Source organism: Ambystoma mexicanum, chromosome 8, assembly GCF_040938575.1.
Source record: "Ambystoma mexicanum isolate Mex_15411 chromosome 8, UKY_AmexF1_1, whole genome shotgun sequence".
Taxonomy (NCBI): Eukaryota; Metazoa; Chordata; class Amphibia; order Caudata; family Ambystomatidae; genus Ambystoma; species Ambystoma mexicanum.
In genome coordinates this window covers 1135735235-1135879413 of record NC_090929.1, presented here as the reverse complement: position 1 = coordinate 1135879413, position 144179 = coordinate 1135735235, and the positions used below count along the sequence as shown (strand labels likewise).

Sequence of the window (144179 nt, the reverse complement as noted above, 5' to 3'; positions counted from 1 at the left end):
GTCCAATGTCACCATGTACGTCAATGTCACTTGGGCACACCCTTTGCAAGCCCATGGAAACGGGAAGCAGGAGGGGTGTGTGTGACAAAAACCCAAGCATCTGAACCAAATACATGACAAGCCTGCATGTGCCCAGCCACAATGCAGCGTATGCCCACAGGAGCCACGGAAGGCAACACATTGTCCCAAAAAAAATAAATAAATAAAAAAAAAAAAATAAATAAAAAATGGCCATTAATGGGCCCGGGGGGGTTGGGGAGGCCACCCAGGAGGTCCGAGGACAGGGTGCACACCAAAACCCACCTGTGTGGATCTTGGGAAAAAAAAAACACCTCCATGGGCTCATGGCCCACACGGCTACCCTATTGTGGGAGTATCACTGCTGTCGCTATTATCACCCTGTGCAGCTGCATCCGGAGGTGGTTGCACTATGGGAAGCAGCCCACGCAAGGCCCTAGTCTGTTCCTCCATGGCTGCAAGCATGCGAGTGTGGTAGGTCTCGTTCTGGAGGATGAGTGTGCGGAGGTCCCCATGCAACAACTCACGGGATGCCCGGACCTCCGCCCTAGTTGCCTGCATCTCAGCTGAGAGCGTACGGGTGAGACGCTCCAGCTGCTGTTCTGTCCTTCGGTTTGTTGAAGCCTCAAGCCCAACAAGAGTCGTCCTGAGGTGAAGGAGCTCCTGCCTCAGGGCTTCTCTGTGGCCCTGGGACTCTATGGAGATGGCTTCCTGCAGAGTCGCCAGTGCCGCCCGCCTGTCCCTGTTGGACGCCAACATGTCCTCCCTGTGTGACTGGCAGATGGAGTCGGTTGCCTGCTGTAGTCGCTCCATCAGCCTTTCGGGGGGGACAATGGAAGTGGCCACCCTATGCATGGCCTGAGCCATCATCTCTGATGATGCTGCCTGTTGGGTTGCCATACCGTAAATGGATTGCTCCCATGTGGTATTGCCAGGTGGCATACGGCCACCACGTTGGCGGGCACCACACCTGTCTGGGGCAAGGCGAACTGCGCCTTGCTGTGCCGGCACTGCCTGAGGCTGCAGGACTGCATTCCCCCTCTGATCTGCTGGCCCGGGAACAGGATCAGATGTCGCGGAGTGTGACCCTCCATCCGTAACCACCAAAGGCGTAGCTGCCAACACTGACATCCCCATTGAGGGTTCTGACCCTGGTGCAGGTGGGTGGGACAGAACAGAATCCCCCCCAGGAACACTCACCTGCGACGGCACGTAGGTCTCATCATCCGAATCAACACCTGAGTACAGCTCGGGGGAGGTGCAGCCAGAGACACCCCTTGAGAGCACGACCTGCAGCAGTTGTGGGTTCTCACCCACCACCACACCACGTCCCTCACTGGTGGTCGGTCGGCCCTCGGACCCCTCCTGGGTCTGCACCACCTCCACAACCCCAGCAGTATCAGGTGCGTCTTCCCCTGCAAAGACATAAAAGAAAACAAATGGAAACAGGCATTAGCACCATGGCACACAATGAGGGCTGAGAAGCAAGAGAACCAGTACTTGATTGACACATGTCCCACATGACTAAAACCCTCCCATGCATGCACCCTCACTGCGTATGAAGGGCAGGCAAATGGCACACACTGATGACACCAAGATGGAAGATGAACACATTTTCTGCATGCTGCCTGGCAGTGGCATCACACATTGGCCTGTGATTGCCAGGTGAAATACACATGCCATCACACAGATGGCATGTACCATTGCTATTGAGTGAAGATGGAGAGGAGGGCAGCACTTATTCATTCAGTCCAGTTCCCGCATGTAATAGCTTTTCTAATTCAAACAGGTCTGATTTTTCACCTGGAGCTGCCAGTCCAAAATAGTCCGATTGCACAGGGACATGTGTGAACAAATGATATCCAGGTAACAAAGTCACTCCACTTTACCATAGCCATGTCAGACATGTGACTACAGGACTGAGAAATGCCTAGTAAAAGTGGTGGAATGCAAACAATCTGCCTGAATGAACAGAGAAAAATAAGCAACAATGTTGTAGCAAGGTGACACTTCAAGGGCAACTGGCGTGCTGTTGGCCTAGATGTTTACTGTTGGCAGAAGGGATACTGCTATGGCCAAATGCTGCTGCGCAGAATGTATTGCATGAAGCACATGGGTGACCCAAACGACTCAGGCGCACACACCCTCACCTGGCACACAAACAGAAGCCCTCACACACACACCATGCACATGGATGACACACACATGCATGTGCACTCACCGGACAATGCCTCATAATCAGGCAGATCTCCCACGCCTTGGATCTGTTCCTCCGTGACGTAGGTCCCAGCGACTGACTCATGTGGAGTGAGTTCCATGTCTTCTACTGGAGACCCACCTCCAGTCACTAGAGTTGCGGCATGACTTGAGGCCAGCTTATTCTTTGCCCTGCGCTTTAGGTCATTCCAGCGCTTATAGCAATCATTGGCTGTGCACCTCATGATTCCAAGGGCACTTACAATGTCCGCAACGGTCTGCCAGTGTGCCTGCCGTTGTGCAGGTGTGGTCTTGGATCCTGCAACAATGACCATCTCGTTATCATGTCCGGACACATACTCGACAAGTGCATTCAGTTCGGCATCCGTGAAGCTGGGCTTCCTCGACGGGCCGGACTGTGTAGCCGTGTCTGGGGCATCAGCCTGTGCCGGACGAGCACTCTTCCTCTTCCGCTTGGAAGGTGGTGGTGATCCTGAGTGTCCTGCGCCGCTCTGGACACTAGGGGCAGGCGCCCTGGTGGACTCTGTATCAGGAGTGTGGGATTGCACACTCAGCATGGGAGTTGGTGCAGGCATTGGCTCAAGTGTAATGGTGTCAGGGGAATGTCAGCAGGATGGACTAGGACCGACACTGTCCTGGCTGGGTGTGTGAGAGCTGGGGTGGATGGAGCCGCAGCTGCCCCTGCAGCCTCTCCACCCTGCCTACTTGGGGCAGCAGATGACCTTGCTGCCCCAGATCCACGTGGCCTGATGACATCAACGTGCACCAGCGCACGTGTCATAGGCCTGCTGACCTGGAAGTCAGCCATGGAGTCAGCCAGGTCTGGTGCCACAATGGGCTGGTCCAACAAGGGCTGAGCATGGATGGTGTCAGCCACATCAGCCTCAACCGGGGGGGGGGGGATTATGGGTGCCCTTGACTGGTCCTCCACACATGGGGGGACAGGGTCACCCTGCAAGTAACGACCACGTCCCCTACCGGATCCACCACGGCCACCACTTGTGGCTCGTCCACCTTTGTCACTCTTACGGAATCCTCGCCTCCCAACCATGGCACTGATGTTAATGTGCGTATGGGAGTGGCTGTAAACTATTGTCCTGGGCAATTGGGGATCAAAGGGGTTGGGTACCAGATGGTAATTGTACCCTAGTGCTCTAGCAAGGCTGAATGTGACCCCTGGGGAAAGATGACGGGTCACGCAACGCACAGGAAGCCCAAAAAAGGGAGATGACGTGCACGCAACCCCTCCTAGACCACGTGTGCGGAAAAAAAAACCTGCACTACGCTGTGGCACCCAGTAACATAAGAATGAACGTATGCGTGTCACACGCAGCCTAGAATGACCTCTGAAGGGGTAGGCTACACACGGGGCAAGCACAGATGTTAGATACGTGCGTGACTCACCGTCTGCCAGGAAAAAGAGCGTGAAAAAGAAGCGCGTTTGGTTGGCAACACCCCCGCCAAAAGAAGATTTGTACGCTGTCTGAGGAGACAGGACAACAGTAGAAGGGAACACTGTTTGAGTGAACAGGCCCAGGAAAACCAGAAAAAGAGAAAAAAGAGAAAAAGCTGTCAGAGGTAACATGGAGTACGAACTTGAAACGCTGTGAAGTAAATCGCGTGTGAAACGACAAGAAGTACAGAATTCACCCACTCGCTCTCCACGAAAAGCTCGTACAAGGAAATGGTGTTCTACACGTACCTTTTATGCAGGCCCACACGTCCAGCGTCACTTACGCGGCGTGTACGCGCTAAGGCCATTTCCACCAATTACACGCTTTGTCACTTCTGCGTGTAGGGCCATTTCCACCAATTACACGCTTTGTCACTTCCGCGTGTACGCGCTAAGGCCATTTCCACCAATTACACGCTTTGTCACTTCTGCGTGTAGGGCCATTTCCACCAATTACACGCTTTGTCACTTTCGCGTGTACGCGCTAAGGCCATTTCCACCAATTACACGCTTTGTCACTTCTGCGTGTAGGGCCATTTCCACCAATTACACGCTTTGTCACTTCCGCGTGTACGCGCTAAGGCCATTTCCACCAATTACACGCTTTGTCACTTCTGCGTGTAGGGCCATTTCCACCAATTACACGCTTTGTCACTTCCGCGTGTACGCGCTAAGGCCATTTCCACCAATTACAGCTTTGACACTCGGACGTGTCTTTCATTTTTTTAACACGCAACATTTCCAACGTGTGCCCTATTCAACGTGCACGTGACTTCATAGACGCGCATACGCTGGTGGCCTTTGGGCCAATGAATGTACAGTGTGCTGACGCGTTTACGCGCTAAGGGCCTTTCCTCGAATTACACGCAGACGTGTTGGATTTTCACATGCAAAATCACTCCGTATCAAGCTGGCCACGCGTTCACACACGGAAGACCACGCTCCTGCCCAGAAGGCCAAATTACTGCCCCCCCCAGAGCCCTGAGCACGCTCCCACCTGCCATCTGCTGCTGTCTGACTGCCATTTGCTGCCTGCACATCAGCCAGGGGTGCTGTTGCTGTGACCACCCCTGCTGGAACCGAAGACTCCCGACTGCTTTTCCATCGCCCCACAGCCCAGCCCCAGGACCCAGTTGCCCACCCACTCCTGCCTCTGGGGTTGCCATGTCGGGCACTGCAACATCTGGCACCAGTGGCAACCCCCGGCCAAGGAGGCAGAGGGGCACCAACTTCACTGCCACCGAAGTTGGTGTCCTGGTGGAGCATGTCCTGGGGCAGTATGATGCCCTCTTCGGAAGGTTGCGCGCCGACAAGGAAGGACGGACTCGGATCTGGATGGACATCGTGACTGCCATCAACACGGAGGAGGTGGCAGTCCGCGACTACGAACGTGTCAGGAAGCGCTGGGAGGTCCAGGACCCTCAACAAGGCCCGGCGCCTCCTGAAGGCAGCGGATGCTAAGGGGCGCCGGGGCCACTTGTCGGAAGATCAGATGAGGGTCCTGGAACGCATATCCCCAGCGCTCCACATCCAGGTCCTTGAGAAACAGACCCGTCTGGAGTCGAGCGGTAAGTGTACATGCATACTGATTGTAAGCTGTGCGTGTGGTGGTGTGCCAGGAGTGTGCAGGTTGAACATGTATTTTTATGTGGCCAAGTAGGGGGGGTGTACAGGGCCGTGAGGGTGACACATGCGAGGGGTCTCATGTGTGACACATGGATGGTGCTTGTGTGTGTGGGCTTGCATGGCACAGGATGTGGAGGAATGATTGTCAGGTGTGACATGGATGTCGATCAAAACACTGCGACAGTTGGCGGGGGTGTACACATGCATGCAAGTTTGGTGTTGGGTGTGCATGTGTAGTGTACTCCCTATGTTGCATGTGATGTGTGGATGACCTTTGGCTGCTCATGCTGTTGTATGTGAATGGATGGTGCTGGCTGTTGCAATATGGCTGTGGTATGGCTCATGTGTGCAAGTTGAAATGACATGTGTGTTGGGGATTGTGATGCCATGTCTGAGGTTTACCAATGCCACTCATGTATAACTGTCATGTGTGTATGAGTCCATTTTACAGTGCCCTGATGCCTGTGTTTTATTTCTCCCTGTCTGCAGCGTCAACTGATGAAGAGGGCGGAGAAGGTGCTGTGGAGCACAGCGGCAGGGATCACACCACCAGCCGGAGACGCAAGGCCCGGATCCCCTCCCAGGTTGTGATCTCGTCGGGGAGTGAGGAGTCCGGTGCCGCGTCCCAGGCCGCAGCTGCCGAGGGGAGGTCCAAGAGGCGGAGGTTGGAGTTGGACTCCTCGGCAGCAGAAGGGGCAGCTAGGACCCCACAGGGCCCAATGGAGGAAGATGGCACGGAGTCATCCAGGTTGGTGGGGGGTTTGGTGGAGGAGGAGGCCATTCAAGCAACAGTGGCGGGGTCTGGAGGTGGGGATTCCACTGGTGCTAGTGGTGCAGTGCAGGATCAGGGACAGGAGGCAGCACAGGCCGCCGCGGAGGTGCCTGTGTGCAATCCTGTCCCTGCTCCTGTCACTGCATCATCTTGCACCAGCGGGGATGCCTACCTCCAGACCCGTTCTCAGGGAGAGGATTGGCTTACAACACCTGGCCTTCCTCTCCCTGCGGATGTGGCTATCCTGCACCAGGTTGAGCCTGTCCAGGGTGGGGTGGCGTTGCGTCAACGGGCCATGCGAGCTGACCTGCAGTCTTTTCATGATGAGTCTGCACGTCTTCTCGCATGGCTCGTTGACCGCGTTGACCCACTGGGACAGCTCACCAGGGCTGGATTTCTCCGTTTCCTGGACCTTGTTCCGACCCCCTTCTCCACAGAACCCCCTATGCCCCAGTCGTCCTCCATGCCATCTTCCCACCCATGTGTCACCTGGGTGCCCTGTGGAGCTGCCTCCGACCGTGCGGCCAGGCTGGTGTACAAAAGATCCCTGCCACAGTCGGGAGTCGGACGTCCAGCAGGGGTGGCCACATCAACGACTGCACCCCAGCTGGAGGAGGATGTGCAGGCACCATCGGACAGGGCACATGGACAGCAGCAGCTGCAGCAGCAGGAGGCTGTAGGTGGGAGCCACGATAGCTCGGGCCCTTCAAAATCGGAGGGGCAGGCATCGGCCGGAGGGCAGGAGGACCCTGGACGGGAAGTGTCTTCCGTGTGGTAGCGGTTGGGCCACGCCATAGATGCGGAGCGGCGGCGGGCGGAGGCGGCGCGGCTCACGATGGTCAGGGCGGAGAACTCCATGCGGAGGGCCCTGAGGCGGGCCGAGTGCCTCGAGGCAATCCGCAGGGAGTTGGAGGTGAACATGTCGGCGTCCCTGCGGACCCTCGGGGCCATGGAACAGGACCGCCTCCGGGACATAGACGAGGAGTTCGATGATGCCCGGCCCGGAACACCACTAAGTGAGCCGCTGGACTGGCCCGCCGCCATTGTATATAGTTATTTAGTGATAGGTTTCCTTTATAGTTTATTTTTATTTGGAGTCGACGGACACTGCTCCACCTTTTGTATATAGTTCCATTTTAGATAGGTTTTTTGGTAGGTTTCATTTCTTCTCTGGGATGATGGACCCTGAATACTTTGTACATAGTTGGACTTTGGATTTGGATATTTTTTTTACTATGAATATTTTTTCCCATGGAGCAATGGTTTTCTATTTCTTTTTTCCCTTCATTTCCTTTTCATGGACTTGAACTTTGCAAGATATTTTTTTGGATTATCATGTATTGATTTTAATTTGAAAAGGGACAGCCAGCTTAATTTTGTTATTATTTTACTTGTGTATTTTGGTTAATTTTGATTGCCATTGCTGTTGTTTTTAATACATTATTTGGATTTTTTCATTCTTCAATGTGTGGTTTCATCTCATTGTTTTCATGCATGTCATGATATGGGTTTTCAGGTTCACTTGCAACCATTGTGTGTGTGTGAGACACAAGTGTTGATTTACATTGTTTCCATTGGGGTAGTATCATGGGCACATGTAATACTTGGTTGTGTCTTTGGGCTGTGGTGGCTGGCCATGAGGCACATGCTTGAGGATTGTCAGGGCCTGTGGGCAGGGGGACATGAGTGGGGGCCTGGTGGAGGGTGCCCCTGGATGCTGGGGGGTGGGGGTGGTGGGAGACATGAGTGGGGGCCTGGTGGAGGCTGCCCCTGCACTGCTGGGGGGTGGGGGTGGGTGGGAGACATGAGTGGGGGCCTGGTGGGGGCTGCCCATGGTGGCTGGGGGGTGGGGTGGTGGTAGACATGGGTGGGAGCCTGGTGGAGGGTGCCCCACACTGCTGGGGGGTGGGGGTGGGTGGGAAACATGAGTGGGGGCCTGGTGGAGGCTGCCCCTGGTGGCTGGGGGGTGGGGGTGGTGGGAGACATGGGTGGGAGCCTGGTGGAGGGTGCCCCACACTGCTGGGGGGGTGGGGGTGGGTGGGAGACATGAGTGGGTGCCTGGTGGGGGCTGCCCATGGTGGCTGGTGGGTGGGGGTGGTGGTAGACATGGGTGGGAACCTGGTGGAGGGTGCCCCACACTGCTGGGGGGGTGGGGGTGGGTGGGAGACATGAGTGGGGGCCTGGTGGAGGCTGCCCCTGGTGGCTGGGGGGTGGGGGTGGTGGGAGACATGGGTGTGAGCCTGGTGGAGGGTGCCCACCACTGCTGGGGGGGTGGGGGTGGGTGGGAGACATGAGTGGGGGCCTGGTGGAGGCTGCCCCTGGTGGCAGGGGGTGGGGGTGGTGGGAGACATGCGTGGGGGCCTGGTGGAGGGTGCCCCTGCACTGCTGGGGGGTGGGGTGCAGGGGGACATGAGTGGGGGCCTGATGGAGGGTGCCCCTGGATGCTGGGGGTGGGGGTGCAGGGGGACATGAATGGGGGCCTGGTGGAGGGTGCCCCACACTGCTGGGGGGGGTGGGGGTGGTGGGAGACATGAGTGGGGGCCTGGCGGGGGCTGCCCATGGTGGCTGGGGGGTGAGGGGGTGGTAGACATGGGTGGGAGCCTGGTGGGGGCTGCCCCTGCACTGCTGGGGGATGGTGGTGGGTGGGAGACATGAGTGGGGGCCTGGTGGGGGCTGCCCATGGTGGCTGGGGGGTGGGGGTTGTGGTAGACATGGGTGGGAGCCTGGTGGAGGGTGCCCCACACTGCTGGGGGGGTGGGGGTGGTGGGAGACATGAGTGGGGGCCTGGCGGAGGCTGCCCATGGTGGGTGGGGGGTGGGGGTGGTGGGAGACATGAGTGGGGGCCTGGTGGGGGCTGCCCATGGTGGCTGGGGGGTGGGGGTGGTGGTAGACATGGGTGGGAGCCTGGTGGAGGGTGCCCCTGCACTGCTGGGAGGTGGGGGTGCAGGGGGACATGAGTGGGGGCCTGGTGGAGGGTGCCCCTGGATGCTGGGGGGTGGGGGTGCAGGGGGGACATGAGTGGGGGCCTGGTGGAGGGTGCCCCTGGATGCTGGGGGGTGGGGGTGGTGGGAGACATGAGTGGGGGCCTGGTGGAGGGTGCCCCACACTGCTGGGGGGGTGGGGGTGGTGGGAGACATGAGTGAGGGCCTGGCGGAGGCTGCCCATTGTGGCTGGGGGGTGGGGGTGGTGGGAGACATGGGTGGGGGCCTGGTGGAGGGTGCCCCACACTGCTGGGGGGGTGGGGGTGGTGGGAGACATGAGTGAGGGCCTGGCGGAGGCTGCCCATTGTGGCTGGGGGGTGGGGGTGGTGGGAGACATGGGTGGGGGCCTGGTGGAGGGTGCCCCACACTGCTGGGGGGGTGGGGGTGGTGGGAGACATGGATGGGGGCCTGGCGGGGGCTGCCCATGGTGGCTGGGGGGTGGGTGGTAGACATGGGTGGGAGCCTGGTGGGGGCTGCCCCTGCACTGCTGGGGGGTGGGGGTGGGTGGGAAACATGAGTGGGGGCCTGGTGGGGGCTGCCCATGGTGGCTGGGGGGTGGGGGTGGTGGTAGACATGGGTGGGAGCCTGGTGGAGGGTGCCCCACACTGCTGGGGGGGTGGGGGTGGTGGGAGACATGAGTAGGGGCCTGGCGGAGGCTGCCCATGGTGGGTGGGGGGTGGGGGTGGTGGGAGACATGAGTGGGAGCCTGGTGGGGGCTGCCCCTGCACTGCTGGGGGGTGGGGGTGGGTGGGAGACATGAGTGGGGGCCTGGTGGGGGCTGCCCATGGTGGCTGGGGGGTGGGGGTGGTGGTAGACATGGGTGGGAGCCTGGTGGAGGGTGCCCCACACTGCTGGGGGGGTGGGGGTGGTGGGAGACATGAGTGGGGGCCTGGCGGAGGCTGCCCATGGTGGGTGGGGGGTGGGGGTGGTGGGAGACATGGGTGGGGGCCTGGTGGAGGGTGCCCCACACTGCTGGGGGGGTGGGGGTGGTGGGATACATGAGTGGGGGCCTGGTGGGGGCTGCCCATGGTGGCTGGGGGGTGGGGGGGTGGTAGACACGGGTGGGAGCCTGGTGGAGGGTGCCCCACACTGCTGGTGGGGTGGGGGTGGTGGGAGACATGAGTGGGGGCCTGGTGGGGGCTGCCCATGGTGGATGGGGGGTGGGGGGGTGGTAGACACGGGTGGGAGCCTGGTGGAGGGTGCCCCTGCACTGCTGGGGGGTGGGGGTGGGTGGGAGACATGAGTGGGGGCCAGGTGGGGGCTGCCCATGGTGGCTGGGGGGTGGGGGTGGTGGAAGACATGAGTGGGGGCCTGGTGGAGGCTGCCCCTGGTGGCTGGGGGGTGGGGGTGGTGGGAGACATGAGTGGGGGCCTGGTGGAGGGTGCCCCACACTGCTGGGGGGGGGTGGGGGTGGTGGGAGACATGAGTGGGGGCCTGGCGGGGGCTGCCAATGGTGGCTGGGGGGTGGGGGGGTGGTAGACATGGGTGGGAGCCTGGTGGGGGCTGCCCCTGCACTGCTGGGGGGTGGGGGTGGGTGGGAGACATGAGTGGGGGCCTGGTGGGGGCTGCCCATGGTGGCTGGGGGGTGGGGGTGGTGGGAGACATGTGTGGGGGCCTGGCGGAGGCTACCCATGGTGGGTGGGGGGTGTGGGTGGTGGGAGACATGGGTGGGGGCCTGGTGGAGGGTGCCCCACACTGCTGGGGGGTGGGGGTGGGTGGGAGACATGAGTGGGGGCCTGGTGGGGGCTGCCCATGGTGGCTGGGGGGTGGGGTGGTGGTAGACATGGGTGGGAGCCTGGTGGAGGGTGCCCCACACTGCTGGGGGGTGGGGGTGGGTGGGAAACATGAGTGGGGGCCTGGTGGAGGCTGCCCCTGGTGGCTGGGGGGTGGGGGTGGTGGGAGACATGGGTGGGAGCCTGGTGGAGGGTGCCCCACACTGCTGGGGGGGTGGGGGTGGGTGGGAGACATGAGTGGGTGCCTGGTGGGGGCTGCCCATGGTGGCTGGTGGGTGGGGGTGGTGGTAGACATGGGTGGGAACCTGGTGGAGGGTGCCCCACACTGCTGGGGGGGGTGGGGGTGGGTGGGAGACATGAGTGGGGGCTGGTGGAGGCTGCCCCTGGTGGCTGGGGGGTGGGGGTGGTGGGAGACATGGGTGTGAGCCTGGTGGAGGGTGCCCCACACTGCTGGGGGGGTGGGGGTGGGTGGGAGACATGAGTGGGGGCCTGGTGGAGGCTGCCCCTGGTGGCTGGGGGGTGGGGGTGGTGGGAGACATGCGTGGGGGCCTGGTGGAGGGTGCCCCTGCACTGCTGGGGGGTGGGGTGCAGGGGGACATGAGTGGGGGCCTGATGGAGGGTGCCCCTGGATGCTGGGGGTGGGGGTGCAGGGGGACATGAATGGGGGCCTGGTGGAGGGTGCCCCACACTGCTGGGGGGTGAGGGGGTGGTAGACATGGGTGGGAGCCTGGTGGGGGCTGCCCCTGCACTGCTGGGGGATGGTGGTGGGTGGGAGACATGAGTGGGGGCCTGGTGGGGGCTGCCCATGGTGGCTGGGGGGTGGGGGTTGTGGTAGACATGGGTGGGAGCCTGGTGGAGGGTGCCCCACACTGCTGGGGGGGTGGGGGTGGTGGGAGACATGAGTGGGGGCCTGGCGGAGGCTGCCCATGGTGGGTGGGGGGTGGGGGTGGTGGGAGACATGAGTGGGGGCCTGGTGGGGGCTGCCCATGGTGGCTGGGGGGTGGGGGTGGTGGTAGACATGGGTGGGAGCCTGGTGGAGGGTGCCCCTGCACTGCTGGGAGGTGGGGGTGCAGGGGGACATGAGTGGGGGCCTGGTGGAGGGTGCCCCTGGATGCTGGGGGGTGGGGGTGCAGGGGGACATGAGTGGGGGCCTGGTGGAGGGTGCCCCTGGATGCTGGGGGGTGGGGGTGGTGGGAGACATGAGTGGGGGCCTGGTGGAGGGTGCCCCACACTGCTGGGGGGGTGGGGGTGGTGGGAGACATGAGTGAGGGCCTGGCGGAGGCTGCCCATTGTGGCTGGGGGGTGGGGGTGGTGGGAGACATGGGTGGGGGCCTGGTGGAGGGTGCCCCACACTGCTGGGGGGGTGGGGGTGGTGGGAGACATGAGTGAGGGCCTGGCGGAGGCTGCCCATTGTGGCTGGGGGGTGGGGGTGGTGGGAGACATGGGTGGGGGCCTGGTGGAGGGTGCCCCACACTGCTGGGGGGGTGGGGGTGGTGGGAGACATGAGTGGGGGCCTGGCGGGGGCTGCCCATGGTGGCTGGGGGGTGGGGGGGTGGTAGACATGGGTGGGAGCCTGGTGGGGGCTGCCCCTGCACTGCTGGGGGTGGGGGTGGGTGGGAGACATGAGTGGGGGCCTGGTGGGGGCTGCCCATGGTGGCTGGGGGGTGGGGGTGGTGGTAGACATGGGTGGGAGCCTGGTGGAGGGTGCCCCACACTGCTGGGGGGGTGGGGGTGGTGGGAGACATGAGTGGGGGCCTGGCGGAGGCTGCCCATGGTGGGTGGGTGGTGGGGGTGGTGGGAGACATGAGTGGGAGCCTGGTGGGGGCTGCCCCTGCACTGCTGGGGGGTGGGGGTGGGTGGGAGACATGAGTGGGGGCCTGGTGGGGGCTGCCCATGGTGGCTGGGGGGTGGGGGTGGTGGTAGACATGGGTGGGAGCCTGGTGGAGGGTGCCCCACACTGCTGGGGGGGTGGGGGTGGTGGGAGACATGAGTGGGGGCCTGGCGGAGGCTGCCCATGGTGGGTGGGGGGTGGGGGTGGTGGGAGACATGGGTGGGGGCCTGGTGGAGGGTGCCCCACACTGCTGGGGGGGTGGGGGTGGTGGGATACATGAGTGGGGGCCTGGTGGGGGCTGCCCATGGTGGCTGGGGGGTGGGGGGGTGGTAGACACGGGTGGGAGCCTGGTGGAGGGTGCCCCACACTGCTGGTGGGGTGGGGGTGGTGGGAGACATGAGTGGGGGCCTGGTGGGGGCTGCCCATGGTGGATGGGGGGTGGGGGGGTGGTAGACACGGGTGGGAGCCTGGTGGAGGGTGCCCCTGCACTGCTGGGGGGTGGGGGTGGGTGGGAGACATGAGTGGGGGCCAGGTGGGGGCTGCCCATGGTGGCTGGGGGGTGGGGGTGGTGGAAGACATGAGTGGGGGCCTGGTGGAGGCTGCCCCTGGTGGCTGGGGGGTGGGGGTGGTGGGAGACATGAGTGGGGGCCTGGTGGAGGGTGCCCCACACTGCTGGGGGGGGGGGTGGGGGTGGTGGGAGACATGAGTGGGGGCCTGGCGGGGGCTGCCAATGGTGGCTGGGGGGTGGGGGGGTGGTAGACATGGGTGGGAGCCTGGTGGGGGCTGCCCCTGCACTGCTGGGGGGTGGGGGTGGGTGGGAGACATGAGTGGGGGCCTGGTGGGGGCTGCCCATGGTGGCTGGGGGGTGGGGGTGGTGGGAGACATGAGTGGGGGCCTGGCGGAGGCTGCCCATGGTGGGTGGGGGGTGGGGGTGGTGGGAGACATGGGTGGGGGCCTGGTGGAGGGTGCCCCACACTGCTGGGGGGGTGGGGGTGGTGGGAGACATGAGTGGGGGCCTGGCGGAGGCTGCCCATGGTGGGTGGGGGATGGGGGTGGTGGTAGACATGGGTGGGAGCCTGGTTGGGGCTGCCCATGGTGGCTGGGGGGTGGGGATGATAGGGGACATGAGTGGGGGCCTGGTGGAGGGTGCCCCACACTGCTGGGGGGGTGGGGAGTGGGAGACATGAGCAGGTGTGCAGGGTAGTCCCCTGTTTTGTGGGCTGCCTGCAGGGGCCGTGGAGGGTGTACAGGAAACACCTGTGAGGACCCACCCAGCCTAATCGTGTGTGTAACTTCCCGCGCACCCCTGTAATGCACGTAAACAGCCAAATCGCGTGTGATTATTCCCGCGCACCCCTGTAATACACGTACCCAGCCAAATCGCGTGTGACAATTCCCGCGTACCCCTGTAATACACGTACCCTGGCTAATCGCGTGTAAAACTTCACATGTACCCCTGTCATACACGTACCCAGCCAAATCGCGTGTGATAATTTCCGCGTACCCCTGTAATACACGTACCCTGGCTAATCACGTGTAAAACTTCACGCGTACCCCTGTCATACACGTACCCTGGCTAATCACGTGTAATACTTCCCGCGTACCCCTGATATGAACGTTACCCGCTTTGCGTTCCTTGTTTGGCAGCCCTGTAAACTGGTCCAGGGTTGGCGCAGCCCTTAGCAATGATTTAGCGATTTTGATGGCTTTTCCTTGCGCGAGGGCGTTCTTGGGGGCGTTACTGGCGCTGCTGCAGGGTCGCTGCGATACTCTGCGCCACGGCTGGTTTGGGAGCCTGAAATCCATGAATACGCTGTGCGCGGAATTCGGTTTTGGCGCAAGCGCCTGGTGCAGACAATTGCACGCAGATACTCTGCGCCAGCCGCTTGCGACACTTTTCTGCAAAATTCTATGAATTACCCTGTAAGTTTTTATTCCAATTCCAAAGACAGGCTATCTTAGGATGTCCAATGCATTTCAGTCATAGGGACCATATTCAAGGACACATTTCTACAAAGAATAACCAAATACATCCAGTAAATTTCATATCATTGAATTTGCTTATTCCATATGTCTCATTAACCTGCCTATGGTGTCTTTATTTCTATGCATGCTTCTTCATGTTCAATCAGCTAGCTCTAGTGTGGTTTGCTTTCTTGTGGTCTATTTTGTAGACCTAAGATTCTCCTGTGACACCTAGGGTATAAAGTATAAGCTGTCTATATTTCTTTCTGTGGCTAATAAATGGTGGTTAAAAACATACCCTGATGGCTCAAGGTTTTCTTTTACAGCATTGTATCCTTGCCTTGTGTCCCATGGACAAACAATGTAGGAATAAGCTGTGTTTCTTGTTAGAGATCATGATTAAGATAGGTTTTCCCATTGTTTTTAGTCTTTCTAAATGGCATTATTTATTTATTTCACAAATGGGAACCAGGGCCGGACTGGGACAAGAAATAGGCCCGGTCACCCAAAAAAAGTGGCCCACCCCTCACCACATGATGCTTGACCTATGATGACATCACCAGAAGTAATGTTATTTGACTCCCCACACCCGAACCCCACCCAAGTGACATCCCGGGAAGCGATGAAACACGACCTTTACCCCCTTGTCAAAATAGCAAGTGGCATCAAATGGCTTTGTTCCTAAGTACACTACAAACAATATGGTTATGATTTCACTAATGTGATATACATTTCATACAAGAATGGATCACCATATGTATCATTAATATCTGTGTGTACAGATCCATATTGTCAAATTACTCTGAATGCAAGCAGACGTCCAAGGCCAAATGATAAAATGTTATTGTACTGCACGTATGCTTAAGCTCTTTTTTATAGAACAAATATACATACGATATCACCCAGCCTTTGTTGGCACTCATTTATCAACCTAAGAAGGATGAAAGGATTTTTGAGAAAACAAATGTAAAAAACAATAATTAAAAAATAATGTCTTTTCCATTTTTTTTTCAGAATCAATCTAGAAAAACTTTTAAATAGTGCAGAAGAAAGAGGGTGGCTCTCAGACAGAACACACAATTATCCCACAGCAGAACACCCAAGAACATTCATCTTCTACACATTACCCAAAATCCATAAGAACCGACTCAAACCTCCAGGTTGCCCCATAGTCTCGCCGACCAACAGCATTCTGCAGCCCCTCGTTACATACCTCGACTAATTTTTCCAACCACTTATAAAACAGACAGACACATATATAAAATATACCACCCACTTTTTGAATATACTCAGTACACTCCATGTTAACTGCCACAACATCCTCTTCAGTGCAGATGTATGCAGTTTATACACCTCAATACCACACGATAAGGCACAAGAATCGGTGGAATGGCTACAATTTAAAGCCAATGACTTAAAAGCATCTAAAGAGTTTCTCATGTTACTACTTGACTCTATATCACATAATTCCTACCTTAGATTCAAGAAACAACACTACATTAAAGTGTCAGGAACTTCTATGGGTGCCAGCATGGCACCTTGTTATGCTAACATCATTATGTAAAATATTTTACAAGATCATATCTGGCACAACTACGTCAGGTATTGGGGCAGATACATCGACAATATATTTGTACTATGGACAGGCACTAAAGAGGAATTTGTTTTATTCAGTAGCTACCTAAACAATATTGATGAAAGGATACAGTTTACCACCACACACAGTCAAGAGACCATTGCCTTTCTGGACATGACAGTGAGACACAGAGAACACAAACTTGAAACCTCACTTTTTCAAAAACCAATTGATTACAACAACCTTCCACACAGACTGTGATTTTGTCTGCCAAATACCATAAAGAGATTACCGTATAGCCAATTCCTCAGAGTTAAAAAGATTGGATTGTTCGAGACATCTGAAAGACAAGGCTGATCGATTCAGAGCTAGGGGTTACCAAGACACCAAGATCACAAGCTCTCTCAACAGAGTAGACAAGATCAAAAGAGAAACAATATTGAGCAAAGAAAGTGTGAAAATGTAACCCCCACCCATTTAGGTCACAAAGTACTCCACACAGAGCACCATATTCAAGAAAATCATAAACAAGGACTGGAACTACCTTTCTCAACACAGAACACTAGGAAAATTATATGAGACTCTGCCCGTGTTTGCAAATACACAGCGTAGAAACATTAAGGACATGTTAGTCAGGAGTGACATCAACAGACCCCCCAAAAACCCTCAAAGATGTCAAACCTTTCATGCCTCCAGTGCACAGTTTTGTACAGAAAAGGAATATAGTGTTTCAACCCAACACAGTGGAAAGACAGTTCTCAAATGCTAAGCCACATGTGACAGCACCAATATAATGTACAGCATAAAATGCCCATGCTGCAAATATTATGTTGGACAATCAACCAGAAAAGCCATTCTCCGGTGGAATGAACATCGCTGAAATGTTCGCACAGGCAATACTCAATCCCCAGTGGCACGACACTTTCAAGAGGCAAGGCCCCAAATATCATAAATGAAAAGACAAAAGGGTTGCAACATCTCCAAACACCTAGACCAGAGAGAAACATACCGGCTAGAACAAATTAATGTTTAATATTCAGGTGGGATGATTGAGGAATGTAAGTATGCATGTTTTCTTTAAAGAACTAAATGAATGGAGCTATGCTTAACATCGTATATTAGACACAAGACAATGTACACACGGTGCTCACCATCGTAACATTTTCAAGAAATGTCACAACATGAGACCATTGTATCAAGATGAATGGGACACTGCCCAATATCGTATTTTAGACACAAGACATTGTCCACATTGTACTTGCCATTGTACTAAAACTGAATGTTAAACTGCAAATGTAACAATCAATGTATATATTAGTATGCTTTTTCTTTTGCCAAATTTCCGACTTGTATACATGTGGAACTAGCGCATACTTACGGAATGTTGATATAGATGCTACACAGCTATACACCACACATGTAAGCTGAATCCTATTTACTTAGATCAAATACTACAAGAAATGAATACACTTCCGCAAATGTAACACGCAGAAGATGAGTATTCAGCATAGCATCACAGCACAATCTAATCCAAAAGGTTTAACAGAAATGGTAAAATCAGAATCATGTATGACATTGTAGAAGGCTCAAACCGTGCATATTTAATATGAATGGAGAAATCAAACATAACACAATTACCATTTTGTGACCATTGCCACTGCTATGATCTTACTTTGATATTAGAAAAGGATGAGCAATAAAAAGTGGCCTAAAAGAAATTTCCACAATGTTACTCTTTTGTTGTTAGTTCACGCGAACATCAATAAAAATTAAAAAATGGCGGCCGGCACATGATGATGTCACCAGGACAATGATGTCATCATGCACGCATTTGCTGGTGCCATTTAGAAAATAAATGGCACAGCGATCCTCGTGTTCCAGATAGGCATGATGAGAGAGCACAAAGGTAAGAGACTAAAAACAATCGAAAAACCTATATTAATCAAGATCTCTAACAAGAGACATGGCTAATTCCTAAATTGTTTGTCCATAGGACACAAGGCAAGGATACAACATTGAAAAAGAAAACCTTGAGCCATTAAAGTATGTTTTTAACCACCATTTATTAGCCACAATGGTTGTGTTAACAAAGAAGGAAACATAGACAGCGTAAAATTTATGCCCTAGGTCTCACAGGAGAATCCAGGGTCTAAAAAATAGACCACAAGAAAGCAAACAACACTAGAGCCTGATAGAAGATGAAGAAGCATGTAAATGAGACATATGGAATAAGCACATATAATGATATGAACCAAATATCCTGAGTTACACTTTATTTACTAGATGTATTTGGTTATTTTTTGTAGAAATTGGACCCTGTAGATGGTATCTAGGACCGAAATGCATTGGACATCCTAAGAAAGTCTGTGTCTATGGAATAAATACTTATTTTTTATGAAAAACCCTTCGATGATCTTGAGAAGTTTTGTACAAGGAAATACAAAATCTACCATAGAATCTAATGTATAGCATTTATGTAATGAAACGGTCTAACTTACATGTAAACACTATGTGATATTGTAAACACATGTAACCCTATGTGATATTTTCACGTTAGGTCCTTCCAGACGCCTGGGTCTTCCAAACCCAGACACCATCCTTAGGGTCCTAGCCTGCGGCCACATTAGGGACTAGCATATCCCACTTTTTCTTTCAACTGAATACTTTTGTTAGGATAGCACAGCAACAACTTCTGGTAATGCAACAGTTTGTCAAAATGATAATAGTGTTAACACGTTCTTTCCACCACACCTTTTTGCCACAAGTACACTGCTTCAAAATATCTTCCTCTATCCTGGTCATTCACCTGCCAGCACTAACTACTATGATTAGTTTCCAGGTCTACTCACCTGCCAGGAAGAAACAAACTCCTACAACTACAATTGGACTAAGCGGTAATGTCTTTTCCAAGTTTCTCCACACCAGTATTCTATGTGAGGAGGGCTGGGCAGTGACTTATGGTGTCCCATAGAAGGGGAGTTGTATCCCTTTGGCCTCTGTACTACTTCTTTACAGCCTCTTGGATGTTGGCAATGCGGTTACGGGTTTCCCCTAGTTGATGTCCTGTAAAAGAGGAGTTGAACCCCTGTTGCCTCTTCACAACTTCGTTACATCCTCTTGGCTGTTGGAAATGTGGGTTACAGGTTTCCCCCAGTTGGTGTCCTAAAAAAGGGGAACTGCGTCCTTACGGACTCTTTATTTTATTTGTTTGGTATTCAAAATTATTGTTCATTATTAAATGTCCTGCTCAGAGTGCCCCTGGGTCACCTTTAGCTTCAGGCCAACTCACCAGTCTTCTTTGCTGTCTCTGCTTCCCTGTTTGCTGCTTTTGCGGACCTCCTGCATCCTGCCCGCTCTACTGACAGCTCACGCCTATCTTCAGCTGACTAGTCGGCTCTTCTCTGAAGCTCTGCCAGTTCAGGTGATCCTCTGCATCCTCTCGCACAATGAAGGGTCACACGTCGGGATGGGAGCATGTCCCCCCTTCGACTGGCCTTCTCCTCCTATTGCTGCTTCCTGCTGCGCGCACTTTGCAATGTCACACGCCTCCACTTCTCTCGTCAGCATCAGCTGGGCTTGCTGCTGCATGCACTCTGCCATGTTGCACACCTTCACTTCTCGCGTCGGCATCAGATGGGCTTCCTTCTGTGATATTCCCAGCACTTCGGACTGCCTCTGCCACAGATACACCTTCTGTGTCTCTCTCCAGCTGCACCTCATTCCTGAGTTCAAATGCCCCACTGAGGTGTCTTGTTCTATATCAACTAGACTGCACATTCTGGTCAATATTACGTTTGTACCTTATTAACTCTGACCCCTTCTTCCTCATCCGAGTCCCACAGGCATTATGGATCCTAATGTCCATAGTGGATTTGGTCCTTTGACATTTAGTTCATTTTGAGTGCCTTGTGAACTGAGAGTTGTCAGAGTTAGGGAATGTTGTGTAAAAGGTTTGTGATTTTGCAAAGGGGCTCAGACCTCTACCTAAGACAGAATCATTACAATCAGAAGATGTTATATTTAGTTCCTGAACTCCCAAGGTACAAGCCTTATTCTGTTTAGATGACTTTTCACAGCATGTTATTTGTGTAGTGTCATGGGTGGGACTTGTGCAGTGACAGCATGCCATTAGGTATTTGTGAATCATAGAACGCTCATCCTCACAAAAAGATGAATACTGCATTTCTCCCAAAGGAGTCACCACTTCCCCTTGAAGCCATATACTCCCATGTGATCCTCCCTCATGTTACCACCCCCATGGTTAGGATCAGGTAGCGGCTGCCTTCCCCTGGCCACATGAGAGGGGATCCTAGGCTGGGGTTCAGTGATGACTCTACAGGATTCATCACAACCGCTTCTGCTTTTCCTGGGTTCCACTTAGTTCCACCTTTCTCTTGGCTATTCTGGGGCCCTGTCCTTGCCTTGGTTACCTACAAACCCCTTTTTATTTTCACCTCTCCCTTATTGGTCATCTTCGCAGTCTGCCCTCATTCACCCCATACCTGCTATCAAGTCCTCCTGTAGGATTCCACCTGCCTGTCTCTGCTTGTTTATGTGAAATTCTGCAGCTACAGAAAATCACCCACCAAGCTCCCCTGGCAGTGCCTTGCACTGTCCTTTTACCTCAATACACTTTGCAGGTGGAGTTTTATAATGGATTTCAGGTGCTAATGTGAGCACACGTGTAATGTAATGCATAGTTTGTATGCCTGCTTGAAAATCTGCAGGCCTAAATCAATCTTCTCTCCTTAAATGGTGGAGGAAAGCAACGCAGATATGCTATCTCCACTTTGCTGCTTGATAGGCGCACCACGTTACAGTCTGCACTGTGCAGTGCTGCCTCACTTACCTGGGAATTCCTGGCTTCTATATCAGTGCTGGTGCTTCCTCCTGCAGTTTTGGCTCTGAGGAAGCAGGGCAGAGCACAGCACAGCAGCGCTGTGGCTCGTGGGGAAGTCCCACATCCAGTGCAAGTGCTGCAATGATGTTTATGCTGGGTATGGGCAGGGGCTCCTCCCCCTAGCTGTCAGGTAAGCACCTGAGCCTACATGGTTTCCATTACAACAACATGCTAGAAAATGTAAGGATTTACTTTTGGCTATAAAAGCCAGTGCAGAGCTTCTGGCCATTGCATCTTATCGAACCTTGCCAGACCTTTTTTGTTGTTGACCTGGTCCTGGTTATTCCCTGTTTCCTTGCCTGTTTTTGTCTTTTAGAGTCTTCATAGTCCCTGCCTCCTGTCTCTATCTTTACATTTTCATTTTCCTCACTGCACATTATAAAATGACCCCCTATATATCTATAGGTATTCTGTGGCCCAACTGTGGCCCTGCTAGAAAGGATTGCATACTTGCCCCTAAGGGTAAACATAGAAAGGAAGATACATACACCAGGGTTGTTAATAACATTCTTTATGAAATGGCATGTGTGTGTCTGTGTGTTTATGTGTGTGTATTAGAGAAATCCATCCAACCCACCATGGGGCTGGATGGAATGTTAAAAAGAGAAAAGAAAAAAAAGAACCAAAGGACAGAACTGTCCTGCCCCAAATATTGGGCTGGGCAGAGGAGAAAGGAATCTAGAAGCAGATTTGAAAAAAGAGACAGTTAGATGACACTAGTAAAGTAGAAAAGTAAGAAGAAGGAAATAACCTTCAGAAAATGCCACTAATGGTTATGGACATGTGGTCCATTCCAAAGATTCACAAAAGTATAGGACTACAGTGATGTATTTTAGTAACATGTGTCACTAATAGACAATTTGTGTCAATATTCTTAATTGCCCTAACATGCTACAGGAGCTGCAATTTCTATGGCTTACAGTGGACCCAAAGAACATCCTTTGACATGGATAGATTACTGCATAGATTACAAATCAGGTGGCGTAGTTAATCACCATATCAATTTAGTGTGTCTAGTTGCTATTGTAATAGATGAAAGATTAGTTTGATAAACGTAATTACAGGTGTTGCAGGGACCCTATTATTTTTTTCCCGATGTTGTGTTAACCTTCAATTGGTGTCTGTACTTACAGGTGGCAAAATACCAGATAAAAGGAACGATCTCAGAGAGAGTTACCTGAAAAATGTGATGTAAAAATGTTGTCCCAATGTTGTTAATGATGTGTCTGACATGCTGCTGGATGTGGCTTTTTCAGGTTTTGCTGGCATTCAGGATGTATGTGCAAAATCAATTCCCACTTTTTCCACAAGATGGCAGCACACCATCTGCCAGTAGCACACACACACAAATGCAGCAGTGAGACAGTGTTTGGATCAATACTTTCACCTTTCAGAAGCTGCCACAGAGGCAGCATGTTCACCTTTTCTAGAGACAGAAACTTCATTTGGATCAACACGTTCACCTTGATTTCTTTAAATTGTTCCAATACAATATTTTGGGGGTTGAAACTAGTCATTGGTAACCATTATTGCAACAAATACGTGTCTTTTTGATTTAATCCCATTATGAAACACCATGATGTATTTATGTTGTGTACTTTACCTGTGCTGGTGAGACACTGAGTTTATCTGGTACTAGGTTTTGGCACATCTCCTAAAGATGACCTGTGCTGCCCATCATATTTCCTTGGCCAGGATAAATAATTCCATCACCGCACAGAAGAAGGGCGAGAGGAATCCTAGGGGAAGATTCCAAATGCTTTACCTGTACGTTTTTATCCATGTTCTCTTGACTGCTTTTAGGTGTTTCTTAATACAATGCCAATAGAAGCCATGGAGTTTTGACAGCGGTTTTAATTATTTCCATCTATTCAGGGGTGGTCTGGATATCCTCACCTGTGCCATGTTATACCAGTAAATTCAGTATCATGATAGGTATAATGATTTCAAGTTTTAGGTTTACTGTGAGACAAGGCCTACACAACCTTTGTTCATTGGTTATTGGACGTTGTCATGTTTTAGAAGTGACTAGAAGAGTAGGATGCTGGGTATCTACTCAACTACCTTATAGCTAATATTGGGAACTTTAAATTGGTTTACTACTGTATCTATGTGTATGCTAATATACAGTGCTGGTCATTGGGCAGGCTCATGTGTGGCGGGATCTCGGGATCCGGCCACAGTCACCCGCTGCAAACCCCAAACCCATGCTCTGTGCTGGGTTACTTAGAAGAAAAAAACAATTGAAAAAAAAAACACCTGTGACCACACGGATTGGGGGGGTGGGGCAGCTCATTGCCACCATGAGTGCCCTGCTGGCTCCGACCCCCTACGTGTACACAGCAGGACAGGAAGTCCTGGTCTGTCATGGGTGAAGAGAAGCCCTGGGATACAGGTCACAGCTGCAGGACACACACTGTAACTTCCTCTGGTGACCCTGTGCAAGGGGTCACGAGAGGAAGTTACAGTCCTCAGCCACGACCCATTTTATTTATGTATTTATGCAATGTTTGTCAAATACTCATATCTGACAAACATTGCATAAATAAATAAATATACAGGTATCCAACAAACATTGCATGAATAAATAAATACCCCTATTAACATTGAAACTATCCCACACGATACAGCCACCCAACTGCTTTCAGAGGGGACAATCAATGTGAAAGCCAGAGGAGGAGATCAGGACTAAGAAAACTGGAGCAAACATGGATCCATCGTCTAGACACAGTCAAAAATTGACTCAATATTTCTATAGAGTAGAAAATGTTCTTCAGAAGAAGTAGTACCCGGATACACCCCACTCACACAGGGGAATAGATGCACCCCACATACAGCTTAGATCACACACACACACTACTACTCCGAGTGCACCATACATGTAATAAGTATGATCTGCCCAAGTATGCACAATAAGAACAATGATGCTTGTAGTTGTATGATGGGCAATGGTTTTCAATTCTAGCAACACTGATAGAATACCCAGTGGCACTAAAATACAAATGGTCAAAATTCCATATATATGTAAAACATGATTATGTATGATGCACAACTTGTGATGTAGAAATGTTGATTACATACTCAACAGCATGGAATGCTACTTGTCACTAATCACAGAAGTGTGATGTCACAAATAAGCTGTTCAACATGTAACTAGTGACTCTGCCACATAGGGACCATAGGGTCCCCATAGCCTATGCCCATTTGAAGATGTGGCTAACAGCAAACACCCCGGCTCCACCAGACACTACTCAGCTAGACCATCTACATTGCAGGTTCATTAACAGACGCGAGTCGTGTGATAAACACAGCAGGTTCCGAACATAAGATCCTTTCTCCCCACCACAGAGGAACACGTCACTCCTACGGCACCACACATGTGCAAAAGAATGTGTGCTGTTGCCTAGCCACTAGTCCACCAATCACAGCTACCGATAGCATTTAACATGCAAGAGACCTAATCCACCAGAACGCATGTACACTGGACGGACACTAGCTCACGGCAGTATACAGCTCCTCGAGGAAACCGCAGCCGTAGGTAAGCAATCCTCGCGTACTGCTACAGTTTCAAGATCCACCGAGGATATTTCGAGCGTGAGCCGCTACATGCTAAGCGCCAGCCAGACAACAGTTTTCAGATCCTTAGAGGATCATTTCGAGCGTGAGCGGACACAGGTAATGCACCAGCCAGACATAGCCACCTTAATAGAGGCAGCCTAACCAAAAGGCACAGCACAGCACAAGCTTAAAGGAATGGTTTGGTCAGAAATATTATTGGGCAAAAAGATGGCCAATAATAAAACAAATATCTAAAATATATATATTTTTGTTTAAGTCCCTATGGAAAGTTTCGAGCAAATGAAGCTCAAACTTTAAAATTGCAAGCACTAGGGGGCATCCATTTTGTGAAATGGATGCCGCCTGTGCTTGCATTTGTGGCACTAATGAAGGAAAAGCCAGCCAGCTGTAGTAAACAAAAGCTTCCACTGGGTGGCTTTTGCTTCATTGGTGCCGGACTCGGAGGATGGAGACCAGAGACTACAGGCAGGAAATCTGCAGCTGCATCTCGGTAAGTGCTATTTTTTTTTTTAAATAAGCACTAGCTGTGGTTTTTTTTTCCTAAGTTTTCCAGGCTGGAGGAGCCCGGAAAACTTAGAAATAAAACCGCAGCTTTTAAAACATTGTATTTATGTTTGTGGTTGCTTCAAGCGACCGCAAACATAAATACAACGTTATTGTGTTTCAAAAACGCTGTGGTTTTTCTTTCTAAGTTTCTTGCGCTCCTCCGCAACCGCGTTGTGTTTCTGCCTGCCGTGGCTATCACTTTGGGTCTCCGGTGCTCCCACTGCTTTCGCGTGGAGTCTCCTACACTCCCCCAACCCTGTGGGAGTCTAGGAGACTCCAAGCGAAAGATGCTGCAGTGATAAATACAATGTTTTTGGATTTGTAAATGTCGCAGTATTTACAAATCAAAAAACATTGTAATTCTGAATGCGGCACCTTTCGCTGGGAGTCTCCTGGACTCCCTCAGGGTTGGGGGAGCCCAGGAGACTCCATGCGAAAGCTGCCGCTGTCAGAATAACAATGTTGTTGTATTTGTGATTGCTGTGGTTTTCCTACCACTGCAATCACAAATACAACAACGTTATATTTTTAATTGTTGTGCCTCGGCTTTTTGCCTTCATTTTACGTTTTCTGTGCTTCCCTGGGCTTGGGGAGCACAGAAAATGTAAAATGAAAGTGAAGGCAGCCTCCCAAACTCTGCTCAGGCTGCAGTAAGCAAAAGCTCCCAGTAGAGGGCTTTTGCTGCTTGTTTAGTGCCGTAAGGGCAGGGCCGAGGAGGCTGCCTGCAATCACAAAATGGATGCCCCCTAGTTCTTGCAATTTTAAGGTTTGAGCTTCATTTGCTCGAAACTTTCCATAGGGACTTAAACAAATATATATTTTAGATATTTGTTTTATTATTGGCCATCTTTTTGGCCAATAATATTTCTGACCGAACCATTCCTTTAATGGACGCACGCCCATCCAGTCAGTAAAAATGCTTTATACTGAGTAAATACCAAATGACATACTCCATTAGAGGCATTACATAGAATATATAGAACACTCAGACAGCACAATCAGAACACTCTCTCCATGTTCTTTTGTCTTAAATATTTTTTAAGACAAATCCCTAAATTCATGTTACCTTCTCTTATGGCTACTATAGAAAGGTAGCCATACGAGTCATCCCATCCACACAGAGTTGATGACACATCCACGGCGCATTGAAGGCTCTGCAAGGAAAATAATCCCTAACCCGAGGCACTGAAGAAAACAACGCAGGTATGACAGACACACACGCCACTGCCATCTAAACACTGCACAGATACACCAATGTTCTAATTTTAAACTCTCTCATTTTTTTTAGACTTTGTACCTACAATAGGCATGGCTGAACAAGACATACACCACCCCCTCCTTCCTACCAGTCCTGAGGACAGCACCAGAACAACTACAACAATAGTAATGATTTTCCGTTGATGTTAGAAACACCAATTGTGTTGACTAGATAGATGTTTGGACATTTAACCACACCCTAATTCACCTTAATCACTAACCCTCTCACTGTGTTTCAAACATATTACATTGTTGTGATATGATTGTATAATATGACAAACCAATGTAGGCACCAGGAAAATGGTTTGGTCCAACGTGGTAACACATGTACAATATGGTAAACAGCCTTTAGTAGGCTTTTACAAAAACTTAGATATGAGAAAAATAAAGATTTAATTTGTATAAATGTAACATTGGTGATCTTTTGAATGCACGTACAGATCAAATCACAAGATCTGTCAATTGTGTTGTGTACAATACCTAGAAGTGCCAAAAGGGTGGGGTAGCCGGAGTCCTCTCCATATTCCCGGGAAGATATTGATAACACAAAGGACCTGATTCACAGAGTGTTTTCCTATGGGATTGTGCCATTATAAAATGCTTCTGTCAATCAGGACAATAATGTTTATCATACACACAAGAGCAATTAACATTGGTTCCTGGATACTCGAGAGGTAGGCCCACAGCAATATGTCTGTCCAATAGGAAACCTATCAGGTGTTGTGGGGTTGTAGCTTCTCTTGCACTAAGGGCAGAGATCTATCTCTACCCAGAACCTTTCTTCAGGCACAGTACTGTTCTCTTCCGCTAAACCTTCCAGAGCTCTACGGGGCATTTAAACATCTCTGGGGTGAAGGTTAGTCTCTGGAATGCATATTATGATGAAATCATGACATTTCAGTAAAACCTTTATCCAAAGAGCAAGACTTTTCAACAGAGAGACAGCATTTTGAGAAATCTTTTCCGCTTTCAGATGTACTTTTCAGCAAGGAACAAGAATTTCACCTTTTGTGGCAGAGATAAAGACTTTCACATTTCTTCAACACAAGCGATACAGCAACACTAAAGAGACGGCATTTCCAAGTGTGTCACATTTGCATACAGAGTCACACTAAAACACATTCATGGACACGACAGATGTAAGAGTCACAACTTAGAGCAAGGAGTCTATACAACAAAACAGCAACATCAGCACACACCTCCAATGTAAAGTGCAGCCCAGGATTTGCTAATGCACAGGCAGCACCAGTAACTCCTCCCAATGAAAAAATAACTTTTAAAGCACATCCTTGCACACAGATGGCACCAGTGACTCGCACGCTAGGAGGGTAACGTTCAAAGCACACACACATGTTGTGGCACCCTTCTACACTAAGAGTGTGAAGTTCCACTGCACAACACAGCAGGGAGAAGCACACTCACATTTGGGGTATCGCTTACTTTAAACATGCGGGCCCAGACTCCCCATGGTCACGGTGCCCTGTAATAATGTCACCACAAAAATCTCGCCATGCAAAAATATCGCCGAAAAATGGCCGTTTTTTGTGGCAACATTATTGCATGGAACATGCGGGGGACACCCCCGCAACCCACAAATTTATTTTTTTTTTTATTTTCTTTTTTTGAAATTTTATTTTTTTGCCCCTGTCCCCATATATATGGTCACCCATATAATATCGCTGCGACCTTTTCCCGGCGATATTATTTACGGCGACCATGTATATGGGGATAATATTACCTGATACCATTGTCACCATTTCACCAAGTCAAGGTGAAAGCTTGGCTATAACAATACACACAATGATGAGAGGCATAGACAGGAGAGAACAATAAAGATGATGAAAAGAGAGATTAAACAGAGAATAAACAGAACAAGCTGGAAAAATGCAAACAAAACTGCAAAAATAAACCAGCAATTACAATCCAACAGAGCTGCAACACAAGTCAAAAGGAGACAATGAAACCCCTACCTGCCTAATACTGATACTTCTGAACTACACATAAAGTTTATAAGCATTACCACTTGTGAACCAATAAGCGAACGCACCTGTATAAGGCCAAATAAAGGGCCAGTGACTTAAACACAGCGAAGAAATGCACAAAGTGCTATACTTATCTAAGAGTTTGCATGAACCCCTGTCGTGATACCATACGTTGCACCAGAAGGACTACTTTACATTTTATAACATTACTTTACACTAAAAAAAAAATAAAAAAAAAAAACCTTCTGCCACAAATAAGAGAACGGCAAGTTAAACATCACTTTTGCGTCAATGGGGGCTTAAGTAAAGCCAACACCTTGACATGGACGTCCTGCTTTCACGTACACCGAGACATGTATCACAGGGTGGCTCCGTTATACACCAAACAACACAGAACAGCCACGAGGAAGACCGTTGTACATTTTGACACAGCTGAAGCAACTACAAAACAATTCCAAACGTAATTATACAGGGTGTGTGGAGCAAGCAAGTGTGACAGTGCAACTGGGTAGAATGTCATGAGGAACTATTCCAGACACGCTGCTTACCTCATGCACATGTGCTCCTCGCTCTGAACTCAGACACTAAGATCCGAAGCAAAGATGATCTAGAGAAACATGTTAGCGCTGAAGATCCAAACACAGTTTGAAACCTCTGATCATTTGAAATGTTCACTAAATGTCTGGTACGAGGATCGTGGCAAGTCTCTAGCCAATTCCTTGGTGGAGGAAGGGTCATTGTAAAAGTGTTTCCGAAAAGCTGTAATGGTCACCCCAAAGAGAAAGACGACTGATATCCGCAGCGCCTCCAAATTCAAGGCACAAAAGCCCAAATCGGATCCAACACTATTGACAATCGATGGATATTTCCAAACCACCCATAGGTCGCTCGGAAAATCAATGCATTTTTCTGTAAGTGTAGCAGTATGGATCAAAGTGCAGTGCATGTTTTGATAAGTACAGGCAGTATATCATTTTGTCCGATTATCTTATATAAGTAAATCAAAAGGGGAAGAGAAAGTAGAAGCAGGGACTGTGAAACAGCGATGTTGCATTAATTGGCACGATGAGGCCTAGGCTGGGGAAGGAAACAGCTAGCGTCCCTTTTCAGAGTGTTGGCTGCCGCTGTCCTGAAAGTTGCAACGCCTGTTCCTTAGCACTGTCTTTCAGTGTTGTCACTTGGTTGGAATGGTTGGCCACGAGCCGTTTGCATAGCTTTTAGTTTAATACATTTATTAGAGTTATAATAGAGGTACAATTAATAACAATGCAGACATTTGTGAGGACTTGGTAAAACAAAGGTGAAAAAGATAAACTAACCAATTATATAAATTCAAAGACGAACTGGGGAAGACAGGCGGGGTACAGACACGAGTACAGAGAGATTGAGAGGGAAGGGAGTGAGAATACATAGAACAGTATATTATTTTATTACAGTATTAACATAGTGAAAAAAAACAGCCTTAAATGAAACACACATATGGAGGGTTTAGTAAATAGGTTCATGTACCATGTGAGGAGGCTTTAAAACAATTCAGATAACGAGTATAAAAAGACCATTTAGCATTATATTTGGGAATAGAGTCTTTATAATTCTCCATACATAGTTCCAATCTTTGTATATGGCAGATGTCGTTCCACATCCCCCGCTAGAAAGGGAACGGGAGTCCTTCCAATTGGCAGTGATAAGTTTCAACGCAATGATAATAAATAACTCATAAAGTTTTGCAGAGGCATGCAAATCATAGGAAGTCACAGGCAAACTGACCAAAACAATATTAATAAATGATAGCGGGATGTGCGTAGCCTTTATCCAGCCTGTAGCAGCCTCTGGGAAGATAAGAGCTTTCTATCCCCTTCTAGAAGTGTTATTAGTATTGACAAACTGTGATTTATTTTTTCCTCTACGATCTGCTGTCCTTCTCATCAATTCAATTGACTTGTATGTATTTATATTGTGTTTTTGTCATATGTGGTTACACAAAAGGCTGAAATATCCAAATGTGTTTATACGTTAATTAATTCACTAGTTGTACCCAGCATTTATATGCAGATCTAGCACAATCTCAAATTCTCACTCTCACACTCTTTTTGTCATGTTTTCTCTCTCTCTCTGCACTCTCTGGGGCCGATTCATGGAACAAATGTGCACTGAAATCCATGGCGCAAGCTGACGCAAGCGTGAAAAAGCAAGCGCACGCGTGCGATTCATGGAAGGCCCTGCGCGAGTTTTCCCCGGGATGTGCACCAAATCCACGGGTGGCACACACGGGCACACACGTCATTGCAACATCCAGAACGCCTTGCACGATGTGCAGAGCGAAAGCGCACAATGCCAGCGCACACACCATAAAGGGGGCGGAAAACGGGGCGGACTACGCGGAATGGGGAACAATGTGTGAAAAAGAAGGCGTAACTGGGGAAGTACTGCAGGGAAATATACGGAACGCCCACACACACGCGAACAGCACGTATCTATGGAATCGAATAGGGGAAACCCACGCACGGCCAAAGACATGCACAGGCCTAAACACGTCCGCCACACGAAGGCAGGCGGTAGAGTCCCTGCGCATTATAAAAGTGCACGCAAACAACAAACACGAATATACAGTTACAATGAATGCCCCATTCTGTGGCCCCCTAGGACAAATGACAAGTCACGCAATGCTCAGCCATCCCAAAAAAGCAAGAAAAAGAGATACGCGACCCATGTAGCCCATGTGCGTGTAAAAAAACACACGCAGTACGCTGTGGCAGCCATGAACACAGAAAATGCATACGTGATCAACACGCATGCTAGTATGCCCGAAAAAAAGGGGTACGCGACTAACAGGGACTCACCGTCTGCCTTGCGTGTAGAAGAAGAACTCGTAGCCAACACCCACGCCAAAAGAAGAAGTACGCACTGTAGCCGCTGTGAAGTAATCATGTGTGAACCCCAACGTCTGGAAAACACACGCACCGCTTTCCACGAAAAGCACGTACAGAGCGTTAGAAACCCACGTGGGACCTTCAACCTGTACCGAGGGAAATGCCCGCGCACACGTTACGTCACCTGCACGCTTACACGCTAAGGGCCTTTCCTCGAATTACACACTGACGTGCTGTTTTTTCACATGCCAATTCGCTCTGTATCAAGCTGGCCACACAACACATGGAAGACCACACTCCTGCCCAGAAGGCCGAATTACTGCCCCCCAGAGCCTCGAGCCAACTCCCACCAGCCATCTGCTGCTGCCTGCCTGCCTGCTGGACACATGCCCTGCTATTTGGTGCCTGCAGATCAGCCATCTGCAGGGGTACGGTTGCTGTGACCACCCCTGCTGGAACAGAAGACTTCTGACTGAAGTTCTATCGCTCCACAGCTCAGCACCAGGACCCAGTTTCCCACCCAAACCTGCCTCAGAGGTTGCCATGTTGGGGGAAACACCATCAGACACCACTGGCAACCCCCAGCCAGAGAGGCCGAGGGCTACCAGCTTCAGTGCCACAGAAGTTGGTATCCTGTTGGAGCAAGTCCTGCTGCATTATGATGCCCTCTTCGGAAGACCACGCTCCGACAAGGATGGACGGAAGAGGATCTGGACGGACATCCTGGTTGCCATCAACGCAGAGGGGGTGGCAACCCGGGACCTACCACATGTCCACAAGGGCTGGTAGGACTTCAGGTCTAGGACCCTCAGGAAGGCCCGGCGCCTCTTGGAGGCAGCGGATGCAGAGGGGTGGCGGGTCTGCCTTACTGACCACCAGATGAGGGTCCTGGAACGTATATGCCCAGCGCTTCACCTCCAGGTCCTTGAGAGGCAGACCCATCCGGAGTTGAGCGGTAAGTGTCCATGCATACTGATTGGACGCAGTGCATGTTGAGGTGTGCCAGGAGTGTGCAGCTTGGACATATGTCTGGAAAGGCCCATGTATGGATGTGTATGTGCAGGGACATGAGCCCCTGGACTTTTACACGTGTTTTCGCTTGCGCGAGCGGGGTACACATATGCTGAGGTGTGCACGTGGACGTATAGATGCGTTTTTGCTAGGGCGAGCGGTGTACGCGTATTCCGAGGGGTGCGCGGGGAGTTTTCAACGCGTTTTTGTGGTTGGTGGACTGTGTGCTGGTACACTGCCCTTCTGCGCCATGTAGGGGATTTGTGCAATGTTTTTGGCACACGGGGTGGGGTTGTGGGTGTAACTGGCGCTGCAGGGTCGCTATGCCGCTCTGTGCCACGGTTGCTTATGGATGTTGAAATCCATGACTATGCTGTGCGCTGAAATGGGTTTTGGCGCACGTGGCTGCACAGACTGCTGCACGTGCACTCTGTGCGCCAGCCGCATGTGCCACTTGTGCGCCGAATTCTATGAATTACCCCCTCTTTATCTTGCTCTCCCTGTCTCGGTCTATGCATCTGTCTCTTTCTCTCTCTCCACTGTCTGTTGGTTAGATGGTTGCTGCGAAGTGCATGAATGCTAGAAGCTATTGATGAAAGCAGCAGAAGTTGAAGGATGGGTGCTGTGCTTTTTATGGGTAAATCTAGGATGAGAGTAGCAGCAACAGAGGCATTTCACGAGGTGGCCAGTCCTCTTCTTGGGAACATAATGATCACTTTCAGTGTAAATCGTAGTCACAATAAGAATGTTACACTTTTCTTGCAGAGAAAAGCACACAATTGAAACCTAGCTATTATTCCAAGATGAACAGTAAGGTACACTCATATTGTACCATTAAAAAAAATGAGAAATGATAGGTGGCAAATAGTACCAATGAAGGTTACTCACTGCTTTGCATGAAATCATAGATCATTTTGGTAACACAGAAAAGACCACATATGTTTGTATTTGAGAACTATGTCTGTAATACAAGGGCTGCACGATAAATTAATAAGTACATAACACACACTGAGATTGGTGGTCAATACATTTCTCACAACACTACCCTGACATTAACGTATTTGTAGTCAACAACCATTGATACTCATTTGGTTCAGGGATATATATATATATATATATATATATGCTCATCATTCTGACAGCTTCAAGATGTGCTTATGGGGATAAAATGGCTAATGCATCTGTCACTCTGTTGGGGTCTGATGCCTGTGCTGTTTCTTGTTTCGGAGGATAATGCTTTGTCTCCCATAAGAGAGCAGTCTGGCTAGGTTTGGGAGCTTTGCCGAATATCAGAAGGCTACTTCGATTGAAAAAGCACAAACATCCTTAGTGACTTATAGATAGGTATACGATTATTTTGTTCATGTACACGTAAAAAGAGAGATCAAGAGTTGGATAGATATGTTTCAAAGCATGTTGTTTATTCCGATGCTATCCATTCTACCAACTGGACAACGCCATTATCATAAGAACCGCCAATACACTCCTACAGCTTCTGTGTCTTATCGCAATATCTATATACTTCTGTGACATTAGCAGATGATAAAAGGCACGCGCGAAAAAGTACATTAGAGAGCGGGAGAACCGAAATAATATAGACGATATACTACTTATCCAGCAGAGGGAGCAAGAGGACTTTCGAAGAAAAAACTACAGCTACAGTTCTACGCCATACCAAGCAGACGTTTACTTGCACAATGTTTGTTTCATACATTTGAGAACTGACAAATTGTATGGTCGAGTTTTATCTGCGTTTGCAAATACTAGGGGGGGCTTTTATCTGCGTTTGCAAATACTAGGCGGGACTGCTTCATTTACACCAACCTGCTTTTGTAATAATAGATGGAGGTCGACAGGAATAAACAACACACAGATTCCAAATCGAAAAGCTAGCGGGAGGCAACACAAGGGTGTGTATAAAGACCGCGAGGAAACCTCCCACAGTAACTGAAGAGACAGCGAGCCAGCACTCAGGAGTCCGCGGGCACTCTCCAGGAAGCAGGGCAGGACTGGACACACCGGCAATGTCGCGTCTGCCACAGGCTGCGTGAGAGCTACGGAGACGGCTCTCGGGCACGCCATTCCACCAGAGGCAGCGAAAGCGCACAGCATTGGCAGACAGTGCTGAGCAAGAGACGCTCCAGCTATCGGGAGAGCGACCGAGAACGTCCCGAAAGAGAGCGTGTGCACGGGAGATTAGGAGGGACAACGGAAGACGTTTCTGCTCGAAGCCTGGGACTTTTCTCCAGCACAGGTAGGCAGTTCCGTTTGAAGTCGGAATTAGATGTCTTGCAGTAACAATGATAACTTTACATTTCTAGCCAGACTGAGTTTACATTTTTCATACTTTAAACAAGTACAAGATCTTCAAAACAAGGTATCCGGTTACAAAAGTCTGTCAATCGGTTCATCCATGCACCCACCCACATCCATCCCACTGTCCATCAACACATCCATCTATCCATCAATCCATCCACCCACCCACCCACATGCATGCCACTGTCCTTCCGTCCATCCTTCCATCCATCCATCCATCCAGCCATCCAGCCACCCATCCATCCATCCATCCATCCATCCATCCATCCATCCATCTATCCATCCATCCATCCATCCATCCATCCATCCATCCATCCATCCATCAATCCATCAATCTACCCATTTATCCATCTATCCATCTATCCACCAATCCATCCTCCCACCCACTGTCCTTCCGTCCATAGTTCAATCCATCCATCTATCCATCTATCCATCCATCAATCCATCAATCCACCAATCCATCCATCTATCCACCAATCCATCCTCCCACCCACTGTCCTTCCGTCCATAGTTCAATCCATCCATCCATCCATCTATCCATCCATCCATCAATACATCGATCCGCCCAACATACATCCCACTGTCCGTCCGCCCATCCATCCATCTATCCATCCATCCATCTGCTCACCCACCCAAATATATCCCACCGTCCGTCCGGCAGCCCGCCCGCCCGCCCATCCATCCATCCACCCACCCAGGATTTACATCCCACTATCCGTACGTCTGCCCATCTATTACATAAATCCCACTATCCGTCCATCCGCCCATCCAAAATATACATGCCACTATCCGTCCTTCCTCCCATCTATCCATCCATCTGCTCACCCAACCACATATATCCCACCGTCCGCCAGTAATCCATCCATCCATGCGTCCATCCACCCAGGACATACATCCCACTATCCGTACGTCTGCCCATCCATTAAATAAATCCCACCATCCGTCGGTCCGCCCATCCACCCACCAATATACATGCCACTATCCATCCTTCCTCCCATCCATCCATCCATCCATCCATCCATCTATCCATCTATCTACCAATCCATCCTCCCACCCACTGTCCTTCAATCCATAGTTCAATCCATCCATCCATCCATCCATCCATCCATCCATCCATCTATCCATCAATCCATCCATCCATCCATCAATACATGCATCCGCCCAACATACATCCCACTGTCCATCCGTCCGTCCGTCCGTCCATCCATTCATCCATCCATCTGCTCACCCACCCACATATATCCCACCGTCCGTCCGCCAGCCCGCCCGCCCGCCCGCCAGCCCATCCATCCATCCATCCACCCACCCAGGACATACATCCCACTATCCGTACGTCTGCCCATCCATTAAATAAATCCCACCATCCGTCCGTCCGCCCATCCACCCACCAATATACATGCCACTATCCATCCTTCCTCCCATCCATCCATCCATCCATCCATCCATCTATCCATCTATCTACCAATCCATCCTCCCACCCACTGTCCTTCAATCCATAGTTCAATCCATCCATCCATCCATCCATCCATCCATCCATCCATCCATCCATCCATCTATCCATCAATCCATCCATCCATCCATCAATACATGCATCCGCCCAACATACATCCCACTGTCCATCCGTCCGTCCGTCCGTCCATCCATCCATCCATCTGCTCACCCACCCACATATATCCCACCGTCCGTCCGCCAGCCCGCCCGCCCGCCCGCCAGCCCATCCATCCATCCATCCACCCACCCAGGACATACATCCCACTATCCGTACGTCTGCCCATCCATTAAATAAATCCCACTATCTGTCTGTCCGCCCATCCACCCATCCACCCACCCACCCATATATATGCAACTATCCATCCTTCCTCCCATCCATCCATCCATCCAACCACATAAATCCCACTATCCGTCCATCCGCCCATCCACCCATATATATGCCACTATCCATCCTTCCTCCCATCCATCCATCCATCCATCCATCCATCCAACCACATAAATCCCACTATCCGTACGTCTGCCCATCCATTAAATAAATCCCACTATCCGTCCGTCCGCCCATCCAAATATATATATGCCACTATCCATTCTTCCTCCAATCCATCCATCTATCCAACCACATAAATCCCACTATCCGTACGTCTGCCCATCCATTAAATAAATCCCACTATCCATCCGTCCTCCCATCCGTCCATCCATTTGCCAGCTGGTCCGTTCGTCCATCCATTCACCCACCCACATACATCCCACTGTCCGTCCGTCCACCCATCCATCCATCCATCCGTCCATCCATCCAGCCATCTATTGATCCATAAGTGTGTCCATCGATCCATCATTCATTCATTCCATCCATCCATCCATCCATCCATCCATCCATCCATCCATCCATCCATCCATCCATCCATCCATCCATCCATCCATCCATCCATCCATCCATCCATCCATCCATCCATCCATCCATCCATCCATCCATCCATCCATCCATCCATCCATCCATCCATCCATCCATCCATCCATCCATCCATCCATCCATCCATCCATCCATCCATCCATCCATCCATCCATCCATCCATCCATCCATCCATCCATCCATTATTTTCCAGCTGGTCCATCCATCCGTGCACCCATCCACGTGTATACAAGGACGTCAATAGACGTAGATTTGGAAAAGGAAGATAGCAAGGGCAGTGCGAATACATATATATGTGTAGGCAGAAATGCGTAGGTTAGCCTTGCATCTTTACCACTACATTTGGCACGCCATTTTAGAAACAACGCTGAACTGCACCGTGCCATCTTCTGTGCATTTAGGCTTCAAGTCAAAGTGTAAACCTAAAGTACGATGCACTCTGGAGCCTGGTTACATGTAGCACAGCAATGGAGGGATTGGCCCAGCAGTGCTGCAGCACATGCAGGTTCTGCTTTGTTATTCGAACGTCCTTTTCTCAAAAAACACTTTAACACAAAGTCCATTTTATAGGAATCTGGCAGATTGGGAACACCCCGATGTATTTGGCATTTTGGGATGGGTGGAAGAAAAACCTGTTGCTTCTTGCAGAAGTACAGCATCTAATTCATTGGGGTCCAGTGTGGTTATTTTCATTGTGCTGTTGCGTAAAAAGCAGGCGTAAAGGCATCTGTAAAACTTTTGACGCATGATTTTTGCAGTGCAGCCGGTTTTCTGTGATCTGTATGGCAGAGCGGTGTGACCAAGTGGAATTACAGCTTCTGCCACCCTCATTTGCAGGCTGGCAGTAATGCACTGGAATCTGTCTGCTTTCTACAACAGCTAAAAGCAGGCGGATGCCAATGCATACATTCCACGTAGCATGTATGCAATTTGCACTAGGAAGTGCCATTAGAAGGTGCCATGGGTGATTCCTCTGGCTTTTTATTCTTTTTTTGCACTTTATAGTGCAAATGACGAAAATTGCCTGGAGTGAAAAGCCCAAGCTCTTTTCTGTGCAATGTATGCACATTTAGAAAGGTTTTTTCCATCGCTGGTGTGGGGATCAGCTCCATTTCCATTTACGCCCCAAAAGGGCCCATCAGTTCAATGTTAGTGCATCATTTTCTTGTTCAAGATGAATTGCATGGAGGTGGCCGCTTCTATATGCACTCAAGTGCAAAGTGTCTCCTTCATGCACTTTTTAATTTTGCCGCCAAGAAGTGGAAAAGTAAAGAGTAAAACACAAGCAAAATCCCCTTTACTCTTACAACAATTGTAGGAGGCATATACAATGGATTCCTTTGGCATCCGCCTGCTTTGCTTTTAGGTAATAAAGTCATGCAGGTTCCATAGGAATCCATTGGCTCTCCACCAGTGTGAACATCCATGCTCATGGAAAATCAGGCTGATTTTGGCAAGGGACTAAGTCCGCTCTGGTCTCCAACTCTGCAGACCAAATAAAAGAAAATCTGGCAGATGAGAAAAGTGGCTGGAAAAGTTCATTGCCTCATTTACCGCAACTTTCCAATCCGCCAGACCCAGAAAATGACACCCACAGATTTGGAGTTATCACAATTGGCACAAACCAGGATTGTTAATTACAAGCATGAGCCAAGCACTGATCTCGCGCATGCCCTAGCGTCACGTGACCACTGTGGTGTTGACAGGACTTTATCGCATTTGCATTTGTATTTACAAATGCATTTACTGTCTAAACGAAAATCTGCACTCGTCCCTTTTTTATGTCATTGCACACTCTGTAGGTCTTTTTCAAAATCCACCACAATCGTATGGAAGTGGGTCTGTTATGTTAGCACTTACATGCAAACATGATCTCTCTGTGCAATTTTTGTCATTGTACGAAGTGAAGAAAGGAGTAGCCGGAATCAGCTGTATGCCTTCTTTTTGCACTTCGTAGGTCAGTTTATGTAACTGCCACCAGCCATTTATGTATGGCAGGCTGCATGTGCAATAGATTCCAATGGAATATATCAGCATTTAGAAGGTTTAAAAACAATGGATTCCATACAAACATAATCCATTACTTGCAGCATGAAAATCAGATGCTGGCAGTAATACACGCGCAATCAAATGGAGTGGAGGAGGGGGGGTAGCCGAAAACCTCAATGAAAATATGGCAGAATGTATCAAGCATGCATACGGGAGGATATGCATTGTCTCGGGAGGATAGCTCAGGGGCAACGTGCTCGCCTTGCAAGCAAGACGACACGGCGCAACACTGGTTCGATCCTCGGGTCCGCGCTTAGAAACCTCTGGGAATTAAGCACGTCATAAATAACCTATCATATCATATCATACACCATAATGGACAGGACCAATATGTTTCTAGCTGCAAATCTTGGCTACACCCGGGTTTCTTGTACTTTGGGACACAAACATGAATGCTTTTCGTCTAAAAAGCGCTTGTACCAAGTGGAGGTGAGTGCATGATTCCAGAGTATGGTGGGAGGAAAGAATGATGTGACTGGATTCAGCATCCGGTGAGTGCGATGAGTGTGTAGAGTGGGGTGAGGCGGTGAGACATCGACAAAGCAGTGACAATCGTACAATGCGCCAGGGGAGATCGGAAGGAGTTCCTCTAATACTGGGCTCGGACTCAAGCAGAAAAATGTTGCTCTTTGTGGCCACAAGTATGTGTGCATGTGTGGGAACATTATATAATAAGCATTGGCAATGACAATAGTTTTAATTTTTGTATAGGCATTTGACAGTTGTTCAATCATATTCCGCTGGTACGCACACCTTATGCGCAGGTACGCACACCTTATGCGACTTATCAGTATAGCATAACCATTTCCAAAACATTGTAGGCATACCTCTCAGATGAGCCTTGTTTTTGAGGGTGTCACCCTCCTTTTATACCTATTATGGTTTTTGACCCTAATCAAAATGAGTCATCCTTTTAATTGTTGCAGGCAGTTTCATCCCAGCAGGAAACTTCCTGCCGGATCTACAGCAGATGCAGGAAACATTTACTAGATGACCCGCCCCTCCAGGGACCAGCTTTCCATGTGCCCTTCTCTGCGCTGCAGCCTAAAGTGAGTCCGTCCTAGGTACACCCATTCATTTGGAATGCTTGAAGTAATTGACACCACATTCTTTAAATTGCATTTGCATAAAAAGTCCGGTTTGTTAAAAGTAGCAGCTATAATACGTTCACAAAATAGATGCTTTCTCTCTAAAACATTTCAGCCTCAAATAACAAACAAAAGCAGGACGATGAAGCTGAGCTGCACTGATCAGCCCAGGTGAGTTGATAGAATAGAAACAGAGCACTGGATTGTGATAATAAGTCCATGGCCCTCATTACGACCCTGGCGTTGGACCATGGTGCTAATAGCACCATGGTCCATGCCGGTAACTTACCGACTCCGTCATGGCGGAATGGGGAATTACCGCCCCATTCTGAAGTTGGCGGGGAGGTAATTCCCCATGCCGCCATGGCCCTTCCCCAGTCCCATTTTTGCCCCATAGGGCTCAATGGGAATGGGGAAGGCGCTAAGTACGGTGCCGCAAATTGCGGCACCATACTTAGCACCAAGGTCCCTTTGCGGGTTGGTTTTTAACGCCTGCAAAAAGCAGGCGTTAAAATCTCCAACCCGCAAAGGGACCTCGTAATCAGGTGTTAAGGGGTTAACGGCGCCGCCACCTTTTACGGCGCTGTTAACCCCTTAATGCCAGGGTTGCAATGAGGGCCCATATCTTTGCTTGATTTGTGTCCTCAGCTGCTCACCTTAGACAGTGCCAGGCCTCCTATCCCTTTCTGTTGGCTGACCATGGACATGGCAAGTATAAAATAGTTTCAATTTTTGTATCCACTTAATTAGAAGGGCTTTTATACCAGCATAGCATTTTAAGAGCATTAAAACATAACAGCATATTCAGCTGTAATGAGTAGAGCTAGCACAGGATTTCAAATACATTTTTGCCAAACACCTGCTTTGTGCATGCATGTCCCAGAAATCTCCATAACACAGTAACATTACCTCTGACACCGAGCATTTTCACTGGATCCTGAACCATTTCTGAATGCAAGTTGGAGCTGATAGCGGAGAGTATGACATTCACGGTTTGTGGCAGCACCAGGATGACTGTCATTGTACATAGCAAATGTAGTTTGCAAAAGTGATGCTGCTCAATTACTCCTCTAACACAGTCACAAAGCTCCCATACATCTGGCCATGTGTGCGCCGACTGCTCCACCCCTCACTTTATTTCTCCATCCTCCACCAGCATTTAACAGGAGCTTTCTCTGCTTGAGAGTAATCTGATGGGAATGCGTTTAGATCACTATAAGACATATAGTGTCAGGAAGCCAAATAATGTAGATCAGGTGGTTAAGACACCAGTTATGTGAATTGTTTTACTGTGGGACAGCACACACCAATCCATCATAAAGAAAGTTGGTATGATCTGTGGTCTGGAAAAGCCGGATATGCTCAAAGCCTGGGAGATGGGAGCCAGTGAGGTTGTGCAGCGAGGTTGTGCCCGCAGTACTTGTTCATGCCTTAAATGGGACATCTGATTGAAAAATAAAGAGACAGCAGGAGCTTGAATACATGTTCAGTGACAGATTTATTTTAGTCCCAATGATCAAGGCTGGAACTTCTAAGTAGTGATAAGATAACGTATAGTTTAGCCCAGCGAATTCTCTTGAGACTTACAACAGGTGCTGATATCACCACATTCTCTATTTGTTTTATTAATATAGTATTAAACAATCAGTTGGCATGGGTCTATGGCAGGCACGCTGAATGCCCTTTTCTATAGCAGGCACATTAAAACAGAGTTCGAGCTCAACCATTTCACTGGCATATTTTAAAACATAAGACTGCATGTTTGTTAAAAACAATGACTATACACAGGTGTCCTTATCACAGTTACTTTTGCTGTCTTTGTTGTTTGAATTTCTTTGCACCCCCGGTAGTTGTAGTCTTACATTCACGATGTGCAAAAAATTAAAAAGTGCACTTCTATTTTTCGCTGAGGACTGTATCTCTGAACATGTATAATATGTTTGTTAGGTTAATTTATTATGTGAATTGTTTACTTTTCAAATCAGACACTGAGTGGTCCCTAAGGGCTTTCCTTTGGTTTGAACAGACAAAGGAATGCATGATTACGTTTCTGGATGTTATACCGCGCTCCACTGCAACGTGCATGCCCTCTTGACAGTCTGGCAGGTCTGAAAATGTTGGTGGGGAATGGGTATGGGAAATCTAAGATGTACTTGCTTTGGGTTGATAGTTCAGATGTACCAGGTACTGTGTATGGGACTGTTTCTTGATGATTTGTGTGGAGGGCACTTGTGGCATCTGTGTCCAGAGGGGAACTTTGAGCGCCTCTATTATGAGGATGCTTTGATCACAACTGGGATATATATGTTGGCTTCAAAGGTGTAACTTTCTGATGTTTGATGTCTATTGGGTGGGTTTCCAATTGCCATACGGGTATAGGATAGTCAGTTTGCATATTGTGTGCTAGAATATTTTGGCATATTAGTATGCATGCAATTAATAAGATAAACCAAAATAATTAAATGTACAGTTAACTATGCATACAAGTGGTCTCATACAAAATGTTGCGACATAAATGCTTTGTCAAACAATCTTGCCACTGAGAGAAAATGGTCACGCCAAATGTACACCACCAGAAAGTGCACTTAATTTTCTTAAAGTTGCGCTAACCCACCACAGATACACCAACCTAAGTTTCTGCACTTCTTAAGCACTGTTCTGACACAGACCACCACACACACACCATTACCTCAATACCCTGTAGTGAACATTAAACACTGCCACAGACCCCTCACAACATATCTGAAACCCATACACCCCACAGAGAGCCTTATCTTTTCAGATCTGCACGTAACAGTTTAACTAAGAAATCTTGTCCTGAACCCCCACCACTAAATTAGTTCCCTACCCTACCTCTTGCAGACCCTGAAGCACCTATAAACCGAGAAAAAGGACAAAGGCATGTTAGTCAAGATAGCATGTCATAACAGGGCATAGAAAAGAGTTTCACTCATTCTTCTTTGGGGCACATTTCTGGATGGCCCAAGCAGCTTCAGCGACTGGCAGCAGGGGAGGAAATTAATGCTGGTTCCCTTGAAGCCCCCACACAACCAAGCCGCCCTGGCCCAACCATATTAACACCAATCTCTGGTGCACTGAATGGCTGGTGAGACTATCTGCCTGTCAATTGTTTTGATATAGTACTTTGTGAGGGTCAATGCAACAATAATGCAAGAGTATGTTACAGCATTTGGGGCACTAACAGAGGCGCAAGAGGATTTTGTCGCTAAAATCATTAAACCGACCCCATTGTTAAGGTGTTCCTTTTCATATAGTGTGAACATAGTCTCTTATAAGGACTCCAGTGTGTGTAGATATGCCAGAGGGGGATTAATGCATTTGTCCAGGATCATACACTTTGGCTAAACAATGAACTAGAGATTTTAACCCACTTTGTAATTCAAGCACGCACCTACCAAGTTTTATTTGGTACAGATATTTTCAGTTTTAGTTTGAAGGCCTACAATAATACTATTGTATACAGTGTATTTGCAGAATGCAGAAATGTGAGCAAACCGACATGTAAATCCTTATACAAACACCTTAAGCTAAAAGAGTACCACTGTAGTATTATTTTTCACATCCTGAAAGAAAAACAAAGCCTCAGAGTGCAAAATAAGAAAATCCTGAAACATTCCCTTTTAACACTATTGTACCTTTTTGTCCACTTTCAGACACTTACTGAAAAAAGTTGTCTAATAAACTAAGTTAGGTAAGGAGATTGTGTCACAAACTTCCAGCTCGTTGTTATGCACATTTGTTGCATATGTTATTGTTAAGGACTATCTACATAAAGATAACCTTTTTTTTATATGTTAAGCTAGTCAAAATCATGGATATAAACAAATCTTTAAAAGGTGATGTAGCTGTTACCGCACATTTACTGACTTGAACACTGAGCTGGTGCTGTTACAGGTCTTTCAGTTGTAAATTGTTCATCCGAATAAAACAACTTTCTGTAATGAGAAACTAACTTCAGCAATGTGACTGCTAAACAAGAGACATGTGCTTGCAGGTCTCAAGGCGCTAGCTTCAGAGCCCCTGACCAGGCTCTGTGTGTGTCTGTCTCCACCAGGCCGAGACTGGCAAATGGGCACTGCTTGCTCGTCCGAGCCGACCTGATTCTAACTGTAGCTTGGGAGAAAGAAAATGCAACAAGGAAATATCGACTTTTACCAATGCTTTCAACCAATTGTGGAGGAAATAGCCCACACTACAGAACTCTCTCGTTCGTTGCCTCTCATGACATTTCATTTCATACCACATGAGGCTGTGTGCAAGTAGGTTTAAGGCCTCTGAAAATAAAACCACTATCAGCGCCGTCTTTTAAAAAAGTCTCTCCATTAATCCTGCAACTAGAGTGATGTAAAGACAAAATCAAGCATTGTTAAGTGGGCATATTTATTAAAAATATGATGTTACAATATTGTAATGCCTCATTCAAGGGACCCGGTACCCAGTAAGGGGGTAATCATGCCGCAAATTGCGGCATGGTTACTTCCAAGGTCGTAATGACCCCCAATGACCCTTTCATAGTCAAATTAAATGGAAATGGAAATAAAGCGCTCATTTTTGTCCTGACCAGTCAGAGTGTTGTGAAGAGCAGCAGTATTTTACCATTTCAAAATGGCCATACTATTTGTAGGTCTGGAGTGAAAGTGGAAGCAGAGGAGTCCCCATTGGGTGTGTTCTGGGTGGGGATCTGTAGGGGGGGAGTGGGTGGAGGAGGGAGCAAGCATAGGCTGGGATGGGCAGGGAAGGAACCAAACAGCACCCACAGCTGTGTATCCTACCTCAGATTGCATTTCACAAAATATCTTCCTCCTCAGATCCCATCTCCTATATCTCCCCTCCCCATGACAATACTCTCAACATATAGGTATGTTGCCCTATGGGGCAAAAATGGGAATGGGGAAGGGCAATGGTGGAAGGGGGAATTACCGCCCTGCCAACCTTGGAATGGGGCGGTAATTCCCCTTTCCGCCAAGGCGGTGGCGGTATTTTACCGGCATGAACCATGGCGCTAATAGCGCCATGATTCTCCGCCATCCGTGTAATGAGGACCTAAGTCTCGCCCTAGCCGTGCTGGTGGCGGGGTTGCCTTGATTTTTCCTGAATGGGTCCTTTCTTCCCTTGTACCCACCCAGCCATACTCCTCCTTTGAAAGCCTGGTCTGCAAGCTGGTCACCTCTCCTACTTCCTCCCTGACCAGTGCCACCATATACAGGCCACCTTGCTCTATCTCCCCGTTCCTCTCAGAATTGCTGATTTCTCCCCCTCTCTCCTGACAACTACCTCTAAACTCCTCTGCCTGGATGATTACATCATCCACCTTGACTCCTCAATCGCAGCGTCCACTCTATTCCACAACCTCTTTACCTCGCTCTCCCTTTTTATTCTCCCGTCTTGTACTGCACACTTGGCTGGACATACTCTCGATGCCTTTATCCACACTGATTGTTTGCCCTCTACCCCACTCTCCACCCTGCTCTCCTGGTCACATCACTCCCTCCTCTCCTCTCACCTGGGCCCTCTCAGCCCCTTTACTGCAACTCCCGCAGCTCTGCCAGCCTCATTCACAGACATCCACCCAATGAAATGAGTGTCAGTTGCTGCCTTCGCTTCGACCTTCATCCCCCCTCTCCTCCCACTGCAGACTCTACCTCTGACTATGCTCTCAGCGACCTCCATCTTGCCATCACTTACACCTGAAACATGACACAAAGTGCCTCATCACAAGTTGGGCGGTATCCCAGCGGTATTCCTGCTGGGATACCGCACGCGCTAATAGCCCTACCGCCACCCAGTTCGGCGCTATTTGCGCGGGATCCCAGGTTTGGTGGAACGGTCCTTCCCCATTCCCCATTAGGCCCATTTTGGAATTCCCCATTCCCCATTGGACCCAATGGGGAATTTTTGGCACGTTTACCGTTGTTCGTATTACCTTGCGGTAATAGCACTGAAAATCGGCAAATTCACGGCAGATTTACTCCCAGCTCAGAGCTGGGGTAAATACTGCCAAACCTGTGATTTGGCGGACCCTTAAATGCGGCGTAATTGCATTACCACTCCATTTAAGGGTTACCGGCCAACTCGTGATGACTCTGCAAGCGTAACACTTTAGGCCTTATCACAAGTTGGGTGGTATTCCGGCAGTATTCCCGCCAGGATACCACTTGCAGTAATACCACTATCGCTACCCAGTCCGGCGCTATTAGCAGCGGATCAGGGGTTTGGCGGAACGGTCGCGGAACGGTCCTTCCCCATTCCCCATTGGACCCAATGGGGAATTTTCGGCGCAATTTCCGTCAGCAGTATTACCATGCGGTAATAGCACAGAAAATCAGCAAATTCCCCATGGATTTCCCCCCCAGCTCAGAGCTGGGAGTAAATACTGCCAAACCATGTGATTTGGCGGACCCTTAAATGCGGTGGTGATAGCATTAGCACCACATTTAAGGGTTACCACCCAACTTGTGATGACCCCAAATGCGTAACACTTTGGGCCTCATCACGAGTTGAGCGGTATCCCAGCGGTATTCCTGTGGGGATATTGCCCATGCTATTAGCACTACCGCTACCTAGTTTGGCGATATTAGCGCTGGATCATGGGTTTGGCGGAATAGTCCTTCCCCATTCCCCAGTGGGCCCATTCTAGAATTCCCCATTCCCCATTGGATCCAATGGAGAATTTTTCGGCACATTTACCATCGTTGGTATTACTGCGTGGTAATAGCGCCGAAAATCAGCAAACTCCTGGCGGATTTCCCTCCAGCTCAGAGCTGGGAGTAAATACTGCCAAACCCATGATTTGGCGGACCCTTAAATGTAGCTGTAATAGCGTTATCGCCACATTTAAGGTTTACCGCCTAACTCATGATGACCCTGTTCATCTGATTCTGATCCAGCAGCACTGAAACACAAGGGCAGAGCTGCAGAACAGAAGTGGCAGACCTCAAGCTCATCTTCTGACAAACTGGCCTGCCGCCTTCTCCACAGGCAATTTTGTCTCTCCATTAATTCCAAGAAGAGGGCCCACATTCAAGCTTGCATCCCTGGAGCATCCACAACACAGCAGAACTCTTCCTTCCCAGGACCTCTGCACTGCACTGGCCACCCAGTTCACTGCAAAAACTCAGGACATCCTGAGTACTCTTTCATCCTCCCCTTGCCCATCCCCTCCTCCCATCCCTCTGCCACCCTAGCCTCTCATCCTCCCTCATCCACTCTCTCCTCCTTCTCCCCTATCACATCAGATGAGGTCACTAGTGTTTTCCGCTCTCTGAAGGTCTCCTCCAAACAGACCCCCCCTGTACATCCAGAACTATTAAAGACAACATTGGCTCCCTTGCCCCTGCACTTGCTGATTTCTGCAATCACTCTCTTATTACTGGGTCTTTCCTCTCTTCCCTCAAGCACGCCCTTGTGTGCCGCCTCCTGAAAAAGGCTTCCGCAGACCCCTTGTGTATGGCTAACTACCACCCCACCTCTATCACTCCCTTCCTTGGGAAACTACTGGAGAAGATGGTCTTCCACCAACTGACCCAACATACTGAGCTCCTTGGTTGCCTGCATGACCATCAATCTGGATTCCGAGCATTCAGAGGCACAGAAACTTTTCTCCTGAACACCCGTGAAGAACTTCTCGCATCTTTTGACACTAACTCCCACGCTGTTCATATTCTACTTAATCTCTCCTCTGCATTTGATACGGTCAACCACTCCATCCTCATAAAACGGCTCCATGATACCCTTGGTATCTCACAGCAGGCACTGGACTGGCTGACCTCCTTCCTCACTGACCGTCCATCCCAGGTTATCCTGGTCTCTTTCTCCTGTCCCACCTCTATCTCCACTTGTGATGTTCCACAGGGCTGCAACCTTTCACCCTGGGTCTTCAACATCTACCTTGCCCTGCTTGCCCACCTTATATCTACTTTCTCCCCGCACTTCTAGTGTTATGCAGATGACACCCAACTTTTCTTCAAACGTCCCTCTGATCCTCTCCCTACTTCTTCTACCATTCATGACTGCCTATCTGTTATCCAGTCCAGGTGTGCCTCTAATGATCTCTGCCTCAGTGCCAGCAAGACTGAGATCCTCCCTATCGGGAATCCTGCTCCCTCCTTTCTCCCTTCAACCTGGCCACCATCTATGGGCTCTCCCCCTTCTCCTTCACCTGAAGCCAGAAACCTTGGAATCATCTTCGACTCCTCGCTCTTTTTCCTCCCACACATCCTGGGCCTTGTCAAGAAGGCCCATGTCCAACTCTAGCTCCTCAGAGGTATCCTCTCTTCTCACTTTTCCTCAGAAGCTAAATGTCTCTAGTGCTCTGGTACTCTCTAGGCTGGACTACTGCAACAGCCTCTTTCTTAATCTACCCTTTTTCTCTCTCTGCCCCCTCCAGATTATCCAGAACAGGGCTGCAATACTTATCCTTGGCCTCAAACACAGGGACTGTACCTCTCCAGCCCTAAAATATCTCGACTGGCTGCCGGTTGCTGCAAGGATTAAATTCAAATCCCTCTGCATCATCCATAAGGCTGTCTGGGGCCAGGGACAACTTTACAGCTCACTCTCACCAAATGCTCTCCCTCCAGATCTCTAAGTTCTTCTGGCTCCAACTCTCAACATGTCAAGCACTTCTCTAAGCAGCGAGCTGGCGGTTGATCTCTTTCCTCAGCTGGCTCCCTCCTCTGGAATAGCCTCCCCCTTCCTCTCCGACTTCAGCTGGATCTCCTCAAACTACAAAAGCTAGACAAGACTTTCCTCTTCACCTCCTCCATCCCCCTCTCCCTCCTGTGTTAAACCCCTCAGTTGCTGAGACTGGTGACCTGGACCCTTGTGTGCCCTTCTGGGTAGTGGCCTTCCATCCAATCGCCTTCAGCCTCTACCCCCCCCTGAACACTTGGCCTTGGCACCCAATGGCCTGTGTTATCCCACATGCCTGCACTTATTGTATTGCCATGCAACCACTTTTCAGCAAGTGGTCTCTGCCAGGCACTTACCTGTTGCCTGCAACTGGCTCTCTGGCACTTCCCCCTTTGTGGAACCTCAATATCTCTCTCTCTCTCTCTCTCTCTCTCTCTCTCTCTCTCTCTCTCTCTCTCTCTCTCTCTCTCTCTCTCTCTCTCTCTTCTCTCTCTCTCTCTCTCTCTCTCTCTGCACTTGCACCTTCTGAATGTTCACAAGGCCTAGTAGGACTGCCTCTGCTTTGTTCTTCATTGTTTTTTATTGCCTCTTCCCTTCCCTTTGTCCTGTCGGTGCTTTGAAACACAAGTTCTTGATGTACACAATAAATAAATAAATACATACATTCTTGTCTTGGAGGCACTTCAGTGTCCTCATCCTTGTTTCTATGGGCCATGACAAAATTGGAAAAGAAAAAGTTGAGCTGGTGAGCTCCCATTTATATGCCTGGCTTCACATCTTTGGAACTCTCTGACTTTGACTTCAAGAGAACTCCCATCCTGCAAGGTGTTTAAAAGACAATTCAATACCTTTTTGCTTCAGATTTCATTGCAGATTATCATTCTTAGTTGAGAAGAAGTGTAGCATTGTTTCCTTCTAATAATTGCACGACAAGTCCCTTGTGGTAACTGTGTGCTCTGCAAACTTCCAAACATAACATAAACCCACCTGCCTCCATTGCCTTGGCAACTTGCATGGATCGGGGAGATCACTCACTCTGTGCAGGTTCCTGAGGTCAATACAACCAAGAGGTCTGAGCTATCGGTACTGCCACTGGGAAGATGCTACTGACCCCAGGGCAATGCTCTGTTAATCCCCCTGGAGCAAGTGGAAATCCAAACAAAAATAATAAACAAGTACCTGACTTACCCCTGCTAAGAAAACGGGAAATATCCCACCTTTGTATACAGGGTGCCTCAAAGCAGGATCCGCAGACGCAGCTCCTGGCTATCTATAAGACCACTCACAACAATGTCAATTGACCCTTTATATAATTTTCTGCAAAAGCTAATTGATTTGCAATGCTTGTTGAAAGGTACACCATCATCTATCCGAATGTGACACATCCCATCAACCAACAAAGGATGACATATCCCCAGATCATTGGGTATTCAAACCTTTTCCTTAAAAGCTCAAACACGCCAAACGGTAGGAGTTCTGATAGTTCACTTGTCACACTATCTGAAAAAACACTTTCTCTTCTTCAGTTCTACCTACCGAGCCTTATCTGTGAGCATGCTACGAGGAAGGCTCATGAGGTTGACTCCACTCCAGAATCCAATGCGCGGGACCTACTGAGGGGAGCTAGCCTTCAGAATGTATCAAATAGCAATTATTGCAGAGCTGCTCCCCAATGCAACGGCAGGAGAGCGTGTCAGCAGCATCATTTGTGTTTTTGTATTTTTTTATTGATTCTATTTATCCATGACTGGGTATCACATTCCTAGTTCCTTTCAGGTTTCTGTTTGTTGTGGTTTGGATGTTTGCCGGTGAGTTTGCCGAACAATATTATTGAAAGACGCACTTTGTGAATTTAGTGAGGGCCTATATACACACCGATCATGACTGGTCGGGTTTCGATAGTAAGGGTCCTGCTACTGAAATGTCTCCTCGCTCTCAATTGTCCCCATTGTGAAGTGTGTGGCGACCAATTCATGCGGTTACGGTGACCCGAGTGGACATGTACTGTTTTATAAACTGTAGACCTACATTTGATTTGTGGCTGGTCTGTGACCAAGTGCAATTATGAGAGCTGTCCATTCCTATACAGCTCACAGTCTGAAGATTAGCTTCTGTTGTGGTTGGTGTAACCACAGTTCCCATAATCTTTCATTATGGAGCTTACTCTAGTTTTCCAGGAGGCCCCTCACATTCTTCGCAAGACTTATGCAGTCATGGCCTATTGGGAATGATGGTTTGTTTGTGCCTTCGTGTTTAGTTTTCTACTGATTTGTATTTCTACCGTGTTCACTTCCACTTGGGTGATTGGGTAGTTGCGTGCTCGGAGCCTTACTGGGGAGTCTGCCAGAGTGAGATGCACATTGCTGGTTTAGAGCGAAGCAGAGGTATCTCAATTCCAATGTTGTTAATGCTGAGCTAGTTTGCATCCATGTAGTGGTTTCTTGTTGAGAGGCAGTCTAGGCGTGTGTCATAGCATTCAGCACCCTTCATGGAATGTTCTGATCAGCTCAGCCAATCAGAAAGCATGATTTCTGAGAAGTTCCAGACACTATGAGCACGCAGTTGCTCGGGATTCCTCCATTCAGACAGGTGTGGACGATCAGGAGAGGCCTAGTGCCTGCGCCCACACGCTCCCCTGTACCTCCTCCTCTTCACGCCACTCCGATCGCTCCCACCTACCTTGAGGACCTGTAATTGACCATCACACAGTGAAGAAGGGGGGGCACTACCCACTGCCGTCCCTGGGATACATGTCATTAATGCTTTGCTGCAGCAGCAGAGCTGCACATATGTGGGATGCGCTTTCTATGTTGCCTGTTGAACACATGGGGCGGGGTTGTCAATTCGTGGTTAGAGTAATGACATCACAGGAAGTGATTTAATTGACCTTGAGCTCTGGTGACATCACAGGAAATGACTTCACAAAGTATACAATATGCAATGTGCAAGATTATTAAACATTAAAATAATGTTAAAGCAAATAAAATTATATTTTAGTTTCCAGTCATATATCAACTTCAGTGCTGTCTGAACATGTCATCTCTGCAGTCATGATATGCCAGGGGTACACCCAGAAGAACCATCATAGACCTGCAGCACTGCCGTCTTGTGCCAGTACAGCTATAGGGCCAGTTAGGGCACCTGTATGCCATTTAAAGCCTCTTCGGGCATAGTAAAATAGGGGATAACGTACCCTATACAAAGTCACAGACCTCTGAAATGTTGTATGTGTAATAGGGATTATTGCAATCCTCATGGTCCATGGTTATCCCCTCATCCCCAGATATCTCCCAACTCATCACTTATAGTATTAGTGCAGACACTTTTCATGCTGGCAAGAAAATCTACCAACATGTAGTTTCTATGCTGTTTAAAATAAAATACTGAAAGCAAATATGAAAAATTCAGCTATCAGCTGTTTTTGTGGTTTAAATGCAGAGGTAACTTGCAGTTATTTGACAACTCTCCTATGCCAAAGCACTCAATTAAATGTCCCCTCATCAACCTATGGCAGTAAAATGACACAACTCAGTTCAAAACTAAGGACCTCAGGCAGAAGCATTGCTTTGACATAACCCAATTGCAATACCAATATCACAACTGGCACAACTGGACTGTAGTAAGAACATCATTTCCAGGTTTTTATACGGATAGTGGCGTATTCCATACATTATAATATGCTTTAATATGCAGTGTTCAGTCCCATATAGTCAAAGACTGTCATCTTGTCCCAACATCCATGTGTCATGTCCTGTGACCTATGCCGAGTGCAGACTCAATCACCTGCACTGTCACCTTACGGCAGATCAAGTCTGATATCCAGCAAAGGTATGGTCCCATCATCTGTCTTCCTTTGTGTGGCCTCAGTTTTCTGCCACTGGGCCTGCCAAGAACCTCCAGCAGTGGCGGATTGACGATAAAGGGCCCATAGCCAAGAATGTCAAAGACAGGCTAGGGTGAATGAGGATGGGAGGTGGAAAGATGAATGGGTGGCTTTTCAGGTGGACAGATTTTAGCAGCAATAATTGTGCATAGATGTCAGTCAATTTTTTCCTGTAGTACACATGATATGAATCACTTCTAGGTTATCTCCATTTGAGCAGTTAATAAAAATGAGGCCCCCCCCCGAGGTAAAGTGATTTTCTTTAGGCCACACAATTCTATCAAGTGGAGGATCCAAGGCTTGAGCTCAGGGTCCCAGTTTCTCAGTCTAATTTGCCCAGTAGACCACATGTCCATCCATCCCATCTTTAGTTTTAAATCATACTAAGATTTCTGCATTGTTTTCTATCATCAAACTAGTTATTCATCTGTATGAAAGAGGACTCGCGGAGCACCACACTGCATTCTTATTCAAGCTGAGAATATTAAATAAATCTTTATCAAACAACTGTGATTTATTCTCTTGTTGTGATTGAGCACTAGCTCATATGCTGGTTTCAATTTGTAGCGAGCGACGTGAACAACGACCGTAGCATTACCCAATGTAATGATACCGAAGGTTTCAACGTCAGGTGAAAAGCTGCTGGACCTGCTAGGATGCAAACCTGTTACGGGATTCAGTATGAACTCAATGGGCCTCATTACTAGTTTGGCGGTCCAGAAATAAAGGTGTCAGTAGCAACATACTGGCACTCTTCCGGACCGACAAACTACAAGTCTGCCGGCAGGGGCACTGAACTATCGCAGGATTGGCCTGCTGGGAGTTCAGGCCCCTACTGACATGTTTTTCAATGCGGTGCCGGTGCTTCAGATTTACCGTACCGCTGCAGCTTGTGAGATCCCGGTAGCACCAGGCGGTCAGGTGGCGGTACCAGTAATGCACGGTTCGCAGCAACCCGCCCATAGCACCAGTGGGTTACCGCCAACCTTGTAAATGTCTTGTGGCAAGCACTCAACTCCCGGGGCTATCTGCATCCCTTTCTACATATTGGGCCTCATTACGACCCAGGCGGTAACTTACCGCCTGGGTCGTACCTTTACCACCATGGCGTAAACTATGTTTACGCCATGGTGGTTGGCGGACTTACCGCCCCATTCCGAGGTTGGCGGGGCGGTAAGCCCCCAATCCCCATTTACCCTTCCCCATTCCCATTTTTGCCCCATAGGGCATAATGGGAGTGGGGAAGGCGTTAATTACGCCACCGTAAATTACGGTGGCGTAATTAACAACATGGTTGTTAAATCCGCCATGGCGCTAAGGGACCTCGGAATCAGGCGGTAAGGGTCGGCGCTGTTTACGCTGCCGTAAACCCCTTACCGCCTGAGTCGTAATGAGGCCCATTGTAATGCAAGTGGGGGATTTCTGGAATTATCAAAAGTCCATGGATGTTTACACTGAATTCAACTGTCAAAGATGAGACATAGGGGACGGCCTGATTTCCAAAAGCATTGTTCAATGGGAAAATGCCCCTAAAAACACTTTGTAAATCAGGCTGAGGAAGTCTATGATGCACACACGTGCACACACACCCACACTCATGCACACACACAGATGCACTCACTCTCACCCCACACATAGAAACACACATACACAAAGTAGACAAATATAGCTCCCTAAAAAATAAAAATATTGAATATTTCATGCTAAGTTTTTTTTCTCCACAACTTTATTTTTCATTTTTGTTTTGACTTAAAACATGATATGGAAGATATCATACAAGAGGCCACATTACGAAACCTAGGTACAGAAGGTGGTGTGACCTTGCTTAGACAAGGAGAAAAAGAAACGCCAAAGGCGAGATGCTTCTGAGGAAGGCAAGGAACATGTGAGATTGGTTGCAATCTCTCCCCTCCATGGTTCTCACAGACATGACAATTAGAGGTGTGCCACTACATTGGTATGTATTGCAGTGATCGAGGACTCGGTTTGTGGGAAAGAGGTGATGAGCAATAGTATTAGAATGGGGCCCAAACATTTAAGAATTTGGGGAGGGAGAGTTTTTCCACAGCCCAGGCCGCCCGTGGCTAGTTTTATTCTGGGACATGTTTAGTTTCCTCATGCCCATAGATAAAGCTCACTTTCCTGCAGATACTGCATGCGGTGATGCGCCCTCTGCCCCGCATTATACGTATTGCATGAGACCACGCCCAGACGTGGAGAGTGATTTTATTTCCGGCCGGTAGAGTGGCATCACTGAGCAATGCATCACTTCGTGACATCTGCGTTTGAGGACCAGTAGGCCATGGGTTGCAGAGCCAGTTATAGTTGTGCCAAGGGAATTGCCAGGGGTACCAACTCCAACCCATGTTTACTCCTAACAATGAAAATGACATTCACATTTTTATTTTGGCACGGGACCAGCCGGTAGAACAGGGTGAACTACATAGAACGTATGTTGTGATTTTGATGCTATATTGTCACCCCTGGTCCAATCTAATTAGTCCAGGTAAATCATACCTACAGCTGATTAGCCAGCTTCCATAACATCTTCTGCCATCTAGAATTCGGCACGTCGACAGTTGCATTTTGACTGGACAGCTGAAGGGGAAGAGGTAGTTATTCACTCCCATGGTCATTTGCAGCCTGGCTGGGCATTACGGGAGGGGGGAGGGGGTGGTCTAGGGAGTCTGCTGTTTTCATCTCTCTGCCGTGTTTGAGCCTCATGATGCCCCATGAGTCCCAGCTGGTGCTAATGATGCGGAAAGCAGGGAAAGCAAAGAGAAAGCAGGCAAACGTGCACGTCGCCAGCAGTCGTGTACCTTTACCTTGCACTGACACCTCGAGTACCTGTGTAAACATGTACACGATGCATATTTGCAGCCTGCTAATATTGCTACTTGAGTACAAATTATATTTTCTAGCATGTCAAATGTTATGAAAGTGTTTGCTTTGCTCAATAAACCGTGCCCAGGAGTTCTCTCTTGGCCCTCTTTCCCAACCCGATTTAAATGTCTGTCCCTTTGGCGGTTGTTGTCCCGTAATATGTGTTGTCCTAGATGCATGATGTATGAAGGGGGATGCCAGTCCATATGTGTAATGAGGTATTTTTGAAGCTCCCATTTCAATAATGTTGATCACTCAGCCATTGAACAACCCTAAAAATCACTCTATTTTGAAAAATAAAAATAAAAACATTGTAAATAATGCCAACAAACAAAGCCAAGGCATTGATGTAAATATGCAGACAGTTTTGGCTGGGGGCACAGGTGAGGTGAGTGCCTATCAGGTGTGCATTTATGGGTGTACTGGCCTGTCTCCAGTAGCCGACCAGTATGAGACTGCAGCCCAGTTCCAAAGCTCTTAAACTGTTCCTCTGCTTACACACCATAGAAACTGCTCTGGACTCTGAATCACTGCCACTGGTAAGGCCGCTTTTATGGGACATTGCTAAAATGGCTTTGCCACCAGGTAACAGAGACATTAATGTTCTCTCTCAGACACTTACCTCAGAATAAGAAAATGTACAATGGCACTGTGAGCAAGCCATGGTAAAAAGAACATGAAAGTGGCCATATTATTTTGTTACATAGTTAATGACACCCTGCTTCACAGCACTGCTGTCAATATTAATGAAATTGGTGGTACGAATGTATCAGCCCCAGAGGAATTAAAATGGGGGTTGGCCGTTCTGCGGCCTAGAGAAGCGGTGTGAAGACTAACCTCTGCATCAACATCTGCATGTGCAGTCCGCAGCCATGTGTGCGTTCTGCATAGCGTCCTAAGGAAAGCATTAGCATCTATCTCCCAACGGAATGCTCTATCGCCCTACTGTGGTGTCATGAGACCCCCGCTGTGACGTCATGGCAGTGGGGTACAGCGTTTTCTCTGACAGGTATATTGGGATTTTGGGGTGAGTGGAACGGGAATCTAATATTGTGCATGTTTTGTCTAGTCCCCTCGTGCCCCACCCACTCTCCGCCCACTGCAATTCTGGTTTGTGAGGGAGCGCACAGGGATTGGCAAAAGGATGCAGCGGTCATACACAACATCCAACCATAGCTGGGTAGCTTTCAACTCGTGGATATATCCCACCTCAGAGTTCCGAGTGACATCTTAGAAAAGGCAAACTTAGACCTTGGTCTTTATCATGTGTCACTCACATCTCCATGTGTATTACTCAGGCCCATATTCTCATCAAGTTGTTAAGTACCGAAAAGGGCGTTAAAAGGGTGAACAACCTTTTCATTACTTAAGACCTATTCTGAAGGTGGTGCATTCTTCTGAAGTCGGAAGGAATGCGCCACTTTCGGAATACATGTGGCTGTTGCTAGGATGGGTTGGAAACCAACCTAGCAACTGCCACATTTGTGAACTGGCTTTTATGTAGGCTATTCTTGTGGCACTCTGCCAGTTTAATATGTGTGCTAAACTAGTGCACATATACGGTACCCTTTTGGTGGCGTTAAACTGGAGGAGTGCCACAAGAAGCCTTTTTTGGTGTAAATGAAAGTGTTCATATACACCGTGTGTTGTATATGAACACTTTCATGTACACCAAAGCAAGCAGCTTCAACGTTGCTGCAGCGTTGAAGCTGCTTGCTTTGGTGTACACGAAAGTGTTCATATACAACACACAAGTGTATATGAACACTTTCCTGTACACCAAAGTAAGCAGCTTCAACATCCTGCAATTTTGAAGCTGCTCACTTTGGTGTATATGAACGTGTTCATACACACCTGTGTTCTCGGCAGCATTTTTGTAAAATAACAAATATGTTGTTATTTTACAAAAATGCTGCCCTTACAACTAAAAACAGGCGCAATCCACACAGTGCACTGTCGTGCTCTACGAGGACGCCCAGGCGCACTTGAAAACACTAGTGGAGCCTCGGCGTCCTCATTTGGCGCAGCGATTGTGCTGTTTAGCACCTTCACTGCGCCAAGTTCAGAATATGGGCCTCAGAGTGTGAGAGAGGTGCTGTGCACATCTTCACAGGTATTTTAGTTGTGATAATAACACACACTTTTATTATTGTGTCTATATTGAGGGCCCTTGACCTGATGGGGTAGCATGCACCAAGGCCCCCCCAAACCAGCTCATGACCAACCCTTTTGGCGATGCAGGCCTGCCAGGTGAATAGCAGCTCTGTGCAATGGCCAATCCACCCTTGCTTCCGTGCATCAGCGGGTCTTTACCATAGATTTGATGTGGTATTGCAAGCACTAGTGCCCAGCCCATCCCTTAACACATTTGAGGAGCAAGGCTACCCATTGGGGTGCACTGGATTCTTGCTGTTGATTTTGTGTGTAGACTCCTGAGTGCTCAGAGCCCTGGAGATCTGTGCATTGGGTTGATTTGCAAGTTCTGGTGGCGTGCCAATGGCTGATTGGCCAATGCGTATTAGGGTGATGATGTTTGTGGTGTTGGCCTAAATTATCTGGATTACAGCCAAAGGTGTATATTTTCATCCTGGAATAAAAAGGATATCATGAAAGGCTTGTTCATGCCTTTTTAAACACACCATAATATTGCTGGTGTTTGCTATGAATGCGCCATGCTCCATCCACAAGGCCACATACAATGCTGCACAGAAGATCCCTATCAAGGGGGAAACCAGTTTACAGTTTTCTGCAGCCTTCTGAACCGCCTGTCTAGGTTTGCAACAGCTATGTATACAATAGCACTGCTCTGCAAGACAAAGACAGTTTTCTGAAGTGAAAGACTTGCATTTGAGCTGATTTGCATACCCATAATGCTTTGCCATGTGGCTTTGAACTGGGAGTGAACTTCCAGTGATGGCTACTGAGTGGTGCTTTTGCACGTTTGACTTGACCCAAATGGCTTAGGGCCCAATTGACAGAACTTTTAGCACGGTGCAAAGTGACTTTGCACCTCCAACACACACCCTGATTCACAGAGTGGTGCAAAGTACATTTTTGCAGAGCAAAGTCACTCTGGACTGCAAAATTACTCTTTGCACCGTGCGGTGCAAAGAGTAATGTCTTTCAAACATATTCTCCACAAAGTGAGTGAGTGAATGAGTAAGCAAGTGTGTAAGGTGACATTAATATGACACACTAGGTGTCGGGAGGGCTGACTATTAAGCTGCCAGCTTCATAGAGCTAAGAAAATGGGCTTCTAATTCAATGGAGAGTGGCACAAGGCAGAATGTGACTTCTTCAGGGTAAGTGTGGTGGCAAATATTGGAGCCGCTTCCTGAGGGTCTAGTTCAGAGTGGGGGTCAATTATAGCAAAACATATATTTTTTTTAAAACTATGGCAATAGCTATGTAGACATTTTGATAAGGCATGCCTTTTTCATCAAAGCAAGCAGGAATTTGGGAACTCATTTTCTGAACTACCCTTAAAAGTTGCGATATTATAGATGGAAATGGAAAATATATTTGTAGCAAGTGCCCTTTCGTGGCACTGTAAATGATGTTATGGTATCGTGCTAAGCTATTTCTATTAGCAGCCCTCTCTTCCGACCGATACTTCTTCATGTCATTTTAGTCCTTTTGCCTTCAGTTTTGGATGCACGTTTTTAATATCCAAAAGGGATTTTCTAAACTTTGTTTGACATGTTTTGCCAGAGAATCGTGTAGGCATAAATGGGGGTAAAAAAGGCATAGAGTTAGCTGAGACAGAGATACTAATGAGAGAGAATGCTACAATACATAGACGTCTGCAATAGAATAGCTTTTTAGCCCCCAGGGTGGGTGCTGCAGCAAAACAGGCTCCATCAAACCCTGGGTTAAGAGCAAGCTAAAATCTGTACACACCCACCCTCTTTGCCCGCTTTGCTACTCAAACCCATCACTCTTCCACTGACCCAACCTTGCAGCTCCCCTGGCAGCGAACCCCACTTAACAGACCAGTCCTTGCCTGCCACCTCACTGTTATCCCGGCGCAGTGAGGTGGACGGTACCTTATGAGGATTTTACATTGAATACTCACTTTCACAGTGCCTAGAATATGGATCAATCCTAGTTTGAAGTGCCACCATAAAACATGTTTTTTGCATTGTTTTTCATGTATCATACAGTATGCACATATGGCGAATGCCAGTTATGCGGCCAATGAGTGTCACATAAGTCTGGTCATTCTCAAGTATGGCCTGACAAATGGACATGCATTGAATGTAGCTTTGACATATCTGACAAATGTTGATGTAATTTGCATGTGAATGTATGATTTTCAGTGTGCATGTGCTTTGCATGTAAAGTATAGCAGGACACTCAGTTGCCCCTAGGGTCGATAGCCTGATTTATAGTAGTCCCCCATTCCACCTTTAGTCCCCACAGAATAGAGCTGAGTCCTGTGAAAAGTTCAGTCGAGCTGTCACATAGTGACTCAAATAGCAGTCCACCCTGTGTCTGAATACGCTTCTTAACATTGCTCTTATAATGTCACTACCTTAGCCATATCTGCTAATAATTGAACAGTGACTTGACATTTTAAATACTATTTGTATGCCATGCAATGCTTTTCTACTTGTATGTCTGTTGAGGGTATGGTCTGCCAAAGAGCCATACACCCCACAGCACTTCAAAGTCATATCCTGGGCAGTAAAGGGTGATTCACATCATGTAATATAGCATAACATCAGGTATGTACAAATAGAACAAGTCTTGCATCAAAGCTAGCAGGAAAATAAGTATAAGATCATACAAAAGTATAACCATGTATTGTACAGGATCAAATAACCCTTAACCTATGTTAAAAATGGTGTTGAAAGACACCTTGGACCTACATGTCTTTAAAATGGAACAAGGCCTTTGGTCTCATTCCTCCATATGGACATGGAACTCCTTAGTGACTTCCAATATCCTTAGACCATAAAGTCTCATATAGTTCATATTTCATACACAGTCAGAGTGTACAGTCTTATATCAAAACCCCAGTATTGTTTTCTATTGCTTAACCAGTTGGCCACGCACAACAGAGATACCAAGCAGTGTGCCAAGTTGTCACATAACAAAGTGTGTGGCTGGTGACTGTTGCTATAACTGCTGCTGGCACTGCTTCTTTTTTGTGCACCCCTTTCCCTTGCCTCTTTGGATGGAACACTGTGCTTGTATTCATATACAGGATACAGAAATCACAAGCACTTCTAACAAATGGCATGTTTCAGCAGCTTTTCCAAAGGGTATTGACACTGTTGACCAGGCTTTTAGCAGGGACTTCATTTCACCAAAATGCCAGGGGTAGCGGAAGTGACATCACACGACCCTTGACACCCTGATGACATCACAGGGACCCCGCCCTGAAGTGATATCGTGGGAAGCAATGGATCACGACCTTTCAGCGCTTTATATAGAAAAAATATACACCCAATATCACAGAACCTGTGTTGGTACTCATTTATCGACCTCAGAAGGAGTTGAGGCATTGAAGAACAGACTAAATCAGTGACTCACCCCCTGCAGTGTGCCTGAAATAAACCTTTGATGAGTCTAGCAATTATTGTATAGAATTCCAGAAAGACACATTATTTGGTATTCCTATTCTTTCTTATTTAGGGTCAGTGCTGAAAGTGTTAGACTTGTGGCACTCCTGTTCTTATTTTTCTTTTTTTTTTTAAAGGGGCCTGAACAAGAAAGCCAGCCACTCCAAAGAGCCACATGGTGCTGGCCACAGCCCAGGAGCTTGCATAACTAAAAAAGTTTTTTTTTCGTTTTCTTTTAAGACAGAGGTTGCAAGGGAGACCACAGAGGTCGCAAGGCAGACCTCAGAGGTCGCAAATGCGACCTCTGGCGACCCCTAAATGACATCCCTGGCTTTTAGGTTATCTTTGATTCTCCACAAATATAACGTCCAGGCGCCTATGCCTACAAGTCTGGCTTTTATAGACCTAAAAGCAGCATTCAAATATGTTGATCGTTACCTTTTGCAGAAAACTTGGTTTGAATAAAGGGTTTCGCACAAGTTGTAAAAAATCATCATGGCTCTATATACCAACAATTTGACCTATGTTTGGAGGGGCAAACAAGGTGAAAAACAGAGTTCTTCTACAGTAAATAAGGGGGTTAGACAAGGATGTGTAATGGCTTAATATATATTTCACCAATTAATTAATGACCTTGCTAAATCCCTACTCACAAAACAGACTGTCACACCTCTAATTTAAAAAGAACAAGTACATATCACTGTTTGCAGATGACACTGTACTGTTATCTACCATGCCACAGGGCTTGAAGAAGGTTGTTGTGGAATTGACTACTTTGTGTAGTAATACCAAATTGGTCATTAATTCAGCAAAGACAAAAATAATGACATGCCAAAAAAACATGACCCCTTGTTGATATTAATCTGAACAGCATTACAATGTGAGATTTAGCAATCATGGGGATTGGAATCTTAATCGACAGAAAAACAGCTTAGTTATGAATAAAAGCATCAGGGCATTGTTGAGCTTTCCAAGAAGTTTGGTGGTTCAGCTGTTGAACCAATGATTGAGGTCTATAGAACACAAATACAATCAGCTGATCTATATGCTACACAAATGTGGGGATTCTGTGATGAAACTAAAGTGAAAGTATCTTAAAATAATGTCTTCAAGGGGTTCATAGAGGTAGACTTGGCATTGTAGTTAAAAAGCTAGGACAATCAGGCATTGATTACCATGCCCAGCTGAGACCTCTCCTTTTTTGGATTAAGCTTTGGGCCTCCATGGAAATTAATGTGTATAAAGAGGCAATGATGGATGCCCTTGCTAATAACCATACAAAACAATAGGCATGGTTTCTCCATGTGAAGAATAACCTAATTAGAATTGGCATTGGTTCTTTCTGGTGTAACACTGAGTGATTGGTCTAGGCAGATTCAAGGAAGGTAAAGGTCTTCTTTTGGTTATAGGTACTGATAGACCTCCTGCACAATAACAAGAACATTCTTCAAATATATTAACGCATGAAGATGGGGACTGGTTTCGAGCATTAGCTCAAGTGGGTTAGTCAGCTGGAGGCAAGAAATCTTTACACAAAGCTACGTAATTTTCACAAAACGAAATGGTCACAAAAAGAAATCGGGCCTCATTACGGATCTGGCGGTAACTTTGCCAGTAAAACTGGCAGGCTGTCACCGGGGTTTCCTTACAAAAAATCCCCACCAAAAATATCACCGTACATATGGCCGTTTGTCTCGCCATAGGCAATATTTCTGGGGGGGATAATTTGTGGGAGCGGGGTTGCGGGGGTGTCCCCCTCACATTTTAAAATAATGTGGGAGTTGCGGGGGTGTCCCCCGCAGGGTCTATGAGTCAATATCGGTGCAAAAATATGGCGATATTTTTGTATCGCAATATTTTTGCGGGGATATTAACATATGGATCCGCCGCCGGACCCGTAATGAATTACCGGCGCCTGACTTCCCGGTAACACCAGGGTATTCTGACTGTGGCAGCTAGGAAGTCAAGCACCAGTAATTTTGCGAGTCCCCACTCCCATGGAGTCCAAAAGGACTCCATGGGAATGGGGACCACGGAAGTACCAGCACCATTAACAACGGTGCTGGTGCTTCTGTGAAATTCTGCAGGCGGGTGCCATTCCGCTCGCCAGGTCGGGCATGGCAGGCTGACGGCACCTGCCCGCAGAGTTGTACTATGTCGGTCCAAAAACAATGGTCCCGCTAGGCTTACCGGCAAGTGTTTCCAGGCCGGCAGAGTCGTAATGAGGCCCATGATCTGCTGAAGTTAACCCATGTTGCCCAATGTGTAAGGCTAATAAGGAGGACAAATTCCACTTCCTCTTCTTCTGCCCCATTATTAGGCATCTGAGAAGAAGGTGGTTAGCCCCACTCCTAAAAGCAAATAATATTGATTCCTTGATCAGGCTATGGAATTTCATAAAACTCCTAATTGTGTATCCAGAGTGTTTGTGATCACTAGTTATCTGCTTAGGGCATAGAATCTCCAAAAATAAATACTGTAAATGAAATGTTGAAATGATATTTATGTCATGTGAGGTTCTCATACAGATCTGCTGATTTTCTTTGATTACTTTTTTTTGGGGAGTTTATTAATTTCTGTATTGCTTGAATCATTTTTATTTTTAAGATAATCTATCAATTTTGTGAATTTTATTAAATGTGTTTTAACGTTGTATGTGCTTTTAGGGTTAATTTTAACTAAAATAAAGCTCCCAATCAATCAAGCAATAACACATGGCAAAAGAGGATGAGATACAGATTAAGTGTATGTGCTCTACATGCTCTACATGCAGATGTTGATTGAGCACAAACAAACTCACTTGTTATGAATCCTGCAGGAAAGCTGGGTAACACTCCATCTATGACACTAGGGCATGATCCTAAGAAGGCCGACCTGCCGTTTGAGGGCCCAGGCTATGGGGCTAGGGCTGCATTAGTTCATAGGAACAAAGATGCCGGAGCATACCTGAAACTGCGAAGTGTACATATGGAGAGTAGGCGGAAGCATCAGGCATGCATTAATAACAACCACACAAACTAATGGGGAAATCAACCCAGCAATAAAAAACACAGTGAACTAGTTAGTTCTGGCGCCCAACTAGAAAAAGAGACTGAAGCATCTTGTCTGTGAGTGTGTGAGGAAATCATTTTAGAGTATTTGTATGATAGGAGTGAGAGGAGGAAAATACAGATAAAGGAAAAACTAGTGATGTCCAAGCCACACTTTGACAGCTTAAACGCAAGAGTTGGCTAAGACATGCAAACCACCTCATCAAAACACAGGAAGTGTTAGTGGAAAGACTAGAGTGAAAAGCCTGCTGGAAGATTTGTCCCAAAGGCTACCATGGCCTAGACCCTATGGAGAAGTAGCCTGAGTAGCTTGCTGGCTGCTGTCCGGATAGTAGTGGTAGATGCAAAGCTGCCAGCCAACTAAAGATGTTTGCATCCCCAGAGAAGACCTTTGGCTGTGAGACTATAAGAAAATCATACCCAAAATATTCCATAGGTAAAGAGGGGAAATCTACAAGGGCTAGTAGAAATAATGAAAAGGTAACACGTTGGGCAAGAGTGGGTTAGCTATACATGTATCCCATGCAGGAAGTAAATAGGGCCACTGAGTTCACAAAGACTACTTGATATTGGCAGTGTCTGCCAAGGTCAAAACAAAGAAATGTTCTGGGGCACCTGAAAGTTGCCTAAGATTCTGAGTGATTTCAAAGATGTTTTTCCTGTGTGGACACCCCGGTACCTTGTGGTTTTTAAATGGCACTGGATTTTGGACTCAAAGAAGAAACATTGCCAACTCTGTGCCCAGTATTCACCATAGCATAAGCTTCTATACAATGGCCAAATCTTTAGCAGGCCTTTCACAATTGAGCACCCTTTCTCCATCCTGGTGCAGCTGATTGGCCGCAGGACTTCTCTATACTGCTGCAAGACTCCTGAGACTGGCATAAGGCTCTCTTTAGATAGACCTCAACATTGGCTCAAGCACCTTGACATATGTGGAGTATTTCTGGGTGCAGCAAGATGAACAGAGATGTGCATACAGCCCCACTCCAGTATTTTTGGTAAATGTTAATTATCGTGTTTGAGTCAAACATTTAAATACAGAAAGTGAAACAGGTTGGTATTTTGATTACAAATTGATATATGGTCAGTGCTTGTGCTCATTCAAGGTACAAACTGGATTCATCCGAGAAAGCCAGCTTTGGCTTGTGTTTACTCTAATTTGGTAATAATGTAGGGCAATGGTTGCCAATGACGGCATACACACAAGCCCAAAACACCCTGATTCACAACAATGTATAAATAAGCCATGACTATGATTTGATATCATTAATGTCTTTGCAGTACCTGGCATCCTTTGCACCAAATTATGTAGTCTGGTGGGAGAAACACATGTCAATTATTCTCCAGCAAATCTACAAGAAGGAAGGTTAGAAAGAAAAATGTGTAAGAGCACAAAAACATGCAATTTACTTCACAACAGTTACAGGTCATACAAATGTCATTCAACCAAACAAATAAGCAATCACTGGCAAAGTAAATGTTTTGGGCTTTAGGTTTAGCAATAGTTTCAAATGTGTTTGTGTATGTCCAAGTGTATTGTGTCAGTTCATTTTGTAGGTGCATGAATAGTGTGGGGGTGGGTATGAACAGAGTTGTTTATCTGCTGTGTGAGCATGTATGTGCAGTGTGAGGGTGCAGGTTCTGTGGAAAAGATCCATGTGCAGTGTGGTGCAGTTATGTTATGTCATGTTAAGATTATTTTTACCGCGCAACACTGCCATTTTCATGGTCTACAGGCGCTCACCTGGCTCTGCATGGAAATTGGGTAGGGTTGGTTAGTGAGGGAAGAGGTAGATGTTGTGCTCATCTGTTGATGCATGCAGAACCAAGACCAACTGGAGTTGGTGCGTGGGAGCGTTCTGGTTGTCCTTTGTTTTGAGCCCTGGGAAGTGAGGCATCCAATGTTTGACTTGATTGTTGTCTGAGGTGGTTTGGATTGTAGCTTGGTTAGAGTGATGTTTAGTTGCTATGTGTTTTGGTGTGTTCAATCACTAGCCCTCTGGGCATGTGTTCTAGGTGAGGATGATTGGCCGGTGCAACATAGTGTGTGCTTAGCATGAAAGGTGTTTGGGGATTAGACAGTAAGGGTCTTCTCAGCCTTGGAGCTTCAGACAGGTACCAGGAAAAGTGCAAATATTCAAGGTAGTGAGAATAATTCCGAAGGTGCTGTGTGTTCCTTATAGGTTGCCATCTCCAATCTCATAGCCCCTGACACAGAACATTCGGCTTTGAACCTGCATAACTGTTGTATCTTTATACCTTTGGTTCAATGGGAACAGCTTTGCACCCGTCCACCTCAAATAAATAGGGTCTTTTTCACATATTTAGGTCACCCATTTAGGGACCACAAAATTGAGCTCATTTGCTTGTAATTAAGAGGACTTCTGACTGTTTCTGGCACGTGCCCTATCTCTTCTGTTAAATGGAAATGTTCATCCCCTACTAGTCCTTGGCGAGGCTGTCCTTGGTGTCTGCGCTGGAAGCCTTGTCTGCATGCTTCAGCAAGATAAGTCTGCCAGCCTTTCCCTGTATTCTGAAGTTTGTCTGGCTTTCCCCATTCACTCCATTGTACCTATGGCTTCCATCTTAATTTGCATGGCTGTCCATGTTAGTTGCAAGTAAGCATTAGCAAGCTGTTTGTACGTATTCTAAGCCGTCTTGCATTTTCTGGGTAGCAAAAACTGTACATGTATGCTTGTGTCAGTCCTCTATGTGAGTCATAAGCTTTTGCTTTGTGCCTATCAGCCATAAACTAAAGTGTTCATGTAACTTTGTGAATGGATGATTATGTGCTTCATGTTTAATGCATCTATGTCAGAATGCAGCAAGAACATCCTTACTTAGGTGAGTGGGATAATGCAGCTGCACAACCTGCAACAACGTCAATGGTATTACTAGCTTTCCCGTGCTCTCCTGTCATCATAATGCATCTGTAGGAGATATTGAGCATCCTCTCTTGACCCATAATTCCTTTTCTTCCATCGCTGCTCTTCCTTGCAACTCTACTATTTGGGTAACAGACAATGAACTATACCCTTCTTTCAGTACCATGTTGTGCATGAAAATCTGTGTGTTTGATGGGGGATCAAACTCATTTATGTTTGTAAAATATGCTGCATGTTTTGCTTCTGTCTCTGAAGCTTCTTTGCTGTGGGTGATTAAGTCCCCTCCCTCGTGTGTGCCTGGCACTTCATGACCGCTATGGCTGATGGGAGTTGTAGTGCGCCTATAAGCCCAATAGGGGCGCATGCTGTACTGGCATACCGTCAACACGTCAGAAGCCCCTCCTCTTCAACCGTGACAGTCTGGAATTTACTGTGGATGTCGCATAGGCAGAATCAGAATACACAGTAATCTGGCTGTTCTAAGGCCATTATATGAGTCACTATTTCCGTCTCTTACTTCAAAAGTCTACTACAAATAAGAGAGTGTTTTATCTCGCAGAGAAAGACAAAATAGCTTTATAAATCAGTTCCAAGGAAAACGTTACGGTTCAGACACACAGTCAAATCTAAAGGAGCAGTTCGTAATGTTGCCACAATCATAAATACAACGTTTAGCTCTTTCACAATAAGCAGATACCTGACAGCAACGAGAGACCAGAAAATGCTTCAGCTTATAAGCCTGACATTTGCTAACGGGCACCTCAAGGGAAGCCGGGAGATGTAGTTTAGGTCTGAGCATTGAGCTCAGATCAAAAGTATATTACAAATAAGAGAGTGCTCTATCTCTCAGAGAAATACCCCTTTAAGGGCATTAAAATCCTAATACAATCACCATTTTTAATGTTTAAACCCTTTCAAGGCCCAGTGCTGTCAAAATATGCCATGTGAAGACTCAAATTCCACAATATAACCATATACCTGTTATGTCACCATATGCCCCATTAATGTCATTATAAGCCTCAAATCATCAAAATGTATAATGTTTAACCCTTCAGCGCCCAGTGTTGTCAATGTATGCCATGTGGAGACTCAAACTCCACAATAATATCAACATATACCAGTTATGTATATGTGCAATGTATAGCCCAACAATTGCTGCATCACCTTGGTAATTCCCATTTGCCAGCATTGTCTTGGAGTGTATGCAGCAGTAGTCACAGCAATCTGTTGATGCAATCAGTCGAACTGTAGCCACAGGCAGAATTATAGCAACAGGCAAAACATTTTTCCCATTCAAACCTGTACTGATTTTGAAAAACTTTACCACATAGCCATTCCCTTGTGGCCATGCCCACTTTAACCCCATTGCCAGTCCCTTGTTGTCATGGCCAGTAGCCAGATTGTCTGAGTCATGGCCTCGCTATTTCTTGTACCTACATTATGACACTTTCACCATGCTTTCAGGTCCTTGCCAATGCTCCTTGCAAAACTTTGCTGAAACACCGTCCATGTTTTATTTTTTGAAAAGTCTCAAAATGTATATACATAAAATAGTCATCTAATTTAGCTCCCATTTGACAAAATCCATTCAGACTTTGCACAAACATTCAGGGTTGGGTCTATAATCATTTGTACACATTCGTCAAACTACAACAAAGTTATAAGCCATCTAAAAATGTTCAAACCCGACTCTAATTTTGCCCATTCTTCACAGAATCCCAACAAACTTTGGGGAAACGTTAAAATCCAGGTCTTACATTTGTTTGCAATTGCAAACATTTGTGCAGATTTTTGAAACAACACCAAATGTATAAACCTTTCAAATATTTTGGGACCCCCCCTCTAATTTTGTTCCTTCTTGGCAAAATAGCACCAAACATTTAAGAACCATTCAAGGACAGATCTAGAATGATTTCACAAAATGTCATGCAGTTTCATTCAGTGGCACCAAAGTTATAAGCCATCCAAAAACTGCTTTTCATTGAAACCCTGTAATGCAAAAATATGTATGGACGCCCCCGAACATCTGAAATGTTCGCTGACATTACACGCCTGTCCTGAACTGTTTGTGAGCTTTGAAGGTGCAAAACCACCTGTTTTGTGGATTCTTATGGCCATACCCCATCCCATCCTCATCACCTCTCTGCTCCCCAGAGATTGCTTCATTAGTTTGACAAGTGCAATGTTGTTTTTTTAATATGTTTTTACTGCAATGTCCACGGACAACAGAAGCTGTCCGTGAATCCAAATGGCAACCGTTTAAAAATATCAGACACCGCTCATGTTTTTCGCTATCTGATAAGCCGGCATGTCCGATATCCGCGGACATCACGCCGGGCCTTGATTGGTCCAGGTGGGTGTCTGCGGACCGAATCCCAGATATGACTAAAACATGTTTACTCACTTTTTGACCATTTCTTTTAAAAATGACTGATCAAATTTACACAAGGACGCTTTCAGGACCAAGCACTGCTTGTGCCGCAAATTTGGTGAGAATCCATACAGCAGCCTGGGCTGTAGGCGTGAGCAAACATCATTTTTCATTGCATCTATGAGGAGAACCACACATTTTGGGCCCCCCCCTATAACTTTGCCACCCCTGGACGAAATCTCACCAAACTTCGGAGAATCAATCCTAGGGGGCCATACACTTCTTTTGCAAGGTTTGGTGAGGATTCGTCCACTGGGAGCAAGGTTATAAACCCCCGTAATTCCCATGGGTTGTGCAACTTCACCATAACTACATGGTCGCTACCGCAGGTCATGTAACACGGTTATTCCTTCAACTCATTTGCTATGCCTCCAAAATGCACTCCTCACATCAGGTCGCCCCAAGTTTGCCATCCATCCTTTCTGACTTGTCCCAATATCTATAACTCTCATGCAGGCCCTTCCCCAGTGTCGGGTTGGCAATGATCTCAATTTCCTTTCACCCTTCAACCCCTGAAAATGTGGGAGAGTTTTAATATTACTGGGAAATGCTGTGTCATTTTGACGGATAACGTATTGTCTTTTATATGGTATGTGGGATTCTGGTGTTGGTGACCTTTAGCAAATATAAATAAGTCGTGTCCCATAAATGAATCGGTGCATAAAACATTGCTTGGATCCCATTTTATCACATCAGAAGAGGTCATAAATACTTATATTTTCCTTTCGCAGAGAAGGGATGTCCCACAGAACTATTCATACCGACAGATAAGGGAACTGATTACACCCAGGCTGGCATTATTCAATTTGTCAGGGCACATTTTAGTCAGGCTGATACTTCATTAGAAGCTGTACATAAACAGGGGTCACTGCGCAGCAAGGTCCTGTTTTTTAAGCTAAAACCAACACGAGTAGAAGAGCTGTCTCTCGTTATTCCTTTGATAGAGAGTAGTCTAAGTGCTGCTTTGATACAGGCAGAAGGCACATCATGCTTTAATCACTGCAATGCCACACACTTAAACGCTACAGGCCCGAAATAGAAGTGATAACGTTTACTTGTGTATACAGTAGTACTTCATGGCCGATTCCTCCTGCTTCTAATACTACATGGTACTAATACCAAATGGTTCATTGTGATTTCCCTGCAGGCAATTTTTGATGAAGTCCAATTTCCTGGCTCCGACTGGCAAAGTGGGAATCACTTTCTTGCTCCCACTGCCTCTCTGCCCCTCCTCTTTTGTGGGCCACACCCCCCGAAATCCACCACAGGCCCCTTACACCCTAGCCCTTCTCATGTGCAGGGGTCTCCCCAAAGCCCACCGACTCCCAAAAGCACCCGCTTCTACCCCAGGTTTCCAACCTCATCTCCACACGGTCACTGTTCCTTTCTCCCACCCAGCCGCTGCTCCTTAGCTTGCCGCTTCTGGGTCTGCGCATGTATGTACGACTTTGGGACCACTCCATTCCCATAAGGCAGGCAATAAAAAAAGCACTCTGTCAGGATTTGTTTTCAATTAAAGTGGATAGTTCGATATCATACACCATTGCACAGTTTTTCGACCTCAAAGAATGAAGGAATTAGTCCTTCTCAATGTTATTTGGAGCTGTGACTGTAGATCGTGTGGAAGGTAGTGGCATTTTACTTTAGGTCCATGAATGTCCACGAGGGTTGGATGATGCAGCCATCATTGTAGCTATAACATAGGAGCCGCAGCTATGCTAAAGGGTGATGGTTCAGACTATAACCGCATTGGTTGCCAAGCACACAAGAGCCCACAAGGCAGCACACGGAGGAAGTAAGACACCATCACATACTAAGGTGCGTCGTCCAGCACTTTCCGCATCAGATCATGAAGGAAGGCTTGGCTGCCTGAGAAACGGAATAGCGACCAGGTGGATGCTGAGTGGGCATTTGTAGTGATGCAAAGCTCCTAGAGGGGCGGTGGTCTGTGGCATGTGGGTGGTCAGAGTGGTATTGCATCAAATTTGGATGATCATGAACAGCCTTGATACCCCCTGGATGTACTGTTAGGAAGTCCATTGTTAATGTAACAGACATTATTTATCAAACTGATTTTTCTTTTTGAGGTACATTGTATACAACTTTATAAAAACTGTAAGCTTTCTGTGCTCGGGACCACAATTTGAGGCAAGGATACTGTTTGGAAATAAACCTTGTCTCTGATTTGCTGCTGGCTTCCTGGTGGAATATTGGCGATTAGCTGTGGGTTCCTGCATTTGCAAAGAGCTATGAAAAAAAAAGTTTGGTGATTTCTGAGTAGGTGAAATCTATGGTATTGTCCAAGGTTGGCACTTAATTTGGTGAAATATCTTATAGGCATGTGAGTGTCCACAAAAGGAGCCGAGTTAGGGAGTCAGATTAGTTGGTTGTCAGAAGAAAAAATAATCACTAGAAATAAGCTAAGGTGGCTGACACAATTACACCAATGCCGAATCGTAAAGATATATACATGACACAGAAAAGATCCTGGACAATTATCCCAACATGATTTATTGCACACTATGACGCTGTAGTGAGATTGTTGCCTTTAATTATTGCAGCTTTCCCTGTGCCACCAAAGGCACTGGAAAACACCTTTGAAAGCCAATGGAATATTATAAGAATAGCAAGGCTTAAAAAGGACAACCCCTCCTATTCTAAATGGCACAGGAGTGTTTCTATCTTTGTCATTTTTAGAGAAATTTAATCAATTCTACTGTATAGCAATGGGCTTTTGGTTGAGTTCACAAATAATGTGTGTGTCCATCTTCTGTGGTTGCAGCAGCAACTAAAGCGGGCCACATGCTAACTGTGTGTGCTCTAAAGATTGGCAAAACGCAAACACGAACTCTGCTGGTTGTAGGATAGTGAAAATGTTCTCCATGGTCACAAAACCGTGTTTTGTTTTATGGTATCCATAGTCTGTGACACATACATATGATATGATGTGATAGTTTATTTATATAGCGCCTATACACAATGTGTTTCAAAGCACTTCAAGGCAAAGAAGGGAAAATACAATGACATTCTTACAAGCCATGAACAGTAAGGATGTGAAATTAACTATCATACTCGGCCTGATGACATTTCAGATAGGGCAAGAGCTAAGACATAGATAAGGAAGGGAGGGGGAGAGTGGGAAGGAAATAGAAAAAGACAAGCGACTACCGTACTAGGCCTGACAACATTTCTGGTAGAGCCGGAGAAAAACAAAAGGTGAGGGAGAGGGGTGCAGAAAGGGAGGGAGGAACAAAACAAGCGACTTTCATACTAGGCCTGACAACATTTCAGATAGTGTTGGATGGGGTGGGGTGTGGGTAGGAAAAAAACAGTAATGGGAGGGTGGGGGAAACAGACGAGGTTGCTATCATATTAGGTCCAGCGACAATTTTGATAGAGTGCATAGAAGAAATTAAGGGGACGAAGGGTATGAAAAGGGATAAGGGAAAGGAGGAGAGAACAGAGAGTAAGCAGTCAAAAAGAGTGGAGAAGCAAGAGTGGAGAGCGAATACAATTGCAGAAGTCAGTAGTAACACATCATGTTGCAAGCCAGGATACAAGATGAAGATGGGAACAGCATGATTCAGGGCCACCATGAGTACAAGATGCAAAGGAAGTCCAGCATGAGAGTTGAGAAAGAGTGACGCACCATGAATGAATGAAGTCCATAAAAGTCAAATCCAGCATTGGCCGCAAGACGGTGATGGTGAAACCAGAATGTATCAGGACAGACCCCTGTAGAAGTAGGCTGGTGGAGTTTGAGGGGGAGCAGGGTAAAAGAATCAAGCAAAATAGGCAACACCTGTGTGCAAGAAGAGGGGGGCACAAGGGAACATCACAGGTCCAAACAGGAATTGCCCTTTTCTTCATCTGCCCTTCACTGCAGACGCACAGGCGATAGACGCCCTTGATCTAATAGTTAAGAGCAGGAAGGAAGAGGCAGGGCTAAGAAGGCGGGTGGTTCTTAGACCAGGGGCTTGCTAAGTGGTGAAAATGAGCGGCAGGCAGGAAGGCACCAGGTGGGCGGGGTTTAGGCCAGGTGACCTAGATCCACTTGCACCTGCTCCCCATCTGCAAAGGAAAAGAGGCTGGAGGGCTCCTTAAGTAGGGAAACAGAGTGGCAAGCAGGAAGGCACCAGGTGGGCGGGGCTTGCTAAGTGGTGAAAAAGAGCAGCAAGCAGGAAGGCACCAGGTGGGCGGGGCTTGCTAAGTGGTGAAAAGAGCGGCAGGCAGGAAGGCACCAGGTGGGCGGGCCTTAGGCCAGGTGACCTAGATCCACTTGCACCTGCTCCCCATCTGCAAAGGAAAAGAGGCTGGAGGGCTCCTTAAGTAGGGAAACAGAGCGGCAAGCAGGAAGGCACCAGGTGGGCGGGGCTTGCTAAGTGGTGAAAAAGAGCGGCAGGCAGGAAGGCACCAGGTGGGCGGGGCTTGCTAAGTGGTGAAAAAGAGTGGCAAGCAGGGAGGCAAAAGGTGGGCGGGGCTTGCTAAGTTTTGAAAAAGAGCAGCAGGCAGGAAGGCACCAGGTGGAAGGCACCTAGATCCACTTGCACCTGCTCCCCATCTGCCATCTACATACATTTAACTTATACAGTAAGGCCCTCATCTGGACTCCTTCGCACAGCATGACAGTTTGGTGCATATTATTATACATGCTAAAAGATAAGAACGTTTGTCTTAATGCTCCAGCGAATACTTTATGGCAAATGGGGGAGGTTAGTGACTCAACTAAGAGCCTTTAGTATGGTGGCCGTTCTTAACCCCTCTTGCATGACACACGTTCAAAGTCTGCTGTAGCTCCTTGAAGGGAACATGATGTGCTTCGAAGAGGAGCCCCTTGGCGGAAGAGCAGGGGAACATACAGGGCCAGGTTCTGCAATGATCGAAAGCAGGTTTGAAGCACTCAGCCCTTGAGGAAGTGGACTGACTGTCTAACCAGCACGTAAAATACAAGGACAAAATACTATCAATGTTTGGGAGTTATGAAGCATTGGGCAACAATTAACACCAGCCACTCGCATGGTAGTGGGCTTTTGGTGGAGCCTATTAATGTGTCACCTACGTGTATTTACTGGACTATCCCAGATGTTGGCAAGAAGCTGGTGGAACCGGACGTTGTGAGCTATTTATTTAACTATGTCATTATTATGTTGCAGGAAACCTGGGCATGTGAGGATATACATCTGTATGGATGCAGATCCTACCAAGTGAATGCAAGCAAGAAAGCCTGGGGTCGACTTCATGAAGGAGTAGTCATATCTATTAGAACTGCAGAAAGATGCTACATTAGTGTAGAAACATTTGTTTCACCCAGTTGATACATCTGAATTTTGAGAGCAGTGAGTTTTTTTTGTAACCCTTTATTGTATCTTAACAACATTCAACAACAAACAACGAATAACTTAACATACAAAATGGCTCTTCTTAGGGGGCGTCCCCACGTTATGGCTGTTCTGGCACTTCCTCTCATCGATGTGCACAGTTCTTTGGTCGCCTCTGACAGCTCTGTGTCTTTTTCCTAGTTTCAAAGAACTAGTCTCCAAATAATACCCATGGCTAGTTAGACGCCTCTGTTGGGGCTTTCTTCATGGTCTGTTGTATTTCCGTCCGCACTTTCCGTCTCACTTGGGTTTGCTGTGTCTTGTTCATCCCTGGGTCCCAACACCTCCTGTAACAGTGCATTCCAGGCCATTATCTTGTCACTGCTCTCCCTTGACCCCATTTGTACCGCACTGGTCCATACTGTTGTCTCTCGAAGTGCCCATCGTTTCAGGTCGGTCCACCACGCATTCATAGTGGGCCCTGCATTGGCCTTCCATGCCATTGTAATCCAGCACTTTGCCAAGATGCACATCAAGTCCTTCATTATAGCTATGTGTGTCCTTTGGTTACCTCCCCTTGGGAACATTCCTGGCAGGTAGGATTCTGGCGTCCACTCCTGCATTTGCATTCCGTCTGCCATTGCTCTTGTCTTGATGCCTTCCCAAATAGTCATTATTACTGGGCACACCCAGAACATATGGAGCATGTCTGCATTTTCTGCCGCACATCTGGGGCAGCTTCGGATGTCTTTATTCCCCATTCTGGATATTCTTTTTAGGGTGAGAAACGCCCTGTGCGTAATATCGAGCTGCGTCTACCTGAATCTTGCGTTTCTGGAGACCTTTTATGTGTATGTTTGGACCTTCAGCCATTCCTGGCCAGTAAAAGTCCTCTGGATTTCCGCCTCCCATTTTTCTCATACTTGCAGTTCCTTGGTGTTACTGCTTTTCATGAACTGTTCATAAAGCCTGGACGTTGTGTGTCCCCCTTCAGAGATATCGTACCATGTGTCTAGAGCTTCTTTTATTTCTCCATCCTCTGTGAATTCCGGCCATCTCTTTCTTATCTTTTAGACAATGCTGTTTTACAGCATGAACTGGCCTTTGTGTATTTCATCTCTCAGGGTGTCAAATTCAACCCATTCCCCTCCTTCCACAGGTCCCCAACCTGTGCCACTCCTTTGGCTTCCTAGTGTTTTCGGTATATGGCCAGGGCGTCCGGCCAGGTGCTAGACAGCCCCGCCAGGGGAATTTGCAAGGCACATGTGTCTTGGATTCCTTGGATCTTCCACACCTTCCTCCAAAGTGTCAACGTCAATCTGACCAGGGTGGGCAGGCAGAAATAGTAGTGTGTCTATGGATGTTTCATCCCCCAACCATTGGACCACAAATTGTAGCTGCCCTGCTAGGTAGTATCTCTCATAGTCTGGTACTTTGATTCCCCCCGAGTGGTAGTCCCTTAGTAGAATGTGTAGCACTAGTTTATTCCTTTCCCTCCCCACAGAAATTGATGTTTTTAATTACTTTTTATAATAGCCTGCAGATTCGGGATGGCTCTGCCAACCTAGTAGTTTTTAAAGATTTCCTGGATAATTTAATGTCACCAACAGTAAGACCTAATGACTGCCTTGTCCTGGATGGTGATTGGAATGCTAAAATAGGTAATGCATCACCAGGTGAACTCTTCGATCAAGAGGATGATGCTGTGACTGGGATTTCTAATCTGTTAATGCAGGACCCTTTTTTTGTGCCAAGAAATGGAATGCTACGTATGCGGCTAATTGAATGGTGGCTTTGCAGGGGCAATGAGTGTTTCCCGAAAGACTTGCATGAACTATTCTCTCTCAGGGGTCATCAGGCAAATTCTCCTATTGTCTATGTTTGTGTCCCCCTTTCCAAATGGCCAAGGCTGGAAGAATAGTGTGCGGTGGAGGACATATGATCCCCACCTGATAGCATGCGGCTCAAATGGCAAGGTATGGAAACTAATGTACGCGTTTGTATACTTTAAATCATGTAGTGGTTTCTACAATTCAGAAAAGAGTGAGATGGCAAGCCATAGAGGATCTCTACATAAAGGAGAGAATTGTACAACCTAATTCAGAACACGTTCTGAAGTTATTGAACAGTATAGGCGATCCTTATGGTATTTTAGATATTTGCAATTTAATGATCTCAGATCTAGGGTTCTTTTCATCCATATTTATTAAAGGATCAAACCACCGAGTGAAGGTTGAAAGCCCACGCAGTGCATATAAATGTGGAATGGTACTAGCCGATGAGATTTGGTCAGATTTGGATGATGCATCACGAGAACATTAAGACCTTCTCGGACCTGGTAGTAAATGGATGATTTAAGCTCATTAAGTAACATGGATACCAATGTTAAAGATCATGCCTTGATAGTAGTTTTTTCTATTCACTAAGTCTAAAATCATATTGACTCAGGCATGCTTACATTTTCGATTACAGATATCAGTAATACTTGGGGGCTCAGACGCCAAATTGCTTTACGGGCCCGGAAAGGAATACTCTCTGATTTATTACGGCGCTTAGTTCCTTTGTGGGCACCCATATTAACAATTTGTTTTAATGCCATTATGGGTAAAATTAAATTTCCCCAGACATGGAAGCATGCTTTTTTATTCTCCCCTTTTTAAAAGGGGAGACAGGGCTCAGCCAGGGGCATATTCGCCGCAACAGTAAGTGTGATGCTGGAGCACTTATTTCCATTGCACTTTTCTCCTTCTAATACATTCTTGGGTGCACAGATGAACAATGTCAATAATACTCCTGGCTCAGCATTACATGTGCTCAGTTTTATTCTGTCTTCACTTGCTAAGGATTATGACTGCATTCTCGAATTCAGAGAACAATGATTCACTTTGAATACTATGGATTCTAAATTGAACTTTGTTGAGGGTTTTTTCTACAGTGCTATTAGCCAGATAAACCTGTCACTTTCTCCTGGATCATACTATTGGCCTCATTACACTGTAGGCGGTAAGGGTTTACCGGTACCGGTATTTTAAACAAGGGTGGCGGTAAGCTGTACATTTATTTTTTTAAAATATTTTATCCCCTCCCTTCCTTCGACACCCCCCCCCCCCCGCCCTCCCAAACCCACTCTTTCTTTGGTTGATAACCAGAACTGAAACATACATTTTTTGGTTGCTTCCTGGAACTCCATGGTCTATTACCACTTGATGTCTCATTTTGATCATTTTATTTTTTAAACTTTATTTATCATTGCACACAGGTAATGCATATACATATATATAATCCTCATAACAACCTTACATCATAAGCAATTAGCTTCCTTCTGAGTCTGAGTTTTCATGTTCTGCCATGTCTGCCAAGTATTGTTTGTACCTTGCCCATATATTTCTGGGCCTAGAGGAGGACAGCACCGAGTCTATATACAGTTCTTCTGTGTCATTAGTCCATACCATGTCTCTGTCCCAGTCCACCTTAGTTGGCGGGTGTGCATTTTTCCACTTCATTAATATTGCTCTTTTGGCTATTAATAGGCTCAGGTTCAAAAGTTTTTTGCCATGTCGGGTTCATTTTTCCCACCGCCCCCAGCAAACATATCTGCAGTAACCATTCCACCGCTTGATCTGCCATCCCAACTAGAGCTTCGCAAACCTCTGCCCAGTAGCCCCTCACATTTTGATCATTTGAAGCATTATTCATTGATATGTTTACAGGAAACCTGGATTGTTGACTCTCCATTATTGGATGGCTTTACCATCTGTCATGTGAAGGCCTTGCAGGGGCCTCAGGGTAGACCCTATGGTGGTTTGGTTTGTGCATTAAAAAATGGTTTAGGAATCTCAAAGACATAGATATTAACCCATAGAGATGATATACAGTTGTTTAAATTATGGTGGTCAGTCTCTAAATCAGGGATAATTTGTGTGCCTTGTGTTTAACATTTATTTTAATGCAAAGACCACTGATATAATAGACATTCTAGGGAGTTTTTCAGATTTATTATTCCATGAATTTGTTGATGAAACCATCAGTGTTATTGTGTGGGTTGACTTCAACAGTGAATGCCCTAACCCAAAGTACTACTTAGAGTGTCAGCATTTTAGAACGTTGGTTGAGTCTAGAGAACGTGGCTCCCTCATATGATCAGAAATTGAGACCTGGGAGTTGCTGTTATTGAATAGTAATATTGTTGGTGACTCTCCTCCCCATTTTACTTTGAAAAATACACAGTCCAGATCTAGCTTGGACTGTATCTTTATTTCAAAAGATCTTAATGTGTTTTGTTCCAAACTTGACATTATTGAAACGTCACTGAGAATTCATTGGTTGTTATCATTGCATGCATTGATACCGAGTACAATTGTTAGCCCTGACAATTATATATTATCTGTAAAAGTGAGACCCAGGGACCGATCCTTAATTTGGAAACCAGGGCTTGCAACTCGTTTCAATCAGGCTGTTATTAGTTGTGATGTTACCCTGAGTATCCTATATTATATGACTCTGTTATGCCAAAATATATAATGAATACAACAACCAACAAATCTCTCCTTAGACTCTTAAGTAAAAAAAATGCTCATAAACATATTTTTGATGACATGATTTAAACAAAACAATGTGTGTTGCATAGTAAAATCAAGAATGTAAACAAATATGATGTTAGTTATACTGTTGAAGTTCACAAGCTAAAACAAAGCTATACCAACTGGGTCAAATCTCATTGCCAGATAAGGGTATTAAAAGACCTGGAAGCTATGCTTTGCTGTATAACGTGTAGGGATGTTAACTCTTTTTTTAGATTAATAAAACCCCTGATATGCAGAGATCTATCCAAATCTAATCAATCCCAGCTGCTATATGGGACAACCAATTCACAAAGCTCTATGCGAGCTCCAGTAGGAAGATTGATGAGCTGAAAGTTGTGTTTAAATGCAATGAACAACTATGTGTTTATTTATCTTCAATCCAACAATGCATTATGAAATGTAAAGCTTTAATGCCCCAGGCCTGATGGTCTAGCTAATTCCACCCTGAAATCGAATCCATCATAACGGTCTACAATTCGTTTGAGCTTATTTAATAACATTTAAAGCTTGAATATTTTACCTCCCTCCGGAAAGGAGCTTAGTTGATTTTTATTTATAAATGTGGTGACAGGCCGGTTCTAACTAATTATCGTCCTTTATCCCTCTTGGATTCTTCAAGTAAAATTTGTACTAGTCTTATTCTTAAGAAACTGCAAGTTTGGGTAAAATTGTCGGGCTGCTTTGATATCTATCATTCATGATTCAACAGTGGTGTAGGTGTGGGCACTTCTTTCAATTGTTTCTTAGTTCAGTTGTTACAAATCCAGGCTTCTTTGGAAAAAAGGCTGGTCTAATTTGCATTTTAGACATACTTCAAGCATTTGGTTGTGTCAACAGGATAACATTATGGGAGAAACTTCATAAATGTGTCTGTCCCGATGTGTTGCTTAACTAAGTGAACTAATTAGAAGCTGTTAAACCATTGTTTGATCATTGTGCATTCTTTGCATGTTAAAGAGGAGGCTATTTACTTAGCTTCTATGGGTTTGGATGCTGCATTTGAAAAGGTGAACAGTGCCAAAGTTTCACAGATTTGAAAGGACCTTAAATGTCCAGACAACATTTTAAATGTTCTTGCTGAAATCCAACAGAGAACCAATACTTGTGTAAGGGGTGGAAGGAATTGTTATTGTGCATCCTCCTTTTCAATTAGATTGCTGGTCCTTCAAGAGTGTGTACTGGTCCCCTTATTATATTCACTTTGTTTGATGGCTTATATTAGTCGCTTGTTCAATCTGGCCTGGATGTATCTAAGATAGGAGGCATGTTCTCACCTTTCACCAGGGCTACCTTGTAACTTACAAGTGATAGCCGTGTGTGTGTTTCACCATGGAAATGGTGAATTTCAGCACTCATTTTGCTCAATGAATTCTAGCACTTTGCTTTTGTGAAGCTTTCCACTTTGAGTAGCACTGGTATTACAGATGCACATTTGGTGCACTTTTGTTTTATTACTCTGTTCATTCTTAGGCTTATGTGATATAAATAATGATGATATTTTGAGATAAATTAATGAAATGTGGGAGCTCATATTTTAAATATGCCTCAAATTGTTTTAAAACTTGTGTTTTTCAAGTTTGGAACGCATATATTGAGTCTAATAAAATGTCCAAATGCATAATTAAGATCCTACAACTTCTCTCAGATGCAAACATCCATAATAATGTTGGCCTATGTGATGACATTCAACCACTGGCTGAATGGGTCACAACGGGGTGGCTTGATATTGTCAAAGATTATCCATTGGACCGCATCCAAAGACCTAGTTGCATTGCTGCCTCTGGGTGACCTCAACTGACACCAACATAGACATAACATCCTAAAACCTACCCTAGAGCTACGAACCTCTAACTCTCACTAACTACACATCGCAAAGCATACTCATGCATCCCCCATCCCAAAGCAGCATGGCTGGCTCCCAGCTACCTCATGAAAGCACAAAAATCGCATAGCTGGCAAATGGGCTTCCGTACGCGTATTATTATATAAGTAGAGGCGTTATTATCTCGGTGCCCACAAGTGCTGGGAACTACTGTCCCCATGGCACATACACTCTAAAGTCATTAGTGGAGGGGTGTATTACCGGCTTTGGCTCTGGCAAACGGTGCACATAGCGCTGGAAACAGTTGGATCTCCATCGACCTACCTTCATGTTGTCGTCACTGGACAGGCCTATCAGAGCTTTCTCGGATGCTGCTTCAATCCTGAAAGAGTTGGAAGTGAGGCACCTATGACCCAAACCGCATCTCACGCATCTCACGCGGGCCACTTCATCCCTTTTCTGGATGTTCTGGATGTATGCACTAACTCAATCAAACCATCTCTATGAAGCAACAGGCTTCCTACTTACTTAACCCAAGCTTCTAAGTGCTCCGAACACTCCCATGTGTGCTTCGTGTGCATGCTTTGGGAATGTTCCCATCTTAAAAAGGTACGGCACGCCAACGACGTAATTTTTACAACATCCACAAACCTCGCAAAAAAGTTTGTATTTGTGCGATGAACCACCATCACCAGTGCACAATATTTGTGTATGCCAATATATTACCCCAAATCGTTACTGCTACTAGAATAGTGAGCAACTCAATGCAGTTTATATTCTTGCTCAAGGTACTAGTCTGCCCATTTTTCTTCACATCCACATTTGCCAAAGTTGCTCTAAAATCCAATGCAAATGGTATCAATGTCCAATAGCTACAACATATCGTTTGTAAACATCTGCCTGTTCCATTGAGTAAAAGAATTCAGGTAATGCAGAAACGAATTATATATGCTCAACTCAAGGTTTACTCTTTCAGATGACTTAGGGAATCAGTGTTTGTATTTCAATCAGAGGTCGAAGTCAGCAGGAACTAATCAGATTGGTGTTTCACTACTTTGTTCTTCTTTTTATAATTTCGCTACTTTAACAAACCTTTCCACAGTTCCAGTAGTGTTTATTTTCTTTTTCTTTGTTGCAAATAACGCATACCTTTACATTGGACTTGATGGTCTCTGTCACTTATTTATCCACTTGGGCTCCTGCCTAACTTGTAATCAGTAATACAACGTGCAGGACCCTGTATAGTGGTGCTTTCTAGATTGCGTCTGGGTGTGACAGGTATTGTGGGACAGCATGATGTGCTTAAGGGGGCACATTTTGGAAAGTAAGCCGCACAAGTGGAGAAGCACATATTCACAAAGTCACGCATGGATTCTATTCTTTTTAAAGTCCTCACAAAACATTGGTGGCCAAAAACAAATTACTCATGGATATGCATATCGCTTTGATATTAATATGTGCTCTCTTTGGATTTGTCACTGACTGATAGGTGTGTACATTTACTATTCTCATACTCCAAACTCCTGCAGCAGTTTTAGGTCATCATCAGCAACTGCCAGATCCTGTCAAGGTGAGACAGGTGGTTGTATACTAATTGACCTTTTCACAATTGACCTCGGGAGAATTGACCTCGGGAGAATTCATCTAATTTAGAAGGTCAATTAGGATATATATACGAGGGGGGGAAACCCCCAGCAACCCATCACCCAATCCAAAACCCCCTGCAACCCCTCACGCAATACCCTTATATTATTTATAATCAAAAACCAACTCAATACATATATAAAATAACTAAAATAATATAAAGGTCGATAGTGCAGAAGGTCAATTAGTACCACTATAATTAGGTCAACTGTGCAAAAGGTCAATTGTAAAAGGTCAATTTGGGTAATACCGAGACGGGTATGACAAGATTATTGTGCAACGTTACAATTTGGGGGCCTTTCCACTACCCATGCATTTAGGATTTTTGTAAAGCAGATTACTACCAATATTTGTCTTTGAGCTGTAACTGTTATGCATTAAAATAGTGTGTGACCGTTGTGTAAGAGTAGACAATGGGCCTCATTCCGACTTTGGAGGTAACCACGCCGCTATTTACGGCATGGCTGCCTCCAAAATTGTTCAGACTCCGCCCTGGTGAATGGAGTAATTACCGGTCCATTCCAAGGTTGGAAGGACCGGTAATTCCCCATTTACCAGGGCCCTTCCCCATTCCCATTTGAGCCCCCATAGGGCTCAATGGGAATGGGGAAGGCACTAATAACGGTACCATAAATTACGGTACCGTTATTAGCACTAAAGTCCCTTTGCGGGTCCCGTCCTTAACGCCTGCTAAAAGCAGGAGTTAAGGGAGGACCCGCAAAGGGAACTCGTAGTAGGGCGGTAAGGGTTTAACGGCACCAGTCTCGTTACCGGTGACCGTTAACCCTTACCGACCTACTCGGAATGAGGCCCACTGTCATCAATGTTGACAACGACAATACAAACCCACCCAATCCCCTGACACATGTTCTAATGTTCTATAGAATGTGCATGGAGAACAATCCCACAGCCCCCATTGCAGTTATTTCTAAACTGAAATGGGTTTTGATAACAACAGCCATATGCAAAACAATGCAGAAGAACCGCCCACACGTTTGGTAATCTACCCGCCCACACATGGTTCCACCTGGTGTGCAACTTTCCACTCCAGCTTTACAGCTCCCTTGCTTTCTTTGCTAAATGTCTACCTCTAGTTTTAATACAAAAGTACATATGGGTCAGCTCAGTGAAAAAGCATGGTCAAACAAGGTCACTTTAGTACAGTTGAGTGGGGCAATCCAGTTGTTGCAAAAGTGACTGCAATTGCCTCAAGGTCACTCTTTCATTTTCCAAACATCAATTCTCTTCCTTTCATAGCATATCCACTTTATCTCAGGGTAACCATGATTCTTGTTTAATAGTGTCCAATTCAATAACCAGAAATGATAATATATTGTCAGATCTTCAGATTTCTCCTAAGCCAAAGGGAACCCTTGCATATTAGCCATAGCACTGAGCCCATCCACTATTCTGTGGCATATTTTTGATCCGCAGCACGCACGAAAAGATACGGTCTTAGTAATGGACAATGCTGGTTCATCTGAACTCATAGCCCCACCACCATTCAAGAAAATGTCTAATTATAATTCGTTATGTATAATGTGCTTAATACCCAGAGGTTTCTAATAGCGGACCCGTGGATTGAACCTGTGTTGCTCACATGCTTCCTAGGCGCGCACGTTGCGCCTGAGCTACCCTTCAGAGACAAACTCTCAATAACCTCACAGGAGACGAACTACCCATAGTTGAGGAGTTTTTGTAGAAATGTTGACGTTTAAACTCAAATCGGAATTGGGTGTCTCTCCATGTGTACTGTCAATAGCCAAGTTGCGGACTCGACATCTGTTACTCACCAACCAGCAAGGATTCTACACTTTAAATTAGCCTCTCACCATCTTCAAACAATGGACAGTCTCCCATGTCTGCTATGTCAAGGAACTGGTTGACTGAGTTCCATCATTAGCAGGACAAGTATTGAACCGTTCAACATTTTTTGTGGATCAGTCGCAAAGGTGACTCTATGAAACCTAAACATGTCCTGTCATCCTACTAAGCCTAATGTGCTTGATGAATTTTCCTTTGAGCTCCTCTTGCATGTCCCTTCAAAAGGTGTGTCAAATCTCACACAAGTCTCTTTGAAAAAAGTTCAGCTTCCCCTTTCTTCAGAAACTCTCTCACCGCCAAAGGCAGATCTCAAAATCTCAAAATGACACCGTGGGTGAAAGTAGATGTGTTTCCTCTTGTTCTCCTTCATTCTTTCATGCCGCTGTTGAACCTGCTTCCTATTGGATGCAATCCCAATGGTGTGGCCAGTAGTTGTGGTCTTATAGACTTATTTTCCGCTGTCACCCTGCTCTCCTTTGCAGTGTCCTCTCGGGAGTCACCTCTCCGCACTTCACATGCGCGCGTGAAGCTTTATGCTCAACCATTTACACACTGTCTGCCCACCCTCCACTGTTGGCGTCGTGTAAAAACAGGGCCACAAAATGGGGCATGTCAGCCAGTTGTTCTCCCCATCCCTTCAATCACCAAGTTACCTAAGACTAGATGGTCTAAGGGGGCATGCAGGGTGATGTCTTTCATTATTCAAACTAATAAGTTCCATCATTAGCAGGACAAGTATTGAACCGTTCAACATTTTTTGTGGATCAGTCGCAAAGGTGACTCTATGAAACCTAAACATGTCCTGTCATCCTATTAAGCCTGATGTGCTTAATTAATTTTCCTTTGGGCTCCTCTTGCATGTCCCTTCAAAAGGTGTGTCAAATCCTCACGCAAGTCTCTTTGAAAAAAGTTCAGCTTCCCCTTTCTTCAGAAACTCTCTCACCGCCAAAGGTCTTTGCATCGGGCAAGATTCTGTGAAAGGCATTATGGCTGCTAAAACATCTTGAAGTCTTGGGCTAGTTTCATGCCTTTTTAGCAATTTCTGTTTCCGATCTATGCAGGGAACTGCACAATCTGCTACCCATAAGCGTCAGGCTTCCACAACACACAAAGTCACAAGTTCTGTGAGGAAATGCAGAGTGTCCCTTCTAACATGAAAGAAGTCGTCATTTTATTACAAACACTTGCGATCATAAATTGTGCACCCCTGGACTTCTATATGTGCGCTTGGAGGAATGCTGGATTCACATGATGTGTGCCAGCTGCTTCCTTTTCACGTGACCTTCTTCTGCCTGCAGTGAGGAATCTTCAGAGCGGAGGCGAGACCTTATTGGTTCTCTAGAGTGGGCCACCATGGACATTCTCATTACAGCTGATTAGCTGCATTCCAACTGCTCTGATTGGCTGCTGTCTCCTCGACTCCCAGTGCTTCTTGGAATTGTTGGAGTATCTGCTCAACTTTATGTCACAGCTGAGGAAAAAGCAAAGCAAGATTTGACATATTACTTTGTCTTTGAGAAAGATAAATAATCGTTTGCATTATTTCTGAGCATCTGCATTTTTGAAGAATGACATTAAGTTCGGATATTTTAATGGGTATGTGTTGAGCACAACTTTGACAGGAACGTGGCCTCTTTCCAATGGAAAAAAATGAAGTGATGTTTAGATTTACATTAGGAGAATAAATAACATTTCTTGGCTCGTATCCTTAGCATCAGATGATTCTACACGTCCATGTGCCTTTCGAACAATCCTTGGCACAACTGTAGTATTCCAACACGTAACCACAACTGTTGGCTTACAGTTGCTAAGGCCAATGTCTCTTCAAAGTGTTAACATGCTTGGAAACGAACGATTGTGATGTACTCCGAAACTGTCTGCAGAATGAGTTCAGGAGTTTAAATCCAGAAATTAAATCTTTGATTCTTTTCAAACTTTCCCTCTGCCAGTACACAATCTCCTCCAAAATCATAATGTTTGCGAATAGGACAGACAGGCCTGTTAACCAAATATCATCCCAGGACATTGTATTGTACAGTCTTTGGCTCCATAGAAAGGCCAGTGTAAATATAAACATAAAATAAGGTTTATTGATAAGACAATGGCCTCTTTATAAGTACAGCGTTTGGTTGAAAACAGCAGCCATGTGACAGAAATTCAATTACTGCTGCATTACCGCACCACCATACTACGAGTTTTTTGGTGAAGTGGAGGATTTAACTCAAGCAAAAAGCTGGAGATGAATCTGCCAACTTATCACCAAAAATTGGCAAAATTACTGAGTTGGCATTACCGCTGGTGGTAATTCCACAAAATTTCCATGGAGTCCTACGGCCTCTAAAAATGGGGCACTACTCTGTTCTATCACCACTTGTAATCCCACAGTAAATTGTCAGGACCAAAGGACAGTAACGGTAATTAGGGGTAATTCAGTGGACTTATTGCTGCATTACCACCAAACGCATAATGAGGCCCAATGTTTCTTCATCTGCATGTAAGATGCATGAATGATAGCAGGCACTGACAAGCACCTAACACAACTAGCAACAGATAGGACCTCAATCTGACCAGCATAACTACATATTGCGGTGGCTCTGCGACCAGAAAATTAGACATGACATTAAAGAACTCCCAGATGTGAACTTCTGATAAGCCAGTGTTCCCTCAGTTAACACATGAAATGTGAAACATGTCACATTATGTGTCACTTCACATCACGTATCACATGACAAGACATGTGTCATGACATATGTTTCATGTCATGTGTCTTGTGGCATACTCCATATCACATGCCACTACATATGCTACACCACATGTCACGTCATGTTGCATATGGCTTGCAATGCCACGCGTAACACATCACATGTCATGCTGCATGCTTCAATTCACGTTTCACATAAACTGCCACATAAGGTGACACATGAAATGTGCCGTGTCATGTGTTATGTTCCATCGGTACATCACCATATCTAAGGTACATCACATTTGTTACAAATTGCACATCACATAAGTCAAATGGCATGTCACATGCAGCACGTTAGATATATCACATACATTATGTCACATCATCACATCAAATACATCACAATTAACATGCCATGCCATGTACATCATATTACCAATGTTACACATATCAATCGACGTATGCCATCTGTCATGTGTGACATTATAGTTACATATGCCACATGTCTATGTCACATCGCATATATTTGTATTTGTTGGGAATTTTAGAAAGCACAATCGTTCACTGACAGGCATCACTGCGCTACAGAAAAACGATCCAGGCAGACAAATGGAAACAAAACACTTTATAAGATCATGAATAAATGATCTAGCAAGATATACATCATTACCTGAAGAATGAAAAGCTACACGATGCAATGGAGAAAAGAAAGAAAAGGAACATTTTAGGATATGATTATAAATGCCTTGAAATGTATCCTGAAGGATAAAAGATTTTCGTCACTAATTAAATCTGATTGATGACTGATCCAGAATTTAGGAGGGGGAATGGAAAAGGCTCAAGCTTCACCCTGGGCTTTTCATAGACAGGGATATTAAAGTCTGGCACCTATGTGGTCTCGTTGGTTGGAGGCGATGAAGTTTCCGAGAGAGAAGAGTCACTTCCTCACCATTATGACGCATGCAGATAGCCTTACAATGCTTAAAAGGACGTGTATGCTCGTCCTGAATTCCCATAAGGAATCATTGCAGGCCCGCCCACTCCCACAGTTACGGAAATCACCTCCAGCCTCTGTTTTTACATCATCTGCTTGGAATTCTTCCCATGCTGTGTGTATTTGAGGGCATTGCAGTTACACAATGTCTTGTGTATGTCTCGGTATGAACAGCCAAGCGCATGATTACTTCTGCAAACAGGCTCATTAGTTAGCACCATTCATCATGTCTTGATCCAAGTTATGGTTGTACCAAACCCTTACTAATGTGCCTGTAATTTTGCCCAATCTAGATATTAACCAGAATCGGTGCCCTCACTCAAAGGTCCTCACACGCATTGTCTAAATACCTGCTGTACTTCTCCCACTACCAGAAATGTTGTCAGGCCTAGTACGATAGTCGCTTGTCTGTTCCTCTCCTTCCTCCCCCGTCCCTCCCTTTCCCTTACCTATTGTCATTCCCCTTGCAGTATCAGAAATGTTGTCAGGCCTAGTACGATAGTCGCTTGTCTGTTCCTCTCCTTCATCCCTGCCTCACCTTTTGTCAATCCCGGGCACTTCCTGAAATGTCGTCAGGCCTAGAACGATAGTCGCTTGTCTGTTCCTCTCCTCTGCCCCCTCCATTCCCTTACCTATAACCTATTGTCAATCCCCTGCACTATCAGAAATGTTGTACGATAGTTGCTTGTCTGTTCCTCTCCTTTCTCCCCTCCCTCCATTTCCCTTACCTATTGTCAATCCCCTGCATTATCTGAAATGTTGTCACGCCTTGTACGATAGTCGCTTGTCTGTTCCTCTCCTTCCCCCTTCCCTTACCTATTGTCAGTCCCCTGCATTATGAGAAATGTCGTCACGCCTAGTACGATAGCTGCTTGTCTGTTCCTCTCCTCCCCCGCTCCCTCCCTTCCCTTACCTATTGTCAATCCCCTTACACTATCAGAAATGTCGTCAGGCCTAGTTTGATAGTTACTGCCTGTCTCATCTCCTTGCCCCCCCCCTTCCTTTAATCATTGTCAAAGCTCTTGCACTATCTGAAATGTCGTCAGGCCTAGTACGATAGTTAATTTCCCATTCTTAATGTCTCAAGGCCTTGTAAGAATGTTATTGTATTTTCCCTTGCCCCCTCCCTTGCCTTGAAGCACTTTGAAACACGTGTAAAGGTGCTATACACATAAACTATCATTAATTCATTCATTTTCTTTGTTTGTAACGTTTTACATGAGAGAAATCTTTATCATCACAAACTGTATGTACGTTCACAACCCTAACACACTCGCTGTTTATTTGAAATGCAATCTCTCCATACAATTACTAGGTCCCATGAATCACATACACCCCCATGGCAGTGATGAACGTGTAAGTGGAGTCCACACTGATTTTTGCCCAGCAATCATTACCCAACACTGATATGTCTGGAGCAATACTAACTCCACTGCAGTATCTAAACCTACATCTGTCCCTTAGAAGTTCCTGCACACTTTTTTCCCCTACCCATTCAAGCTCCCTCTGCTACACCTTACCTGTAACACCCGGTTGTGCCTCCTGTTTACAGTGATCTGTTGCTGCCCAGTTGGCAATTTATAAAGCCCATACATAGAGATATATGCTGCTTTTGTGATTGTGTGCCATGAAAGTCCAAACTAGTTATCTGCCAGGAAGCATACATGGGAAACGTAATTCTCGATAGAACTAATGCTAGTTTATTTTATTATTGCAATCAAATTGTGATGGCACATCTCACTTGTAATGGACAATCACCAAATCTGTTTACTTTATTAGTTCTGAAAGTCAACAGTGTTGTCAGACCCAGGGGGTAGGGATGGTATCTCTTCACTGGACTTCTATGATAGAGGTCCAGTAAAAAATACCATGCCTGCCCCTGGGCCTCCCAGCGTCAATTGCAAACTGTTTGTCTTTGGATTCTTTTTTTTAAAAGTATGCTAAAAAATGCAACATTTTAACCCATTATTTTACAGCTGCCACTGGCCCTGGGACTGTTCTGGGAGCTGGGTGAGGACAGTCCAGAGACTTAGGTTGGAGCAAGATGAGGGGGAGCCATATGATAGTGGTGGAAGAAGGGTGGGGAGAGGCCAGGGACTGGGCTAAGAGTGGGATGATGGAGTCCAGAGACTGTAATAGGAGCAGGTGGGGGAGCGCAGGGGCTATACTGGGAGTAGGCTGCAGTGACAGCGCACAATAGTTCATAGCCATTTTGTCTTACTGTCCATTTGTCATGTTTAGGAAGGCCCCCGCCCACATTTTGCTCAGGGGGGCCCAGGCCAATAAATGTTGAAGACCACTTCCCTAGTGATTTACCAATACTCAAAACAACTCAACAGCACAATGACAGTACCTGTCCTCACACACTGATTTTTTGTGGGTGATGGTGCTTGACACTTGGCTTTTTGTTTTCTTTGCACACTCTGAATATTTGAGAGTGGGAGAAGAGTGCTGCTATAAAAAAGGGAAAGGCAAAAATAAACAAAAAATGTTAAATGTAAAAGAAAATCGTAATGCCTGAAAAAGAACAGAACTTGAAAAGGCTGGGCAAATGGGGGTTAATGGAAAGGGAAGAAAATGGGAAGAGAAAGGATATGACAAGAGCGATAATATGCGAAGAAGTCAGGGCACAAGAACAATGCAGTACATTGAGAGGACAAAAGATGGAATAGAGGAGGAATAGTGCAGAGAAAGGACAACAGGAGGAACAATTGTTGTGGGAAAGAGCTTAAAATTAAAGATCAAATTGCAAAAAAGGGAACAGTATTAAAAAACAGAGGCAAAAAGTGATAGGAAAATATCTCAAAAGAGATAGAAAATTATTCAGAATTAAAAAGGAGCAAAACTAATATGATCTAAGGAGTTCACTCGCCATGCTATCCCTCCTCCCAAATGCCCTTTCTTTCACTGTCAGTATTCGTCTCTTCACCTTCCTGCAGCCTCTGCGCGCCCCCCAACGGATGGTGCACCCTGCATTTTGGGGCCCTTTGAGGAATCCATACTTCTCTGATGATCTTTTCTGCTCCTGATGTCATCATGATGAACCCCCTGCAAGGTTCAGGCATCACTCTGAATGCAACCTTCTGGCACTGCCTCAAGACCTGGTGGGTGCAGAAAGGGTGGAGGTAATTCCATTTTGGCCTGTGTCAGATGAGTTGGTTGCTTATGGGAGGCAGTAGACCTCTGGGAGAAATAAGCAGCGATTTATGCATGCCCGGACAGACACCTGGAAAATGCTCCCATCGCTGCCCCTAATGGGTGTTGCACGGATGGGAACAGGCCCCATCAGGCCACAGAGCACAGAACCTGAGCATATTAGAGTATTTTTGAGGCATCTCTCAGACTGCTGCCATCCAAAATATTAAGGTTGATGAAATAGGTGTCTGCAATCTTTACATTTCAAGAAGACCTTCCTCCGATTGCTGCATGTCTTGCCTCCCATGATCCTTAGCATGTTGCTTATGGTAATGAAGGGAGTTTCCAGAATGCCTTCTTTCCCTCATCTGCTAATTTGCAGAACCTCCCTTTGTTGCACAGGAGGTGCGATGTATTTGGGACAGAGAGCGAGGAAGAGAAAGAAGCAGAGAGAGAGTGAGATAATCGGATTATCAATGGCAATGTGAGAAATTGAAATGTGGCTGTCTCTAAAGAGGCCAGTGGTAAGACCGCAGGTTGAAGCTTATTTAGCACAGAAAGGCATATACCCCTCATTCCCTAACTAACCAACTCCTCTGTAAGATCCACCTTATACTATACACACAAAGCTCCCGCAGACAGCTGCCAGTTTATGCCGTTTTGGCTGTTTGCTTTGAAATGAAAGGCTACTGTCAACAATCAAGCCAATGGACTTGACTGTTTTTGACAGTGATGTGAATCATTCCAGGAGCATGTCGTCCACCTATTGTTGCACACGCTGTTGTTTGCAATGGGAACTGATGAGGAACAATTCAGTATTTGTGGGGTTCAGTTTGAGGTAGGACTTTGACATCCATGTCTGGATGGTGGCCAGGCATTTGTGGAGGCAAGCAATATCCTTGGGGCTACTGACATGTAAGGTACAGCTAGGTGTCATCAGGGTACAGATGGATGGCTACTTTGGGTTAATTTAGGAGAGTTGCATGTGCTGATCCGAGGTGATTCGGGAGATGTTGAAACCATGGGGGCTTCCACATGTGACTGGAAGTCGGATGGATCTGAGTGAACCCATCTGTATGTCTGGTGTATGCTGGAAATGTAGAACACAAACCTTTTTAGGAAGGCTGCAGAGAAGATTATCTTATTGGCAAGGAGATAGAGAGGAGTATTGTGTGGTTGACTGTGTTGAAGGCAGCTGAGAGATTAGATGACATACACCTGGGTGTGCTTGCGCCCCCCACACACCAGAGACAGCATTTTTCATGACTTGATTCCGATGGAGTGAGGGCTCTGCTCAAGTATACTTTCAGAACAACTTCTCCCTCGTCAGTCCCCTGGGATTGTACTGGCATCGGCTTTCAGCTTATCTGATGTGTTTGGTTGAAGTAGGTCCTGGAAGTGTCAGCCGCCAGGTCATATTTCATAGTTTGAAATGTTTGCTGTTGTGTGAGTCGCTGCAGATCCAGGGTTCTGTCGCACACGTCAGCCTTCGTAGAGGTTCAGGGATGGAAGTCAGATCCATGATGAGCCTGTCAGATTGGCTTACCAGTTCCATAATTCATCTCACTTCTGTCTGGTTTTGTGGAAAGGTTGGGTCTAACCTCTCGCCCTGGCTTTTCAACCAATACCTGGCAACTCTCGCCCACTGCATTGCCACTTTCTGCTCAAATTTCCAGTGCTACGCTGACGACACTCAACTCATTTTCAGGCTGCCCTCTGCCACCTTCTCTCCCTCTCTCATCTCTGATGGCCTAACGGCCATTCAAGATTGGTGTTCCGCCAATGATCTTTGTCTGAATGCCAGCAAGACTGAAATCCTCTTCATCGGCACACCTTCACCATCCTTTCCCCTCACTCTCTGGCTGGCCTCCCTTGGCCCTCCTCCTACCCCCACCTGCAAGCCTTAGAACCTCAGGGTCATCTTTGACTCCACCATTTCCTTCTCCACCCACATCGCTGAGGTCTCTAAAAAGTCAAATTTCCGACTGCACCTCCTGAGAGGTACTCTGCCTTTCCTCTCCTTCCCCCAGAATCTCATGGTATCCCAAGGTCTGGTTCTCTCTAGCTTGGACTATTGTAACAGCCTCTTTCTAAATCTACCTGCCTCTACTCTCCGCCCTCTGCAACTAATCCAGAACAGGACTGCGAGACTTGTCCTTGGCCTCAAGCCCTGGGATCATATCTCTTCAGCTCTGAAATCTCTCCACTGGCTCCCAGTGGATGCAAGGATTAAATTCAAAACCTTTTGCATTGTCCATAAGGCTTTCTGGGGCCTGGGTCCAAAATACCTTCAGCTATCCCTCCGCAAATACCTCCCCTCTCGTGCTCTTCGCTCCTCTACCTCCAACTCCCTCAGGGTCAGTCGTTTTTCAAAGAAACAAGCTGGGGGTAGATCTCTGTCTTCGGCTGGGGCCTCCCTCTGGAACAGCCTCCCCGCCACTCTAAATCTTGAGGAGAACCATCTCCGATTCCGGAAGCACCTCAAGACCTTCCTCTTTTCTTCTGCCTTCGCTCCCCCTCTCCCCTGATGATCTGTTCTCTCTTGGCACTGTGCACCTGGCCACCCTCTGTCCTTCGGGCCCAGGTACCTGCTCACCCTGCCACCCTCCCGCACTGCCTCTGGGCCACCCCTTGCACTGGGGTCTGTATCTGTACCCATACAGCCCTCCCCCCATTTTTTCTTCCTGCACTTATCAGACCTAACATGTCTGCTGCCTTAAACCTAGCACTTGCAAATTGCTGGCTGCATTACCACTGTTTGTTGCCTTTATTATTTATTTATTGTTATTTATCTGTTTCTCCTCTGCTTCGCACTTTCCACTTCTCCGTCCTTCCATGCACTCCCCCCCCCCTCTCAGGCACTTGCGCGTTCTCAATGTCACTGGGCCTAGTAAGATCCCTGTTTTGTTCTCCCCAGTTCCCCTCCCTTGCCTTGTCGCGCTCTGAAACACTTGTGTATGAGCGCGATAGAAATAAAATATCAATCAATCAATCAACCAATCAATATCCACCTGTTTAAAAGGATCCATGCAGATGCCTTGTTTATGGAAGACGTACCTAAAGAATTCCAGCTTCTCTTGGTCGGAATCACACTTCTTCCTGTTTAATGGGAGCGCTTGGTTTCGTAGACACTTCAGGACTTTCCTCAGACAGCAGTGGTGCTCGGCTAGAGATCGTGACAATGTCATTGTTGATATTGATGACACCCTATTGGCCATTGAGCCTGCTTGCATCATTTATTGAAAGACTTCAGCTGTGGAGGACATGCCAAAACCGAAGTGTCTGTAAACGTGGAGGCCAATGTGTTTTGAGAATGTAGTGATATTCCTTTTTCCACATCCAGGGGGATTTGGTGATAGATGTGTTGAGACCCAACTAGAAATGCTGTGCCTCTTGGTGGCCAACAATAATATAATTGACATTATATGGAACATTATTCTCCTGTGTTTCAAGGACCCATTCTACACTGCACCATTGATGTGGATACTCACTCCATGGCTCTTCAGCTGTCTAATTCCTTGAAATGGGTCAACCCATTTTCGGGTGCAGGTCGCCTAGTTTGCTTTTATAAATGCTATACATGAAGTGCATTATCTCCAGGTGTTTGGCATTATCACAGCTATGGAGTATGGTGGTGTCTGCTGAAGTAATGTAACATTTTCAGTTTTCTGTGTCTTAATATGCATGCAGGACATGCCGATTATTGGTTTGGCGTGTTCCTGCCATGAGCATATTTCTTTACCTGGGTGCTCGCCAGCTTGAGTTGCATCCAAAGCCTTGTAATTGGGCGTGTCTCATTACATTCACGGACTCTTCGGTGTCAATGGGAGCTGGAATAGTTGTATCTGACATCACAAGTTAACATTTGATCAATCGGCAGCCTTTGGATTACCTGTCCAGGGCCAAGATTAGGAAAGCCTCCTGCTCTTCATCTATCTCAACTGAATCGTCCACTTGCTGTAAGACCACTTATCGAATGTTCTGACATCAGGATTCTCTTTTGGCGGGAGGGGGTGGGGTGTGAACAGACCTGCATTCCTTTGCAAAATGGTTTAAGTACCCACACGTTAAACACTTGACACCACATGCTGGGCATCTCTTGTAGTGGGCTAATGACCTCCCTCCGTAATCACAGTGATGAGAATGTCTGGGAGTTTTGGTTTTGTGCAACTCTTGGGGTTCTACTTTCAACTGTCTTGTCTCCTCCATGTCTGTTTCTTTGTGACTGTGCTCACTTTGGCCACTTCTAACTTCGGAAAAGCTGCCTCTGTCTCCATGCACGGAGCTCTCTGGGCTTTTGGGAGTGACGCAGCTACAGGAACATCTGTGGACATAGGCCACATTCACAAAGTCTTTGCCTGCATGGTTTGCTTCAGCAGTATCCTTGAATCTGATGCGCTCTCACCTCATCTGTTTCATAAATTAAAGCAAAAGTGGACCCGGGATGGCACAGGCTGATATAGAAGGCTGTGATTGATGTGTGTGCTGTCTGTATTGCCTGCCACAGCTGGAAGATTTAAAAGTCTGCATTTGCAAGGGTGTTGGATTAGTTTGCAGCTTCCATGTTGCTGAATTGAAGGAGTCCTCAGAAGTGCTGATGGTCTTAAAAATCCTTCCTGTGATCATCTATGCCAACATTGAACAGTAATGATGACGTCCTGGCTTCATCAATAGTATCCTTCATGGTGGAGAAGTGCATCTCCATATGCTCCACCGAAAGAGACCACTTTGTGTGAATGGCAGACAGAGATCCCAGTTCCTCAAAGTTATGTATGGGCACTACAACTGGAAGAGGTATCATGCTATCATGGTGTCTCAAGGCTGCAGGAGTGGCAAGTGGGGGTTGAGGTTGTCCCCTTCTTCTCCACTCGCCAACTTCATCGGCCAATTATTACAGATGCTCCCCTGGAACCTATTGGGCAGCTTGGTAGAGGATACATCCTAAGGAGACAGTACAAAACAGTTATAATGGACATGAGAATTCAATAAAAATCTCTGGTATAGTATGTGAACTAGATGATTACCTCCCAAGCACTGGAACACTGCTCTCTTGATTTCCGCACTCCCTCATGTCACCACATTGGGCGTGCAAGTGTAAGGAAAGACCGGTCAATATGTCAAACATGACAACAGTCCAGAATTTGATTATTTATTCTCTACAGTGTCCAAGCACTGCGACTGGAATTCTAGTGGTAGTTAAGTAGCTGAAACCAAACGAAATAAAATACATCCATAGATGTAGGCAGTTGTAATTTTCAGATTGACAGTGTTATAAGGTTGCTAGTGATCTTGTACTGTGCGTGCTGGCAGTCAAGACATATATGACTGCAAAGTTTGTTCCAATAAGAAGGTTTTGATGCTTCAAAGCTTGAATAAATGGCTATGTCTTCACTGGGAGGATGCCTGGACTATAAGGAGATCAGTGAACCTCCTAACTGGTTTGTAACTCTGATAGGTTCATATTGCTGTACATAAGGGTGAAGGACCCTAGAAGACGCCCAAAGAAAAGCCTGTATCCAAAACCCCTTCACCGCAGCCCACAACCCAAACGCTTGCCACAGGGCCTGACAACAACATTTAAAGCACCCTGACAAAGTATTCTTCCTGCTCCTTTCAATGACTATCATAGCCACCCCCACAAGACCTTCTAAATTCATCTGTGTTTTACTTTATTACCAGGGTAGTTGCCATAGAAAGACCTCTATTGTATTTAACTGACCATCTGCATTATTGCCAGTGATTCTCTAACCCACTCCTCCATGCAGTGTCCTGTGACCATACAGGATCCATGAGCTTACACTTCGGGTCCTCTGTGAAAACACTACAAATCTGTACAGCAAGCCTCTGCATCGTCTTGTCAAGACCTTGGATACATCCAATCCATACTCTGGCCTTCAAACCACTCAGTGGCTGGGGTGCACTTTGTGTGGCTTGGGGATGTCAGCACATTGATCAAAGTCAGTTCATATGGCAAAAAGACCATTGCTATGGCAGAAAGCCATGGCCTGTGGTCATGGACCCATATTGGAGGCAAAGTGTTCACTGGGCACGTTGCTGGCTTCGAAGTCAGTGGAGCATGGCAGAAGGCCAGGTCCCCGATAAAGTGGTTCCTGGCGATGGCCTGCAACCATGGAAGCAATCTGGTTGCTTCTTTCTAGATCTGTGCAGCCTACCCCAGGTGCACCCAGAAATTAGTCTCAGTCTTCTGACACATATAGGCTAATGATGTGTCATAAAGGTGATATGGGGGCCAGTGGATTGTTCAGAACAAACCCAGGCATCACTCCATTCTGTATTGGCCTCTTTTGATCTCGATGAAGCATCATAAACATTTCCAAAAATAGGATTTATTTGCTTTATAATATTTTGGGAAGGTTTCTTCAAAATGTGTTTAATGGCACCAGTGTTATAAACCCCTGAGAATGATTTCTTCCCATGTGAAGACCCACTTGAACCTATGAAGCCACTATTGTTTGTATATATTTGTTCAGTGAAAAAGACGTTGGTGAACGGGATGTTACCAATAAGTATCCCTTAGAAAAACGTAGAAATTGAGCAAAAGAAATGCCTTAAAGCTTAAATGTATGTTATGGTTGCAGCATAAAACACCAAAACCCAAAGTCTGTGGCAGGTATGTTTCTAAAGGAACCACAATTGCACCCCTGCCATCATAAATTAACCATTACTACGCCACTGCAATGCCTTCAGGCATGTTGCGGGAACCACAGATGTACCCAAATGGGCTCATTGGGCATGTCCTTCAGCCATAACTGGCACTACTTATTAGACTTGCTAGACCTAGCATATATACCCGAGAAAACCATGATGGGCTCAGTGTCCATTTTGAATGGGGAAGTGCTCAAGGCCCTATTCCAGGCACCCCATTTGTCCAGGGCCAGGCTTTAATTTCTGTACATGGGAACCCCCTAGCCATCGAGTTGGTCCACTGGTCATGGAATGCAGCCATCCCAGTGGCTACTTTGACAGGGGTAGGACCCCCCTGAGCCATAGGAAGTGATGATTGGGTCTGGCCTGCGACCAGACCCAACTGTCACATTTACCATTTGGTGGTCCGTGGGCCTCAGCTTAGAACATTGGTCCCTTTTGCCAGGCCCTTCAACCCTCCCATAATTGTCGGTGACCATGGCCTGTCGCAGTATTACTGGCCACTATTCCCCAGAAATGTCCACTGCCCATGGGCAATAGCCAACTTGCTTTCGGGTGCTTAGCAATGGCCACATTGCCCCTAATTGTGGCCCCCCAGCCATCACGTTGGTCCACGGGCCATTGCGGGCTGCGGCCCAACAATCTGGTCCACAGGTTGCATCCCAGATCCTAGTCCTGGATATTACTCATAGAATAAGAAGTCGCCTGTGGACCACTAGTGACCCTCAAACAACTTTCTGGAGCAACAGTGTTGTTTAAAATAATTGGGGGTGTATTATACCCATGTAGGTTTGCATGGGGTGCAGACGGACCCCAAAACGATTGTGTAGTCCTTAAGCCATTCCTAAAGAGCCAGCAAATTAATCGTAAGCAGGATCCTTAGGGTACTCATTCCCCATCCAGGCTCGGACTGGCCTTTAGGGCAATAGGCCCATGACCAAACCAAAAACACAACTTGCCAGTCTGGGGCAGTTTTTTGGGTCAAACTGGGCCACTTTTTTGGGCATTTTGGCTAGTTTGATGAGTTAATTGACTCTGCGGCTAGCAGTTTTGACCAGCGTTACTGAATAAATACAATGCATCAATCTCCATCAAAAACCTCCCCATTGTTTCCTATTCAAATAGTGTCACAAAAGAAATTAATGGTCATTTGCAACGGTGGGCCACTTTTTCATTTGTCCCCGAGACAATTTATGGCCCAGTCCGATCCTGTCCCCATTCTCTGACAGAGAACTCCGGGGCAGGTATTATTTTAGAGATGCTCAGAGAAAGGTTTGTGTGGGACTAGGCCTCATGTAGTTAGGCTGCAGTGCATTGCATAAGCGAAGTTTTGTGAATAGCCTGTCACATCTGGAAAGGTCTCGTTGACATACGAGTGGGAGAAGCGAAAGGGAATTGCTATTGGCTCGCCAGTGCTATGGCCTTGCTCGGGGCTCAGTATAGGTCGTGTGGAAGCAGTACAGATTAGCAGTGTATGGGAGAGGCCATCTGAAACTAGAGCAGCCCAAAGGCCATGTGTCTCGGTTGTAAAGAGTGCACCTAATTGCTATGCCTTGGGGCCTTGCTTGGCAGCTTTAGGGTATCTGGGAAGTTTTGGGTTCCCACTCGTGTGTGGGCTGCTGGCATCCTGTCATCTGTCGCACTGCCAGGCCGGCCTTTGGCTGTCTTTCCTGAGACACTGCATGTGAAGCAGACACACTCTATGCACTACTGCAAGAGGTCTGAAGCGTTTCGCATGCCATTTACCGGCCATGAATAAAGTTGCTTGTTGTTGCCAAGGCGAATGCTAGGAAACAGACTGATGGTAGATAAAGAAAGAACAGTTAATTGGCTGTATAATTGTATCGTTTCAGCTAATGATGCAATAAAATAAAAAAAACAGTGCACGAATAGCCCGGATAGTCTTTCTTGCCTGCGAGTTGACTTGTCTCTCTTCTGCTCAGAGAGGCAGTAGTAATGTGACCAGCTGTAGATATTCGCATCTCTCTGCACCCGAAGTGGACTATAGACTTTTGCAGGACGATATCGCCCTTATCACCCAAGCAAAGAATCCACGACATGTGATGTAAACTAATCGTTCAAAGCAACAGAAAGCTGGAGATCTTGCAACAGCCCTGATAAATCCCCGCTCCCCGTGGAACTGACTATTACATAAGCCACCATAAGTCACCAAAAGCCACCACACCCAACACGCACACCCGCATCCCTCTCTCGCCACATGAAGGTTGTTGTTTGAGAAAATTGCTAGACTGCTGGGATTTTGCCAACGAGGGAATAGGTGCCCTTCCGAAACACGCACGTGTCACTAGTGTTGGGTGAACTAGTTCGAGAGTCACTCGAACCACCCCCCGAACTTTGGGACGTTCAAGGTCCCGCAAACATTTCCAGAGATTTGGCTTGAAAAAGTGTCAGGTCAGCCATGGGTAATACCAATCTGGTTGCTTCTTGCTAGATCTGTGGATCCTACCTCAGGTGCACCCAGAGGGGCATGTGTGGGAGGGCAGACTGCTGTTCTCCTCCACTGTGGTGTATAACATGCCCATCTCCCATGCCAGGGCCCAGCAAAGCCCTTGCAGGGCAGTAGGGCATGTTAAACCTCTCAGTATTTATAGTCCTGTGCTGCTGTGCCGGAAAAACAGACATTTGCAAACATTGCTTATGTTACAGCAGAGGGAGGCCATAGGGAGCAGTCAGGAGGAACATCACAGTGGGTTTGCGAGATATGGGGGGTTGTTTCAAACTCCCAAAGTGATCCACGAATTGGGCACCTTTAATCTGCACCCAGTGAATACACCCGAGTTCGATTAGGGCAAGCATTTCTGCCTTAAAATGTTGCTTCCACGCAACAAGAGCTGACTAAAAAAGGTCTTATGAATGCAAACAAGTTATTTTTTTCTTTTGGCAACCCTTTGTTTTTTACATCTTGTTGGTAAAATCATTTGTCTTCTGGATCAAACTGATTAGATCCTCTAACTGAAAACCCATGTATAAAGGTTGAGCTGGGAAAGTTGGAATATTGATGCTTCGGTATGCCAAATAATGATGGCAACTTCAATGTGACAGAATCACATTTCTACACCACAACATCATTACTAGAAAAAAAATAGCAAAATAACTGAACAGAATGCAACAGCTAAAAATATATTTTAATCTCTTCAGCAGGCACAAGTGACAAAAACTGAATGTGCAATGCCACATCAACTTTTTCTGTACTGTCTCATGCATGTTCATCTGCGGGTTAGTATGTGTGTTTGTGGTGGTGTGGATGACTTACAATGAAATGGGTGGGTTCGTCCAATGGAGGACTGGTGTGTTATGCATTTCTGGATGGGGCAATAAGTAGACTAATGGATTGATGGGTATGTTTGTGTGTGTGTCTGTGTATGTGTGTGTGCGTGAGTATGTATTTGTGGTTGTATAGATACGCTAATGAGTGGGTGAATTAAATGGAGCCATTTGTGCACGTGTGTGTCTGACAGTGTGTGGTTGCAGGTATAGGTAAGTGGTTGGATACATTAAAGAGTTTGTGTGAGTGTGAAAGTGATGGTGTTATACTATGGGAGCGTGTGGATGAATATCTGTGGATAAATGGACAACTGGTTTGGTGTGTATGTGAGTTTCTGTGCGTGTTGTCTTGAGGATACATGTGTTTGTTGCAAATTTAAGGGGTGATTTGGTGATTCTGTTTGTGGTTGTGTGTATATTTTCTAGTGTTGATGAACAAATGTGTAGATGTGCTTGTGATGTGTGTGCATGGGTTGGTTAGAGGGTAGATTGATGGGTGGGGTGGTGTGTGTGATGAAGTGTATTGTGTAGATTGATAATTGTTTAGATGCAGAGATGCCTGTGTGTCTTTATTTGTTTACTCATTTGCAGGTTTGTGGGTGGATGGGTAAGATTATGCGTTGTGAGTTAAGAAGGTACGGTACAGACTGGATGGATGAATTTATGATTTTGAGGTTTTGTGGAAGGGTTATTCAGGATGTAGGTTGGAAAATGAATGGGTACGTTTGTGTATACATGATTGTGTGTAACGATTGGTCAGTTGTCAGGTAAAGATTTATTGAGCAGCAAGAACCTCCATGACAATACAATCATAATCTAAATACACATGTTCTTTAATTAAACAGATACAATCACACTACCCCAATTGGCTAGCAAGTTTACTTAATTCAAATCCTCTGTAAGAACAGTATTTTGATTTGTTTTGCCCTTTCCTAAGAGATCTCCAGACGGACTGCTGCTCATTTGTTTAGGCCGCTTGGCCCCTCCTTTCTCAATATCTTGACTTGAGTTCCCACAAGTCACGGTTTAGAGACTTGATCTGGGAAATCACATAAGTGGCCCAAATTCTTCTTAGCAAGACTTTATCCAAAGGCTTTGAACCATACCAGGAACTCAGAGCCAGGTTGGGCACACAGGTAATCTTTATAAATCTCTTCATGTTAGTGAAGCTGATAAAATATGAGAGATATTCTTCCTTGTAATAGGAATCCACTGACTAAGTCTCCTGTAGGTGATTATGTCCCCCTCATTTACATAGGAATGCCATTTTCAAGCTTCAAATTAACCCCCACCATGCTAAAGGTAATTAGGGTCAAGACCCCACACAACATAATATTGAAGTAGGAACAACTGAAGAGGATCGGTGATGGGTAGACAGAGGTGTACATGCTACTGTAGAGGTATCTCGTCAATCTATATTGTTTAACAGTGTTATATTACTGGAGTCTCACTTGATGCCCACTGCATTCTTCATTGCCCAGACATGATGCTTAATAGTATACTTTACCTCAATTTGAGAAGCCTGGGCTGTAGCTTCTCACCCATGTCATAGACATAGGCCAGTCTCCCTCTGGACTGTGCAACATCCTTCTCCCAGTGAAATTAACCAATGTTGGGTCGAAATGTGATTTTAACAAACTTACTTGTTGAGAGGGTTGGTAAATCATATCAAAATAGTCAGACCAGAAAAGAGGGGAAGCTTCCTGTTCAATTGAAAGTGATTCCTAAATCATATCTCCCAGCCTCCCTCATGTACAGTCCAGGCCTTGGACAGAGGGTTTGCCTTGCGTTCTATCAATACCTGTAATATCCCACTGAATAACTGACATCCACCCACAGCTTTTCCTAAACCAGGGTGAAACCTTATTGATCAGGATGTCCCTTTTCTTCCTGGGTTACCTTATTCCCCGAAGTGTCAACAAGGTGGAGAGAGGAGGCATTGTCAAGAAAAGGATAGGGGGGCTTGACCCTAGAAGGAAGGTGGGGGTAACTGCTGAAAAGGATAAGAGCGGCCTAACACATTTGCTGTAGTCTTGTGATGTAAACATGATTCCCACACTCTTATCCTGGCAGGGGATTGATTGAACTACACCCCCTCCCAATACCCAGGAAATCCCTCCCTGGTCTATCCGAGGAAACAGGCAGTGGTGCCTAATCATTGATCCTGAAGTACAAGAAGAGCTGTAAACACATGATTACTACTGGGAAGGAGAGTTGGTATATATGTCAATGGACCATACTTATTCTTTATAGACCAGAGCTCTCCCACTTCCTTTCTAAAAGCCTTAATATCCCCCTGGACCCTTCCAAAAGATTCCTTCACCAGATCAACCATTGTCTGCATCCAAGGCAGGCATTGGGTGCAAAGTCCAGTTTTTCCAGCAGTTCAAGGTCAAGCAAGAGATCATCTAAGTAGTGGTTTCAAATGGTGGGGGAGAGGACTTGTAGATTCTGCAAAGGAATGATTGAAAGCAAGAATTCAATGCGGCAGAGCCTGATAAGAATTCAGAGAAAATGTAGTAAGTGAACTCCATGCATCAAACCTATTCAGCCCATGTAAGAAACATTCTCAAGACACCACGTTCGCTGAGAACTCCAAAGGCTCCGAAGACACAACATCATTGCATGACTTTACCCCTTCCTGTATAAGGTTTCCAGATTTTTTAGAGGCCTCTTCACTCTATGGTCGGAAAGGATAACTGCTGACAGGCACTGGACCCCCCTCCTAGCTGCCTATGGCCTCCCCTCCATATTTGTTTTTCCTGTGACCTTTGTGGTAACAGTGCCTGATCAGTTTTTCTATTGGCAACTGCCAAGGTCAGGCATCATGTTTAGTCTCTTCCTCAAGAGTACTCAAATAAGAAGCTCTCTCACCCCTTCTCTCACCCCTTTTCCATAAAAGCACATCTGCTTACTCACACATATCATTTAACCTCTCCAAAACTTCACAAGTCTGCAATGCAATGTCATGGGGAAAAATACTTAATTCATAAAAGGTAACACAAATATGGTGGTTCAGCCCCCCAACCCCTTCAGGTATTGCCTCTCTTACAACCCATTTGGTTACCTATTGTTTCCAAAACCCAGGAGCAGGCAAGCCCACCCACTAAGCAAAGAAGAGGACTCTGCTATACTAACATTAAAGTGGGACTCTCCTATATAGAACCACAAACCCATGCAGCAGGACCTAGAGAACTAAGGCAGAGAGAAGCAGTGTAGCAGATATCTGCTTTGTACATCTTTGCTATATGGAAATCCTCTCCCTGCTTGCTGGTCATACACACATTTCCTGTTTTTCCATGGCAGAGGAAAAATGGAAAAGCAGACATTGGAACTCTCACATCACCCACTCCAAGTCGGGATCCAGGAGAACATATTTTCCCCATGCCTTCACCCTTATCAGTAATCCCCACAGCAGTGGGTCCTGTCCCTACACACTTGTTACCTTTGACATTCCTTTGCCTTGAACCTGTGGCAAAGAGCACATGGAGGAGCAGACAGCAGATCATTGAGCCAAGCATATTTTAGAGTTAGTTGCAGATCCAGATTCCTGGAGATGCAAGCAAACCTCTGTCATCAGATGACACTTCTGAACTCAGTAGACATCAAGGCGAATGAGAATGGTGGATGAGTAGTAGAAGTTGTGTGCCTGAATGAGTTAGTGGTTGGATGGATGAGTAAGTAGTATAAGGCGAAAGATCTGACCCAAAAAAATTACCCACCTATCGCCCTGCTTGATGTGATAGGAAAAGTGTTTGCAACTCAAATACTATCATGGTTAACATCATGGATCACACAAGCAGGTGCCTTTGATCGGCGACAGACTGGCTTCATAAGAGGAGTTGGCTGTGGTCTGAACTTACTAATAATACATTTATTAAAATGGAAGCCTTGAGGAAAGGAATTAAAATCTATGCAGCATTCGTGGACTTAGCGCATGCTTTCTACGGGGTTGACAGAGAGCTACTATGGAAAAAGATGGCTAAGTTAAGATGCCCCCCCGAGTTTGCTACAGGCTATAAAAGAATTACATTCGGATACAAATGCCAGAATTCATCTGGATCAATGAGGAACCTTAACGCCACAAATCAATACCACAAGAGGCGTAAAACAGGGGTGCCCTTTGGGTTCTACTCTTTTTAAATTACTTATTGCAGACATGGGTGAAACGTTGGAGGCAATTCCAGCTTTCCCTCTGAAAATAAATGGGAACTGTATAAGCTGGTTAATATATGCAGACGTTATTATCTTGCTGGACCTAACTCCAGTAGGTCTCCAGTGAAAATTAAGCGCACTTGCAACCTATATAAAGATGAATGGGCTGGAAATAAATGCTAAAAAGACTGAGATTGTGCAGTTTTCTGACTTGAAAAGCCAAAAAAGATCAAAGAGAATCCAACTGAGTTGGAGCCTGGGAAAGGAGAAACTTAGGAGTACATCCCAAGTGACATACTTGGCTGTCCAAATAAGTACCACCATGACGGACGCACCAATGACGAGGAAAATTAAAATAAAATGCAAAGCCCTGGCTGTTCAAGGAGCTGTGTTACACAAGAAATATGGGAAATTCTCATACCAGCAAGTGGCAACCTTCTACAAAGCTAAACAATTCCGGCACTAATACATGGAGCCGAGGCTATGCTCAGATGTCCATTTCTCCTTTGGTCACAGTGCGAAAACATGTTTTGCCTCAAAGTACACCAAATGCATGTATAAAGTACGAGTTAGGCCTTCTATCAATAAATGCTAGAGTTACTTGGAACACAATATCCATCTATAGAAAGATCATGGAAACAGATGATGCACCGCAATTCGAAATACTGAAACCAGTGCAAATGAACAATCCAAACAAAGTGTTTGAGATATGGAAAAAGAACTGTGAACTGATCCTGAAACAACTGTCAACAACCAAAGAGACGTTGGACTAAAACCCCAACGCAGTAAAAAAAAAACTTTGGGCAATGGATTGGATCGAAACTGTTCAACAGCGAACAAATCACGTGTGCATGAAAGACTATTTATTTTGGTCTAAGGCGCAAAACAAAATACCGAAGTATTTAAAAAAATTCCCATGCCCAAGAAGAAGACAAGTCTTTCTAAAATTAAGATTGAACGTATTTCACACAATGGAGATCAAAAATATGAGAAAAAAGAAGAATGAAACAATGGACACAAACTGTAGATTTTGCAATAGTGAAATTGAAACATTAAAACATCTTGTGATTGCATGTCCTAACTTGAGAGATCAAAGAACTAAATTGCTGGGAACGGAACTAAAAAAATTCTCGACTTATAGTGCTGAAGAATGGTGGAATAAAATGCAAGAAGGGGTGGATGGGAAACTTACTTTTGCTTTAACCTTCTTTTTGGAGGACATGGATTTGAAAGAGTTCCAGAATAATAATCAGTGGAGGATTCAAATGCTGTTTCTTTTCTATTTATAAAAGTTTGTAACAAACTGTAATAAAAATAAATTTTAAAAAGTATTTTCTAGCATATCATGTTTATTTAAAAAATGTAATACATTTTTCTAAACAAGGTGTTCTTTGAATGATGAAACTTAATATTAAGTAAATCGAAAGAAGGATTTATTTTTCCCAGCGTAGTGTTTGATGTAATGAATGCTTCTATTTTTTCTTGCAGTCACGTTACATGAATGACACAAAAATTGAAACACATTGTGTTTTAAAATTCTGCGATAAGATGACATCATGTACAGTCACCATTATATAGATTAAGTTAAATCTGTTGATAAGGCATACATTTGTTAAAAGGTCATTGTGAATTACACAAAAACATGTCGTGCCCATTTTTGCATGTCACTTTGATATAGTTGAATCCTAGTTAAACGTGAGATGCGTTTATCTGAGACCCAACTCTGAAGAGCCAAGAAGTGTAGAGGTCAGACCTCTGGAAAACAGTCCCAGCATTAATCAGTAACTAGTCTATTAGCTGACAAAAGACACAGTTGTATGTATTCAGAACAAAGGGGGTGATTAAAAAAATATATATGAGGTCATTGCTTTCCAAATTATGAACATTCATAAAGGTACACAATTTGTAAGGGAAGCCAGATCAGAGTTTTGAGGCATAGTTATCCAGTAAAAGGCTTTTCCAAAAGAACAGCTGTCCAGAAGAAACCTTAACCCTTAGCTTAAGCAGAGCAATAAGCCATCACCATATACGTATGCTTCATCAAAAGCACCCCATCAAGTAATTTGTTTTGTCAGCATATTATTTATGTTAATTTTAGAGCTACAACCAAAAGATGTAAGCACAGCTTTGAAAGTAAAATATATTGGTACATTTAACGCCACCAACTAATGAAAACACATTATCAGCTCTAACCCTTGAACCCTTTCCTTGATCCAAAAAAAAGAAAATATTTTGATTCAGTAAAATGGTCCCCATCACATGTCTGTAGATATGATATATTAATATGCTTGATTTATTAATAAATGTTCACATTTTAATAACTCTTTCATACCTGCAGCAACTGCAACAGGAAGGCTATCTTGGAATTTAGAATTAGAGTTGTGTTGTAATACTAAATATCCAGGCCTCAACAATGTTTCAGGTCCATACAAAAAATTATAAGGGAAAGTAATATTTCAGTCCAATGTGACTGTAATTCTTGAGGGGAGCAGACTACACAACCCTTTGTGACATGGCAAAATGATTTCGGACGCTGTAGCAAAGGAGAGGATTTTTGAGAGAGAGTGTCAGCATCTGACGGGAGCCTCATACAAGCCCGGTCCAATACAAGATTGCTGCATCAAAGGGTGCTGCCTGGGTGAAGTTTGCAGAGTATTTAAGGTCAAACATCTAAGAAAGGGAGAAGAGCTGATTATGGTTCCATCTGGATTTAGCTGGTAAAAACTTCCTACAATGGTGTTTTCCAGAGGCAACCAAATGCAGAAGCCTTTCCAATACAGCACCATTTTGTCTGAGAATATTTGGGAAGTGGAGGACAGACTGAATGGGAGACTTCATCTTGTCGTGTTTGCTGATGATATGGCTGTCTCTACTTCTCCTGGGTCTGTTAAAGACAAACTTAAAGTGAGTGTAAATACCCCAGGACATTTAGATACATGTACCAAGAATGACGTAAACCACAGATAGCAATTGATAGTATTTTGGGGGAACCCTGTTTACAAGCTAGGTCACTAATTACATGGGGTCTGGGCCTGTTAATTGAACTCTGTGGAAGTATATTTAAAATAGAATGCACTCAAATCTATAATTGTGCAGGGTTATTTGTCTTTGTCAGTAGTTAATTGTTAATTCTCTGGGGCAATTTATATCCGGTTTTGTGGGAATTTGTTTAACCTTACACAAATATTTGCGTGGACTAATATACTTCTTGACCTGTGAAAATCATAGTTTTCCTAAATGAAAAACCTGAATAGAGTTTTCTACCCCTCAAAGTGGAATAGAATGAGCCTATTTCTCCCTCTTCATTTCTAAGACAATACCATGACATTAAAAAAATGACTTTTTTTAAAGCTTGTTCCACAGAAATTAAAGGATTCTGCCTTACATTGGATCAATGCCAATTCAGTGTAACATCCTAATTCCTTTTGTATTTCAATTGCATACTCTAATGCTTGTGTGACTCTATAAACTGTTTGCCAAAATTAAGAGCTTTTATCTTAACCTAAGACTATAGATAAAGTACCAACATTAACCCTACCAGGGGATACTGTATCTATTTCCAAGCTAGACACCAGTATTCTCCAACAGTTTAAAGTGAAATAATTACATGTATGTTTTTCTTTGATGCCAACATTTGCCAATCACGTCATAGAACATTAAGTGAATGTAATTCTTGTAAATTGACTCTCAGAATGGTTTTGTACTTTCCTTGAATATGATCAAAAAAGACAATTTGCATATTTCTTTCAGACAGTTTGTAGAATAGATATTCAGATTTGCTTTTAAGTGAATGGATGTTTATGTGCAGTGTAACGGTAAATATTAGCAAAATAAGAGTGGGCGGGTTTGAATTATTTTCTGTAGACAAGCTGACTGTATTTATGTATAGTGGGTGACTTCACAAGCATTCAAAGTAAAGGGTAACCTTTAATTGTGATATATTATATTAAATAAAACAGAACATTCAAATTAAAAACAACATGTGTCTTGTCCCAAATGTTGGGGTGGGGTTGTCATGATGGTGTTTGTTAGATCAAGGGGCTTTTATCTGTAAAAGAATCATAATACTCAAAATTGTGAAATATTCCACACATTGAAATCATTGCCTATGGTTGTGTTTGATGACCTATGTATACAATCTCAGTTTGTCTATGGATAGAAGAGAGTAGGTGAATGGATGGATGTTGAGTGTGTGTGAGAGTGATGTGTGTGTACAGCTTGATAGATAACATGTATGGATGGATGTATGCATGTGTTAAATGGCATATGGTGAGTTTGGGTGTGTGTGGGTGAGTGGATGGGTGCTTGGTTGACAGTTAAATCAGAAAATGCATTTCAACAGTCTCTGGTTGCTGCTGCATGGACTGTGCATAGGCATTTAACTCAGTAGGGGCCATCTTACAGACACTTTTCACAGTTCCATATTAGCGCTAGGGTAGACATTGCCCTGCCACATAAATGTATTGAAAGAATTTGTTTTGCCCCAGAGCAATTTTGCTAATACCATGCAAATATATACATGCACCACTGCCACATTTCTATAATCGGAGCCCTGGGGTCTGAAGACCCATTCCCAAAACAACATCCTTGAACAAAGGAATTGTTTATATGTTTTAAATTAAAATTTAGTTGCCATGCTGGTGCATGCCATCTTGCCATCATAGGGCTATAAATGTGAAAGTTGGTATCCTCATCATTCAGCCATTACCTCTTTGTTACTTTACCTAATGCCATTGTTACTCATGAAAGTGCTTAGCCTTCCCAACAGTGATTCCTAAAAATCTATCTCCTAAATTGAAGCTCCACCTTCTTCCTTTCTCATAGTGGAGGATGCATACCATCCCACTTCCTGTTGTTGTTCTGTTCCCTGGACAGTTGTTCCTCATAGATCTTCTGTGCCTGTTTCTCTGATGCATTATGGGTGCCCCTATTGCTGGGCTGTGAGGGGCAAGAAGAGTTGATCTGCCAGCCCCTGAGACATGGGTACATGGGTAGTGTATGTGAGGAGAAACCAAGGACCCTGGTAAGTTGGGCCCTTAAGCCAGCTGAGCTGGGTTGGTTGGGTGGGGCACTGTAAACTCTGCCTTCTGCCAATAGTGTGACTACTGGCTGCAATGATTGGGTCAACTCACCATGACACCACCTCCCCACCCCATAGGACTGGATCGCCATGGCAGGAGGCAGCATGGAAGCGCCTTCCAAGGTGGACCCAAGGAATGGTGCATGCATGTGAGTCAATTCCTCTCCCTCAGGGTAGGAACCTGCTCATGTCAACATGAAAGAGGTTGAACATTGTTTATGTTTTTGCTAAGCCACATTTGTTTAGAAGAAGGTCCCCATAGTATTTGGGGATTGGGGACACTCCTCCTCTAAAAAAGTCCAGATTTGCTGTAATCATTAAGTCCTGCTCAGCAGGCCCGGGCTTTGCTGGGCCTATCTCTGTGCAACTCTGTGTTGCAAGGACACACTTACAGTGGATGCAGCAGCAAGCTTGTAGTTCTTGGATATAATAGGAAAACGGGTGGCAAAGACCAGAAACATTAATCTCTCCATGTCCACCATTTAAAGCGCATACCCTCAATCCATTCAACTTTCCTCACATCCTTTCCATAACACAAGATGATCCAATTCTGCAAAGCTTTTTCTATGTCTCTCACTCTTCTGCTCCCATCGCACAACAGCATCAGATAGAGTGCTCCTATCTCAATGTGTCAACACAGAAGTCATATCTCTCCTCTCAACCTTTCATGTATGGGCTGACAGGCCTTTAATCCAATGGAGAGGTTTACCAATGAGCATATTCTCCCAAGAGGTGAATATGGTTTGGGAAATGTGAGACACATCTTTCACTTCCTGACATGTAACTGGCCCATCCCAGACCTACTGATCTATAAGAGGAAGCCCATCTGTTGAGAAGTCTAACAATTTCTGTTTCTCCTACCAACATACTGGGGGTATCACACCTATCTCATTATTTTCCCTCTGGCCCATTATGACAGGTCCACAGGAAAACCTGAGAGACTTCTCAACATGAAGCTCCTCTGAGGGACTCTTGATCAGGGACATGTAACTTTGCCTGACATATAACTGACTACACCAACCCTACAAGTCTGCATTACCTGTTGAGTTTAACCCTCACATTAATTTGTCTGTGCCTTGAAGCACGAGCACTTTACGCTTCTTAGTAGCACCTCTTATGTAAAAACATTTTTAGTAACAGTTGAAATGCACCGGGCCAGAGGTCCTTTGAGTCTGGAAATTGGTATAGGAACTTTGATGGTCACAAATTTGTTATGGGTCATGATATGTTTGTAAACAGTGGGAGCAAGTATATTTTGTGTGTGGAACTGTTTGAGATAATGAATGTATGTTTTTAGAAATGGAATACAAACTGTGCTATCATTAGACTCTACTGCCTTTATCCTTTTCAGGTAAATGCAATGATTCAAAGTTAGGAGCCCTTTGTTATATCATGGTGCTAGGAAGAACATCGATGTTTGTCATAGGTGATGGTTTTAAGTCTAGGGTATAAATGCTTAAATAAATAATTTTCACCCTATACAGGTTGAATTAATTCATCATCCTGTGAAAGTAAGTACATTAATATTATAAAGATTGTGTTGTAATAATGAAACAGCACAGTAAAATTATAATATTTACAGCTATGTCACCCTGATGAGGTTTTGGCATGAATTAGCAATGTACATCGAAACGGGTCGGCAGTGATCTTGATGTAGTGAAGAACAGATGGTGATGGTTCCGATGTAATTTTATTTGAATTTATAAAACGCGCAATGCGGCCCATGGGCATCGTGGCGCTGTTACAGCGGTGTTTACTTGGATACACAAAACACAAAAGCAAAGTGATAGAAGCACCTGTCTGTGGTTCTTGGTTACATTAAACCGTGGCCAGACAGGTGAAAGAAGTGTTGACATATGAAGTAAAGAGAAGACAGGGGAAGGTGATGGGAGAAGGGATACAGTCGACTAAACTAATGTACAAAAAAGCATTAGCTGAGCTAGGTTTCACCTGTGGTGGCAGTGGACATTTTCATATTTAGGTTTCAGTGTAGGGGCAATGGATCCGTCGTGAGGAGAGGAGTCTAAGGAAGAGCTTGTTGAAGAGTTTAGTTTTGAGAGATTTGCGGAAGGCTACATATGAGGTCTCGTTTCGGAGGGTAGTGGGGAGGGCGTTCCAATACTTGGGTGCAAGGCTGGAGAAGCAAATCTCTCCTGCTTTGGCCCTTTTGAAAGTGGGGACTTTCAGCTGGTTGGCAAGGTGTGACTTTAAGGGTCTGGCTGAGGTGGCTGTGGTGATTATCTCTGTAAGGCAGGCGGGAGCCGTGCGAGCATGACATGTGTGTGTTAAGGACAGTGTCTTAAAGTGTATTCTTTCCTTGACTGACAGCCAGTGTGCCATTTGTCTTGCTTTGCTGATGTGCTCTCTTTTGGGGATACTGAGGGCAGCCCTAAGCGTATTGTTTTGAATCACTTGGAGTCGGCCAGATTTTTGGCGGACGTGCTGGCAAATAAGACGTTCTAATAGTCTAATAGTCTAATTTGGCTTCAATGGTGGCCATGGTGATGGAGAGGCAGTTTGAGGCGGATAGGTAGGGTTTAACCACTTCTATTAGTTTTGTGGTGAAGGCTGCTGAAGTAGAAATGGCGCTGACCTGACGCGTCATTGAGAGCATTTAGTCAATGTACACCCCAAGGGTTTTGACTGCTGCTGAGACCGGAATTTGAGAGTTGTCAATGCTGAAGGAATTGTAATGTTTGCCTATTGTGTTGAGCGTTTCCTTGTTGCCTACGATGAGGAGCTCCATTTTATCCCCATTTAGGTATAGCCCATTGGCCAATTCTTGATTGGCGGAGTAGATTTTACCTAGTGCTTCAGCATCTGTTTCATATGAGCCAGTGAGAGGGATGGGCACTTGGGTATCATCAGCATAATTCCTGTAGGCTATGCCGAGATTGTCCAAGTCATTGAAGAGTGGTAGAGTGAAGAGATTGTACAATGTCAGTGATGTGCAGGAGCCCTGTGGGACACCACCTCCTTCAGACACATTTCTGAAAGAAAAAAGTGATTTTCCTCCTGTGGGGAGAGGATTGTCCACTGGCGGGGTGGGCAGGACCGCTTTGGGTAGGGCCGCCAGGTGTGATTTGATTTTGCTTTGTAGGAGTTCAGTTTTATTGAGCATGGCAGATTGGATACCCGAGCACCAGGATTAATCTTTTAGGAGATCTTGGGTGCTGGTGATTGGGGAAGCAAGTTCCTTAAATGTAGCAAATAGTTCCTTGGATTCCGATTTGGCATTGATAATTCTTGAGTTGTAGGAGGCTGATTTGGCTGCTATGATGCTTTTTTTGTAGTGGGTGGCAAGTTTTTTGTATGCCAGTAAAGTGGTTTCCTGTGGGTTGGCTTGCCAATTGCTTAGCGATATGCGTTTGAGAGCTTGTATTTCTTTAAGTTCAGTAGTGATCCATGAATTGGAGTGTAGTTTGCTTTTTCGCTTTCTTTTTTTCCAGAGGGGCAATAACATCTATTTCATTGATTGTCTTGTTGTACACTTCAGCCAGGGCAGTGGGATCCTTGGTGAACGGTTGCCTGAGGGCTGTATTTTCTAGGAAGTGCATGATGTTGATTTTTGTGTGCGCTTCTAGCGAGGGTAGGTGGCACAGGATTGATAGTGGTCGTGGGTTTGTGGGTGGCAGGGATAGAGAAGTGGATGAGGTGGTGGTCAGTCAATGAGCAAGGGGTGTTACAACTGATGTTAGTGTTGCAGTTATGGTCTGCAACCCAATCTAGGATGCGTCCTTTAGAGTGTGTGGGGCTCAAGATTCGTTGAGCGAATCCCAGATCCGAGAGCGCTTTGTCGAGAGAATTAGCTTGTTTATCCTTAGTGTCATTGTGGCCTAAGTTTAGGTCTCCCAGCAGTAAGGATTTGGAGGTGCTTTTTAGGTTGTTGCTGAGAAGGAGGATAATGTTTTGTTGGAAGTCCAGTAGGGGGCTGGATGACTGGTATATGATGTGGATTGTAATCGTGCAATTGGGTGATAGGGATAATTTTACAGTGAGGGCATCTGCGTTATCTCCTATGGGAGAGTTGATTTGTTTTACCGGCAAGGAATCTTTAATTATGAGAGCCGCTCCCCCTTTATTCGAGTGAAGTCTGTCCTGCTGAAGTAGGGGGTATCCTGGTGGGTGGGCTAGGGAGATAGCTGGCCCCGCTGTAATGAAGAACAGAGGATGCTCTAGATGTATTAATAAAAATAAAAACAGAGGGAATCCATTTCTAAATTTCAACCTAGGTTGATTACATGGATGTCACTGTATATGTGAATGTATACATTGATTTTGTGTGGAAATGTACGCTATTTGAATATGTACATACATGAAATCGCAATTGATTGTTGAATTTTGAAATGACGGTGTGGATATATGAAGTTCATGAATTAGATTTAGTGCTGCCTTTTTTAAATAAAAAGTCGTGTTATCCATAACATAAATACATGTACATTGTAGAATGTATGATTTTTCCTCTGTGTGGCAGATCACTGTATATATAGCTAGCATGCGCTGGACATGGCTGTGATGTATAAGTTGGTTGTGGGGGTGTAGTGTTCTGGTGTTTGATGTCCTTTGGTGGGGGGTTCAATTGCTTTGTGTGGGTGGCTTAGTTGGTATGCATATAGTGTGTTCGAGGATTAAATTTCAGCATCACAGTCTGTGGATCAGTCGCTGAACATCTCATGGGCAGATTGGTTGAGGTGGCAGACAACGTTGAGGCAAAATGTAGCAAATTATAGCATGTCATAGCAAGTGTGAATAGGCATGGCAAGGCAAAATACATAAAAACGCATTTGAAGTCAGAAAAAGGCCTAATAATGCAAAGCAACCTAGTCTCCTCCCCACAATCCCACAACTTGCCTCTGCACCCAGTCCCATTTTCCTTTCTAAGTTTGCTACTGTCAGAGCTCTCTCTCGCTCTGTCTCTCACTCTCTGTCTCTGTCCCTCTATCCCTCTTGCTCTTTCCCTTTCCCTCTCTCAAAGTGATACATTGTACCTCCTGTGCAACATGAATCTGGGTAACAGCAGATGACGGCACGGGGCACTGTGCAGACTCCACTCATACTGTAAGTGAAGTGCTAAGTGTTCTGGGAGGCATGAACGTGTGGTTCAGAAATAGGGCACCCTGAGATATCCCAAGCGCTCATTTCACTTTCCTTAATATGCTGATGAGTAGGCTGAGAGCTGCCTCCAAACTCACTTTTCAGGGCTTCTCTACAGAGGACCTTCTGGCAATATTGTCCATAAGGGCAAAACATGGTGTGTGTCTGTTGATCTGGCACAGGGTTAGACTCCCATGAGGTTTCTCCCAAAAGTATTCCCTGTTGTCTCCCACGACCATCCAAGCCACTGACAGAGCACACAGACCCACAGGGCAAAATTAATCCACCCTGCCCACATCTGACCCCCTCATCTGTTTATCTATTGGGCTGCAGATATTAGTTAAGGAGCTGGAGAGATAAAAGATGGAGTGTGTATTCCCCAGATTTCCCTAAGAAGCTGGGTGTATTACCCCTTTAAATAAAAGGAGATGCCACATCTACCAGATGATGGAATGAAACATGCTGACAGTGAAAGAAAGGCATTAGGGGTAGGACTGCAATCCAAGCACACTGCAATCTCACGGTTGCAATATTTCTGGTCCATTATGAGGTATTGATTTCTGCCAGAGATTCTTGGAAAGTTATGTGCAAGAGCTAAAGAATGAAACCTGGCACATACAGGAAGGCGATATTCAAAGAATGTTAATGGCTGTCCTTCTAGAGGGAGGGAGGGGCTGCCGGGCTTATTGTATGCAAAAGGTGTTAACTGCCCCCCTAGCATCGCGTGTTTAGCTAGGAAGGAGCTACTTCACCCATAAACAACAAATAACACTACAAAAGAGGAAGGAAGGGAATGGTTTGCCTTTCTGGAGTAAGGTGCTATAGTTTTCCCAAATGTTTGCACTTTTGTATATGTTGCTATGATTTCTAGGATTAGTGTCAACATTGAGTTCGAAATATTTTGAAGCTAGTTTCTAAAGATAAGAAATTACATACATTATAGCCATTTCGGCTCTTTTTTTATTTCCTTGTCGCTTTCTTCTTTCTTGTGACATGCAGGCCCTTATGGTCTCCAGATTTACCCTTGCCCTGCTGACCCATCCAACTGCATATATCCTGCCTTCTCCTGACACAGAGGTACTACATAGTGTCAAGCTTAGCACGTGCCTCTTCAGTACCTTTCCTCCCTTGTGTTTGTGCATGTCATTCCTTCTTGGGTCAATGTGCCCCTTTATGGTCTGCAGCATTATCCCTGACTGTCTATCGCTGGCCCATACTGTGTCCATAGTTCCTGCCTAATATTGACTAGGAAGAACTGTTAGCATGTAACTCAATTGAAAGATTTAAGAAGAGCACGGCAATGTTAACCTTTGCATTTGATTGTTTTCGAAATAAACTCTTAAGATTTTCTAATGTTCATTGTATTTATTTTACAGATAGACCCTCAAGTACCACTTGCAATCCAGTGGAATAATTGAAACAACAAATAGATGTGACCCAGGTTCTACCTGTAAAAACTCCTAACTTCAACATGAACAGCACAAGTTTGGCGATGCTCTACAAGAGTCACACTTTCAACCTTTCAGCTCGCTTTCAGCATCAATGTGAAAACTCCACAGACATCACCTCATTTTTAAGCACATCCTACAGCCTGCTGACGATCATTGGGCTATTGGGAAACCTTAGTTTGATTTGTGTCATAGCCCGACAAAAAGAAAAGTCCAACGTGACCAACACGCTCATTGCCAATTTGTCCTTCTCGGATATCATTGTGTGTATCTTCTGCTTGCCGGCCACGGTGGTCTCCATTATCTTGAAGCACTGGCTTTTCGGGGAAGGACTCTGCAAGTTGACAAATTTCCTTCAGTGTACTTCAGTCACAGTGTCAAGTCTATCCCTAGTCCTGATTGCCTTGGAAAGACATCAGCTGATCATAAACCCAACTGGTTGGAAGCCCAACATTGCCCAGGCATACACTGCCATTGCTTTGGTCTGGATTGTGGCCTCCCTCCTTTCTTTGCCCTTTATCACCTTCTCCATTCTGAACACCGAAACGCATAGAAAACTCTCTTTCGCAGACAAATCCTTTGCTGGCAAAGCCACTTGCATGGAAAGTTGGCCTTCTGAGCAACATCAATTAATATACGCAATGTTCATGTTAGTCTTCCAGTACTGCGGACCCCTTTCCTTTATCTTCATTTGTTACCTACGCATATATTTGCGTCTACAGAGAAGAAAAGATATGTTTGAGAGAAGTGAGTACAACAGTAGAATGGCCCACATAAAGAGAGTCAATGTCATGCTTGCGTCCATGGTTGCGGCCTTTGCTGTTTGCTGGTTACCGTTTTACATCTTCAACACAGTTTATGACTGGAACCATGAAGCCATTGCAGTGTGTCAACATGATCTGATCTTCTCGCTGTGCCACCTCCTGGCAATGATGTCCACCTGCATTAATCCGATTATCTACGGGTTCCTAAACAGCAATTTCAAAAAAGAGGTCAAGTCCCTTATTCAGAACTGCAAATGGAGCTCCGCAGCTTCGATCGAGTGTGAGCATTACCCTTTGTCTACGATGCAGAGCGAGGTCTCCAAAGGATCTATGAAAACGTAAGAGTTGGTCAGAACCACAACCAAGATTTTGGAGAGTCAATGCCTACAATTACTTTTGCATGCTCAAAATCAGACATTCTACAGTTTAAAATGGCATTTGGATGAATGGAACATGGAAATGTCATGACACTCAAACCAAAAGTATCCATGGTGTGCATTTTGGCAGATCAAGACGCTTCAATTTCCATATCTGGAAAATGTCAAAAACAAACTGGTGGTTACAAGTTGTAACATATTCTGATGGAATTCAGAGCATACAATCATTGAGAAATTAAGGATTTTCAAACTTCAAATACTACAGTTCCTTTGTACAAAGTATTTGTCTTGTGGGAATGAAAACGTATGGTGTTGTGGCTAAGTTTGTAGAGCGGGTTCTCTTTACAGGCTCTGATAAAGGACCTGAGGAATCCTTTCATCTCACACATACCTGAGTGACTGAAGAGACAACACTGATGCATTTTTGTCAGTACTAAAGAAAAGATACACCCCGATAGACTACTTTACAAGGGGAAGCTCACTGCCACGATTGACTCCCAAAACAAACATGAGTTAAGATCCCCAAGACATGTATTCCTTCATTAAAGTGACACGTTCATACCGATCACATGTTACAAACATCTTTATGTTTGTTTGCAAGACTTTGGGGAAAAGCAATGCAGCACATATGTCAGAATGAGGCTTTGTGGGATGGCCCACAGAACTACCTTATCTTAAGAAGTTATGCATTGAGGCATCTGTCAGTGACGCTATTGAGTCTCCACCAAGATACAACAATTGGTGCTAACACAGTTTCAAGACTAAATGCTATTCATTCAACCAGCCAGCAGATGTATACGTCTCACATTTCCCACTCCTAAAAACCTACCCCAACCATTTCCCAAAAATAGTTAACCCTTTACTCCACCCCTAAATGCATTCTCTATAAAATATTTCATTATAAAATATTTGATATATGTTCATTCTTTGTAAAACATTCGCTATATAGACTGCATACCGTCTGTGTATGGTACAGTGGGGATAAAAGTGACATCTGTATTCCTGAAGCACTTAGTACATTTTCGCATTTCATGTGAACTGTGTATATATTATTCGCCACAAACTGAATTCTATATTTAAGCAATATGACCCGAGCAGCGGGGGCATTACCGAGGGTCATATTGCTATTAGTACCCCAGCCCTCAATATGTGCGTGACCGGGGCACTAAAAGAATTTTTTTCTGTCCCAAAACGCTGCAGCGTTTTGGGACAGAAAAAAAAAGAAACGACCAAGAAAATGGCTGCCATGGAAAGGGAAAATGGAGTCTGTTTTCCCTTTCTATGGCGGCCATATGGAGCGGACGCGCTGGGAACACAAGTGTTCCCAGCGCGTCCGCTCCCGAAAAAGGATCAAAAAGAAAAGTGGGGATGGGAGGGCGGGAGTGGGATGGCGGAAGAGGGGAAAAAAAACATACCTGCGTCCCCAGCGGGGGGACGAGGAAAGCCCCCAGCCGTGTGGAGGCGCCGAGCGGGTATGGCCCCGCTCCGAGTCTCCACATGGTTGGAGGCTTCCCTCGTCCCCCGCCGGGGACGCAGGAACAAGAAGGTAAGTTGGGAGAACGGGTGGGAGGGAGGCAAGGAAGAAAATAAAAGAAATTAAAAAAAAGACTTACCTGAGTCCCCAGCGGGGGGCGAAGGCAACCTCTCAGCCGCGGGGAGGCTCGGAGTGGCGATGGCCCCGCTTCGAGCCTCCTCATTGGCTGAGGGGTTGCCACGCCCCCCGCCGGAGACAAAGGCTGTGGAATCTCGACGGAAAGATTCCCGGCCTGGTAATGACTCGCCGAGGGCCAATCAGAATGGCTCTTGCATTCTGATTGCGCCCTCGCCAGGTACTAATTTGGCTTAATATTGAGCTCAGAAAGATACTGCACTGAGTCGGTATGCTGGGATATTTAAACCAGTTGCAAACAGATCTCTGCAGCGGGTTCTTGCCCACTCAGCTATCTTTATCCCCACACATGGGCAACTCATTGCTATCTAAGGGCAGTTCTTAGTAAGTATTGAATATTACTCAATTTAAGGAGCATGTTTCACAGATTTCTACTTGGAAAAGAGCCAATTCAGATGAAAGCGAGGTACCAGCCCTGCTAAATAATGTCATAATCATGTGTTTTTTTTTTTTGGAAAGCGGCTATTGTTAAAGGTGAAAGAATTAACCATTCACTGACATCTGCTCAACTAACATTGAAAGAGTACACCTCTATCGCAATGGTTTGGGAGGGTAGCCCCTTGTTCTTCAATCTGCAAGTAAACAATGTTGCAATTGGTCGTTGATTGAAAATGGTATTCCATTATAATGCAATCTGAAGAGGAATGCATACCTATGTAGTAATTAAATATTATAGAATAGTGGAGTGGTGGGGGTTGATGTAAGCTGTCATCCCCTAATTATCTTCTATAATCTGCACTGGACCACTCTCACTGATCTCGGTCCCTGGCCCAGCCACTTGTCCCCTGCACTGCCTCCCTGGCAACCCCTGCACTGCGGGACTGTCTCTGTATCCCTACAGCTCCCTTCCCAGCACTTGTCTGCACTTACCTTGCACTTGCCACCAGCGGGCCCTTTATTATTTATCTTGTTATTCTACTACCCCTGTACTGCACTTTCCCCTCTCCCTTTCCCCTTGCACTTTCCCTTCCCCTCTTCCCATGCACTTGCGTGATCTGAATGACACCTGGCCTAGTAAGATCGTTGTCTGTCTTCCCTTTGTCCCCCCTCCCTGCCTCGTTGCGCCTTGAAACACTTGTGTATCGGCGCGTTACAAATGCCATATCACATATCATATAGCATGTGCTATGCCTTTCTGCCCCATATGCATTCACACGCTCTAAATGTGGGGGCTACACCTGTATCTTATTTATATGTAGATATGTGTCTTCTAAGATCCCAACATATAATGGCAAACACAACAACATGTTGTCAGCCGCCAGGCCACACCAACTCAAATCCCTTGACAGAATGAATATGTCAATGTTATCTTGTTTTCCTCTAAACACGCCCTCATCCCAACCGTTGCCACTCAGAGTTTTTATCTGACTTAAAGCATGTCTTAACCAGGCTCAGACTGGCATGTAGGCCAATAGCGCAATGCCTGATCCAAAAATGCTAAATGCTAGTGTGGGCCAGTTTTTGTGGCTAGTGTGTGCCACTTTTCTGGCCAATGTGGGCCAGTTTGATGAGTTACTTCACTATGCAGCTATTATTTTTGACCATTGTTGCTGAATAAATATTATTTAAATTGCACAATTTGCATCACACTTTATCAAAAAACTCCCCCCTTTGGTACAATTCAGTCTGTCACAAAAGGAATGAAATGCCATTTGCAACAGTGTGTCCCTTTTTCCTTGGTTCCCGAGACAATTATATGCCCCAGTCTGTCCCTGGTCTTAACCTAATCTACCCGAGTGTGGTATCACAGTGGCATAGTGTTTCTCTAGGCATGATTTCCTTTCCAACAAAACATAGGGAGGCTCTATAATTGTGTGTGGTCTGTCTCCAGATATGTTAAACTCCCATAATATAACAGTGTGGCTAGCTCAAAAGCTTCTCCTCTGACTCCAATTATGGCCCACCAACCCAGAAAATGAGAGATTTGGCAAAACTGCTTGCGGCACAGGTGCGAAAAGAACCAATCAGTGTGAGTGACTCATCTGCAGAACAGTTTACATATTATCTGTCATTAACGTCTTTCTGTCACTGAAGACTTGTGTGAAGGAGAACACAGGGAGAGCAAACAGGCAGACTGGTCTGCTGTGATGTTCCTGTGTCAGACATTAAGGATCCTGTTCTGTGAATGCAACCAAATGCCGTCTTTTTATGGCTAGGAAGTGGTGAAAGACCTGCCATCCTTGAAGTGCCATTGTGTAGGTATATCCATCTTGGAATATTCACTTTGCATTCCAAATTAATTTAAAAGTGAGCGCACTGCTGTCATTGTCAGGGAATTGATGTCATCAAGGTTTGCCTCAGCTCAGAAGAGACACTTGGAATGGCTGCCAAAATAAGCCATTTCAACAAGCCTGGACCCAGAAAGCTAAGAATAGAGACATGCGAGGACCAGGCTCTGTCCATGAGCTGAAACCGCAACCCAAGAGTGACTTCCTTTTTTCCTGACATTGGCCCCAAGTGGTACTGAGCCCTACTGATAAAGGATGCCTTCCTTACAATATATACAGAGTCTCTGAAGTTGCCACCTTAGCATTGCTTCAATTCCAGCTTGCAACATCCAGACATCCTTGAAATGTATGATATTGGGTTGTCTTTAGCACTGTTTCGATCCCACAGTTCTTATATGAAAGTTACATATTTCATGACTTTTTCTCTATTTGCAATGTGTACTTGGTGGTCTTCTGTGGTGACACTGAATTTGGAGCATATCATCATATGGCATTCATTTATCAAATAAAAGCAATGTATTGTTCAGTTAAAGCCAGAACCAAATACATCAGTTGCTCTACTTACCTTTTATTTACTGGGCCAGTTTCACCTGCTTGTCTTCCCATGCATCTTTTAAGCATAGTTTGCGTCAATAGATATTGAATCTGTGTAAAATGATCCAATGCTCCTATGCTCACATTCTGACAACTCACCCTACAGCTGCAATATGGATTAGGATAAAGGTGCCAATGTTGGACACTGCACTGTGTCATAACCCATCTTCTGCTGAAGCCCTTGCCAGATGGCCCGAGAGATCCCCTTATAATCAGCAGGGCCCTTATTGACTAAGGGAAGAGACAGGCACACCAGAACAGTGATGGCTTATCTATGTTCTTGGTGAAATAGCTCATACAAACTATGTTTCTGTTGACATGAAGACTGTTTGATACTATGAAAGCGCTTCAATTCCATAACCTATGGCAGGAGGTGCTATACAAATGCAAGACAAAATAACACAACTATTGAATGCAATCTGTTGTTGGCCTTTCAATATTTGCTGCTTTCAACAAACTGCTCAGAGTAATTGAGGCTCTTAATTAATCTAAAAGCCAATGGTCTTAATGCGGTTGAGAGGAAGTAGACATGACCAACATTTCCTGGTGACCCAGAGAATATGCTGGGCTGCTGTGGTGGCTAGAAATGTCTTTTTGATGTTTTTATAAAAAATACGAGTCTTAAAGAACGCCTTTAATTTTGTCTGTGGAAAAATTTGTATCACTATTACACTATGAATTAATCACTGTGATTTACTGACATATGTGTTAATCGCAGCAAGGATAGAGTAGGCTCTTCTACAGTGTGTTGGTGCCGAAGGCCCTGTGATGATAAAACGATCTGATCTGTACAAAACGTATTACATCTAAAGGGATGTTTTTGGGCAGTGTTAGGATTCCTGAGTAGGGTCAATGTTTAGGGTAGGGACCTAAGTTTTGGGTTGGGCAAGAGGGAAGAGCATGATATTCATGAAATACTTTAGCAAAGATACTGTTACTTTAAAAGCAGTGTGATGGCTCAGAATGTGTGTCACTGATGTGAATTTACCAAGATGATGATATGGAAATATGGGCCAGTGTAACATGTCATCCCTAAAGGTTCAGTAAACACTTTTGCAAGAGCTGCTGCTGAGATCAGAAATGTGCACGTGTTTCTAACCAGCTCGTTCCGAAACCTGTGTGTTTCTGGGTACGTCCAATTTTTTATCCTGAGCCACTGTATATAGAGTGTATTTATAGAAGCATTCTCTGATGGACTTACTGTGTACAGGTTGAGTGTATTAGCATGTTCATGTGTGTAAAGCTCCTAATAGCTTGTAGGAATTATGAGAGGCTCTACATTTTGGAGTAACTAGTGACATTGATTCTCTGGCAGTGTTACCTCCCACTCCCTGGGGACATGGGTTATCACTGATAAGAACATATTTGGCTGCAAGTCCTTAGGACCTGTGGTTAACATAGATCCCATGGAATGTAAGGCAACAGGGTCGTTTTTCTAGGATATATATGCATCCTACGAGTGTTAATGTTGTAAAGTCTACTTTCTCTGGTCTTAAGTATGGTTTGTATTTGCAACAGGCAGCTCCTTTTCTAGTTATTTGGCTGCAGTGTACACTGAGTCCCGATTGGTCCTGGGTTTTCAATAATGCTTGGAGACGATTATTCTCTGCCTGATAGATGCCACCAAATGCACAGCAAATTCCCATTTGTTCAGCGTTCTCTGGCTGCATGCTTGGTGCTTTGAAGTGGTACTTCCACAAGTTGACACAATGTCAAACAAGAAATACAGATACAAACACTTGAATAAGTTACAGAGGTAGCAACAAGTTTACAGGTGTCAGAGATTATCAATTGAGCCTTTCAACCATGTTCTCCTTTTGTCCTCTGAAGGACCTGGTTAGGATTTGCGCTGAAGGAAAGGAGGATTAGGAGACTCAAGGAAGTCAACTCATTCTCACCAAACAGATATAATGATCTGACATATGTGCCAAACCAAGCACAGAACACAAAAGCACAGAACGCATTGTGGCAGGACACAGGTACAGTAGCCGTGCACTGATTCTTCTTGTTCTAGAAAATCACTTCGGCTAGATTGGACGATTGTTAAATGTTTTACTATAACATCCCAGGCTGTATAAATGTCGCCTGTTTTAAATAGAGTGGCTTATTTTATTGCGATGTTGTTCACGTTGTAATGATAAGTGTACCTAAAAAAATATTTGTATTTTATATTACTGTAACATTTGTGCATCACTGATTTCACTCGATCAATAAACGTGTATTTGGATATCACGTTGTACTGCTGTCTCAACTTGAAAAATGTGTATTCAAACATAAGGAAATAATGATGGTAATGGATAAGATTCACCTTTGCAGGGTATCCCATTTTCTGCAGTGTCACCCCACGCTTAACAGGCTAATCTAATCCTGGAACACGTCTTGGAAACCCCCAGCCACTTTGGGTATGTGAGCCTAAGCTCGGACCACACTGGGTATGTGAAACCCAAGCCTTATTCATCCCTTTCACACCATTGATTGATTGTTGAGTGCACATTTAATCTCCTCTTCAGTGTATTGTACAGAGAACACTGGGAAATCTGAATTTAAGGTTAAGCTATGAGCAGACCTCCCACTGACAGACTGGAGCTTCCAGTCACCGCAGATTCCTCCTTAGCCTTCAGTTTGTAGCAGTTTACAGTCCAGTTGGGTCTCTATGTATCTCGCAGACTCCCTGAAGAAGCTGATATAAGGAGTTTATTTAAAGGATTGCATGTGTTGTGTGAGTCCCACAGGGGTTTCTCCCATCTCTGGCACCCTTCTTCCACAAATGTTCTTTCAGTGATTTTTTTCTTGCACCACGGACGGAATGTTATTTTCAGGCACTAGGTACTTTCTTCCAGCAAAGAGTTCTCGAACCACAGCCTTTTCTGAAGCTGATCTCCCCTCTATGGACACCACGGGCATTGAACCCTTCACTCATCAGTATTCAGGCAAACTCCCACTGAGAAAGTGACAGTCTCTAGATGTTATGGTTTTCAAATGCGCACCTTGATGAGATTTATTTTTATTATTTTGCCTTTCCGCAGAGAATCCAATAAGTAATGTGTTTGTGTCCAGCCGGTTGGATTTTTGCAACAGTTTTTTTGGGGGCTATTTAAAGCCCTACCCCATAAACTACAGATACATAATAATTCTCCTGCTAGCCTGGTGCATCATTTAGTCTGCAGAGCGCATGCCTCACCCTCCTTGCATTCACTTCACTGGCTTCCAGTTTAACAACAAATCAAGTTCAAAGCCTTGTGCCTGGGACAAACGTCTCATACAATCTCACCCTGTCTTTTTTGGAGATAGGTTCTATCTTCTTTCCAGAGCTTTAGACTCAAAATCAGCAGGACTGCTGTTTGTGCCCAGATTTAGATGAGCAGGATGGGGTGGTTGGGTTTTTTCAGTACAGGCCTCATGGTTCTGGAATTCCTTGTCCACTAGATTCTGCCAAACCGAACACTTAATGGAATTCAGACAGAAACTGAAGACTTTCCTATTTCCTGCATAGGGGTGTTTTGGCCTATGGTTTCGGGACATTGTGTTTTCTTTTCTTGTTCAGTGCCAGGATTCCTTTTCATGGCGGTTGTTTGCGCTTTATAAGTCTTATACTATACCAACTGGATAGATCATGATGCACAGCATCTCAAGAAAGGAAAGGCTAAGCTCCTCTGCATTTAATCACCATGTAATTATGTAAAATCTACCTGGACCCTAAACTCTCACGGAGATGAATGCAAAACCCCCTGTGCACATCCAACATTGTTTTGGTGCTTCACCGGTGCATCTGTAGGAAGAATGTAGACTCTGCATTTCAACATCTAGACTCTGCATTTCATCATTCACATTCACATTTTAGTGAGGGTTTGAACTTCAACTAGGGCCAAAACTGTGAGACTCATTGCTGCACAGAGTATGAGTCTCAGGCTGAATTTAAATAGATGCCAATGCATAGAGCATATAATAGAACATGATCACTTTGCTCCATGATGCTATTTTAATGAGCTGAGTTGCACTTGAATATAATATTAACATGAATCTAATATATTAATTAACCCAACCCATTTAACATATACCAGATTCCCATAATAACATTTAGTGCAAAATAGTCCATGAGATAAGCTGGATGCAGATTGAGCAAAATGCATGATGCTGTAAAAATAGGAATTTAAACGTGCAGACTGGGTCTGTGTTGTAAGCTGAAGAATGTGCATTGTATCGGAGCAGGAAGCACAAGAAAAATATAGCAAGTTCTATTTAGCAATGCAGTTAGCACAATGAGAAATGCACAGAGGAAATTGCACAATGTTTTAGATGGAGGATCTGGGCAAGGGGAGGTGTTTGTGACTGACAAGGGGTTTGAGGAAAAGGGTTTGAGGCAGAGTTAGAGAAGCATTCATTTTCTTGCACTCACTGATGGGGGAGCAGACAGCCGGCGTAGGGCCTACTGTCTTCTGGGCTGTCTCTATCCTGTGTTGGCACCTTTAGAAGAGCTGCAAAGTCTCGGGTGACCTTAGCTGTGAAAGACCCTGGAACACTGCCAAGCTGAGTCAGGTAATATCGCCAGTCTACCCCAGATATTTATCTGTTAATTGAGGTACTGGTGAAGTGAATGATACAACGTAGCACAGATTAGATAACTCAGTTCATTTGTAGGCACTGCATTAACGATGAGAATTTGAATGTACATGCACCACTGTGTTTGTATTTCTCTAAGTTTTGCTGTTATTCATAGAATAGCTATCCAGCCAAGTTGTTTTGTGAAGCCAGGGTTGATTTTGCAGAGCTTGGCACATTATCACGGAGCATTGAAAGGCATTGCAAGAAAATGTTTTCTCACATTGTGAATTTCAACGTGGGTATAAGTGTCACTCTGTGTAACTTGCATAATTCTAGATTATGATAAAGAACATGTTCAAAAAGGTAATTTAGTCTCATTGTATTTTTTCTGCATTCAGTCTCTTTGATGTGACCTGCATAGAGATATAAACATGCAGTAAGAAATATCTCTAATCAAAGTAGCCACAGTGAATTGTTTTATTTAGACAGGCTGATTTGTATTTTATTTGCATGCTTTACATTTATTGAAACACAGCCAAAAGGGCATAGCATGATGTGGTAAATAAAGAATCACAAGAGAGCAAGAGCCATTTATTCAGAGTGTTTTAAGTCCCCTATTTGTTTGATGTTAGTGACCCTGGCAAAATAATTATTAGGCAGTATTCTGAAAGTAGTCTCACCACTATAAAAATACCACAAGATACCACCAAAGCAAAAATACCATAACATATTAGATATAACTCCAAAGTATATCTTATAATCACTATGTTTGGTGAGTACATACACCATCAAGGAAAAGCACATAATAGGGCAAACTAAAAGTGGCAGTTCACTTAAATGCTGCCAAATACTTTCTTTTTTTCATATTTTATGATGTGCACATATTTCAAACCAATTTGTTTTATAATTCGTACATATAATAAAACGTGATACATATTTTTAAATATTTCAGCCCAAGTAAGAACAATCACTGTTTTTTTAATGCCAAAAATAATCAAAATTGCCACTTTCCATTATGTTCTTTTTCAATTTTTCCCCAATACATACAATACCAATGGCCACAATTCATTGCCAATTTTCTTATGTCCCTTTATACATTTCTATTTTCTATTATGCACAATGATATTAATTATTATTTTCCATTATGACTCATCTGAAACACTCTTCCAGCTTTGAATATACCATACAATGGGCCTCATTACGACCCTGGCGGAGGACCATGGTGCAATTTGCACCATGGTCCATGGCGCAGAGCTGCCAACTCCGCCATGGGGGTTGACGGACTCACCGCCCCATTCCGACCTTGGCGGGGCGGTTAGTCCCCAATCCCCATTTACCCTTCCCCATTCCCATTTTTGCCCCATAGGGTATAATGGGAGTGGGGAAGGCGTTAATTACGCCACCGTAGATTACGGTGGCGTAATTAACAAGAGGTCCCGTAGCGCCATGGATTTTTCCGCCCGGAAAATCCGGGCGTAAAAATCACCATGGCGCTACGGAAAGTCGTAATCTGGCGGAGAGGTACGCCATGCATTACGCTGACGTTAACCCCTCTCCGCCAGGGTCGTAATGAGGGCCAATATATTTTTACTAATGCTATGATTAGTATAGTTTGACTGTTTCCATATACACGATAATGCCCAATTCTAGTTACCGCTGCCAGCTGATTAACAGAAATCGTTAGTTTACATTATATCAGGCAAGTCCCTACAGTATCCACAATGTCAGTAACGAAAATGACCACTAGAATTGCAAATTCCACAATGCACAGTTATTCTCAATGCCTATTTTGATGAAACCCAACAAGTGACATTGAACATCTCTGCATGCCTTAAAGCACATGGTACCAATTCCTTACACATGGTAACAAATTACTTAACCTCTGCACGTCGCAACTTCTGCGTGTGTACTGGTAGAAAAGTGGAATGTCAATCACAGCCCAGGCAAAATGTGTACCAAACACAAAAGCACGCATATCAAAGATTACTCTAGTACCACAGGCTTCAGTGTCTGAAAGCCTCAGTTATAGCCAGTGCAAACGTTTGCACATTGTTGCAAATGCCAGAATTACTTTAATGCTTGCACTGCGCTGCAGGTGGCAGCTAGTGTATCAGGTTGAAAGAAGCACAACCGCCCAACAGAAAGCACATCCTGCAAACAAGTTGCCTATTTATTTGTCCTTTTTTAATTTTTTTATAGCACTTAATACCTGAGTTAGGTTTTAAGGCGCAGGTTCAGGATACGAACTTCTGTCGATCTGCGTGGTTTTGCTTCCAAGCACAGCATGTTGCCCCTGTGTTATCCTCCGTTCACAGCACAAAACAACAACAAACACAAGTTATACCGGTCCTGCTTTTGCCATGTACAAAAATGAAACTGCAAATGAAAGAATCGTCAGCAGTTGCACAGCTCCAGTAAATAGCCATATCCCAAGCAACCAAATACATCACCCCGCAAATATAATTCTCATCTTTGCGACAAGAATGCAAAGTATAGCAGCATGTGACTGCCACACAAACAACCAACATAATCACACAGCATGATGGGTCTAGGCTAAACTCATTCATCCCGGAAGAGTAGTGTCATCCACTGCAAGCATTCACGCAGGAGTGCAGATTGGAAAACACCCCCTGCGGGACTGATGCAGAACATCTGAAAACAAACATCTCTGTTTAGCTGTGTGATGATGCTTGGGGCAAAGACAGCTCACAGCAATACATGGATTTCCTCCATGCCTAGCACGTCGGCGGAAACATAGAGTAACAACATATTTACACATGCGATACACGTATATTGGATTGTAGGTTATGAGCAGGACCCAAACATGACACTTGTAGCAACTTCTTTGAGCTTTATGGAGCCGTGGAATTTTTTTAGGTAGCTTTTGGACAAGCTCAAGCCTTAACTTTGTGAAACACCCTCATAGACGTAGGAAACAATAGCCACAATGTGCTAAGGATTAGGAGATGTGTAGCGTAATATAAAAATAGGATTTATGAAAATTGTAAAAATGTATCAGCTATTACCACTGAGAAGTCATTGTTTCAAATAGAAGCTAGGTGAATAAACCGTCATGGTGTATAATAAGAATTACATTAGATTAGAAAAGCAGAACAATAATACTATTGGGATGAATGTCAGTCAAAAGAAGTGAAGGAGGCAAAATCATTCAAAATAGTGCTGTTTAAAAATCATAGGTTTTCCCTCAGGTCAAAATCGTCACTGAGGCCAGGGGGATGGAGAAGAGACAATAGCATAAAAGGGATGAAAGTCAAGGGGATGTTGTCCTAGGGGGTGTCCAGTCAAAGTTTCGACTATGTATTCTAAACTTTGACTATAAACAATCCTAGGGTACACACTAGTGCTGTGTGATGAACTGTTCTTCTCCTACAGGTGCCCATTTAGTCAAACTCCTAAGACAATCTGGAAGGGCGAAAACCAACTCACCTGACAATAGCGGCTTAAACTTGTGAAGAGAGTTTGTTTACAAATCATGGCTGACTTCTGCAATCATTCCTTCGCCTCTGGAGTCTTCCCATCCCCCCTCAAGCACTCCCTTGTGCACCCCCTTCTTAAGAAACCCTCCTCTGACCCCTCCTGCCCAGCTAACTATCGCCCAATCTCTATCACTCCCTTCCTGGGCAAGCTCCTGGAGAAACTGGCCATCTCCCAGCTTAATCTCCATGCTGAATCTGTTGGTAGTCTTCATGACCATCAGTCTGGCTTCTGAGCTGCCAGAAGCATGGAAAATGCTCTCCTGAACATCCGTGAGGACCTGCTCTCAAACCTTGACTCTAACACCCCTTGTGTTCTCATCTTGCTCGACCTCTCCTCTGCCTTTGACACTGTTAACCACACCATCCTGCTCAACCGTCTCAGTGATAACCTGGGTATCACTGGTCAAGCTCTGGCGTGGCTGTCCTCCTTCCTCTCCAATCGACCCTCCCAGGTCCAACTGGGTTCCTTCCTCTCTGACATCTTTTTCTCTACCTGTGGTGTCCCCCAGGGATCTAACCTCTCCCCCTGGCTGTTCAACCAGTATCTGGCACTTCTTGCTCACCGCATCGCCGCTCTCTGTCCCAACTTTCAGCGCTACACGGATAATACCCAGCTCATTTTCAGGCTACCCTCGGCCTTCTCTTCCACTTCCCTCATCTCTGACTGTCTTTCTGCTATCCGGGAATGGTGTGCCGCCAACGACCTCTGCCTTAATGCTAGTAAGACTGAGATTCTACTTATCGGCACACCCATTCCCTCCTTCCCTGCAGCTCTCTGGCCGGCCTCCCTTGGCCCTCTTCCTGCTCCTACCTGCATGGCAAAAAACCTCGGGGTCATCTTTGACTCCACACTCTCCTTCTCTCCTCACATCTCTGACGTCTCTAAGAAGTCACACTACCAGCTACACCTCCTCAAAGGTATCCTTCCTTTTCTCTCCTTCCCCCAGAAGCTCACTGTCTCCAGAGCACTGGTTCTCTCTAGGCTGGACTACTGTAACAGCCTCTATCTAAATCTTCCTGCCTCTACTCTCCGCCCTTTGCAACTCATCCAGAACAGGACTGCGAGACTTGTCCTTGGCCTCAAGCCCAGGGACCGTATCTCTCCAGGACTGAAATCACTACACTGGCTCCCAGTGGCTGCAAGGATTAAGTTCAAAACCCTCTGCATTGTCCACAAGGCCTTCTGGGGCCTAGGGCCAAAAATCCTGCAACTCTCTCTTCCTAAATATCTTCCTTCTCGAGCCCTTCGCTCATCCACCTCCAACTCCCTCAGGGTCAGCCGCTTCTCCAAGCAACGAGCTGGGGGTAGATCTCTCGCCGCAGTAGGGGCCTCCCTCTGGAACAGCCTTCCTGCCTCCCTGAAACTTGAGGAGAACCATCTCCGGTTCTGGAAGCACCTCAAAACCTTCCTCTTTGCCTCCGCTTTCTCTCCCTCTCTCCTCTGCTAAAATCACTGAACATGCACTGAATCTGCAACTGGGCCACTCACCGATCTCATGTCCTGGCCCAGCTACTCTTCCTTGCACTGCCTACATGCACTACGGGACTGTCTCTGTATCATACAGCCCCTTCTCCCGGCACTTACCTTTGCACTTGCCACCAGCTGGCCCTATTATTTATCTCATGATCTATTAACTATGTACCTCACTTTCCTTGCACTTGCCACCAGCTGGCCCTATTATTTATCTTGTATTCTACTAACCATGTACTGCACTTCCCCTCTCCCCTTCCCCTGCACTTTTCCCAGTCCTCCTACCCTTGCACTTGCGCGATCTGAATGACACCTGGCCTAGTAGGATCATTGTCTGTCTCCCTTTGTTCCCCTCCCCCTGCCTCGTCGCGCCTTGAAACACTTGTGTATAGGCGCGTTACAAATGCCATATCATATCATATCATATCAACATACTTACATTTTGTTCTGTAAAGCTGGACTCCTTGACTTACGTCAAAGGCGTTGTCGCATGACACCCAACATACTCTTGTAATTGCATGGGTGGAGACAGGCAGAAAACACCAGCAGGTTTTTTTTTAAATAAAATACAAAAATAAACTGATGTTTTATATAGCACTTCATGCCAGAGCACAGCCTATAACCCCAGAACAAGGATTCAAACATGTGACTACAAATTTAAAAAAAGGCTTGGAGCCCCTCTACCGAGAAAGAACATGGCCAAATAACATGTTCTCTGGGAAGGTGCCCACTTGGGAGGTTCTTCAACCACGTTTTAGCTCACTGTACCTGTCACAGAGGAGACATATCCATGAGTCTGTAGACCCTCCCAAGTGGGCACCTTCCCACAGAGCAGGGTTATTTGCCCATGTTCATTCTGGGTAGAGAGGCTACCAGAACCGTTTTTGAATTTCTAGGAACTTGGGGTTTCACCCCAAATTACCCAGGGTAATCCAGATGTGGATCCCTTTGTGCAGTAGCACCTGGAGTGCTCCAAGTGCTGCATGGGATTACTACAATAACTGATTTCAGCCCAAAATACCAGACAGACTCAAAGAATGTGGCAAAATACTAGTTTATTATCAGCTCAATAAATGAGGGAAACCTGGCGAGCATAACAAATCGCAGCTCACACACTTTTATACCTCGATGTACATTAGCTATGACGTCATCCTGCAAGATCACTCTGAGGGATCACCAGTGCAGGAACATGTATTATCACTATAGAACATATTCCTCCCCAATTTTTAGGTAGCTTCACATATGCTTTGGATCCACAGGCCCAATAGTGGTCCATTAGCACAGCAGTTCCTCCCGTCATTCCTGGAATGTCAATTATTTGCTTACATCCTTTATTTTCACCAACTTTGGTCAGAGCCCTGTTTCTGAAACACGATGTTGCATTCTTCATGGGCAGTATGTATACAGGTCTTGCTTCATCTTCAACCCATGTTAGTAACGTTGCATACTTGGCCCAGTTGTTACAACATTCATCAAACACTATCTGCACTATCTTCACTGGTGCTGTTATCAATAAGCGTGCACTGCATCCCAACATTCCTGCTTCCCATCCTGTACTGATGGAAGGTATCCATAGAAAAAAATGAATCCCAAAAAATCAAGGGAGAAATTACTTAATTTATTTTGGGTGATTTAAAAAAACAATGTTGGTACAGTTTTATTGCAATATAGGTATGGGGATGGGGTAAGGGTATTAGTTAAGGTAGGGAGGTGAGGGGGACAACAGGGGTCTATGACTGCATTATAAAAAACGTGCAAAAAGCAAGTAGGAATTTTGTTTTTTTGACCAAAAGAATTTGGTAATTTCTCCATTCATTTTAAAAATGTATTTTTTCATGGACATCCCTGGTGGATACTTGTACATATACCTGGTGCTTCCCATGTATCCGCACAATTCAGTATCCTTTGTTCAACAATCCTCACCTCCCCTCCAGTCAGGCCACTAAATGAGTATAGGAGCATTCTGCTCTTCCAATTTGGGTCCTTTTCCATCTTCTGTGTCTTTATGTAAGCATCTTTATTTGAGTATGTTCTCTTTGACATCCATCGTAGGATTGCCCATTTCCCTACAAATTGTCCTCTAGTCAGGCATTCTGCTAGATGACTGAGATACTTCGCCTCATGTATAGGTATTTCTCTTTCTATAAAGGTTCTGGCTGTGCTCATGACATAAGGGATGAGAGAACATACATACCAACTCTCATCTGTCGTTTTCCTGCCCACCTCACTCACGTGCTGGTACCACTTGTTATTTTTTTAAATGGGCTGAATTATCAAGGTATGTGTTTATGTCCTGATAATCTTCTCCAGCTTTCCTCTCAAAAATTATTAATTTGTTTGGAAATTTCAGGGAAAATATCATGTGTGCTTTTGTTAGGAATAGGAAGAAATGTTTCAATATTGGGTACTTCTTCTACATTATAGAACATTATCTTATGAAATGCTTTGGGCATGAGAAAGTAAAGACAACACTTTCAAAATTTAGCTACAAGATGTATTGCAAAAGTGTTCATGTATCGAATTGTATCCTGTATAGTAAGTGGACTTCTTGCTAGCAATGTGAATCTTACATAATGGAAGATTCCCATTTTCTTTAATTCAATTGTTCAGCATCTGTCACTTTTATAAACCACACTTTTTTCATATCAAGAATTATAATATTATTGCAATGATGATACTGCATCCAGCCCTCTGTATAGCGAAATGATTTACAAACAGAGAGTAGGTGCCAGAGGACCGTAAAGGTCTAGAGAGAGAGTATTTAGTAAGAGAACATTGCAGATAGCGTAGATAGTGTGGTCCCAGAACCAGAGGAAACTCTGCTTTGAAAATATTGTTCAGGGGCGTAGATCCTGTATAAATCTCCACAACCCCCTGTTGATTTCTTCACTGGGTGCACAACCATATTACATGGGGATTCTGATGATAGTAATATTCCCTGCTGTATTCAAGAGGAAATGGTTTCAAATATACCTTCATCTGCTTCTCTGGACATGGGGTACTGCTTTGCTCATGGCAAAATTGCTCCTGGTTTGAGCTTTATTTGAACTGCTCCTGCTCCACTTAATAGGTCCACGTCATATGGACTGCTGGTCCATAAAATGCTTGCTTTCTTTTGTAAATATTCCTGGAAAAATGACGGTTTCTTTCATGTCAATGCCGTTCTCTGGGATATTTCTATATTCTCGAATCCAATAAGTGAGAATTATGAACAATTTGAATTCATCTTCTGAATTGTCATCTCTGAACAACTCCTCATCTGTCAAATCTGTTAGTCTGTATCCTTCGTCAACGGCTATTACTTTTCTCCATGATCTTCCCTCATCATCTGTCCCATGAACAACCACTCTTTCTTCTTTTACCACTACTGCCTCTAGTTCCATGGGGATAACCTTTCATTCCTCATCATCCATAGGTCTTTCTGGGCTAATCAAAGATTTGCCAGGTATTCTCAACAATTTACCTATCAACTCCAGGAAGCCATGTCAACAAAATAGTTACTCCGTTAACAATACTTCTGGGTCTACAGGAACCCCTCATAATGCCTTTTAGCCTGTAAATGCTAATATGAATGATCTTACATGTGTGTTGTCTATCCATGGAGTGGAACAACTTTCCCTTTGTCAGTGAAGGATATCGTCGTGTTGAGTTCTGTCATCAAGTCACATCCTAATATATTAACTGGTGTCTGCTAAGAATACAATAGTGGCATAGACATGTCATGTTCTCCTATTGAAATTGGTAATTTGTCAGTAGAAGAAACCAAACTCATATCGACAGAGAAGCCCTGCATATTCATGATGATCCCAGACATTGGGTACTTTCCCTCTCAAACACAGAAGCAGGTTGCTCCTGTCCCTACAAGGAACAAAAATGTTCTGACCTTTGGTTCCTCTTGTGGGTCTAGTGTCACTGATAGTACTGAACACATCAAGTCACTCTGTAGGCTTTCCTATTGTAGTTATAAATTCATCCCTGAACCTGTAAAAGGAATACCGCCACAACTGTTACACTCCCTATCCTGGGTGTGGATACTTGTGGTGGCCTGTATTGGCCTTCCATTGTGGCACCATTGCTGGTTGCTTTGGAGCATGCTGTTGTTGTTGTGTCTGTACTTGTGTTTGCATAGGCACTTGATTCGGTTACCTTTGTGGTGATTGTATTTGCAGCAGGGTCTGCTGCATTTGCTGTATTTGCGGCTCACATGTCCGATACTGCATGTTATGCTGGGCATAATACTCCAGTGGTTCTGTCCTATACTGTGGAGAATAGGCCATCCCCCCTCTTGGAGCTTGCCAGTTCTGCTGCATTCCCCTGCTACTTCGACATGTGTGGGTCATATGTCCTGTCCTTCCACAGTTCCAGCACTGCTGCAACTGTCCTCAATTAAATCCTCCTCCCTCTATCTATTATCAGCTCAATAAAGTAGGGAAATCTGGTGAGCAAAACAAATCGCAGCTCACACACTCTCAATGCATTTCAATTACACAAAAGGCTTTATACCTTGATGTACACGTCAGCTATGACGTCATTCTATGGTGGGATTGGTTAAGGGAACATATATACCTATAGTCTGCATAGGTGTTAGTAACATCATTGGCTGCCTCTTATAAAATAGGCACGCCTTGAATCACCTCTAACTATGTAAAATACAGATAATAGCAGAATAACAGCAGCGGATTAGCTTCTGCAACAATGTATAGTCCAATATTACATAGGCCCTCATGATTGGTTGGCACTCCCCTCCAACCTTGGACATTTGGCCTGTTAGCAGCACGTAAGCAAAACAAAATCGAGGTGCGGGGAACAACGTCAGACAATTGCCCACTTGCTAATTACCCTACCATCTCTCATCAGTTAGGCCCTAAACCAAAGCTTCTTCCTTGTAGTTGACCTTGCTCACTGCTCCCTTCCTCAGAACTATAAACATTGATATTTTCGTCTGGAGCTTTATGAATAGGTCTTTTCTTGTGGTGTTACACCATGTATGAGGAGACCATGATTCTGTCCATCCCACCTTTCTATTTAGTGCTATTTGGTTCAATCATATTGGCTATTATTACTCTCTTCGGCCTCTGGAGACTTGGTAGCTCCATTCTGCATGTGCTTTCCATGGGCCTCATTACAAGTTTGGCGGTAGCCTTGCAGGTAAAATCGACAGGCTGCCGCCAAACTTGCAAAATTGCTTCGAGGCTTCTCGCTTACTATTACACGACGCCAACGTCCATTTTCCCAACATGGCTTCTTTACCTGTGTTCTATTTTCTTTGTTTTAGCAAGCTTCTATCTGTCTCATCTACCTTGGATTTTAGCGTGTATACATCTACTACATCTCTTCTCACTTATCTTGTCAGTGTATATGATTTATTCATATTCACATGTATGGTCACTTTGTTACTTCAGTCACATCTTCTTTCTTTAAGTATTCATTTATCGTTTCAGTGCGCCCTTCTGTCTTCTCTTCATGGCATCACTGTACACCTGTCAGACTTCAGTTATATTTCTTCTAGCTCCATTGATGTCTGCAGACTTCCTTCTACCACATCAGTTTGTGGGTACATTCGATACGGTTGTCTGAGTGCATAATGTCTCTCATATCTTCAATGAGGTATTGGGATGATACCTGGTGTCAGGCATATTGCCATCTTGTTGTTCTTCCAGTATGACAGAGGTGAGGGCGTGGAGTCTAATGACATATACATCTGCTTCTCTACACCTTGCTTACTGTGCTTAGAGGGTCAAGCTTCACCTCATTGATGAGGTGTGACTAGGCCAAAACACGTGTCGGGGGATTGCTGTTGGTACTCTTGTTCAGAGGGGAATTGCCTAGTATTTTGATGCTGGGCATGACCAAGAGGGTGGGACCAGACTGATATGCAAATAGCTGTTTCTCCTCTGTGAAAGGTACAGTGAGATCAAACATGGTTGTAGACCCTCCTGAGTGGGCCCCTTTGAGAGAACCGTTATTTGGCCATGTTCGTTCTCTGTAGCGGGGCTCCCCAAGCTTTTTTTAATCACAACCTGTGACACTTGGCATTGGCTTGCTTCCTAGACAAACGCGTTGACATTGATCTATCATCTCAGCACCATTATATCATTTCCTTCTTGTTCTAGGCATTTAATTGGTTCCAGCAGGATACTTGTCCTTGAGCATACATGCCAGGCTTTCGTAGGTTCACATTCCCACATTTGGGAGGAGTCTACATACAAGGCTGGATCTACTCACCGCCCACTAGACTAGAAGTAATCATTGACAAACGATAGACAAGCTTCCAGGAAGTTTTGGCGGGTTCATAAGCAGAGAGTTACATGACCTCGAATGAATACAGTTGTCAGTGCCTACTTTGAGAAGGTTCCAGCAGGTGCAAGTCAAGGTATGTGCAGTCCCAGCAGGGAGAAATATTACTGTAAGAAAAATGTGATGTTAGACCAATCCTCCCCTGCATTCTTCTGAGAGCTTCTGCTGTCAGCTCTTTTTCTTAATATTCAGGATTTTTATTTCATTGAATTATACGGAGCCATATGGGGATGAACACATCCTCGTATTTAATACTGAAAGCACATCAACAGAAAGTTACAAAAGCAACCTTCTGAATACAAAGGCAACTATTAGGCTCTGAATATTCCCAGATCCACTCTCCATAAGCACAGTTCATGTAGCCATATGTTAACAGGAATTTGATTGGATGTTCCAGTGGACCCCCAACTCCCCTCTCCTTTGCATTATGGTCTTTGCAATTAGGGAAATTGTTAGTAAATCACCAACCCAATCCAGTTTTGTTTGGGCGTTGCATGACTTCCACAAGTGCAGTATTCTTTTCTCTGCAATCATGCAAGCCTTTAACCTCTGGACTCTCTGTGGGCTGGTCAAGTCTTCTAATATGGTGTCATCCCTAAATATGTGTGTTTTAAAATCAATTACATGTCACTGTGTAAATCCTCATTGATTGTCCCAGTTATCACACCCTCCAGAAGTTTTACTCTTGCTACATTCCCATAGAATGTGTTCAAAGCTATCCCACCTGTGGTTTTGGCAGCTCGTGTTGCACGGAGGACTGCTGACCTCAAGGGGAATCATATTTAATGACCTACAGCTTGGAATTCTAAAGCTAAATCCCTATACCTAATTTGCAGGAATTCAAGCCACTAAACCAGCCAATTGAATATTTACGAAATTGGCCACTCAACACATTTTACGACGGAGAGTTCGGAGTACATTGTACAGGACTTTTCTGCTCTCCAAATCCTAAGAGTCATTTCCTGAAAGAACACAGCCACTCTAAACCTTGTTGAGGAATATGCTCTACTGACAGTGTACTCCGCCTAACGTGCCCTGCATGCTTCACAGCCTTACAGCATCGCACAGTATGCATGAAGGATGAGAAAACCAAATGCCATAAGGGCTAGAGGTAAACACTGATACATAAGACATGCCACTAAACACATTGATCCACACTCACAGTTAAGAGTCAAAGGACATACGTTTCACAAAAGAAGATGTACACCTAGTATTTCAAAGTTCTGAATGTACACAATGGCCAAAGAAAAATTATAGTTCACATAATCTATCTTTAAAAAAAGAAACAAAAAACAATTCCTTCTCTAACCTGAATGGGCAAAGATGTAGTGTCATGGACCATAGAGGCAGGACGTGTCACTTTTTAATCGTATGCTTCCTGCTGTACCTTTGCTCAGGCACCATCAGCGAGGCACTTTCTTGCTTCACTGGGACATTGGTTGGTGTTGAGGGCAGGTTGTTTTCATCTTCGAGGTCCTGTTCCGTGGTCATGGTTCATACCAGGTGTGGAGCCCATACTTGATGGAGCAATTGCCTCCAGGGCATGGAAAATAAAGTTCAACACCCCTTAGCATATATTCATGAGATGTGGTGTAGCGGTGTAGAGTGCCCCTAGTTTCTGCCATCTTGGCAATCAGGGTGCGCTTGGTCTCTGCTGTCTCAGCAATCAGGCCGGTCCTGACAGCCCTGGAAAATGTGGAACTGAGTGTTGCCAATTGTGTTCTGTTAGATACCCAGGAGGCGGTCTTCTCCACCCTTGTCTGCATCTGTGTAGGTCATTTAGAGTTTGCACGGACCAAGTCATGTTCCTGCATGACTAGTTTTGGTGGTGGTTGCACCTTGTCCTACATGCTACTGCCTATGTCCCCCTTCTGCAGCCCTTGTCCACCCATAAGCCTTTGCTGTATCTTGGCTCAACTAAGGTGCCGTGCCGCACATTGGCAGCATCTTCTTTGTCACCATCCCCTGCATTTTCACGGAATGCCTCTCCATCATCCACATCATCCCCTCTCCCTCGGATGGAAGTATGTCTCAATAAAGTTCAGGGACATATGCTCCTTCGGGACAGCATCTGTGGAAAATGTTGAACTCTTAATGTTTTGTTCTTCCACTCATGCAAAGATCATTGCACACATTTCGCATGACAACATGTTTTGTAATTGTCATGATATGTTGAGTGCCAGCTTTCCTTTGTGACAGGCAAGTCCCAACTTCCACTGCACAGGGCATTGCAGACTCTCATTAAAAATAACATCCTCATGCTTAATTTGAACTCAGTGGGGACATCATCTACATCCTGCTTGAGGTTCTTCACTTGTCGCTCCCCCTATTATGTGGCATTGATGTTAGCATAGATCTAATAACTAGCAACCAAAGTGCCCTCTAATTCCCTTCCTGGTTGCTCAATTGTCACACCTCCACCACAAGCATATATTCTACATGCACTGTGACACATGTGACAATATTTGCTTGAACGTGTTAGATGTGCATGCATTTGTGCGAATGCATGCGTATTTGTATGCATTGTGTGAGCTATGACATATTTGCTCACATTCTCAATTGGTATTCCTGTACAGACATTTACATGCACTATTCTTCAAACATGTTCACATTGCAATGGGATGCATGCTCATGCAAGTGCATCCTTCTTTTGTAGTTGCACTTTTCACTGTGATAGGTCAGCATTCCAGGAATTCAGTTGATCAACCGCTCTCTTGTTTACATGCACTGCACCTTTCTTGCACTTTGAAGCTTCCCATGGTAGCCGTTATAAAAAAATAAATAAAAAACAAAACAGAGCATACTTCTTTTGATCTCTGTCAGTGCAGTCTCGGAACAACCTCTCACGGGTCTGCCTTTTCAGGAATAGTAAGATGCGGATTTCTAAAGATTCCAGGAAGTGTTCTGCTTTTTCACTGGGTAGGATCGCGGGGCTTTATTTTACAAACGTAAATCGCGAGGGCAGTGGCACTCCGAGCACAGGAAATGAAGCAGAACACTCACAGAGGAAAACAATGTGGAAGTTAGTTTTTAGTACTGGAAATATAATGAAAACAGAAAGACGTGCAGGCCTTTCCTTAAGGAAACGAAGTTGGGTAAATAATATAAGCAAGCAAGCAAGCCTATTCCAAAACTCCGCATCATAATTGTCAGCCTTTTTGGAAAGAGGATCACCAAATGCAGGGCTTGTTTGCTTTGCGCTTGACGTGTACTCCTCAGGGAACAATATCTAACTTGTGGGTTGGATGGCACGGCTGCATTTGGTGGCCAGCAGGCCTTGAGTTGAATCCATGGGGGCAAATGAGCCAGGGCATGGACATGGAAGGGTAGCACTTTGATTTTGATGTGCAGGCGGTATCATATTAGTACCAGTCCAAGTAAAGTGCGAGTGTGTTTGCCCTTGCAATAATGTGATTGTTCATGTGCAAGGAAGTGTGTTTGTGCATGTGCAAATCTATACGAATTCTTCTTTCTGGGCGACTTGGGCAATCTCCCATGATTTACAGATGATTAAAAGCCAGTCAGATAGCACAGTGAGCTAAGCGCTCGCCCCTGATATCTGATGTAGCAGGCACGAATACTGGCAGGGTCAACTCAGCAAAATGAGTACCACTCTGTGGGATAATAATGTCTTCTGTTACTTGAGGGCTCTGAGACTTGTGGGTGTGTAGCGCTATATAAGAAATACATTATTATTAACTACATCCTTTACCCATCCATTCTCCAACTAATAAATGCACGTCATTCAATCTAACGACTCATAAACAATTATCTCTAGATATTTACAAGTAGTAACTGTTGTATCTGTCTGAAAACTATATTTATAAATACACAGGTGTTAGCCGAGATGATTGCAGACCAAAACTGGTCAATAAATGGGAACTGTAAGGTGTGCGCAGATTTGCTGTAACACACGGTGTGCCTTGAAAATAATGCAGGGCATTGAGTAAACAGATGTCTAGTAGTTTCCAGATCTACAGAGCACAGCCGAGACACTGGTACATTCATGTGGTATTTTCAATCTACGACCTAGGACCAGCAATTATGGAAGCAGATTCAGTCTGAGGAGCATGGCAGATCTGCTAAGCTGCCTATCAACAGTATGTAAAATATAATTAAAGGGTTGCATATAAGGAAACCCTTGTTGGCTGTACTCAGTCAATGTTTTTTTCCCAGACAAACATTCAACATTAACAGCACAACCACATTCAAAAGCCTTTGCAGATAACTTCTTCTTCAAGACGGTGAGATATCCATGGTCCAATTCATTGTCTCATGACATTTGTCGCAGTTTACCATAAATTCTTTCAAGATCTTATCACGCAATTTAGAGTATGTAATCAGCACTCCATAGTAACTTAAGAGGGTAAACGGCTCGCAAGTCAGCAGCTTGTGATAAAACAGGCTGCGCTTAATTTTCAAAAGGGTCTCCAATGACCTCAAGCCCAGCTCCATTCTAACGGCTTCAATAGGGAGCGACTTAGGGGAGGCCAATGCAGTTCTCCATAGCTTGCCCTCTTCAGTCAGAACATGGGGTTTTATGATAAAGTCTCAAGTCCATAAAGTGTAGATGGAATAATACTTGTTTTGTAGATTTGTATCCAGCCTTCCAGACAAAACCCACCATTGGTATTCTCAAAGCTCTTAAAGGAATGGCTCGGTAAAACATTTGTATTGCCCCTACGGGTCGGCCATGTGTTTTTAAGCCTAAGTTGCTCGATTTTAGAAAAATTTCCTATGGACCTTACCCGAGTTTTCGTCCATTAAACGCACGCGAAAACAGGCATCAGGGAGCTGCCATTTTGTGATAATCCTATCACTTGCTGCATTGCCCTGGCTGACCTGCTTTTGCGGCACTAAATCATATCCCCCGCCCCTGAGCCTGACATTATCAAAACATTCATATTCCCCGCCTCACTCCATGACGTTGCTGTGCTGCGTAGGCAAACGTGCCCAGTCGTCTTCTACGTGACTTCACACAGAACCCGGAAACCAACAAAGATCAACTCACAACACAGCGCACCACAATTCGGAATATGAATCTGAACTTTAAAATCAAACAGCAACACGGTACATTTGGTAAAGTACATTTATTTGACATTAAATGTTTATAGAATATTCAGCAATTGCCATATGAACTAGGAATGCCATTTATTTTCTTTTATCTCTATCCGCTAAAACTGTTCCGTTTTATCGTGAGTCACGCGCTGTTCCTTTATGGTACACAGGGTGTTGGTTTTCGTTAAAAGAAGCACTTTGGTTGCATGGTGAACCGCAAGGCTGTTCCATCAAGTAGGCACTAGGCCAGCGTAAAGGTTGATATGTTGCTTCTAGCCGCTAGTACCACGTAAGGGCATATGGGCCCTTGGCGATCGTCCCATAAGATTGTCAAAGTGGTGCAGTTGTTGACAAGAAGCTGCAGCTGGCGGTTGAAGAAGCCGTCTGCCGGGGTCTGAAACTGGTGGCAGTCGCAGTAGGGAAGGA

At 45.4% G+C, this 144179-nt stretch overlaps 1 protein-coding gene across 1 annotated transcript; it reads left to right on the top strand.

The window, feature by feature from the left end:
* The first annotated feature begins 34021 nt into the window (after nt 1-34021).
* Nucleotides 34022-119571, top strand: LOC138472825 (neuropeptide Y receptor type 4-2-like). Its single transcript, XM_069611192.1, has 3 exons — nt 34022-34571; nt 40010-40132; nt 117185-119571. The coding sequence occupies exon 3, from the start codon at nt 117280-117282 to the stop codon at nt 118360-118362; it is 1083 nt and encodes a 360-aa protein (XP_069467293.1). The 5' UTR covers nt 34022-34571; nt 40010-40132; nt 117185-117279; the 3' UTR covers nt 118363-119571.
* Nucleotides 119572-144179: the final 24608 nt, after the last annotated feature.

Bases quoted from the DNA above. Each gene is read 5' to 3' on its own strand.
- LOC138472825 (XM_069611192.1), top strand. From the start codon at position 117,280: ATGAACAGCACAAGTTTGGCGATGCTCTACAAGAGTCACACTTTCAAC.